The sequence below is a fragment of the Elaeis guineensis genome, chromosome 10, assembly GCF_000442705.2.
Source record: "Elaeis guineensis isolate ETL-2024a chromosome 10, EG11, whole genome shotgun sequence".
NCBI classification, from domain to species: Eukaryota; Viridiplantae; Streptophyta; class Magnoliopsida; order Arecales; family Arecaceae; genus Elaeis; species Elaeis guineensis.
Genome location: NC_026002.2, coordinates 5,790,652 through 5,927,702, shown reverse-complemented (window position 1 = coordinate 5,927,702; position 137,051 = coordinate 5,790,652). Strand labels below are relative to the sequence as shown.

Here is a 137,051-nt window from a genome sequence, read left to right as displayed (position 1 = left end):
TTAGGCCAAGCACCATAAAGTTTGACCATTAATTGCATTCTAGAATCCTAGCATGACTCTTAATCTCTAGTTGGTCAATTGGATTCTTAGATCGAATCAACTGAGATATCAAGCTCCGTGAGGGTGGCGGAACTCAAAATATTTATTTTTAAAATAATCATGGCAAAAATTTGATGAAATTATAACTTTAGTTAATAGGCTTTGATAGGGATTTTTGAAATTAACTGGATCTATCGATTGTTCTACATTGTAAGTAAATAATGATTTACTTTTTTTTAAATTTATCAATAAATTGTAAATATTTTATATCATGATTTATGAAATTGATACATTATATTTTTAATTACTCAATATATTTTTTTTCTAGAACATTAAATGATTCATGATCAAATATAATGAATTTGATATAGATTATGTCTGACTGATTTTGATATCGCATGATTTTATAAGTTATTCAATTTTGGAACATGAAATATGCCTTTAAGAAGAGTATTTTGGTTTGTTATGGATTTTGACTTACAACCAGACTATATTTCGATATCTTGCTAGTGAGGCATTAAATCTTGGTACTTTAATATCCTGTAAATAAGGCATTATATGCTAATATTTTGATATCTTGTCAGTGGAGAGTTATATATATGCTGGTACTTTAATATCTTATCAGTAAGGTTGGTCACTATATGATCGTCAAACATCCCAATATTTTAGTGATGAAATTAGTTCATCATCAAATTCAACATTCTATGACAAAATATGAGTCACCACAAAATTACAATGATAGTAAATGACAAATTATTTTCATCACCAAATCTAAGCTATTACATCATGTATACTTTGCAGGAGACCCGGTATTGATGGTTTACCTTTTATTGATAAATTTGTTTTATTTTTTGTGATGAATAATATTGTCACAAAAATATAACCTCTTTAGTGACAGGTTTGTTTATATCACTAGAGATTAATCTATGGTGATGAAAAATATATTATATTATGATGAAATTTTCTATTTATTATGATGGAAACTATTGTTACTAAATATTTTACTATTTGGTGATAAATATATGTTCATCAAAATTAATATATATTTATTGATGACATATTTCTATCGTAATTATATACCTTTATAAATACACTTTTCCCGATGAATGTTGGGATGATTTTTTTTCCACCAAAAGTTTTTATGATAAAATTGATGTTTTTGGTCAAGAATATTGTTGTTAATTGTAGTGGAGTAGCCTACCATCCAATTATTGAGCTATTAACATATGAAATATAAGTTAATGTTTCTATATGTCAAGACATATACATCTAGAAAAATTCAAAGCCTTAAAAACAACTCCTTGTTCTTATTCAAGATTCTATGTCTTTAACAAGTACATCTTAAATAAGGGTGTAAATGCGTATTATCGAGCAAATTCAAGTCTCCTCAAGGTCTACTTGATAACTAATGGGTCTAGATGAAGCATGTTATGATTGACTGAGGGAAGTTAGAACTCACCTATTAACATTCAAGCTAGCTCAAGTTCAATTCAGTTGGGCTTGAAGGTGGTTGCAAGAGAGGGAATGGTACCAGTAGGCAAGGGACTAATTGATGAAGGTAAGATGGTTGGCAATATCAGTTGGGAGAAAAATGACAAATGAGCCGTTAACTGAGATGGATCGATGATCATGAAATAAATTGATGATATGAGGTTGAAAAATAGAAGACATGAAGCTAGAGAAGCTAGCAATGGCACTAATTTTTCTAATTTAGGATTATCTTTAGATGATGGTAAGGGAAAGAATAGGAGCTAAATAGGAAGAGACAGAGGAAGAGGATAAGAGTGGGACTAATCCTTGTCAGGGCAAAAGAAGTTATGGCTAGTTGTTGTACTACTTGTATTTAAAGGAGTCTATAAGTTATATTTTATCTATTATATTTGTATATAAACAATAATATATACTTTCTATTCTATCAAAAATTATAGCTTAAAAAATATATTGTATTTAACTAAATGCTAAACGTATTGTTGATATTTATATTATTTACGTTCACGTAGGTACTTTCACATTTACATTATACATTAGTATCAAGTTTATTTGAGATGAACATGAGTGTGTTAGGGCATAGCTGATGTTTGACTCATTCACATTTTAAGATTGAAAGTTAGCTCAAGCTTTGTTCATTTGCTATTTGAGGTAAGCTCATAACAAGCTAGACTCTGAGGCAAGCATGAGCAAATCATGGATGGCTTGTTTATTTGATGGCCCTAATTTAGATAGAAGCCAAGTCCACACGCTGTCTTATCAGACTAGCTATCAAAATTTCTTACCTCTTAAATGCTTAGCATCTTCAGCATATCCTAGATGATAAAATAGAGGTAATGTGAGCCAAAGCCTATCGACACATTGCACCTGATATGGTATTCATTTGGCAACTTGATCTTGATGATTGACCGAAGAGATGACTTTAGTATTAACCAGGCCACCAGTCTTGGTAGCAAATTGAGCCACTAGCTTTGGAGATCGTTTGAGCTGTCGATCTCGATATAAACCGAAGTGCCAATCAAAACTGATGAGCCAGCCAGAGCGAGCCAGTCAACTAGTAGCAATAAGCTATGTGTCTCTAATTCAAGTGTATTCAAGGTAATTAATTGTCATTAAAGGCACAGGCATGATCTTGCTAATTGAGGGGTGGTTACGACTCATTTCAAATGGATCTGTCATTACTACATGATATTAGTTAAGATTCCCCATACGTATAATGTGGGGATCATTATCGAGCAGTTTAGGCCTACTTCCAATATGGGGCCATAAGGAGATTTCTATGTAGGCATTCTTAAGCTTTCACACTCTTCCATACGTTGCAAAACTCTCAATTATCCTCTGTTCCACCAATGTTAGGCTGACTTTAACATCAAAGGATCCCGTACTAGATAAATTTGGCAAGTGGACTTTCTTTTTTGATTTCAGGTTGGACCAACAATGCGAGGAGAGCTTCTCCCCAAACTCTCTAGCTCGTAACTGACCTCACTACATCACCTCGGGCTTCATTCGAACTCTGCAGTTCAGCTCGGATTTTGGCGGCAACGTCCAAGCTCATTGGTTGCTACTAAATGTGCTCGGATTTTGGCGACAACGTGCCGGCTCATTGGTTGCTACTAAATGTACTATTTATCATAATAGCAAGCATGTTCAATGAACAGCCTTGGCTGTCCAACAAATTAAATAAAACCACCAAATGAAGATTTCTTGTATTTTTAAAAATTTCAAAGGTGGAGGTTTCATGTCGTTTATCTATAAATGGGGAACTGTTGCTTCTTTCAAACAATTCTCATTTTGTTCATTTGCCAGCACGCTTCAAGTCACAGGGGGAAAGGTAAGCCATTCAATCTCCTTCTTTGATATGTTTTTAAGTCATCTTAGGGTGGTGATTAGAAGCTAGCAATCAATTACGGTATGAACGAGCATTATCTAATTCCTTTCCCTTTATCCTCCCTCTGGAGTTTACCCTCGATCTGTTATGGTATCTCCGCACTGATGATCACACTAAAACACTGATATGTTATCGTATCTCCGCACCGATCATACTAAAACATGCTTGCAAGGGACTCTAAAATTGCTCATTAATGGTTGCAAGTAGTCGATGCTTGGCTTGGGCCTGAGTTTGGGTGTGCCATGCTGTCGCAGACGCCATCACACTTTGGTCCCCAAAAAACTAATTCTTTCGCATTCTTAACCAATTGTCTGCTTGTTTGGGTCATCGCATCGCATCGCATCGCTCTCTTACTCCCTCTAAGGTTTGACCAATTATCATTTATGAATAAATTAATAAGATAAATTGAGATGGTAGAGCGGAGTGGAAGGGCAGATTCCGGGGACACTGTTTGGGTGGTGGTGGAAGGGAGGACTTTTGCTGCTTGCCTTCCTCCCGGGTGCGGAAAATTTACTCCCAATTTTGGAATATTATTATTATTATTATTATTATTATTATTTTTCTCGGCATAAAATAAAATAAAGATTTAGGGCAATTGAAGTTGGTGGTTAAATGGAATGGCCGTCCAGCTGTAAATTTTAGTTCGGAAAGCGCAAGTAGGAGAGGGAGAGGGAGAGGGAGAGAGAGAGAGAGGGGTGATGCGTCTGCTCTCTGGTATTGAACGCAGTGGAGGAGGAGGTCGGTTTCTGGTTGCAGTTTTGGGAAGAAGCAGTGCCGTCTGTCCAACATTTCTGCCCTTGGATTTTTCGGTCTCTTTTTCGGCCCCTCTTTCCTGATCCACTCGCTTAGTGGGCTTTGCGGGAGGATGGAGGCCGCCGCCGCCGCCGCCGAAGCTTCACCGAGCGCTCACAGAAGCGTCCGCCTGCAGGCCCCGCTGGTAAGTCGAGTCTCCGATCGATTAATTGCTTGCAGTTTGTTGGTATTTTTGGCGTAGCTCGGAATCTGGATCCTGTTCTTTTTGCTTCGATTTTCTTTTTCTCGGGGTTGTCTCTGGAAACACGGTTGCAATTTGTGAACGAGGTCTCGGAAAATCTTGCATTGTTACAAGGCATATTAGGGCTGTCAAAAGGATCGATCTTTGGGGGATGATTCTTGCTATACTTGTTTTCCCACTATTTTGCTCCCTGTCTTATTGAACGTATGTTGGTATTCCACATGGTTATTAATGCTGTTACGAGCTACTAAATTTGCCGGAGCATCAAGCGAGAATCGAACAGGAAATATCCGTGCTTCATAAAACTCCAAAGTGAAATCTGAAACTTAATTTGAGCCACCAGTTTCGTCCGTGGTGTCTGGATGGATCGGGTCGGTGTAGATTTCTGCCGGAATGCAGACATCTACCTTTGTTTTCCGAGCTCCTGAAGGTGCTCCATTTTATGTCTTTGATTGTAGATGCTAGCTATCCCTCTTGTTCTTTCTGTGAACACAAGATTTCAGTCCCCGTTATTTTCTTGAATTAGTTTACCTAATTTGCTTCAATTTGAGGAGTATTTGTTGTGAAGCATAACTTGATGTCACCTCTGTTCTTCCTGAGACTTTCAGTTTTGCTCATCCGAAGGAGAGTGTGTGTAATCCTACTTAATGAGCTCCAAAGAAGCTTCTTCTCCGAATTATCATAGTAGTTTGCAAAGCACCTGCAACAGTGGAAGCCATACTAAACTATTATGTATAAATGATCATGAGTGGATAGGGTAGCTATGCCTGTATGGCTTTTGTTCTGGACTAGTATCTATTCCTAAAAGTGTCTTGTGAAATTTTTTTACATCTTTTCCAAAGAGAGAGAGAGAGAGAGAGCATAATATATATTGTATGTACTAATGCAGTGCTTGTAATTCTCTTAATGCCCTGCTGTTACAGTTTCTAGGGCATATTTTGACAATAAACTAAATCATATAATTGAATATCCAGTCTACTAAACCATATCTACATTTTGCCGATGCATTGTCGATAGACATCATAGCATATATGTAGATCGTGTTATTTACTCCCGAATTGAGAGTGATAGTTGACTTATTAGGAAGGCATGATGCCGATATCCTTGTTCTTGCTGCATTTCATGTTCTCTGCAACTAGCTTATCATCTTAAAAGTCTTATTTGAGTATTCTAGGCTCATCAAGTTCATTCTCACCATGGTATATTTTCACTTTTTTCTATTCTTTTCTTTGGTAATGGGAAAGGTAGAATCGGCTTCAACTTTTTTGCTTAATACCGTGTACTCAACATAAAAGAAACCCATCAGCCAAGGTGGAGTTTCCCATACAGTCTTAACAAAATGGGTTCTGCCAGTCCCATATTCTATGATTTAGCCAGATAAACAGTAACATGCAAAATTCCTCAAGAATTAGAATTACTGGAATACCAGTTGGAACATTGCTTGCTTTCTGAGTTTTGGATTTTTGTCCAGAAAGACAGCCCCTGTACCTCTTCTTCTGTACTACACTTTTTTTTGGGATTTTCTATAAAAGCTGTAGTCTGATCCTGTTATATGTTCTTATCCACATTACATTATGAAAATCATGTGTTAAGGTCTAGCTTGTGGGATAATCTCATATAGATAGTTTAGGCAATGTCATAGATTACTTCGAGGAAAATCAAGAAATAAACTATCTCACAAACTTGCCAAGGTCTTCTGTGCTAAGAGATTATTTGTTCTCGGAACAAATTAAATTTCTTTAAACTGTCTGTTCCTCATAAGAATAGAATGTAGAATCTTAAAGTAATGTTTAAATACTACTAGCACTTTATCTGGGTCAACAAGTTCATGTTAGGTCATGAGTATTTTGTAGAGTTACCAACTTTCTGTGAAAATATTTGCCTGCTACTCTTTATAAGATGTTGGTCTCAGCCATTTGATGGACCATTTACTAGTGGCTGATAATAGAAAAGTAGATATTCCCTGGTTATTGAGACAGGAGTTTTTTGGTATCATGACCAGAGGGGTATGAAGAAGAACATTTTATAAAGTATCATCGGTTGAATAGCATGACTTTGCTCTGCTAGATCAAAGAATATATATTGCATAGTTTGTTCCATTAAGTAATATGCATGATTTTGGATCCATAGTCCATTCTTTTTTTTTTTTTTTCAATTTGCATGAATGAAGTTGTAAGACTCCGACCATAGCATGTTTCAGTGAGTCAGGCTATGTTAGATCAGTAGAATGTGATTGAAGGATGCATACAAATAATATTCTATAATGATAACATGAAACATATTCTGTTGTGAGCACAAATTTAGGTATAGAGTAAAAGAGAAAACTTGATTATTTTTCAGTTTGTGAGAATTTTTCTTTGTTTTTGAATGCTCTGTAGATTCATTTGCATTGCTAACAATTCTACCCTATGGATTTTTAAGCTGATTAGACATCAATTTGCTGCAACTCTTGGATTCAAGTCACCTAGTCTTTCCTGATGTCCTTTTCTACTCAAATATCCATTTTAACTACTTCCAACCAAGTTTTTTTAGATCTTCTCTTCTTCGGTGGGTGCTTGGTCCAGCTGAACTCCTTCCTGTCAAGGCAGCTACATCCAATTACCTCAATTGTTTCTGAGTCTGTTCAAAGGGCTTCCTCAAGTTACTTTCTAAATCTTAGTTTTGCCACACATCCATCTTTGCCTGCTACATTCGTCTGTGCTCATAATGATCCTTTATATTGCTTGACATTTTAATCTATAGCGTAAATACTATTGTTAATGACATGATTCACACAGTGCTATAAAGCTGATGCAAAATTGAAACCATGAATGCTTCATGGCATACTTAACGAATAAGAAGGTTATTCTCTTATGCCTTTGATGAAGCCACAGATGTTTCAATCATGGCTTCTAACTGCTAGTCTTTCTAGGTATCATGTAGGATTATTTTCCTCTAGATCTTTTTGATTTAGTGATGTTTCATGTCTTTCCAATTGTGATATGTGACAAAGGTAAGCTTTTGTTGTTCTTTCACTTAGTATCATTTTTAACTGATCCATGTAACTATCAAGTGAAGCTCACAAAGCTGCTTGTTATATCTGGAAAGGCGCCCTGTTGAGAACCAAATAGGTATCTATGGGACTTCTAATAAATCATCGGAGGAAAAAGGACTCTATTTGGGTTATTCAAAAGGACTTCGACCGCATGTTCTGGCCAAATTTGATGAAATCATGTAAACATCAAAAGAAAGCATTTCTCTTATACATTTGCAGTGTGACATCAGATCATTAGAAAAGGACAAGTTCTTTTCTCGTACATGAGGGATGTTCCAATATAGTTCTTGCTGTTTCAACTACGTTTCTATTTTAGCTGCACATACTAGGTTTTCATCGATATCAATTGTAAATATGTCACCTTGCTGCATTTAAGAAGTCAAATACTAAACGCTTTTTTTCGAACAATGCATAAATTTTCCTAAATCGATCCCTCATCCCAAAAGGCTTACTATGTCATATTTTTTTTTCCTTGTTCAGATCCATACATCTGTTATTGGTTGCACTGTGTGCTGTCTTATGATGTCATCATGCCTCCATCTAAGAACTCGAACCTTCTCTGGGAATTTCTCATTCTGTACCTTTACCTGATTAAGACAGAAGTTTGTTCCTTCTTCAGAATTGATATTAGACATTTTTTATGGTTTGTTCTTTCTCCCTGATTGTCCCTTCCCTGACGTTCCTCACCATTTCAGCTGTCATATAAACAGGCTTTATCTTTAGCCTCTGCCAATTTTTTTTTAGCAAATAAATGATTATAAAAAAATCTGATAAAATTTCTGAAAACCTCATGAATTGTGAAAATTAGAAAAGCATTGCCTGTAAAGACCATAGATGAATTTATAATATATCAAGTGAAAAATTTGAGGAAAATGAAAGAACTTATTGTATGAACAAACATAACATAAGCATATTTCCTTGATTCCTTTTACTGTATGGATTTTCTTTTGACTGGTAGTCCTACCAAGTTGGGTATTGCTGAACAGAATTTGAAGTCGCAATCCAGATTTTACACATTCTGAAATTAGATTCAGTTGTCATTATAAGAGAAATTGTAGAATAAATCTTGTAATTCTAATACTTCAGAATTTGATGTCGCAATGCAGATTTTACAAATTCTGAAATTAGATTCAGTCATCATTATAAGAGAAATTGTAGAATAAATCTTGTAATTCTAATCCTTGATGTGTGTTACAGCATGAAAGACAATAAAGTCCTAAATTTCAAAGGGTATATTTTGGTTATGTTCATGCTTGCTTTATTCTTATTTGATGATCTGTAAAGTTTCAATTTTCTTCTGTCATAGCCATCCCATCATCTCATTAATATAAAGCAAATTACTATTCAACATTACAAAAACTCATGTAGAGACATTGTAAAAGTATAATGAGATTGGGATTTCTTTTACCCTTCATTGCATGAAGTTGAACCTCCTGATAATGGTGATTGCTGGATCAACCATGCAATCCCTTTGGCATCAATGATAAGCCCGAGCCATCCCTTTGGCATTTAAGAATAAAAAGTATAAATGAATCAACCATGCAAAGCAGTCTAATATCTCTTCTGACTTTAATAGCAAAATCCTCACCTGTTCTTATCTGAGCTTTCAGGTAACACTGCTGATGCCGGAGAGCACCTGGCAAAATCAAAATGAGTTATGTGTTTCATAGCATAGTTCAATGAGTTTTTCTATCAAGACTATGTTTTTTCTTTAAAAATAGGTAAAACTGCACAGACTAAAATACAAGCAAGTCTAAGAGATTGCTGATAAAATTACTTGCCATGAAGTTTTTGTCTTGAAATATTGGGATTCTGCACTGATTGCCACCTTAAAGGATAAATATTTTGTTATGTTTTTGTTTACCAGCTCTTATTTACAATTGTGTTAAAATTTCGTGGCATTTCACTGCATAATCTGTTGTCATAGCAAAGAAGTGCTTGGAAACCCTCTTAATATTCATCCACTTTTCTTCCATTAATTATGCACTGATGCCATTCATATTGCAGGTTGATTCTGTGTCATGTTATTGTCGAGTAGATGCAGGCTTGAAAACTGTTGTAGGAGCTAGAAAATTTGTTCCTGGAGCGAAGCTATGTCTCCAACCTGATATCAAACCTAATGGGCCCAGGATGAGGAATTCACGCAGGGAACGTTGCAGAAACCAGGCACCACTCTTGCCTGGCCTTCCTGATGATCTTGCCATTGCTTGTCTGATCCGTGTTCCTCGAGCTGAGCACCCAAACCTTCGATTAGTTTGTAAAAGATGGAACCGCCTTTTGTCTGGAAACTACTTTTATTCCCTCAGGAAGAAGCTTGGGATGGTGGAGGAATGGGTTTATGTCATTAAGAGAGACCGTGATGGGAAAATATCTTGGCACGCTTTTGATCCCATCTATCAGCTATGGAAACCACTTCCACCTGTTCCTGCAGAGTATTCTGAAGCACTTGGCTTTGGTTGTGCTGTTCTTAGCGGCTGCTACCTTTACTTATTTGGAGGTAAGGATCCATTAAGGGGCTCTATGAGGCGTGTTGTCTTCTATAATGCCCGAACAAACAAATGGAATCGAGCTCCAGATATGCTACGAAAACGCCATTTTTTTGGTTCCTGTGTCATAAATAATTGCCTCTATGTTGCTGGTGGAGAATGTGAGGGGATCCACAGAAACTTGCGTTCAGCTGAGGTATACGATCCTAACAGGAACAGATGGACCTTTATTGGTGAAATGAACACTGGAATGGTACCACTTATTGGGGTGGTTTTTGATGGAAAGTGGTTCCTGAAAGGGCTTGATTCTCACCGTCAGGTTGTGAGTGAAGTATATGTACCCACAACAAATGCGTGGTCCCCAGTTAATGATGGAATGGTTACAGGATGGCGAAACCCAAGCATTTCATTCAATGGGAGGCTTTATGCCTCGGATTGTAGGGATGGATGCAAGCTTAGAGTCTATGATAGAGCTACAGATTCATGGAACAAGTTCATGGATAGCAAAAATCATCTAGGCAACTCTCGTGCCTTTGAGGCTGCGGCTTTTGTATCTCTCAATGGTAAGCTCTGCATCATCCACAACAACATGAGCATCACTGTCTTTGATGTATCAAATCCAGGAAAGAACATAGAGACTATCAGTGCTCATTTGTGGGAGACTGTTGCTGGGAAAGGCCATTTAAAGACTTTTGTGGCAAATTTATGGTCAAGCATTGCAGGTCGTAGTGGGTTGAAGAGTCACATTGTTCACTGTCAAGTGCTTCAACTCTGAGGCTTGAAGCATTCTGATAATGGAAGATAGACTGACAGATGATGGATGGTTCCTTGATGAAGCACTATAGTATTATCTACTGCTTATACCATCTTCATGTTTGAGTAGTCAAATTTCAATCCAAGGAACTATTTATTTGCTGACCAATATATGTCGATTCCTACATGTTAGGTTGTTTTTCTTTTAGGGACTGTTTGGATAATCCAGCATGATTGGACTGAATTTCTTGCTGGATTCATGGATTGGGCAGCTCATTTGGGCATGACATGTATCAACCCAAACACATCCGTACCTCGAATCTTGTGGGAGGAAAGAAAAGATCTTTGTAGGTCCTTTTTTTCTCTCTGCAGTGATGGGCTGGGGAGATCCGGTTGTGTGGCTTGGGCTGGGTCTGCTATCCTCTAATAGTAGAAATCCTGTTTATGATCTCGTGGATCCAGCGGGATTATCCAAACAGATCCAAACAGATCTTAGGGTGTTTAAAGATAACAACCCTTTCTGGTGGGTATATGTATGAAGCTTCCAGAGAAAAAGGAACCTTTCTGCTCGGGCTCTTCTAGCAGTTTGCTCCGAACAGGGTTATGAAGCAGAGAGGTGAAATGGTCTGGAAACATTCATCTTGTTCTTGTGGCAGCTTGCAGGCTTGATTGTTTACCAGGGATGCAAAATCATTACAATTTTGAAGGGCAGCTGTTTGAAATCAAACCCTCACCACAACACTCCCAACCCAAGAAAAGGAAAACTGGAGTAATTTGCATGCAACTGTAAGCTGTAACAATTACTTCTGAATGTGATTCTCCTCTGCTGCTTGTCATTCATGTTAAGATGTTACACAATATGGAAAGAGAGCAAAGTGCCATTAAAAATCATATGCTCTTCTTTAATGTCATTGTTACCAGATCCTGAACTGTACATGAAAAATCATATGCTGTTTGTGGATGATTGGTTTTTGCAGGCTTATTATCCTCAAGACCTCAACCATTGTCCTTGATGTAGGACAGCCTGGGAGATGGAGAATAGGAAGCTTTGATACCAAACAAATGTAGGATAGAAAAAGGAGGGGAGAGGAGAAAAGCAAGCAGAGGGAAGAGAAGAAGATAGAGAAGATGAAAGCAGAGGGAGAGGGCAATTCAGTATTCTCATATTATAATGATGCAAACTTGTATTTTCAATTATATTGCAATGAGTTTATATAGGTTCAAATTTTCAATAAGAGTCCGTACAGAAATAAAATATTATAGTCTTTACAAAATTTAGTCTGAGAGTCCATACAAAATAATTCTTTAATTTCTAAATGAAATAAAATTTTCTAATTTATATATTTACATCTAATAGAAGTGTATCTTGATCTCTAATAGGCAGTGCTCTATCATGCCCTCCAGTTGGAAAGAATCTTTCTTTGTAATGTTTGATCGCAAGTGCCACTCAAGAAGCTCCGGATCTAGGTTGCGAAACTTGTCCTCTATAATCCAAAAAATATCAAATAAAGGGCAGCCTTTTTATTGGATGAGCTAATGGAGAAGCTATCGCTTATCCAAAATCATTTCCATATCATCTCTCTACTAAGAAAAATGCTTATCCAAAATCATTTCCATATCATCTCTCTACTAAGAAAAATATAACTTAGGATCACTAGATGATAAAGTAGGAGGTTCAAAGGTGCCTTTCTAAAGTAATAAATTCTCCACATTGGAAAGACCGAGTAAAACAAGTGGATATATATTAGATCCAAGTTTTCTAACAATGGAGAATGGGCCAATGACTTAGGTAGGCAATGTCTTGAAAAAACTTTTAAACAAATATTTTGGACAAATGCAAACCATGATATTATATTCTACATTAAACTTTTTGGCCTTATAATATATATTAGCAATAAGTTTATAATATGTATTACTCATTAACATTTGTACCTAAAATTATGGTTCAGGATATAGGTACTGTTGGGGTCAAGGGGTCTTATGAGTCAGATGATTGGATTGACTCCACGTCTGCATACGTGAGATATTGTTCACTTTGTCTCTATTTTTGACTATTGAGCTGCAAGGTTTTGCCCTTTAAAAGATGTCTCATATGGAAGAGAAGGTTCCAATTCATATAAGCCATACTTCCTCTTGACTCATAATCGATGTAGAACTAAAGATGTCCATCCCACCCACAACATAGCCTCCTCAGTCAAGGGGGAGTATGTGCATATGGGTATGAGGCTTTTCCCATAGATGGCGCCAATATTGCCGTCAAGGATCAAGGAGTCGAATGGCTCGAATGATTGGGTTGACTCCATGCCCGTATATGTGACGTATTGTCCGCTTTGGCCCCACTTTTGACTGTCGAGCCATATGATTTTGTTCTTTAAAAGATGCCTCACATAAGAAAAAATGTTTCAATCAATATAAGCCATACACCCTCTTGACTCATAACCAATGAGGGACTAAAGGTATCCATCCCATTTACAACATAGCCGCCAGTCAAGGGGGAGTATGTGCATATGGGCATGAGGTTTTTTCCACAGACGGCACCAATATTACGGTCAAGGGTCAAGGGATCGAATGGCTCGGATAGTTAGGTTGATTTTGCACCAGCATACGTGAGGTATTGTCTGTTTTGACCTTGCTTTTGATTATCGAGCTGCACGATTTTGCCCTTTAAGAGATGTCTCATGTGGGAGAGAATATTTCAATCCATATAAGCCATACTTTCTCTTGACTCATAATTGATGTGGGACTAAAGATGCCCATTTCATCTACAATAGGTACTGTTTCTAATAGAAATCTGAGGGGATGCTTTTTTTTTTCTTACATTTAAATCTGGACTCCTTATGCGATGGTTTGTCAAGGATCAAAATGATATTTTTGCCCTTATTGTTATCAACAGTAGTGGGCAAAACATACCTCACTATATTATAATGATAATTATTGCGACCAATCCCCCCGTCGCCCGATCGTCGATGTCGCACACCTGCAAGAAAAGTCCTCACAGACTGAAAATGCCTCCGATGGAGACTCTCCGACGGTCAAGTCAGAGAGGAGACTAGACAGCAGTGGAAAACCAGGGGCTCAATGGGAGAGAGAGAAAGACGCTTCAGAGAGCTTGTTCCAAATTTAGGACTTAGAGCCTACCAATGCTGTTGCTTTATCCCGTTTTATAGTAGAATGCGGTATGGTCCCATCATTAATGGTGCAGACAACTGAGGAGTTGTCAAATCGTCGGAGACTGTCAAATCGCCGTGGGCTGTCAAGTCGCTAGGACTAATACATGTCCTTAGCAGGACAGTACCCCAGGGCGGCCATACTGCATGTCCTTGACAGGACAACTGTCCATAGCGGTCGTACGACGTTTGGATGGGCCGGCCGACTGTACGTCGGTATTCGGCTGCCGGGGCGTTGGGTGGCGACCCGGAGACACCGTCGGCTAATCTGGTGTCTTGCGGAAGTCGGACGTCGGCTGTCACCTCCGACAGTGAGTCGGTGATTCGAGCCCGGCCGTTGGCCGGTCAAGAACAGTATGGGTCTGTTCGGCCGACATACCTTCGGTCGGATACTGTCGGAAGCCATTATCGGCAGTCGTTGTCGGAGTCGACCGTCAGGGTCGTCCGTCAGAGTCGTCCGTCGGGATCGTCCGTCGGAGTCGTCCGTCGGTCTGGTCGGTAGAGTCGGTAGAGTCGGGCATCGATCGGACCTGTCTGAAGATAAGTCGGCGTAGAAGGATCAATCGGTATATCCCAACAATAATCATCTATCTCTAATTCACACTCTCAACTCTACCTCATCCTTAGAATATTATACTGGCCCTACTGCCTAGTCATCAACCTCTCGTGGATCATCAAACTCTTTCTTTAAACCTAAAAGAGGGCTTGAGCTATCTACTGACTCAATTACTTAGATTGTTGACTCATTTGCTCAAATTTCTAATCTATTAAGTTCATAAAGGTTTGAGGGCCAAATTGCCGTATAGAAGTGAAGGGAATGGCATCAGTGGATGGGTGGTCACTATGTTTATTCCTTGTCATACAGTGATGCATTTAAGTATAGGGTAATGATAGTATACATTTGAAAATTATAATAAGTAATTAAGAATCTTAAACTACTATGATGCACACATGTAAAACTGATGAGCTTAATGCAAATGATATGCTAAAGTTTAAAAGCTAGGATGGATATAATAAGAAGAAGGCTAGATACAAATAAGGGTTAGATGCAATGAACAAAAGTTTAGAATTTTTTTTTTTTTTTGAAAGAAAGGGACAAGATTAAGCTTGAAACTAAGAAATTTACTAATCATCTAATTAAATAAATATCAATCAAGGTTTCAAATAGAAAGGGATTACCTCATAGATATACTTGGAGCCACTACTTACCGTCTGGTGAAGACAACTTACTATAGAGTAGAATTAGTAGAAATGGATGCAAAAAATGGAATCTACACATCGAAATTAGCTAGGGATAGGCTTTTGAAAAATTCAAGTGGTGCTGATGTGGCATAGTCTGTTGACGCATCATTGATTGGACAATGACATGGCACCATTGACTTGTTGCCGAACTAGATTGGTCTGGCTTAGATTTAGATCCAGATCCATGGGTCGGATTAAGCCGATGGGATGTTGGATCTGAATCCGTAGTGCCTTCCTTCCTCACAAGGCTTCCATCTAAAGCCCCAGCGAGCGCACAAGCGATGATAGATCGATTAGGTTCGAATTGTGAGGATAGCATGATGTGGAAAGGCGGTTGAATGCCGATGGTGCTTGGTGATGGAGAGGGGGCAAAGGCCTTTGGACTGGGCGAGTACGTGGTGGTGGCCCCAAGGTTGGGGTCGAGGTCAGCTGGTTGTAGAGGAGAGGAGCTACGATACTGGTAATGATTGGGCACCAGCCACGAGTTCGGGTGACTGTTGATCAAATTGATGATCGTCGTCGGAGGTTGTGGATATATATATATATATATATATACATATACATATATACTGGTTGGAGGTTGTGGAGTGTAATTAAGCTCTCCGACAAAGGGTTGGGCAGACTGCTAGTGGCCAAGATGGCGAAGGGAGGGGAACGATTGCTTTATAAGAGAAAAATATGGGATCATTTTCCTTTTTCTTTCCACGTTGTTGGGGTGAGGCATCGACCGCGGTGGCGGACGACAATGGACCTGAAGGGCGGTGTATTGAGTTGTTAAAACTACAGTACTGAAAGATGATTCAGTCGTGGTGGTGGATTTAGGCTGGCTCTGATATCAAACTAATACAAGACAACTCCGGAGGCAAGGGGGCTCGAATACCAAATTGATGCAGGACAAAAGGAGGAGAGAGAAGAAAGTGGAAATAGAGGAAGAGGGAAGAGAAGATAGAGAGAGAGGGGAACTCAATTTTCTCAGAACTCAATTTTGGAAATTTCTGTTCTCAATTTCATAGCTATTAGTTTATATAGACCCCAAATCTTAATAAGAATCTGCATAGAAATAAAATACTAGTTTTTTAGAAAATTCTAGTTGGAGAGTCCATATAAAAATAAAATTCTCTAATTTTAAAATAAAAAATTTCTAACATAAGTGCGTCTAGGTCTCTTACAGGACGGTTCCCTGTCGATCCTGCTTTGAACCATCATAATGCATCATCAGAACTCTTGTTTCTTCTCATGCTCTTACACTTTCTTTGCTTTTCCATGTAGGTTGGATTGTGTGGAGAGCATGTTGGATATTAAATTTGATTTTATCTTTTAATCTCATGTGGGTTAGGCTTTGCATTTGATGCTTGTTCCTTTCTTTTGGGATCTTGACAAGTCCATTAGATCTTAATCAATCTTAAACTAAATGTGAGTAATTGCGGGATGGATGTAGGGACTCTCCCTGTAATGAAAATCTATTAAATGGACTATAGATTTTGGCAAATACACAAAGAACCAAACAACATCTCATCCTTGTAATATGAGAATGGAAGTTCTCTCATGCACTTCCATCATTTTCAATGCATTATTTTGCTGAGTTCTTTCCCTATTTTTGCTTGAGAACTTGAAAGTGGGGTTGGATTTTCATCTACCTTTACTTTGTCTAACCTTGTCCATGTGATACTTACAGTCTCTAGTTAAGTTGTTGAGATGGGATGTAAATAGATTCAAATAAAAAAAAATTAACAAAAAAAAAAAAGAAAAAGAAAAAATGCACAAAGATAAAACTAAGAATTAAGAAAAATAGATGGTAATGAATTCATTGCATTGAAACAGCATGGATTACAAATCTATAAGTGGGTACTTGATTTCATATGAAATTAAGCAAAAACCAAAAAGACAGAGAGAAGGAAAAAGAAACTGAGATGGTAGGAATTGAAGAACTCAAGATATCACCCATCTTTTTGATGGCTTGTTGGTAGATAGGATTCTTTCCATCATGATTCCTATTTTTCGGAGTCATGACTTGAGGGTGTGGGGCCGATCTTACTTCTCTAAGATTTCTACCAGGGACCTCGCTGATGAGTAAGCCAGTACCTGAGAGGAAGATTGAGGTTGCTTGAATCTGGCGTATAAGTGTCCACCCTAAGATTAGACTCTTTCACTGGAAGGTGGCCTAAGACTGACTACTGACTCGAATACTTCTTAAAAATAGAGGCATGGAGCTTCCGATTGTCAGTCCAATTAGTGGGCTGAAGGATGAGTTGACGGAGCATGTCCTGCTATGTTGCCTGAAAGCATGCTCGATTTGGGGCATGGTTGGTGGCCGCCTAAAGGGATTGATTGTGGCCCTTGGCTTTCATCCTTTCTAGATGTGGTCCACCAGAGTATGATCGAGGGCTAGACCTATGGCACTAGATGGGCATACATCGCTTATCAGATTTGATTATCCAGGAAAAACCTAGTTTTTGAAGCCGAGGTCATTCCTATGCAGCGGGTGTTGGAGAGAGCTTGCTGCTTAGCTGAGGAGTTCTATCGCTTTGACACTACTGCTACGTCCCTTGTTGCCCCGAGTTCTTGCGGCTCTCTTGCTGTGTCTGTAGCGACTTGGAGGGTTCTTTTGATTTCTTGAGAGCCCCCACCTTCGAGGTTTGTCAAGGTTAATTTTGATGGTAGTGTTAATTAAGGATGGTAAGAATGCGGGCTATATATGTCATCCAAGATCCAGACGTCAGGCTTTTGGCTGCTGGGGGCTCTCATCTTTTTGAATCATCTGTTTCAGAAACAGAGCTCCATGTCGCTTGGGTAGGCATCATCTGCGTGAAGAATGAGCTCCGAACGGAGAGGATATTCATTGAGGACAACTTTGCCACCATCATCGGATGGATCCAGGATGAGATGAAGTATTTAGAGGTTCATCTACTGCTCCACAATATCTGGAGATCTCTTCATCATTCCACTATGACGTCTATATGGCACATATTCTGAGAGGCAAATAGTTCTGCAGATTGGGTTACATCTTTTATTTTAGAGTACATCGGAGATTGAATTTGGTGTTAAGATGATGATTTTCTGAATTGTACTCATACTAAAACAGTATGATGGCCCACTTATATCAAGAAAAAAATATAGAGGTTTTGAGTCCCGTCAGAAAAAAATGTTGAACAATCGTTCATCAGCACCAAAGATACAACCAAGAAGAGTGGTATAATCAATTATTTTTTTTAACATTACTGGCTTATAGTGCACAACCAATGCAACACGAGGGTTCAGCATAAAGCTGATCGATTTGCACTGTGAATAAAGTATGTAATATTTTTGGTGAGAATAAAGTACGTAATATTGATGGCTACATATATACCTTGGATTGGGTGGAGCACCGTTATGATGCTTGTTTTCGAGAAGAAAAATTTTTTGTGCACCGCAAGCAGTGTAGAAAATCCGACGTGAAGCACATCATTTTATATGATTGGTTTACATAGACATTACTTTCCAATACACATTTAATATCTACAATTCTATTTTTGCATTTAAAAATTTTATATGATAAAAATATCTTTACTCTTTAGAAAAAATTAGAACATCGTATAGTATATTATGACTTCTTACACGTAGGATGTCATAATATGATCCAAAAAATTATGATATCTTGTGTCATATTATGACATCCTACATCAAATAATGATTTTTTGCATCCAGAATGTCATAATATGGCCTAAGATATCATAATATGAATTAGAATGTCATAATATAAAAGAGGCATTTTTGTCCAACCACTTTTCATTGCACATTTAATGCCTGCAGTTTCATTTTTCCGTTTGAAATTTTTTAATAACGAAAATACTTTTTCTCTTTAAAAAAAATTATGACATTCTGTAGCATATTATGATATCTTACGTCAAAATTATGATTTTATGCACATAGCATGTCATAATATAGAAATAAGATGTCATAATTTTTTTCAAAAAATAAAAATATTTTCATCATTTAAAATTTTTAAATAAAAAAAATAAAATTATAAATATTAAATATAAATTAAAGAATGATATCTATGCCAGCCGATTACATAAAGCAGCGTGCTTTTTCTTCACCGCACGCGATGCACAAAGGACTCACCTTTCGAGAGACTGGTCCAGTGCGCTTAAGGAGACGAAGCGCTCCCTCATCTTCTTTAAAACCCGGCAGCGCTCCTTGTTCCACTAATCTACCACGCCAACACCAAGGTGGCCTCTGATGGAGATCAGAAGCATCCCCTGGAGGAGAAGGAAGGATTATCCTTAATTTCCAAAGGACGACGACATATATTGTCGATGCATGACGGCAAGAAGAAGAAGAAGCAGCAGCTGCGGCAGCCAGCATTCCGGAGGTTAATGGTTTCCCGAAGATGAGATCACCGTCCTCCGAGCTCTCCTCGACAACCGCTCCAACAAAGATGGTCTTCTCCCGTCTCCCTGCCAACTGCACCCGGTACGTACGACGTCCGCAGTTCCCTCCGGCTCCAGGCCTCCCAAGGCCAGCTAATTGCCTCCAGAGTTCAACGCCTTCGCAACAAATTCATGCAAAACGTCAACCACAGCAGCAGGTCCCCCACGAACAGCACATCTGTCACGCCCCCGATCCAAGATTTGTGAATTGAGGGTCGCGACAACCGCCGCATACTCATGAAGAACTCTCTCCATAAGCATGCAAGGCATCTCATCACGATATCAATGCATCACAGCAGAATAAATTCAAGTAATTATTATTTAACTGTAATTCAAGTAATTAAATCAAATGTCTTACATCCAATAAAATTTTTTCATAAAAAATAAATCTAAGTTCAATTGAAGTTGACAACGTTAAATCTCGCCTCTAAAGCTCTGTCCCAATATTTCTTCCCACACTCGAAATTAATTATCTGAATCTGAAAAATAGAAGGAAAGGTAATGAGCTAGACAGCCCAGTAAGTAACAAATATCTCAACCAGATATTTCAGATATTATATAATTTTCAAGAATAATGTTGCAAATAAACATAAAAATATATTTCATGTTGATTTAATACAAATCCAATAATTTCAAATATTCACATATAATATAATCATAAATCCGATTCGATTTCAAAACACTCGTAACTCAACAGCCTCGACTATGACCAACGTTTAACCCCCATTGACGGGGTCCACAGAATACCAGCGCACAACCCCCACTGGCAGGGTCCAAAATACCAGCGCACAATCCCCACTGGTAGGGTCCACAAATACCAGCGCACAACCCCCATTGGCAGGATCCACAAAGTACCAACGTATAATCCCCATTGGCGGGGCCCACTGAAACATAGTTAGGCTGAGAGCATAAATCCGATCTATATCAAAACACTTAGTACCACAATATATATCATAATCTTTTACTAAACATGTGCATAAATCGATATACCATAACATTTCAAAAGCACTTTTCTTTCAAAACATAATTCCATAAATCATGCATAATTTCAGAGAATAATTATTTATTTTCAGAATAAATATGGAATATCTCGAGAAGATGATTCATTACTTACCTTTCACGGAGCACTGAACGAATGGATCGACTAACTTCTAGTAGATTCTTCCGCACCTATTATCCAAAATTATATTTTTACATTAATTTAATTCAAAATTAAATCTAACAAATTCCAAAATTAAAATCTCGCTTAAAATCAGACTCGTCTCTAAACTCGATCAGAATCATCAGATGAAGCCTTCCCCTACGCTAATCTTAGAAGGGTAACTTTAGAGAGAGAGGAATCCATCAAGAGAGAGAAACAAGCTAGAGAGAGAAAATTTTAGAGAGAGAAAGTAGAGAGAGAAAGTCCAAATCCAGAAAGAGAAAATCAGAGTTCAGACTGAGAGAAGAGAGAGAAGAGAGAGAAACTCTCTCTCTCATCAATTTCAATTTATTTATTTATTTATTTATTTGTTCATACATATATATATATATATAAATATATATATATATTTATTATTATTATTATTATTATTATTTTCTTTTCTTTTCTTTTCTTTTCTTTTTCTTCTTTTTTTCTTCTTTTTTTTCTTTCCTTTTCTTTTTTTTTCTCTTTTTCCTTCTTTCTCTTTTCTTTTTCTTCTTTTTCTTCTTTTTTCTTCTTTTCTTCTTTTTCTTAGTTCTTCCCGTGCCGGAACAGAGGACCGACGTCCTCCGGCCTTGACCGGCTGTTCGGGCCACGGCAGAGGCCGACGGCCGACGGGGGCCACTCCCCCGGTCACGGAGGAGACATGGCCGGCGATCACTTCCGATCGCCGGTGCCGGAAAATCCAAGAAAAAAGGCCCAAAAACAGGGCGTCTTTCCCGACCGAAAGATCGGCGACACTCATCGCCGGCAGCCGCGCACAGAAGCATGGGAGGAAGGAGAAGAAGGAGGGAAAGAAGAGGAAAACTTACCTCATCCTCCGGAGACCTCGTCGGCGGCAATCACGGCGAGAAATCAAAGGGTGTCCGCGGCCTTTGATCGAGAAAAACGGAGAGAAAGAGAGAGGGAAAAGAGTCGATGGATCGATTCTAAAGAGAGGGGGTCTTCTTATAGGAAATCCTAGGACTCCTAGGGGTCTTAGGAGTCCGATTTTGCCTGGGTTTCGTCGGAGAAGAAGACTCCTATCGGGAGTCTTCTTCCCGGTTTTGCATCCCCTATTTTTTTTTTATTTTGGGCTTTGATCTGCTGGCTGGGCTGGGCTTGGTTGGGCTATCACATTCTTCACCCCTAAAAAGAAATTTCGTCCTCGAAATTTTTCATACCTGTCACCATTATATTGGAAGCCTGTGGATTCTGTTGAGTAAGCGCATAAACTCTTCCCTGGGTTTTAGAAATCTGTCCACCACCCTTATGTTGTCCTTCATGAATTCTTTTGCCAGCTTGATTTTCAATATTTAGCGGGCAGCTAGCAATTTTATGATCCATCTGACCACATTTGAAACAAGCACCGGTATTCCAATAGCAATCCTTGTCTGCATGATTTTTGCCACAACTGGAGTACGGCTCACCATCAATCTGTTGAGTCTTATTGTCTACTGTTCCCTTGGCTGATCTTTTGATGTTTTTATTATTATGATGCTCATACTTTAACGTCCCAATATTCCTAATGTTTACCCACCTACACTCATACTATGTCAAATTCTATGTGTCATAATTTATCCACTTATTCTCTGATACCATATTAATTGTCACGCCCCCGACCCAAGATTTGTGAATCGAAGGTCGCGGCAACCGCCGCATACTCATGAAGAACTCTCTCCATAAGCATGCAAGGCATCTCATCACGATATCAATGCATCACAGCGGAATAAATTCAAGTAATTATTATTCAACTGTAATTCAAGTAATTAAATCAAATGTCTTACATCCAATAAAATTTTTTCATAAAAAATAAATCTAAGTTCAATTGAAGTTGACAACGTTAAATCTCGCTTCTAAAGCTCTGTCCCAATATTTCTTCCCACGCTCGAAATTAATTATCTGAATCTGAAAAATAGAAGGAAAGGTAATGAGCTAGACAGCCCAATAAGTAACAAATATCTCAACCAGATATTTCAGATATTATATAATTTTCAAGAATAATGTTGCAAATAAACATAAAAATATATTTCATGCTGATTTAATGCAAATCCAATAATTTCAAATATTCACATAAAATATAATCATAAATCCGATTCGATTTCAAAACACTCGTAACTCAACAGCCTCGACTATGACCAACGTTTAACCCCCATTGGCGGGGTCTACAGAATACCAGCGCACAACCCCCACTGGCAGGGTCCAGAAATACCAGCGCACAACCCCCACTGGCAGGGTCCACAAATACCAGCGCACAACTCCCACTGGCAGGGTTCACAAAGTACCAACGTATAATCCCCATTGGCGGGGCCTACTGAAACATAGTTAGGCTGAGAGCATAAATCCGATCTATATCAAAATACTTAGTACCACAATATATATCATAATCTTTCACTAAACATGTGCATAAATCGATATACCATAACATTTCAAAAGCACTTTTCTTTCAAAACATAATTCCATAAATCATGCATAATTTCAGAGAATAATTATTTATTTTCAAAATAAATTGAAATATCTCGAGAAGATGATTCATTACTTACCTTTCACGGAGCACTGAATGAATGGATCGACTAACTTCTAGTAGATTCTTCCGCGTCTATTATCCAAAATTATATTTTTACATTAATTTAATTCAAAATTAAATCTAACAAATCCCAAAATTAAAATCTCGCTTAAAATCAGACTCGTCTCTAAACTCGATCAGAATCATCAGATGAAGCCTTCCCCTACGCTAATCTTAGAAGGATAACTTTAGAGAGAGAGGAATCCATCAAGAGAGAGAAACAAACTAGAGAGAGAAAATTTTAGAGAGAGAAAGTAGAGAGAGAAAGTTCAAATCCAGAAAGAGAAAATCAGAGTTCAGACTGAGAGAAGAGAGAGAAGAGAGAGAAACTCTCTCTCTCATCAATTTTAATTTATTTATTTATTTATTTATTTATTTTTCATACATATATATATATATATTATTTATTATTATTATTATTATTTTTTTCTTTTCTTTTCTTTTCTTTTTTTTCTTTTTTTTTCTTTTTTTTTCTTTCCTTTTCTTTTTTTTTTCTCTTTTTCCTTCTTTCTCTTTTCTTTTTCTTCTTTTTCTTTTTCTTCTTTTTTCTTCTTTTCTTCTTTTTCTTAGTTCTTCCCGTGCCGGAACAGAGGACCGGCGTCCTCCGGCCTTGACCGGCCGTTCAGGCCACGGCCGCCGCGGCGGAGGCCGGCGGCCGACGGGGGCCACTCCCCCGGTCACGGAGGAGACATGGCCGGCGATCACTTCCGATCGCCGGTGCCGGAAAATCCAAGGAAAAAGGCCCAAAAACAGGACGTCTTTTCCGACCGAAAGATCGGAGACACTCGTCGCCGGCAGCCGCGCACAGGAGCATGGGAGGAAGGAGAAGAAGGAGGGGAAGAAGAGGGAAACTTACCTCATCCTCCGGAGACCTCGTCGGCGGCAATCACGGCGAGAAATCAAAGGGTGTCCGCGGCTTTGATCGAGAAAAATGGAGAGAAAGAGAGAGGGAAAAGAGTCGATGGATCGATTCTAAAGAGAGGGGGTCTTCTTATAGGAAATCCTAGGACTCCTAGGGGTCTTAGGAGTCCGATTTTGCCTGGGTTTTGTCGGAGAAGAAGACTCCTATCGGGAGTCTTCTTCCCGATTTTGCATCCCCTGTTTTTTTTTTTTTTTTTTTTTTTGGGGTTTTGATCTGCTGGCTGGGCTGGGCTTGGTTGGGCTATCACAACATCTAATTCCATCTCTCGAGCAAGCTGTGAAGTAGTGCTGCCGTTGACAAGAAGAAGAAGAAGAAGAAGAAGAAGAAGAAGAGTAATATGCCGGAGATGGTGTTCAGAAACAGGCAAGTTCGACCGCTCTAAACAATGGAAATTAATCAACACTTCTTGCTTAATTTTCGACTTCTTTAGCTTGTTATATATATGGAGGTGATGCCAGCTAGGATTGTTGGTATGACGACTGACATGAGAGTCAGAAGATCTCAGATGGAAGTTTATACGAACTATTAGAAATCAGTACTAAGATATATTACCAAAGGAACTACCTACCTGCTTTAGCTAGGCAAAGTTCAATTCAAAGTGGCTAGTTATACGAATATTTGAAAACTTACACATTAATATCTCTATTTTAGCTACCATTGGTTAACGGAATTGATTCAAATTTCATTAGCTTGCAATTTATAACAGAGAATGAAATGGTTTCACATAACAAAAAAACCTACCGGCCACATCTATCGTCGACAGATATTGTCGCATGAGCTGTACTCAGGTATCCTACGGATGATAAGCTATCTGAATAGCTCATGAGACTACAACAAACCAATAAACTCTCCAGCAGCCTCATGATATGAAGAAAACTATGGTGAAGAGCTAATTAACCGGAGCTCAGATTTATGTTGAGACACATGAGAACAAGATTGGCAGCCTATGGATGAAACCTCGGCGAAGATTATGGCATATTCCAACATTTTATAAGCATTTTGTTATTCCACGTACGTAATAATAGGTAGAAATCCTAAAATAGCGTTAATTTTGCTGGGTCTTATTGCAGCTCCAACTGAAACAATGTACAAAAGACCGCCCTAAGAGTTCAGGGAGAGGCATATTTGCCAAAATGATCTATTTACTCGAGTCATGGGAAAAGAGAGACATGCACATGCTGATACTTTTAGTCCTGGACCCTCTCCTAGGTATTTTTTCGGCAAAACATGTAACCAATGTCACTGCCAAAGAAGAGCCTTAGAGATTGCAAAAAAAATGGAGGAGAGCCAACACCAGAGGACGGCATTGAAATCTGCATTAAGAATGAAAGTAGAAGCTTCAGAGAGAAGGGGCCATGAGGAGCAAATGCTTGACCAAAGTGGACGGGTTGAAGCATTGGGTACCCACCAGGTAACCATTTCTGAATTTTTTCTTTTCTATACTAAGTTCACAACGTCTTTATTCTAGGATCACAATATCGCAAGCCCCCTTTTGATATTTCTTTTTTACAGATAGCGCCCATGATAATTCTGATCCTGAGAAAGAAGCATGCTCTCATCATCCAGCAACATGCCTCTAGCTAATCAGGTGACCACACCATATCAGCTCTCCAAAAAAAAAAAAAATTGCTTGTAGGTATTCAAGCAAATAAGAGCTAGCATGTCTTGAGTTTGAAAACAGTTTTGTTATCAATCTGACAGTGAAACGTGAAACCTTTACTTGAGTGAAATGGCTTAGCTATTCTTGATTTTGCTCAGAGATGTTAGATTATTTGACATATCAAATTTCCACTGGAACCTTGAATTTGTTATACCATTCATCGTCATTCAACATCACATCACATGTTTGTCCATCCATCAACCCAAAATACCTATGGGTAGTATTTCTATACTTTTATCTGTTCTAATTTGAATGTAGCGCCACTGAAACTCTGATTACTCGTAATCTGAATGTACTATGAAACTTTGGTCACTTGTAATCTGATTACTTATACCTGAAATTTGTGCCACTGGAACTTTAATTACTTGAAATCCACATGTCCCAGTCATTTGTATACTAAACTAGCAACGATCCTATGCCGTCATCCTTTTATTTTGAACTTGGTAGATTCTGTCATGACATGTTTACTTGCAGTTTTGGGTGTCACTCATGCTTTTAGGTATGTTCTCATTTTGAGGGCGTCCTCGAGTAGTTCATAAGTTGTTCTTTTTCCTTTTTTTTTTCTCCGCAGAACAATGGTCAGTCCATATTGAAAAAAATAAATATTAAATATATTTGAAGAAATTGAAAGATCATTTTGTAAACTTAATTGAAGTGGCAAAAATCAAGAGTCACATGGAAAATCCAAGAGTCACATGGAAGTCTAAATAATAAATTTATTAGGGGAGTCAAAAGGTCATTTCTTATACCTATAAATAGGTGATTGTTGTAGAATGTATGGAGTGGTGAAGTGGTATCAAAAAATAGAAAAAGAAAAGAGAGAGTTTGTGAGAAAAAGTTGTACTGCTCCATTGTTTTATATAGTTTCTCATACTATTGTTGTATGTTCCACCACCATTACATATTCTATTAAAGTGGTATCAGAGCTCGGAGGTTGGAAATATGTCCAACAGCATGCAATTCTCCATTCCACGACTCACCACCACCAATTATGAGAATTGGAGCATCCAGATGAAAACATTGCTAGGCTCCCAAGATATTTGGGAGGTTGTTGAAAAGGGATATGAAGAACCCCAAAATAACGGCGCACAAATGGCGGCACAAAGAACGGCGCTTGTCGATCAAAGAAAAAAGGACAAGAAGGCCCTTTATTTCATCTATCAAGGACTAGATGAAGCCGGATTCGAGAAGATTGCTTGTGCCACCAACTCGAAGCAAGCTTGGGAGATCCTCGAGAATACTCATAAGGGTGTTGAGAAAGTGAAGAAGGTGCGCCTCCAATTGTTGAGAGGCGAGTTCGAGACTTTGAAGATGAAGGAAGGAGAATCCATCTCGGATTACTTCACAAAAGTTCTTTCTAATGTAAACCAAATGAAAAGAAATGGTGAGAATGTAGAGGACAAGTGTGTGGTGGAGAAGATCCTAAGATCCTTGGATCAGAAGTTTGACTATATTGTGGCTGTAATTGAAGAGTCCAAAGATATGGACACTATGACAGTTGATGAACTCATGGGTTCTCTATAAGTCCATGAGCAGAGGATCTTGATGAGGAAAAAAAAAACCCTTGGAGCAAGCCTTGAAGTGCAAGCTCACCATCAATGAGAAGAAGGACGGCCCAACTAGCGAAAGCAGTCAAATAAATTATGGTCATAGTTATACCCATGGATACGGTCATGGATGAGGCCGTGGATGAGGCCGAGGTTCCTTTGGACATGGCAAAGGAAGAGGAGGCACAGGAGTCTTACCTAATGAAGAAAGCACACAAGGTCCTTCTGGCGGAAGAAGGCAACGAGGTTTCTCAAGAGGAGGATGAAGGTATGACAAAAGTAAAATTAAATGTTATACTTGTGGTAAATATGGTCATTACTCCTCAGAATGTTACCATAATGAGAATAACCAAGTGCATGAGAAGGTCAACTATGCAAAGGAGGAAGGAGAAGATGGTATCTTGCTACTAGCAGAGAAGGGAGAAGAAGCTTCCAATGAAAATATTTGATACTTGGATACCGGCGCAAACAATCATATATGTGGGTACAAACACATGTTCAAAGAGTTAGATGAGATAGTGGAAGGCAATGTTTCTTTCGGTGATACCTCAAAAGTTCAAGTGAAGGGGATAGGTAAAATCCTAATTCAACTCAAGGATGGTTCTCAATAATTCATTTCTAATGTTTACTATGTGCCTAATATGAAAACAAATATCTTAAGTCTTGATCAATTATTAGAAAAAGAATTTGATGTTGTTATGGAAGGTAGATATCTTTACTTAAGAAAACATGATCAGCTGATTGCAAAAGTACCTATGACCAAGAACCAAATGTTTATATTGAACATCAAGTATGTTGTGACAAAGTGCTTGAGTGCATGCATGAAGGATGACACATGGCTATGGCACTTGAGGTTCGGGCATGTGAATTTTGGTTCCTTGAAACTCTTATCTTCGAAGGCGATGGTGAAGGGATTACCTCTATTGAGGAAACCCCTGAAGGAATATGTGAAGGATGTATTATTGGAAAATACTCAAGAGCTAGCTTCCCAAACGAGTCATTTCATCAAGCCCGAAGGCCTTTGCAACTCATCCATACGGATATTTGTGGTCCCATCACATCGGTCTCATTTGGAGGTCGTCATTATTTTCTAACATTTATTGATGATTTTAGCAGAAAAACTTGGGTGTACCTCTTGAAGGAGAAACGTGAGGCCCTAGAGACATTCAAAAGGTTCAAAGCTCTTGTAGAGAACCAAACTGGGTGCAAAATCAAAGCTTTGAAATCAGATCGAGGAGGAGAGTTCACCTCGAAGGTATTTGAGGAGTTTTGCAAATCTCAAGGTATTTGGAGGACTTTGACTGCACCATACTCACCCCAGCAGAACGGCATAGCAAAAAGGAAGAATCGGACCATTCTTGACATGGTGAGAAGTATGCTGAAGACGAAAGAAATGCCAAAGAGTTTTGGGCAGAAGCTATGAACTGTGCGATGTACATTCTCAACCGCTGCCCAACAAAGAATCTTGAAGGAAGGACCCCTCAAAAAGCATGGAATGGATATAGGCCAGATGTATCTCATCTGAGAGTGTTTGGTTGCATTGCCTATGCACACATCCCAGATCAAAGAAGAAGCAAGCTTGATGACAAGAGTTATCCTTGCATCTTTATAGGATATGATCATAGATCCAAAGCATCCAAACTTTATGATCCAAAGGCGAAGAAGATCCTCATAAGCCGTGATGTGAAGTTCAATGAAGAAGGAATCTAGAATTGGAGCACCAACATGATAGAGGTGCAAGAAGAAGAAGAATAAGTGAAGGCTCAAGTTGAAGATCCCACACCACCTTCATCACCTAGCACGAGATCTCCATCTTCAAATGAAGAATTTAGAAAGACAAGAAGCATTCAAGATCTCTATGAGGTGACGAGTTTCTTTAATCTCATTTGTTTATATGGTAATGAGGATGTAATCTCTTTTGAAGAAGTAGTGAAGAATAAAAACTGGAGGATGGCCATGAACGAAGAGATGAAGGCAATCCAAAAGAATAACACATCGAAGCTTATTACTCTTCCAAAAGGTCATGAACCCATCGGAGTGAAATGGGTATATAAGGTAAAGAAGAATATAGAAGGAAAGGTGGAGAAATATAAGGCTCGATTAGTAGCTAAAGGCTACAAGCAGCAAGTCGGAATTGACTACGAGGAGGTATTTGCTCCCGTAGCACGCATGGAGATAATTCGCCTAGTGATTTCTTTGGCTGCACAGAATAATTGGAACATCTATCAGTTAGATGTGAAGTTGGCATTTCTAAAATGACTTTCTAGAAGAAGAAGTATATGTTGAACAATCCAAAGAGTATGTGAAGAAGCGACATGAAGAGAAGGTTTTAAAGCTAAGGAAGGCACTTTATGGTTTAAAACAAACTCCAAGAGCATGGAACTCAAGAATTGATGGCTACTTCAAAGCAAATGGCTTCAACCAATATCCCTATGAGTATGCTGTGTATGTAAAGTAGAAAAATTCTAACATTCTACTTGTGTGTTTGTATGTGGATGATTTTATTTTTATAGGTAATAATCCACAAATGTTTGAGGAGTTCAAGCATGCCATGATGAAGGAGTTTGAGATGACAGGCATGGGGTTAATGATATATTTTCTGGGTTTGGAGGTCAAACAATATCAAAAAAGAATTTTCTTATCCCAAAAAGGTTATGCCAAAAAAATCTTGAAGAAATTCAAGATGAAAAATTGTAACCCTATAAGCACCCCCGTTGATTGTGAAGCAAAACTGTCAAAAGAAGATGAAGGAGAGATTGTGGACCCTACTCTCTATAGAAGCTTGGTAGGATGTCTGAGGTACATGACATGTATTAGGTAGAATATTCTATATGCAGTCGGCCTAGTCAGCAAATTCATGGAGGAGCCCAAATTAATGCACTGGAAGGCAGCGAAGAGAATTCTTCATTACATCCAAGGTACTATTACTGATGGACTATTTTATTCTCATCATAGTAATTTGAAACTTGTCGGCTATTCGGATAGTGATTGGGCTGGAGACATGGATGATCGGAAAAAGTACTTCCGAATTTGTATTTTCTATGAAAGATGCAGCTTTTTCATGAATGTCAAAGAAGCAACCTATTGTTACTCTTTCTACATGTGAAGCCGAATATATTGCTGCATCCGCATGTGTATCACATGCTATATGCCTAAGAAGCTTGCTGAAGGAAGTTCATTTTGAGCAAAAGGAACCTACCAAGATAAGCATTGATAGCAAGTCAGCTATTGCACTAGGAAAGAACCCGGTGTATCATCAAAGAAGCAAGCATATTGATGTGCGTTTTCTTTCAATCCGAGAACATGTGAAGAACAAAGAAGTAGAGCTACTGTATGTGAAGACACAAGATCAAGTTGCCAACATATTCACTAAACCATTAGGAGCAGAGCTCTTCACCAAGTTTAAAAGTTCTCTTGGCATGATGAAGAAAGAACAATTAAGCATAAGAGAGGGTGTTGGAAAAAGCAAATATTAAATGTATTTGAAGAAATCGAAAGGTCATTTTGTAAACTTAATTGAAGTGGCAAAAATCAAGAGTCACATGAAAAATCCAAGAGTCACATGGAAAGTCTAAATGATAAATTTATTAGGGGAGTCAAAAGGTCATTTCTTATACCTATAAATAGGTGGTTGTTGTAGAATGTATGGAGTGGTGAAGTGGTATCAAAGATTAGAAAAAAAAAGAGAGAGTTTGTGAGAAAAAGTTGTACTGCGCCATTGTTTTATATAGTTTCTCATATTATTGTTGTATGTTCCATCATCATTACATATTCTATCAATCCATGTACCTCAAGTATCATTGACATCTGAAATAGATTGAAGGCCCAAAAGCCGAAGTAGAGGATGGGGAAAAGCAGAGCCTAGACCGAAATAAACAACTCTCAGAATTTAGCTTTCATTGGACAAAACCTAAAACTGTTCAAAGGGATCTCTTCCAAAAGACATAGATTGAAGTTCAAACCAAATAACGATAAGCAAAAATGAAAAATATCAGCCCCTAGCCAGCATTAGATAGTTCATTCCTGAATGGAGACAGCATCCATTCCCTGAAGCAACAGAATCCTGAATCTGATCAGGCCTATTTGCAGAATTCTTTTTTGCAATCCCATCTTTTCACGTGTACCAGAACCCTTCTTTTTCTCCCTTCAGTCCACAAAGAGTACGTTGAACTTGGCAACCCTTAAATGTTGAACTTCAAAAAGAACTCAAACTGAATGAAAAAAACTCAGTGTTTATGATGTGGAAACCATAACCTGAAGATTCATGTTATTTGGTTCTCATTTCAGCGACATATAGGTAATTGGTATTACATTTAAATCCAAATCTTTGTTCTTTTCTACTGTACGGATCTTTTTCTCATGGCAAGCTTTCACCGCTTCTTAGTCCTTAGTTCTCATACCATCAATGCACTAATATTTTATTATTTTGGATTTCACATTTCTGATTTAAAAGAGTACTGATACTATCTGTGAATTTGTGGGGATGCCCATACAAAAAGAGAAAAGGACAGTTCAATGAGCAGAAGAAATACAACTCCTTTGGTAGAAATCTTGTTGTTGTGCTCTTGAAATTATGGGTTTTTCTTGTGTATATATATATATATACATACATACATATACCTATACATACATGCATACACATACCCACACACACACACACATATCTATAGATATATGTATGTATGTATGTATGTATATATGTGTGTGTCTGTCCCTTGCAAATATAGCTTATTGCTATTTACTCTCTGAAAATACTATTTGCATGTATAACCCTCACTTCATCTTGTTTTTGCATGAATGCTCCTCCTATTAGATTTTTGGATAAAACTGTTAAAAGTAACCATTTTGAGTTTCGTTTGACACTAATTAACGCTTTTGTGTTAATAACCATTAACATATACATTCCTTTTGTGTTGAAAAGGGCTATGTTTTTATATAATTTGTTCCAATGCAAAAGGGTAATAAAATCATCAACATTTTAAACAATAACTTATTCACACTGTTGGTCAATAATCTAGTTGAAGGTGTATCTGTGCACAAACAGGATGATTTGATGGTATATATGCAGAAAAAGACTTGAATTATATCTTGCATCTTCCTTCCATATCAATACATAAATTTAAAGGCAAGATTTCAGTTTTAGGCTGGTTGCAAGATATATTTGCTATGTCCTAGGGGAACAGCTCCCCAGTAGCAGAAGGGCATACTTTTAAGTAAGAATCCAAATACAGATGCCAGGGGCGTGTATTCGAGGAAAAGAATTTTGGGAAGTATTAGCCCATGGTTCCAATGGTGTATAATGAGCCATTGGTAGGAGAATATAAGAGCTACAAAACTGCTGGGGGTGCAGTAGGTACAAGAATGGCATTGCCTTCAATTAACATACTTAACATTTCAACATTTTGAATGCAATTAATGAAAGCTTACATTACATCAATATATAACTGCAGCCTGACTTATAAATTTCTGTCTTTTATTTTACAGGTCATACCTAAATGAAGAAGGAAGATTATATAGTGGGATGATGCTGATGAGGATTTCATGTTCTTCAGTTCCTGTTTATATTTTTCTTTTTCTGTTGAGACAGTTCTGGACATGTTGAAAAATTTTGTGGGAAGATGATTGAAAGTACAATCTTGACTCTGTTTTGGTTTGATATCATGAATTCCACCTAGATATCATGTTTTGAGAATATATATATATATATATATATATATATATATATTCTTTTAACCAATTTGATGTGGCATGGTTTGAATATTTTTGCGGGTGGGTATAATGATTTGATACGGCATGGCCTTAATATTTGTTGATAATGATGAAAGAATTCTTCTATATCTGATATCTGATAGTATTACACGTCATTATTGCATAAATAACTTCAAATTCTCTTGGCTTATGATTTTAATTAAATTTTGAATCTTAATATTTATCAAAACAGTCATTAGCAGTGGATGTAAGTTCACAAAATGGGAGACCATATGTTTTTTTTTCCACTAAATATGACACTCCAGAGTGATAGCAAGATGGAAGTTTGGTTAGATATAAATAAAGGTGCATGCCTGATTAAACTTCTGATTCATGATGAATAATATCTGGAGAGCTATGCAGGTGAACTTGCACTGTTCTGCGGGAAAGATCGGTTGGAAAAACTAAGATACAGTATGACGCACCTTGCAGTAAGAGGCTACATGAATCTATCATTTCCTTGGCAAAATACTGTTCATTAATGAAGTAGGGGCACTTTAGCATGAAAGAGGGGGAAACATTTAACCAAACACCAAGAAATTGATGCCCAGAGAAGGGGAAATTATTGCCTGGACCACGCCCTGGTAGACCACCCAAATCCCGCGGTGGATAACACGCCACATTAACCCTTCTATTTCACGAATCCCCGATTGTGCGTTGTCCGCCATGCACATGCTCCAAGATTTGCGCTGGTCTACCTAGGTGTGGTCCAGGCAATAATTTCTACTATAATATAAATAAGCTGCTCATCACTTTTTACTTCCTTTTTGCTCTAATTTATGTGATGTATGCAATTTTGCCGAGCTAGATTATTGGTCAATGTAGTACGCAATCATCCCCGATGATTTGGTCGGCCGTTCTGGGCGCCATGATGTGAGCTCGTGATCGAGGAGTTGTTGGGGCCTTGGCCCCCATTTTTGGTTTTACTTAAATGTCGCTGGGAGATCATCAAGGCCTTGACCCCCACTTTCGGGTTTGCTCAGTCCAGGTGGCGACTCGAGCTTTTAGAGAAGCATCATACCCGAAGGCTTGAGCTCCGAGCTATCAAGATCCGAGAGTTGCATTGTTGTCTGCGAGGTCAAGGAGCCCAACATGCCGAGTTTATCTAGATTTCAGCAAGATTTAGCTCGTTGAGACCTCTTGGTCAGCAAACTTTGTTTGCTCAACCGCCATACCAGTCGGTGTTTCTACACCCTAAAAGCGTCAACTAGCTCACCAGGCCTTTAGCTTGGGTGCTGGTAGAACGAACGTTAGTGTCTCAATCTAAGCCATCCCAACGTAGATAGGTTGGTTAGCTTGCCGAGTCTTCGGCTTGGAGGCCGGTAAAATGGAGGTGCTGCCTCCATCGAAGCTTCCCAAAGAACTTCCTACCTACATAAGTTTGCAGGTTGGGGCTGTTGGATGGCTCATTCGATAGAATAGGTGTTGCCCTTGCAGATTCTCCCTAAAGAACTTGTAGGCTTGCACGTCAGGGCCATTGAATGGTTCATCGAACGACAAGAGGTATTACCTCTGCAAAAACTCCCAAAGTAACTTCCTAACCACGTAGACTTGCAAATCAAAGCCATCGGATGTCCCGTCTAATGAGCGGAGGTGTCGTCCCTATGGAAGCTCCCCAAAGAGCTTCCATGTAGGTGAAGCTCTTTTTCTTTTGCTGAATAAGCCTATACATCGTGTCCACACTTAACCTATGAATGATCATATCAGAGCTTATCCCCAACATGTCGAAGGCTGACCAGACAAAGACATCGGTATTAGCTTGGAGGAAGTCCACAAGCCAAGCTTTGGCCACTTCATCGAGGTGGGCCCCGATCGCACCATCTTACTTGGATCCGCTTCTTCAAGAGGGACTAAAAGAAGTTCCTTGGCCAGTTCTCCCCGTTTCTATTTCTCTCAAGTGTCAAGGGTGTTAATGGGAAGTGTCTCCATGGGCTTTTTCCTGTGGAGTGTGGCCGCATAGCGGTGTCACCTTAGATCTCTCCTACACTTCCAGTTAGAAACCTCATCACTAGGTAGGTGGAAATGACAGTGCACAGGATGTTTAGCCAGGGTACTCCCAAAACAGTAGCCGAGGGAACTTTGATGACCAGAAAGTCCAGCATCACAGCCATTTGCTTCAATGCTTGTCCCATGGTGACTAGGAAAATCATGCCTTCCATAGGATCTAGATCTCCCAAGAACCCGATCAGAGGAGAGTTGATCCTCCTCAGTCACTCAATAGGTAAGTTCATTTTATGGAAAGCCGCATGAAACGACACAACCATTGAGCTTCCACCACCCACTAAAATTCATTTTACATGGAAGTTAGTGGTGGTCAAGGAAACTACAACGGCACCATCGTGAGGAATTTGCAAGACTTCGAGAATGAGATGACGTCGTCCATTCTCCGCCTCTTTGGAGTTAGGCTTATCTAAATTGCCCGAGCATTGGTTATTCATATAGCTGAGAAATGAGTTGCTCCAAATCAATATTGCCCCATTCTCATGGATCATCAAAATACACACTGACGTACTTGATAAATATCATAAACATATCCATAGAAGCATCAATTTATAGATTAATTTACCTTTATTCTTTAGAAATTGATGCTCCTTTTTATCTTTTGCAGAAGAAGCATATCATACTGGTTGCACGGCCCAAAGCCAAAACAAAGAAGTCCAAAAGCCCAAGTACAAAAGCCCAAAACAAGCCGCGGTCAACACGCGGCTCACAGAAGGAAAAAAAAAATCGAACCAGTCCACAGCGGCTCACTGAACAATGCACGGTCTACTGTGCGGTGCATGGACCAATGAGTGCCAGGCTCACGTGCAGTGCATGGGAATAGTGGAATTTGGTGTTTGTCGCGGTGCATGGGCGAGTTGGTAGGCGCGGTCGCAAGCGGGTGCGCAGATGCGGGCGGTCACGCGAGGCAAGCGTGTGGGTTTGAACGCGGGTTTTGGCATGGTTCTTGCATGGGTGCGGTCACAGGCACGCACGTAGATGAGCGTGCATTCAGGCGGACACAAGCGAGTCCATTCACACGAGCATGCGGCTGTACGTGGGACGTGAGTGGTTTAGAAATGGATGCGGCCTAAGACACGTGGCTAGGGTTTCGGATGCAGTTTGGAGCTCTATTTAAAGGAAGCCGTGGGCAACAAGAGGAGAGGCAGTAGGCAGCCACAGAAGCTATTTTATTTATTTTTTAATTTTATTTTAGATTTGAGAGATAGGGAGAGTGGAGAAGGAGAAGAATGCTTCAGAAAGAGAGGTGCTGTGATAGAGTTCTAAATTTTTCAGAAGATACATCCAATCCGAGCCATGCTTGGCCAAAGTGCAATCTGTAAGAGAGTACAGATGTCTTTACATAATTTTAAGTATTTATTTTTTATTCTCTGTAATTACTAAAATGCTTTTAAGTTCTATTCAATTTCTTTTATGCTTGATTCCTGAATAAATTACCTATAGGTGGGATGGATTATGATCTTGACAGAATATGGTCAATGCTTAGCAAAGGTAACCTACTCTAGGATTTCATATTTACATAACCTATTAAGACCTATGCAACTTTATCGTTAGATAGCTTGTAAGATGGGCCATGATCTTGATAGGATATGGTTCGTACTCGACAAGATAGCCTATACTAAGGATTTATTTGTAAGACTCCTAATCGATTATGAATTTTAATTGCTTAGATAAGAGCAAATACCAAAATTTATGTCTATAATCATCTAAAAATCTGAAGACATCATTTTCATTATATATTTCTCTCAATTTTACCTATGACTTAAGTTAATTAGTTTTAATTAAAATACTATCAACTTTTAAGAATCTAAATTTTCTCTTTTACTTAGTTAATTGTATCTCAACCCTCTGATCCCTATGGATACACTCTGATTCACTCTAACTACATAATAGTAAATTATGTTTATTTTTGATCGCCTACGAAGCGTTTAATTTTGGCACCGTTGCCAGAGATCATTGGCATGGTTGTGTTGACAAAGCATAAGAGAAAATAATAATAATAATAATATTTTAGTGCTTATTTCTACCTTATATTGCTGTATTGCTTTCTTGCTAGATTATTTTATTTGCATAGTTAAATAGTTATCTTATTTTGCATAAGTAATTTACGCTTTATATTCCTAGAATTTTTTACTTTTTATAGCTTAGAATAATTTACTGCTTTATATTATTAATGATTTCCTACTTTTCAAGTAGATTAGATTCTTTGTCTTTTATATAGATTACGTAATTATCTTTTATTCTTAATTTTATGTACTATTTTTAAAAAAATAAATAAATAAATTTATAAAAAAAATATATACCTCATAATACTTTACTAATATAGCATAATCAAAAATAAAAAATATATAATAACATTTTTGGACATCTAGTTTGTCTGCATTGCATCTTTACATAATTGATTTATGGGCACTTAACCTAATTAAACAAGATAAGGTGAAGATTTGATTATCTTTCGTTAGCCCAAAAATCACCATCCTTCATATTGCATTGACCTAAATCTTCATTTAAAATTAATTAGATGTTGACCCCTAAAAATTTTCAAGCTCACTAAGATAAGAAATCCTAAGAGTTGGATTAGATTAGGCAGTTAACTAATGTTTAGGAAAGTGATTTAAGGACGATCTCGAAAAAAGATGGTTCTCTAATTAACGAACATTGGAAAGTATAGAAAATCTTTCATCGATCTTACACTTATCTGGCTAGTTGATTGGCTGATCTCTAACTTGGAGTGCTCGAATGCGACCTTCGCACAGTTAGAAGCTGTCTAGCTTTACTTAGCATATATTCTGTGTACAACTTGTTTGCGACTAACACTAACAATAAAATAATATATTCTTCAAACTCATCTTTTAAATTTAGAATCCTCTAAACTCTTATCTTTAGAATTCTCTCTCTTCATCCCTCTTCTCATTCTTCCAAAAAATAATAATAATTAGAAGAGGATTGTTCTGATCTAAACCCCTGATTGCATATCAGAACAATTGGAATAATCCGATAAATTAGATTCATGCTGGAAATATGAATCTCTACAGTAGAGTGGGTGAGCTATTCCATAAATTAGATCACCTACTAGCTATCGAATATCCTCCCTCTCCATCTTTTCTTTCTGTGCAATAAGTTTGTGCAATATGTTTAAGCCCCACTCACTTTGTAAGTGAATGCCCAGCCCACATCAATTTTCTGAGTTTATATATGAGCAAGTTCATTAAGATCAAATCCAAATGACCTACAGACTAGAAAATAACCCATACTTTAATGCTTATAATTTAGACTGAGGAGCTTAACCAAATTTTTCATGAAAAACATAACCAATAGTTACCCCAATAACATAAGGACCTACATTCATGGATGCATCTTATTGCGATATGTCCTACCCACAATATCAACTTTCTCTAACTAACTATAACCCAACTCTTGAAGATAGATTTCAGCAATTATTAGATAGGCTAGAACTTAGCCATCAGATCCTTTGCTTCGAACTAGAACCCAAATCAAGTAGCTAGCGATCACATTTAATAGGGAGGAGGAAAAATAGTTGCTTAGTCAACTCGAGAGTGATCCTGAGGAACAATACATGGCTAGAAGTTTTAATATCCCTATAATTTTTTTTGAACAATCAATTATGACTCTCGAAAATAAAATGATCATAGAACAACCCTACACAACCAAAAAGATCAACACAGATAATTCGACTAAGGTATAAACATATAGAAAAGAATCAGAATAGTGAGACGAACCAATTCCATCATCACCCTACTTACCTATGGTCCCATTCCCAAGTGCCTTAGAATCATCTATTCTTTTTAATAAGAAGGAAGGACAAATTGATGAAATGATAGAATTAATTGAGACTTTTCAAGGAGCACAAATGAATAACCCAATAAAGAAAGCTACACCCATAATTCTCCCTCAGGATTCGTTAGATCCCTATCTAACTTATTTTGGGATAGACGATTTTGATGTAGACAGGTATATTATAGAAATAAATGATCTAGTAGATACGTCCTATCCCAAAATCATCCCACTTTAGATCAAAAAATATGAGCCATCATCTAACTTCCTAATAGCTCCGTTATCAGAATCATCAACTGCTCTAGAACAGAAGCCACTTCCTAACGTACCTACTGACATTCTACCAGTGATCCCTAACCAGGAAGTCCAACTTGTAAATATTCTAAAAGCACATAAAGAAACAATCGGATAGGATATTGCTGATATGAGGGATAATGATTTTAAGATTTTTATGATTGATTTCTCCATATTCAGTACTATTTTCGAGGACCGCCTCTAAAATCTATCTGCACCACTAAAAAGATGTATAGAGATAGATTTAATGTTAATTTAAAAAATATCAGATTTTAGATCAGAAAGAGATTATGCCGAAATATATCATATCCGAGACAGGGATTGGGATAGATCAGACTATAGTTAACGTAATTTTTAAACCACCACCCTCGATCTCAATCCAGCAAATACCATCCCTTCTTGACTTTAATATCTCTAGATTCTGGTGCAACATGCTTGCCAAATATACTCTTTTGGTTCGGACTAATTATCGTAAAGTATTCCATGGATGTTTTATTGCCATGATAACAAGACCTCTTGATTGGTCCATCTTTTTAAAATCCTAAGGGACATACCCAAGTTGATTATAGGTGAGACTCCCTCATAACATCCGACTGAAGACGTTAAACTTAGCACTTATGGGGAGGCAACCCAATTTTTTTATTTTTTTTTCTTTAGGTTTTATGGAAAAAGTGAAGCGAGGAAATTCAGTGCAGGGGTAAAATGATAATTTTAAAATTTTTCAAAATTATTATTTTACAGTAAAAATTATTAATTAATCTAATTAATTAATAAAAATTTATCCTACACTAGGATCTAAATATGATATATAGCATACATGCATTTAAATTTAAAATTCAAATTTGAACAGTAAACACTTTACTGTAATGTGTTAGAACACAATACCTTTATGCGGATAGTAGATCCCGTAATCTGATCACCGTCGGGAGAGTCTGATCATCGCGATGCAGCCACACAGTATGTCTGACCTCTATAGATCTGATCGACTCCTCATGAGTGCTAGCTCGTTGTAGAGTCCTTTCGATGGCCGATGCTGATCGAACTCCTTCGATCGATGTCTGTCGATTCTTTGGATGCTCTAATCATTAGCAGACGTGCTTGAGAGGATGTTGAAGATCTTTCTGAAATTTGGTGGGCTCACGACACTCGTAGCTCACCTTCTTACTTCCCGAACTCCAGGCTAAAACGCTGAAGAACTCACTGAAACTCTGCGCATACTTTTTCTTTTTTTCCTTTCTTTTTCTCTCGGAAGGATATAGACCTTCACCTGGCACACAAGGATTCCTCACGCCCAGATTTTCTCTCCAAAATTTTTCTTTCACACGCTCCACTCTTCTCCTCCTTTTAAAATAATGTCAAACGTCTTATCCACGTGAGAGGATAAAGATGAGTAATTGCACATTTGAATTCAAATCAAATTTTGAATTCAAATGGAAATCAATTTAGTCCTATCCACTAAGGGTGTGAGAAGAGGAGGGCGTGGCTTAATTTGTGTGTGAGTGATTTCATAAGAAATATTTTCTCGTGTAATAAATGGGGTGTTAAAAGAGGATAAGGTCAAGGCGCTAAGATTGGTTGCTCTACTTTGTTTTGAATTTGAATGGCCAACCAATCATTCTTATCCACTCATTTGGCGCATTAAAGTAGAGCGTGAGGAGGGCTTTGAGTGAGAAAAAATTCATGAGAACTTCTTCTCGTGAATTCAAATGGGCACAGTGGAAGTGAGGTGGCGCAGGGAGAATGGGTCAAGGTGGTTTCATTATTTAAACCAACCTAATTGAACCAAATAAGTTAGGCCCAATTAGACTAATTTAAACCCAACTAAATTAGGCTTAATTAGGCTCAATAAAATCTTAATCAAATCAGAAATTGATTAAGCCCAACCCTGATCAAATCAGGGACCAAACCATCTCGACGATTAGGTCAACTCTTAACCTAATCGGGTCAAACCCAACTGAATCCAATTCAATTGGACTTGATCCAAAAATAATTACTCAATCAAATTGAGTTAATTAGCAATCAAATCATTAATTAAATCTCTCATAAATGTTGAGTCCAAATCCGATGGGTAATCGGGCATCAAAATTCATCGATATGTAACCCTGATCGAAGAGTCCCAAACCAGTGAGACTCTTGACCCCGGTATTCAAAATGTGTGGGACTCGTGATCAGAGAATCCTGATTCTCGATCACAGGGTCCCAAACACATAGGACTCATAGTCCACGAGCATTATGGCTCTTCATCAGCCATCAGATCAGATAGGAACCTCTAATGTGTGTGATCCCGAGGTTCGAACCTAAGCCGTAGCACAGGAATCAATTCCTGTACTAATCGAAGTAACCATCTAGCAATGGTACCCGATGATCGATAGGTCGAATGGTCGCAATCGCAACACTCAGAACCTACATGAATATGGTTACTGTATAATTCATCCATTTGACCTCTGTGTTTAGAATGACTCAGGGTTAAACTGTCAACCCTGATTAGATCATCTGAATCGTGCTCAACTCAAACAGTCCTGTGACTCCTCACAAGGACTACCCTGGTCAAGATTTTGCTAAATTGAAACACGACTGTACACAGCTCCTAAACTGGAGTGGTTAATCCCATCTTGACACACGCACCGACAAGTCAAGTACTTGACTACATCCAGTAGCCTTCTGTCACTGAATTAGAAATTCAGGTAGTCCAGTGCCTAAGTGCAGTGAGTTGCTTGCAAGTCACCGTGGCGTCTCAGGTCGGAGGGATATTTATACCCATATTCCATCGGAGTAAATCTTGACAGCAGAAATAGTCCGGAGTCGATCACGTTCAGTGCAGATGTACCCTTACATCTCATCTGTATGCCATACCAGTGTCTCCACACTCATTGGTTAAGAGGACAACCAACCTATATGGCACACAACGACCTATGCTTGATAAACGTTGTCGTCCTTGGTAACAACGTATCATTTGATCGTGAACAGATTTAAGGACTAAATGACAAATCCTCTTTTGTCGAGTCTAATAGTCCTGAGGACTTCACCACAACATAGGAGTTCATTAGAAGATCAAATATTTTTGATGAAAAATATCAAAATAATTTTTATTAATTCATAATTCATGTATATATATAAAAATGAGTACAACCGTCAACAGACTGACGATTGGCTTTGGGACACTATTCCCAACAAACTTTCACTTGGCCTAAAGCCAATCGGTGCAGTATCTAATACCCATCTTCGACTTGTAGTCATCGTACTCCTTCATCACAATGGCTTTAGTGAATGGGTCGGTCAGGTTCTCCTTTCCGTCGATCTTTGAAGGTCGACATCACCTCGATCCATAATTTTCTGGATGAGATGATAGCGGTGCAGAATATGCTTCATCCGCTGGTGTGCCTTGGGTTCCTTCGCCTGAGCAATGGCTCCAGAGCTGTCAAAGTATAGCAAAACTGGACCAACAAGGGAGGGTGCTACTTCTAGCTCGATGATGAATTTTCTCAGCCACACCGCTTCTTTGGCAGCATCTGATGTAGCGACATACTCCGCCTCGCAAACTGAATCAGCCACTGTGTGTTGCTTGAAACTCTTCCACCAGATAGCCCCACCATTAAGATAAAAATAAATTCGACACACTTTTGCTGTCATCGTGATCAGACTAAAACTAGAGTTTGTAAACCCTATAAGTCTCAAGTCTGATTCACCATAAACAAGCACTAGTCCTTAGTATTTCTTAAATACTTCAGGATGGTTTTAACAACCTTCCAGTGATTCTCTCCTGGATCAGATTGGTATCTACTCACTACCCCTAGTGAGTATGCCACATCTGATCGTGTACATGTCATGGCGTACATGATAGATCCCACTACGAAGCATATGGAATCCTACCCATACGCTCTCTCTCTTGAGGTGTTGTCGGACAATCCCTCTTCGAGAGAGAAATTCCATGGCCTATCGATAGATAGCCTTTCTTGAAATTCTTCATGCTGAACCTCTTCAGCATAGTATCTATGTACGTAGACTGGAATAAACCAAGCAACCTTTTAGATCTATCCCTATAGATCCTTATCCCTAGGATTAGGAAGCTTCTCCCAAATCCTTCATGGAGAACTGTGACGACAGCCAAATCTTTATTCTCTGTAATGCAGGGACATCATTTCCGATTAAGAGAATATCATCACATACAATACAAAAAATACCACTATTGGACCATTAGCCCACTTATAAATGCAGGGCTCTTCTCCATTCTTAACGAAGCCATACATCTTGATCGTCCTATCAAAATGTATGTTCCAACTCCGGGATGCCTGCTTAAGTCCATAAATAGATCTCTGTAGTCTGCACACCTTAGACTCATCAGTGGATGTGAATCCTTCAGGTTGTATCATATACACCTCTTCATCCAGCTCTCCATTTAGGAAAGCTGTCTTTACATCCATCTGCCAGATTTCATAGTCCAGATGGACAGCTATCGCAAGCATAATCCAAATGGATTTGAGCATTGCCACAGGAGAAAACGTCTCGTCATAGTCTATACCATAACGTTGACGATATCCCTTGGCAACCAGACGGGCTTTATAGGTTTCCATCTTTCCGTCTGCGCCCCTCTTCCTCTTGAAGACCCACTTACACCCTATGGGTTTTACTCCTTCGGGTGGGTCAACCAATGTCCACACATCGTTGACCTTCATAGACTCCATTTCGAATTTCATGGCCTCTAGCCATTTCTCAGAGTCGTATCTCTGCATTGCATCCATGTAGGTGATCAGATCCTCATCATTTTCATCAAGTTTGATAGGATCGTCGTCTCGGACCAAGAAACATAGTATCTGTCCGGTTGACGTGGTACTCTATCAGATCGCCTTATGAGTGCTTGAACAATGGGCTCTGGATCTGATCTAATCAAATTCGATTCAGGTTCAGCAACTTGTGTTGTTTTTTCATCTGTCGAACTTTGTTAAGTTCGACCTTAGAGGCAACAGTCCCTTCACCAAGGAACTCTTTTTTCAAAAAGATTGCCTTAAGGCTGACAAACACCTTTTGCTCATCAGTCAGGTAGAATAATATCCTTTGATTTCTTTTGGGTATCCTATAAAATTATACTTGTCAGACCTAGGTCCTAGCTTGTCCGTAATTAAACGTTTAACATAAGCCGAACACCTCCAAACCCTAAGGTGCGAGAGTACTGGCTTACGTTCTATCCATATCTCATATGGCTTTTGGTTACAGACTTACTCGAAACTCTATTTAGAAGGTAACAAGCCGATTCGAGGCATATCCCCGAGGGAGATCGGCAGACCAGCAAACCCCATCATGGATCGAACCATGTCCAACAAGGTCCGATTCCTCCTTTCAGATACACATTATGCTGTGGTGTTCCAGGAGGAGTCCATTGAGAGAGAATCTCATTCTCCTCAAGATATGTCAGAAACTCATTGGAAAGGTATTCACCTCCTCGATCAGATCGAAGAGTTTTAATACACTTTCCAGTTTTTTTTCTACCTCATTTTGGAATAGTTTGAACATTTCAAACGACTCTGACTTATGCTTCATTAAATAGACATACTCATACCTCGATAAGTCGTCTGTGAAGGTTATGAAGTAGAAATATCCACCACTTGCACTTGAGCTCATGGGTCCACATACATCAAAATGTACCAGACCCAAGATTCACTGGCTCGCTCACCTTTTTCAGTAAAAGATGACTTGATCATTTTACCAAGAAGACAGGACTCACAAGTTGGAAGTGATTCACAATCACCTACTTCAAGAATTCCTTCTTGAGCCAACATGTTTATCCTGTTCTTATTGATATGACCTAGCCTACAGTACCAAAGGTAGACTTCTGACATATTATCTATTCTAGAGCGTTTACCGGAGGTTTGAACCACATTAACAGGTTGTGATAGAAAGTAAATTTCATTATTAAGTTGTCCAACAAACATTGTAACACCATTCAAAATGATATTGCAAACGTTTTCTTTTATTAAAAATTGATAACCGTACATGGCCAAAAGGCCTACAAAAATAATATTTAATAAAAAGCTTGGACAATAGTGACATTCACTCAGAATTACATTTCGAGAATTGATTACAAGGTTCATGATTTCTAATGCTAGAACTGAAACTTTGCTTCCATCTCCAACGTTCAGGAACCTCTCGCCTTCATCAAATCTTTTACTGACCTGCAGACCCTGCATCGAATTGCAAATATGATAAGGGCTTCCGGTATCCAATACCCAGGCAGTAGTATCACAAATAGAAAAGTTGCAAGGTGTTATCATATAAGTACCTTGCTTCTTTTTTGACCTATTCGGGTCCAGTGAGGCAATGTATAGAGGACAGTTCCTCTTCCAGTGCCCTTACTTCTTGCAAAAGAAGCACTCCGCCTGGCTCTGGTCGGGCTTGCGCTTCTTGGTCTGACCCTGTGCAGACGTCCCAACATGCAGCTGCACCTTCTTATTCTTCTTCTTCTTGTTCTTCTTCCCTTTCTTAAAGGATCGACGACCAGAAGAAGACCCTCCCACAATATTCACCGACTCCTTATGGAGCTAGTGGTCCTTCTCAAAGTTCTGCAGCAACCCCAACAAGCCGTGGTAGTTCACTGCAGGCTTTGTCATTCGAAAATGAGTAAGGAAGGGAAGGAAGGACTTGGGCAAATAATTAAGGATCGCATCCTTACTGAGCTACTCGTGCAGGGGAAAACTCAGTTTACTTAGGTGCTCAATCATTTCGATCATGTACAGTACATGATCAGTGACTGAGGCTCCATCCCTCATCCGAGCATTGAAAATGGCACAACTAGTTTTGTGCCTTTCAACGTCGTCAGGCGTGCCAAAAGAGTCTTTCAACATTTGAAGCATCTTCTGTGGCTGGACATTCTCGAACCTGCGGCTGAACTCATCATTCATTGTCGCCAGTATTATGCACCGGACGGTGGTGCGGTCGTTGAGCCACTTCTGGTAAGTGTCTCGGATCGTCCCTCTAGCGTTCAGGGCTGGCTCCTCAGGTGTCGGATCCATTACTACATAAAGGATCTGCTCATGCTCAAGGATGATTTTTAATTTTCGATACCAGCTATCGAAATTAGGTCCCATGAGCTTGTCATTATCTAATAATGACCGGAGCGACAGGGTAGTGGCCATAGCTGCATAAAGAAAAACCAGACCTATATTAGTACATAAATTATTAATACTAAAGACTTGAACTTTAGTCTAAAGTTTCTCCCGATATTTTTACGAATTGGTAGCCTCAACCTCCAATTCGAGAAATTACTTTAATTTCTTAGTGGGTACTAGAATCCACACAGACTACACACGAGCCCAACTTTGGTTGGTCAACCTATGTGCGTCTATGGGTAGGTTCATAACCAGTTGTTTCTCTAAACAACTTCTAGTAATTAATTTTGCCCCAGAATCTAATCAGTAGGCTTTGGCCTCCACTGAAAAAATCTGGTTAGGTCCAACCATTAACATGATTTGATTTGGTGAATCGGATCAATAAATGATCAAGCCCGATTTTGATCGGTCAACCTAACCACCATCAGAAAGACTCAAACCAAATTATCATATTATGAATGATAATTTCATTAGTCAATAAGCACCAGGTCTTTGGGCCTCCAATGATTATTAAACTAATAGACTCATTATCACTCACTTAACGGGAGGCTATGATTTAGTTATCAATATAACTTAATCATTTTTAGGACCTAATAATTTTTGAAGATTTTATTAAAGAATAGATGAGAAGATAAATTACCAGCCAATTTCAATCCTCCCACTGACTTCACAAAGTCAGATTAAAAATGGATTTAATTAAGCCAGCATTAAGAGCACCTAAATCAGTCAAACTGATTTGCTTAATGACATGGGTGAGCCCTAATCACTAAGTGATCTAATCAAAACCTAATTCACCAGGTTGGCCAGGTAAGTGAGATCAGTGGTGGAGATATGTCATTAACTCGTCAGAGATCGAATCATTGCGAGTAGCTCCCGCTTAAAAACCACTGGTCAAATTGCCAAACTTACCTTAGACACCAACCGGTTCATTAGTTTTAATTTGATCAACTTAGTAAATTGGGTTCCACCGCGTAGCCATGAATTAAGTCCATCTTGGTCTAGTTAAAAACATGGACCCATTCAACTACAACTATTGGAGTTGAGTCTAGAATATCCTTGACCTAATCGAATTCAATTTTTGATTAGATTTGACCAATTACTCTAATTTAGTCCATTTCTTTAAGCTAACCTTAGGTTTAACCCAATTATGGACCTAATCCATCTAACCCAATGACCCACAAGTTTATGCAATTGTCTTAGGTCTTAATTCATAATTCTAGACCTACTAGACAACATTTAATTCTTTTAATTAAGTATTTGGACTGATGAGTCAGGGTTTGGCATTTCGAAAATAATTTTCAAATTTGAAAGGTTTTATTTTCTGTTCACCAAATATGTTGACTCATTTCATAAATAGTAATCCTATTGCTAATTACATAACAGAAAATAACTCAATCAAAATAAATCATAAATATTCTTTCGTTACTTCATCTGCATGGGATATAATCGCATCGGCACCCCTACCACCATAGGAGATCCCATCGAATGGAAGAGAGGGCCTTTAAACCCTACTTATCTCCTATGACCGGACGGCCATGGCAACCAACCCAATTCGATTACTTGCTACTTGAATCAAGTATATCTAAATATATCAATTTCAAAATTTAAATTTTAAATTTCAAATTTTAAATTTTGAATTTTGAATTTAAATTTTAAATTTTAAATTTCAAATTTTGAATTTCAAATTTTTGAATTTTGAATTTCGAACAACTTTCAAAATTTAAATTTTAAATTTTTAATTTTAAATTTTAAATTTTAAATTTAAACTTTTAGATTACAACTTAATCTACGCATGTAAATATATATATCATATCTTAGAACCTTGCTCTGATACCATTTGAAGTGAGAAAATTCAGTGCAGGGGTAAAATGATAATTTTAAAATTTTTTCAAAATCACTATTTTACAGTAAAAATTATTAATTAATCTAATTAATTAATAAAAATTTATTCTATACTAGGATCTAAATATGATATATAGCACGCATTCATTTAAATTTGAAATTCGAATTTAAACAGTAAACACTTTACTGTAATATGTTCAGAACACAATACCTTTGTGCGGGTAGTAGATCACCGCAATCTGATCACCGTCGGAGAGTCTGATCATCGTGATGTAGCCACACAGCATGTCTGCCTCTGCGGATCATCTACACGAAGCTCCCGATCTGATCGACTCCTCACGAGTGCTAGCTCGTTGTAGAGTCCTTTCGACGGCTGATGTTGATCAACTCCTTCGATCGATGTTGCTGATTCTTTAGATGCTCCAGATCGTCAGCAGACGTGCTTGAGAGGATGTTGAAGATCTTTCTAAAATTTGATGGGCTCACGACACTCGTAGCTCACCTTCTCACTTTCGAACTCCAGACTGAAACCCTGAAGAACTCACTGAAACCCTGCGCACACTTTTTCTTTCTTTTCTTTCTTTTTCTCTCGAAAGGATATAACCTTCACCTGGCACACAAGGATTCCTCACGCCCAGATTTTTCTCCAAAATTTTTCTTTACATGCCCACTCTTCTCCTCCTTTTAAAACAATGTCAAACGTCTTATCCACGTGAAAGGATAAGATGAGTAATTGCACATTTGAATTCAAATCAAATTTTGAATTCAAATGGAAATCAATTTATTCCTATCCACTAAGAGCGTGAGAAGAGGAGGGCATGGCTTAATTTGTGCGTGAGTGATTTCATGAGAAGCATTTTCTCGTGTAATAAATGGGGCATTAAAAGAGATAAGGTCAAGGCGCTAAGATTGGTTGCTCATTTAAATTCAAACTTTATTTTGAATTTGAATGGCCAACCAATCATTCTTATCCACTCATTTGGCGTATTAAAGTAGGGCGTGAGGAGGACTTTGCATGAGAAAAAATTCATGAGAACTTCCTTCTCGTGAATTCAAATGGGCGCAGTGGAAGTGAGGTGGCGCAGGGAGAATGGGTCAAGGTGGTTTCATTATTTAAACCAACCTAATTGAACCAAATAAGTAAGACGCAATTAGACTAATTTAAATCCAACTAAATTAGGCTTAATTAAGCTTAATAAAATCCTAATCAAATCAGGGACCAAACCATCTCGACGATTAGGTCAACTCTTAACCTAATCGGGTCAAACCCAACTGAATCCAATTTAATTGGACTTGATCCAAAAATAATTACTCAATCAAATTGAGTTAATTAATGATCAAATCATTAATTAAATCTCTCATAAATATTGAGTCCAAATTCGATAGGTAATCGGGCATCAGAATTCATCGATATGTAACCCTGATCGAAGAGTTCCAAACCAGTGAGACTCTTGACCTCAGTATCCAAAATGTGTGGGACTCATGATCAGAGAACCTGATTCTCGATCATAGAGTCCCAAACATGTAGGACTCATAGTCCACGAGCATTAGAACTCTTCATCAGCCATCAGATCAGATAGGAACCTCTAATGTGTGTGACCCCGCAGGTTCGAACCTAAGCCGGTAGCACAGGAACTAATTCCTGTACTAATCGAAGTGACCATCTAGCAATGGTACCCGACGATCGGATAGGTCGAATGGTCGTAATTGCAACACTCAGAACTTACGTGAATATGGTTACTGTATAATTCATCCTTTTGACCTTTGTGTTTAGGATGACTCAGGGTTAAACTGTCAACCCTGATTAGATCATCCAAATCGTGCTCAACTTAAATAGTCCTGTGACTCCTCACAAGGACTACCCTGGCCAATATTTTGCTAAATTGAAACACGACTGTATACAGCTCCTAAACTGGAGTGGTCAATCCCATCTTGACACACGCACAGACAAGTCAAGTACTTGACTACACCCAGCAGCCTTCCGTCACTGAATTAGAAATTCAGGTAGTCCAGTGCCTAAGTGCAATGAGTTGCTTGCAAGTCACCGTGGCGGTCTTAGGTCGAAGGGACATTTATACCCATATTCCATCGGAGCAAATCTTGACAGCAGAAATAGCTCCAGAGTCGGTCACGTTCAGTGCAGATGTACCCTTACATCTCACCTGTATGCCATACCAGTATTCCACACTCATTGGTTAAGAGGACAACCAACCTATATGACACACAACGACCTATGCTTGATAAACGTTGTCATCCTTGGTAACAACGTATCATTTAGTCACGAACAGATTTAAGGACTAAATGATAAATCCTCCTTTGTCGAGTCTAAATAGTCCTAAGGACTTCACCACAACATAGGAGTTCATTAGAAGATGAAATATTTTGTGATAAAAAATATCAAAATAAATTTTATTAATTCATAATTCATGTACATATACAAAAATGAGCACAACCGTCAACAGGCTGACGATTGGCTTGGGATACTATTTCCAACACAAAACTACTCCACTAGAAGATTCGAAATGATATTTTCAATCCACTTTCACCCTGGATCACTTTCAACTTCAGAGCAGATATAGTCAGGTAACATCTCTCCTTATCTTATTTATATATCTTTATTTTATTTTTTCTTACTCCATTGAGGACAATAAAAATTAAGTTAGGAGGTGGGGATAAATAAATTAATTAAATCCTCGAATATGATAATAATTAGTCTTATGTATCTGATTTTGTCTCGATTTGAAGCTAATCAGGCATTTTAATTAATGATTGATTAACGATATAGACAATTTTTGAAATATTGAGGACTCAATTATTAAGGAGACCTAATAAATTGTTAAATCGAGAACAAACCAATTTCTAAGTGCTCCTGGCCACTCCTACCAAGAAGAAGCTACTTCTTATGGACAAGTGTGATATGTGCAAGAGTTTTCTTTTTCTTTATTCAAAAAAAAAAGAAGAGTTAGACAGGTTTTTAATATTGTTCCATCGAGTAACTGGACATCTTCGTCTAAGTAAGCATTGAGTCTCGTATCAAAAAATAAAAATATAAAAAATTCTGTCATACAGTCAGTCCTAATCCGTAGCCTGTTTAACTCAAGTCAATAAGTCCGAAGGATGTTCTACACCTAATACTTTGAAGCTAACTGGTTAGAGAGCCATTGGCCCAAAGATCATTACAAGGGTTAGACAGAAAGCTTAAGAGATTAAAATATTGCACTGGTTATATATAAAAAATAAAATAATAATAATAATAATAATAATAATAAATAAATGAAGGTACGATCCATCTTAGAGTTAGATGATCTAAAGGGGAGAGTCGGTCAAGAAAAAGCTTTAGAACTTTATGTTCTCTACTTAACCACCACATGAGACGGAATTAATATTCCAATGATATATTTCGTTAATTCTCTGACTGAATATCAATTGGCCTTAGAACTGTCTGGTATAACTTACATATCTAGACGAGTCAGTACATATGTCTCATTTTTTTCTTTACTCGAAGACAAGCAAAGTTTAAATTGGGAGGTTGATAAATACTATAAACATATCAATAAAAGCATCAATTTGTAGATTAATTTATTTTTATTTTTAAAAAATTAATGCTTTTTTTTTATCTTTGGCAGAAGAAAGCAAATCATACTAGCCACAGAGGTTACATGGCCCAAAGCCAAATAAAGAAGCCCAAAAGCCCAAGTACAAAAGCCCAAAACAAGCTGTGGTCCACACGCAATCTTGTTCTTAAGCTGTAGGCCATCCTCGATGTCGTACCTATAGTCTCGATGGAACTTGCAAATTTATTTATATCTTTCCAAACTATTGGCTTCATCTTCCGAGGCCATTTCACATAGCCTTAGTTTTGTATCTCTATCATGTATCTCTATCTCCGAGGTAGGCTCCTTGGTCAGCAGGAACTCTCCACATTCCTCTTGGGCCTTTTGTCAAGCTCTTCTTACTTCTCCCAAGCCCACCTATTTTTTTTCTTCTTATTGGGCCTATCCCGGCTGAGCCTTGACAAGCCGCCATAGCCTCCTCTACATTGACATACTTGTTGGCTCGGGCAAGAAGCTTAGCATAATCCCTTGGAAAACTTTTCTCTAAGAAAAAGAGGTATTGAGACTACTTCAACTCACTTCTTATGGCGGACATTGTGATCGAGTGGTTCAAGAGTATATATATTAAAGTAGCTAATGTAGTCTTGAGGGACTCGTTCTCTTACTGCTTGATGGCGAACATGCTCTTTGATCCTCTTTTCTACTTTCCGCTACTCATAAAGTGAGCTACCAACATCTAGCCAAACTACTCAAAAGAGTAAATAGAATTCATCTAGATCCCAATGAACCATAAACGATGAGCTGCCAACATCTAGCCAAACTACTCAAAAGAGTGAATAGAATTCATCTAGATCCCAATGAACCATAAACAAGCCACTCTCCGAAGAGTGGCTGGGAAAGCCTTCATGGCACTAAGTCAATGGCCCCTTGGAGCATCATGAGAGCTTTAAAGCTCTTTAAGTGATCCAAAGGGTCAGAAGTCCCATCATACATCATGAGTTTTAGCATTTTGAATCGAGGGAGTGGCTCTTCCATCATTCTCATCAAGAATGGGGGCTCAATGATGAAATCATTGTCATTCCAAAGCTCAGCATGGTGGTGCCTCAAAGCTTCAAGGCGGTGGTCAATCTTCTCTATCTTGTGATCGAGGTTGGCCTCCCTCCTGGAGACTCTCTAATTGGTAGGGGGAGAAATAGCATGGCATCGATCTCTCTCGAGATTGTGAGCTCGGTTACTGACACCTCCTATCTCATCCTAAGCTCATGGATGAGAGTGGTGGCTATGTAGTGTCCATCCTAAGGCAGGAGCGATCGTTCTGCTAAGCCCGCCCCATGCTTCAAGGAGGGGAATGATGGCTTGGCTACATCGAGACTATGATCACTCAACTCGCAAGTCTGGTCCTGGTTGTTGGTGGCTGTTTGTTGCAGTTTTGGAAGGCTATGGTCAGTGCCTAAATATGTTGCATGAATAGTTGAAACTACTCAACAATCAACTACTGGTGCTACCTATGTCTCTAGAAAAGGTGGAGCCCTTCAATGGCTTGCAAAGAACTATTGGTGCTACCTACTGAGAAGTTGAGGGTGCTACTTGCATTCTTCACAACTTATGGTTGCAAATCATATGCCGATTGGTGGAACCTCCAATAATGGGATCAGGATCTTTCCTCTAGTGCCAACCTATTACGGTGGAAAATTGATCCGATCATGCTATGAAGTTGACTGGACTTTGTGAGTGCTTGGATGGTCAGCCATTTAGATCATGAAGATCAACCAATGATCACGGCCCGTGTTTAGGGTGATGGTTCGATGGCTGCTGCACTCGGACGATGATGGCTTCCATGGCAATCACTCCAAAGGTGATGGTGAATAGTGGAGATCTTGTTCGGATCTTCGCTCTGATACTGGATCTAACCTGAAATAGAAAAGACAAATCCTGCTGCTGAAGAATATCCGACAAAGGCCCTTTAATGCCTAAGTCAGACAAACTCTCAAGTCGCATTTAGTGATCCAAATAAAATTACAAGATAATCTTAGATCACTAGTGATCCTTATCCCGAGGTAATTTAATCCCCGATGATCTAAGATACCGCATTTGGTATGCTATATTCTAATGATTAAAAGTTCTTAAACATCCATGAGTAATTTATTTGATATTTCATGGGAATCCAAAATCACTAACTATATAATACCAAACTATCCCTGATATATTCCATAGACATATATTTATTAATCACATAAAATATATTATAATAAAATATTAATATATTTATCAACATATTAATTATTAATATTTTCATAAAAATATAATATTAGTTTTATAAATTATTAACCCTACAAAGATATATTAATTTTTATTATACAATTAATATTTTTATTTATACTTATAATATATTATTTTTAATACCATTATTTATTTTGATTAGAAAAATAAAGCAAATAGAAGTCATATATTAAATAATTTCATAATATAAATATAAAGTATGATAATATATTTCTACTATAATATAAATAATCATTGAATGATAATATGATAATAATATCAGTAATAATAGATTATAATATAATACATATCATAAATATAATATATAATATTAATATATTAACAATATATTGATATACTAATTTTTCACTTGACCAAGGGTATTTTTGTCGTCAAATTTTTGCCCAATATCACTACCTTAGAATGATCTTGATTCCTAATTTTAAAGATAGATATTCCATCCCCAGGTTAGATAGTGATTTGAGTGGAGATAACTTAAGATTCCCATCATCTAAAATCACCATGGTATAAAGGATCTCATCACCTCCACTTAAATCATCCTTGATCATAAGATGATCACCCTACACCAGCCGTCCCCTAATTGTTTACATAGATGAAAGTTGGCACCTAATGCCGAGGAAATCTAGTGCATGCATCAATCATTTTGGGTAATCAATCATGCATCCTGAATATCATGCACAAGCATTTTGCTCATGCATCTTGCTCGTTCATCATATGACCATGGAAATCATTCTCGGTCATGCCCAAGCTACCGCCAGTTGCAAGGAAAGTTTGAAATTTAGACTCTCCATGCACCTTTGAGGTTGGCCACATGATGGACTTTGATTAATTGGTTAGAGACTTCACAGCAAGCTTCCATTGGTCAATCTACCACATCAGCTGTGGTCGGTTATGAGACGCATCATTAACCAATCAACAAGACCCTTTAGCGCTAAAAGCAATAAAATTAGGATCCTAATATAAGATGCAGAAAAGAGAGAGTAACTAACCAGCCAACAAGACCCTTTAGCTCTGAAAATAATAAAATTAGGATCCTAATACAAGATGCAGAAAAGAGAGAGTACATCCAGAAGGAGAAAAAAAACTGTTTTTCAGGTATTGCATTGCTGGATACTTTGACATCAAATTACCCATTAATTTCGCAGCAACTGATGGACATGACAGCAGCAATGTTGGTCCCTTGACCACATCAAGCACGAACAACTTATCACACCATGACAGAGAGGAGGCCCATGCAACATGCAAGTGAGCAATCAAGCCTGTCTTGTAAGAATCATTGCGGTTCATGAAATACCAACTAATAATAGTCAGTCAACCCGAGGCTCCAGTTTGCCGCCTTAATCTGGTTTACTTCTATGCGCTCAGTCTGATTGTATCAAATGCAACCTCGTGCACAAAGTTTTGATTTTTTTTTTTTTCTTCTTTTCCTTGCTGTGTTTTAGAAAATCCAAATACAATATGTGCTCCTGATATTTGAAATCACTGGCTTGTATTATACAATGCTATTGTATGAGAATTTTTACAGACCTTTATCAGCAAATGGTGGATGCAGGTTCACCAACTTTACCATTAGGCGGCCAGCACTTGCATGTCAAGGGCAAGAATATAGAGTACACATACTCGGTCAGGGTTACAGTCCAACCACAAAAAGAATTCGGCATTACAATGAACTGCAAGTTCCAATTTGCATGCCAGTCGAGTTTGAAATAGCTGGTACCCTGACTGAGATTAGATAATGCAAGGTTGCAGCCATGTACTATGCCTTGAAGTGAGTGAGATCAGAAGTGAGTGAGATCAGCTCAGTTGGGAATCAAAGAGCACATTTTGTATTCCTCAGCTCTCCTTGCCTGGAAACCTAAAAAATTTCACAACATGGACGGTGAACAAAATGCTACTGAATAACGAGAGACCTGCAGAAACATATCAACAGCACTATACTGTCAAATTAAAATGTTTAAACTGATTGCAGTAAAATTAGTATTTGCTTTCATCAGCTTTATTTCAATGCTTCACTTCTCCTCTCTGATCTCTGTATTGGATCTTTCCCTAAATTAGCCTTGTTCATTAAAAAGGTCATTCTCATATGGATATGAGAACAACATTTCAAATGACATGGTGCATATGATGTGCTTTCAATAATATGGTGCATATGATGGTGCAACATCAAGTCTTAGGAGTGCAATACAGTATCCAGTTCAGATGTAAGAGAATTCTTGTGTCTACATGTAGCTGCATATGGATAAGCCCGGGTTCAAATGATGCTACGAAACATAGGTAACTATGAGGCGGATGTGGTTAGCAGTGACCAAGTATTTTTGCCCATGCTCAAAATTGGTACAATTGTGCCACAAGCCCCCATCGAATATTCCATATGCAAGCAAAAGACATTTTGGAATCTCTTGACAATGCAAGAGCGCATAGAATCTCTAGACCTTCAAATAAGTGACCCACAGGACCAGTGAGCTACCCCATCAATCAACTCTTGAAGGCGATCAAACATACTTGATTATACAAGAATTTACTCGCACGTTTCCATGAGTCGCCCCCATAATACATGAGTCAGCCCCATAAGTCTTAGAATAAAACAGAGTGCAGTAAAAAACAGACATTTCTCAAGTCGACCTAAGCAGCACAACAGACCCCTGCCGATCATGAGTCGACCCTAGAATTAGCCGAGTCAACCCCAGAATGATCTCAGGCGAAAGACAAACCCAGTGAAAAATAACCATTTTTCAAATCGACCTAAGCAGTAGAAGAGTCAACCTGAGCGTTCCACAAGTCAACCCCTGAAGATCACAAGTCAACCCCTTTGCATCTGACATTTCAAACGGCTAGTTTTTTTACAAGGCCAAAATAGAAATTTAGTTCTCCAACAGCTATTTTTATCCCTCCAACGGCTAGAATTTTCCAACCACTTCTGGAGGTATAAATGCCTTCAATATAAATTGGAGAAGAAAAAGGAAAGGAAATATTAAGGACTATTAAATAATATTCAGGAGAGAACTCTAAGCATACATCCACATAGTTTTGAGAGCAATCAATTGAGTATTAAAATGAGGCAACCAAGCATTAAAGAAAAGCTTCCTTAGCTTCCAACTCATGCTTCAACAACTTTTAATTTTGCACATTAAGGTGCTTGGTAATTTATTGTCTTATTGATTGTATTTCTCTATTTTTGAGTGTAACAAGTTTGGAGAGGCTTGAAACTTGAGGGAAGGTTTATCTACACCTTTAAAGTCCTGTTTGAATGATTGGGCTCAAAATGCTATGGGATTCGTGGGTGCTAAAGATCTTTCTTTCTTCCTATGGGATTTGAACCAGCCCACTCACGAGATAGCCTTGAGAATTTGTGAATATAGACTTAACCCAGCTTATAATCTATTGCTTTTGGTGGTTGTACTGGTCTAACCCATGAATCCAAATGATTTTGGATCCAATCATCCAAATAAACCCTAATTGGATTGTAAAGTGTAATCAAGCTTAGGAAAGGCTGTGATTGGGTTGATTTTCAGATAAAATCAACTGGACTTGACTATGAGCCTAGGGAAATAGCGGTGAAAGTAGTATGGATATTATCCATCCGGATCTATTTTCGTATCCAAATTAATCCGGATATGGATAGAAACTTAAGGATCCGACTAATATCCATATCCATCAAAGAAAAATGGATATGGATATGGATAGACAACTATCCGATCTGTATCCGAATATCCAAATCTACAATAATCCTATATAATTTTATATAGCACTTATTAATTTTTAAGAAAAATATATAACCATATAAACATGTTATTAACTTGATTTATCATCTATTTAGTAATATCTTTGATTTTATAGTCATAAAGATTAATTATCTAAATTATATTCGTAATTACATCCATACGTCTAGTATCTAAATTGTATCTATATCCATTTCAAACAAGTATGGATATAAATTTTTGCATTCGAATAATATCCACATCCGTATTTGTATTCTCAAACAAAACAAATATGGGAACGGATATGCTGGTATCCGATCCGTATCTGATCCAATTTCAGTCCTAATGGGAAACCAATCGAACAATAATCTTGAAAGAGATTATAGTAATCTTAAGGAACAAACATAGATGCTGAGTTTGGCATTGCACCACTATAAAACTTAGTGCTGCTGTGCTTTTAATCTTCTCATTTGTTGCATTTATTCTTATAAGTCTATATCTACACATGCTTATCCTAGTTCATTTGACTAACATTTTAAAAGTAGCTTTCTTTTGTTGTAAATAATTGTAAAAACTTTTCAAACCCAATTCATCTCTCTTGAGTTACATCACTGGATAATAAGTGGTATCAGAGCTTAGTACTCTAGCCATTTTTGACCTAACCGTCGAGTCAAAGATCGATGACAACCCAAATTGGATCCTCTCGTTGAGGGACAATCTGCTAACCGACCTTGACCTTTCAATAGCACAAACTACATTTATTGAAAAGCACATATAAGGATTTTCATTCAAGCACTTGATTATGACATTTGGGGTGTCATGATCAACAGATCTCATACACCAATAAAGATGATTAATGGTGTGCCCTCTTCTAAGTTGAAGAGTGAACGAGATGAGTATAACCAAAAATAGCTCAACTCAATACTAAAGCCATGAATATTTTATACTATTTAGATACAAATAAATTCAATAGAATTTTCACTTATATTTCTACTAAAAAATTTGTAATAGATTAGAAATTACTCATTAAGGAATAAATCAAGTTTAAAAAGCTAAAATAAACATGCTTCTACATAAATATGAACTCTTTAACATGGAACTAATAAATATATAACTAAAAAGTTCACTAGATAAACTAATATTATAAATGCTCGAAGTATATTTGAAAATCAAATGCTAACAATGATCTTGTAAGAAAGGTTCTCAGATCATCACCAAGAACATGAGAGGCAAAGGTCATAATGATTCAAAAAGCTAAGGACCTCAACAAACTTCTCTTGGAGGAGCTATTGGGATCACTAATGACTCACGAGCTAACAATAAAGCAAAATAATGATGAGTCAAGGGAAACAATAGCTCTCAAATCAATGGCCACCAATGATGATGGAAGTGAAGAGTTCGAGGAAGATGACGATGATGAAGAGTTGGCCATGATTACAAGGAAATTTAAAAGTTTATGAAAAGAAGCAAGGGTTGAAGAAGAGGCCTATGACTAAGGGAAAAATAAGCAAGGAGCAATTGGTATGCTACAAATGTAAGCTAGACATTTTAAAGCCGACTACCTACTTTTCAAGAAACCTCTCAAGAAGATCAAAAAGAAGATGATAGCAACTTTGAGCGACGTATCAAGTTCAGATGGTAAACTCAACAAGTAATGAACCTGTGTAGGATGAATTTTATGATCTTTTAGATCAGTTAAAGTAGCTAGATCAGAAAAATAAACTTAAAAAGATCAATCTAAGCTTAGTTAAATAAAAAAGATTTTCTTAAAGAAAAGAAGTAATTAACTAACGAATATATGCACTTTAAAAAAGAAATAAATAGGCTGAAATCTATTGTTGATAAATTTATCTTAATTTCAAGAAAACTTCAAATGATTTTGGATGGCTATAGAGCGATGTATAACAAAGCAAGCCTTAGTTATAACCCATTAAAAAGGCAAATATTTATAAAAAACACCTTTGTTAAAGCCTCTAATGATAGATTACCAAAATAACATATTTTAGTAATGGTAAAGTAGGTCATAAATAATATGTTTGTGATTTTAAAAGAATTGGCAATAGTTTAGTGAGAAAAATATGAGTTCCAAAAGAAACCACAACCATTAACCTAAAAGGATCCAAGAAAGCTTGGGTACCTAAATGAAAAATATAATTTTTGTATTATAAGTGTATCTTGTAGCCAGTAGAATAAAATGGACATCATATCTGGATACTCAAGATACATGGACAATGGATCACAATTCATCATCCTCGGGGTTAAGGATGGAGGGGTGGTCACCTTCAGCAACAATAGTAAAAGGAAGATCATCGGTATTGATAGTATTAAAATCACCCCTACCCTTACAGAGAATATATTACTTATAGATGGATTAAACAAAAAAACTTAGCATTAGTCAACTATGTGATAAAAGTTTTAAAATTATTTTTGAAGCACCTATATGCATTATCTCTAATCCCAATGATGATAGTATAAAATGTTCATTAGACATAGACAAGGCAATATTTATATTTTTTATCTAAATGATTTTTCCATACAAAATGTGCAATGCCTAGTTGTAATGAATGCCAAAATCAATAAGACGAATTAGTTGTTGCATCATAAGTTAGCGCATGCTAGTATGAATTTGATTTCAAAACTTGTTATAAAAAATCTAGTTGTTGGTTTGCCTAAACTAAATTTTGAAAAAGATAAAAATATATGACGCATGCCAACTAGGAAAGCATACTAGATTTTTTTTTTTAAATCAAAGAATGCAATTTCAATTTCTAAACCATCAGAATTATTGCATATGGATTTATTTATATCAACTAAGACCACAAGCATAGCAGGTAAATGTTTTGGTTTTGTGATTATTGATAATTATTTTTGTTTTACTTGGATTTTATTTTTAGCTTATAAGAATGAGCTTTTATTGCATTTTCAAAGCTTTAGTAAAAAGTTCTAAATGAAAAGGGTTTATTGATCTTACTATTTGAAGTGACCATGAAACTGAATTTAAAAATCATAATTTTGAGAAATTTTGCAATGAAAATGAAACTAAACATAGCTTTTGTGCACATGGGATATTTTAACAAAATGGAATTGTAAAAAAAAAAAGATTTATAAAAGAAATGACCAGTACCTTATGTGTTAAAACAATCTTTCAAAATATTTTTGGGCAGAGACAATTAACACAATATGTTACATTTAAGACCATACTTGGACAAGACCCATTTTAGAGAAAACTCTATATGAACTTTGGCAAGAAAACCTAACATTCAATATATTCATGTTTTTGCTTGTTGTTTTGTACTAAACAATGTAAAGGATAGACTGAAAACTTGATACAAAATTAAATGAAGCCATCTTTTTTGACCACTCTTCTACTAGTAAATCTTATAGAATTTTTCATCAAGAACACTAGTAGTAGAGTCCATTCATATTGTATCTAATGAAACTAATGATCATCATGAGGTAAAGACTAAGTCCTCACTTAGTAATGTTTGTAATTATTTAGCTTTTATCTCACAAAAAGAACCCAAAAATATAGATGAAGCAGAAAAGATCATAATTGGATTAAAACAATGCAAAGAGAACTTAATCAATTTGAAAAAAAAATGAAGTATAAAACCTAGTACGTAGACCCAAAGACCAACCTGTAATTAGAACTAAATAAGTATTTAAAAAAAATGTTAGATGAAAATAATAATATAATAAGAAACAAAGCCAGATTAGTTGTATAAGGTTATAATCATCATTCTTCGAATCGTCCTGAACCGGATGGCTTTGATCATGCCGAATCAGACCAGCGGGATATCGGTCCAGTTCTGGCATACAAAACGACACAGGAGCCATCTTGGAGGGAGAAGAAAGAGAGGAAGAGGGAGAAGGGGGAGAAGGGAAGGGAGAGGAAGAGAGGACCTTCGATGGCCGTCAGAGGCCATCCAAACTCTTGCCGAGCTTAATAAGGGTGGAGGGAAGAAGAGAGAGGAAGATGCTTATCAAATCATCGGAGGCCTTCGGATGGATGGCAACACCACCGCGACCTCTCCGATGGCTAGGGAGCCAACACCAAGGGACAGGAAGACGAACGGGCGGCCGAGGCAAGAGGGCCTCTGCCCTTCAATTCAAAAGGCCACTGTTTCGCTTTTTTTTCCTTCTATTGGGTGAAGTCTGCAATACAGTTGCCAACTTCACCGAAACAGGGGTTGTCGACTTTAACCAAAATTATAAAAATAAAATCAAATATGGTGAAGTCGGCAACTGCATTGCTGACTTCGCCTGAAAAAAGAAAAAAAAATGCAAAATAGGGGGTGAACCCTTATTTCAAACTGGAGGGCAGAGACCCTCTAACCTCGATCGTCCGCCCGTTCGCCCATCCCTCGATGTTGGCTCCCCGACTATTGGAGAGGTCGCGGCGGCGGCAGCATCCATCCGAAGGTCTCCGAGGGCAGTAAGCATCTCCCCCTCTCCTTTCCTCCCTCCATCCTTATCGAGCTCAGCAAAAGGTTGGATAGCCATCGAAGACCCTTTCTTCCTCTCCCTCTCCTCTCCCCTCTCTCTTCCTCTCTTTCTTCTGCCTCTCCCCTTCTCTGCCCTATCAGTTTGGCCCGACACGGACTGCTGTGGATCCATACCGAATCATACTGTCAGCCGACCAGTACAAGATCCAATTCTGGTTCAACTGTCCTTGATTATAATCAAGAATAAAGTATTGATTTTGATAGAACTTTTCCACCCACAGCTAGATTAAAAGCCATCAGACCTCTGCTTTTGCATATTTTATGAACTTCAAACTTTCTCAAATTGATGTAAAAAAATGCTTTTCTAAATGGTTACATTTTTTGACTAAAATCTAAAGTGTTACATTGTTGGAAAAGTTCATATAGGACAACCTCATGGTTTTGAAAATTATGAGTTTTCAAATCATATTTTTAAATTAAACAAAGCTTTACATGGTTTAAAACAAGCACCCTACACATGGTTTGAAAGTTTAAGCAATTTTTTACTAAAAAATAATAAGAAAAAATAATAGATACTACTCCTTTTTATAAAAAATAATAATGATCTTTTAATTGTGTAAATATATATAGACAATATCATTTGTGGCACTACTAATGAGGCTTTATGTCAAGACTTTATCAAGTTTGTGCCAGGAAAGAAAGAGCACAATGGAGGAACTTGCATTTTTTCTCGAACTCCAAATTAAACAAATGAAAGTGATCTTTATCAACCAAAGAGTACTGATAGAAATCTTGAAGAAGTTTGGGATGAAGAACGCCAAACTAATTAGCACCCTGATGAGTCCTTGCAAGCTAGATCACGATAAGCATGGTAAAAGTATAGATTCAAAGCTTTATAAAGGCATTATAGGTTCACTACTTTATCTCACTACTAGTAGACCATATATCATATTTATTTTTTGTATGTATGCAAGATTTCAAGCCAATCTTAAAGATTCACACTTAATTGCATTTAAGAGAATCTTAAAATATCTAATTGGAACTCAAACTATTGGATTATGGTACTCTAAGCAATCCTCAATAGACTTAATAGGATATTTAGATGTAGACTATGCAAGATATAAATTGGATACAAAAAGTACCAGTGAAACATGCTCATTTTTAGGTGTTAACTTAATTTTAAGTTTTAGTACAAAATAAAATTTACTAGATACTTATATTGCAACCAAAAGTTGTGCTCAAATCCTATGGATTAAACAACAACTTGAGGACTATAACATACAATGAAATAAAATACCAATAAGATGTAACAATACAAGCACAACTGACTTGACCAAAAATTATTTTCAACATTCAAGAAGCACATCGATATAAGACATCATTTTATGAAAGATCACTTACAAAACAACAATGTAATGCTTGATTTTATTAGCATAGATAGGCAATTAGCTGATACTTTCACCAAACCCCTTTGTGACAGATCTAGTATGATTATGGGAGAATTAGGACTGTAATTATTTTGCTAGAACAAGAATCCTATGAACCCTTACAATTCCTTGATCCACTTTCCATTGACTTGATTTGATACCCTTTAGGATTGACCTTGATTCAACTTTTTTTCAATTGACTTGAATTTCCTCCTGCTCTTGAGCTCAACTCCCAATTTGAGTCAATCTTCAATTATAGCGAGTCAACCCCTTGAATTAAGGGGAAGCTTTGAGTCGACCACTAAGTGCAAAGAAGTCTACTCGAGCTAAGTCGAGTTGAGTCAACTCATCCTCATCATGGGTCGATCCTACTCAAAAGCCAACTCGTGAAACAAGTACGAGTCGATCAATGTCGGGAGATGGTTTTATACCCAAGTCATCCTGATCTCACCCTATTATAACTCCCTATTCGATCCAAAACTCCCTCCAAACTCCTCACTCAAAAACCCCCCTCTCCAGTCCCTTCCCCTTCAAATTCCTCGAATTGGTCTCCAATGGCACCTAGAAAGCAGCTCACCCAAAGATTGAAATGGACAAACACCCTAGAGAGGATGGAATGATGCATGAGCAATGTCCGACCCTCAACCTCCAAAGCACGAAGAGGCGACCCCAGCGCCTCCACAATCAACTCCAACCAAGGTTTGTCTTTCCTCTTGGATTGTCCCCACCGTCCAGAATGTTGATTTTGAGCTTTTAGAATGAAAGGATTCACCATTTGAAGAAAGTTGAAAAAGCTTGGGTGTGGGTTTGTTTGTTCCTTACATGTTCCTACCTTGTCCAACTTAGAGCATTCTACAAGAGTATAAAGTTTGGGGTAGGAACCTTAGAGATGGTGGTGAAAGAAGCCCGTATCGATTTGAACGTCGAGCTCAAGTAGACTCTTGTAGATGTTGATCGAGGGCACCTCCATGGATTGTTTGGATGAGGATCGACCTCCAATGGATTTTGGGTTGAGAGGATGTCAGCAAGTTAGAGGAGACAAGCACCAACTAGCTGCCGGCTGAGATGAGACAACTTCACCACATGATTAGTTGGATTCCCGAAGACAAGATTTGATTGTATTTAAGAGGGAGCATCCCTTAAACATTCCAGTGCTCATGTTCTGGCAGATGCACGAGGCAGCAATGAAGTTGAAGGTCTCTGTTGCTACCAAAAACCGACCTGGCTAGGACCATCAAGAGGGTGCTATTGGGTCCATGGTTGTGGACAATAATTTGCCTTGGAGTCACGGATCTGCATACAAAACAAATAAAAAACAACTCATCAGATTGGCTCCGACCGAGCCCTCCGATGCCTTTCTTTCCCATAACGACTAAGAACTAGCAAATCAAAAATTTCACTTTGGCTCACAAACCAGGAGATTAAGCCCTTGTCCTCATGGTAGGCAAATGACCTTTCCCTTGTAATCGTTGGGAGATTGCCAAGCCTGTGAAACAAAGGCCTAGACAAATGAACCCGAATTATGCTGAGCTTGTATGTAAAAAGGGAAAAGGAGATTCAATGAATGCGATGCCTCCTCATAACTCCTCTACTGCTTCACTACCAAAGGAAAGGCAAAAGATAGTTGATTGATTGAAGAGGCAGAAAAAGAATGCTTATTTCCCCGCTAACCATGAGTGAACAGTCGACTCAACAAAAGCAATTTTTCGTTGGTCCCATGAAACCATTAACCATGCTATAGATCGGACTTTGGAAGAATAGTAATAAAGAGAATATAATAGAGAATTATAGTGTAAAATATTATCCAATTCTGGTCGGCTCACTTTGGCCTTCTCCGATTGGCTTTAAGATCAATCTTTAAGAGCTTTGCCTTTGACAGCTCGGCTTATTGGAGCTCAGCCTTCTCGGCTTTCCAATAAGTTTGGCCTTCTTGACTTTCTGATAAGCTCAACCTTCTAAGGTATGCTTTCTGATGGACTCAACCTTCTCAATATTTTGAGGTCAGCTTTCTAATGAGCTTAGTCTTTTGAGATCTGCTTGCTGATGGGCTCGACCTTTTTGGTCGACTTTCTGATGAGCTCGACCTTCTGAGATTGATTTTCTGATAGACTCAGCCTTTTGAAGTCGATATTCTGATGGGCTCGGCCTTCTTGACCTTCTGAGGAAGGCTTTCTAATGAGCTCGACCTTCTCGACCTTTTAAGATTGATTTTTTGATGGACTCGACCTTCTCAGATCGATTTTCTGTTGAACTTGGCCTTCTCAGCCTTCTGAGATCGATTTTCTGATGAGCTCGGCCTTTTGAGGTCGATTTTCTGAAGAGCTCGGCCTTCTCGACCTTCTGATGAGCTATGAACTTGCAAGAAGGAAAAAAAAAGTATGATGGATGAGGGCTTATGAGCCTCTCATCATGAGAGCTTTGAGTTGTGGGAATCTCTCCCTCTCAGAGATTATCCATTTTTGGATCCCTTGGCCCTGTTTATATAAGTGTGGAGCAAGAATCCATTGTAATTGAAGGTAGAAACCAAAGGATGAGACATAACTCCCTCATTATGATCCATGATCCATCACTCCTTTATTTCGATTGAAATCTACAATAATCATCCTTCTATTTCTGAATTCTTCTTAATTGCAAAGTTGTAACTATCCAAAATTCAAATATTTATATAATTACTAGCCATGTGTCAATTAATGATAGGGAGGCTGATTTATATGCCATATCATATGCCTCCCACTTTCGAGTCCGAGCCATTTTCTTTGGCTCAGGCGAAGTAGTTGGATTGCAATTGATTCTGTTCATGATTAAAAACTTGTGCTATTAGGAATAATTTTGATGGTACTCGTACCTTATTTCTTTTGCTATGATTGTATTTGAGGTCGACTCGGAGTTTTGCGCTTCAATTATCAGTCAAATAGTCCATATTTGATCTTCTACTAGAGTGATCACATATTCCCATCTAGGCACAACTTTTCACAAAGTCTTCTCATCAACCTCGAGGGTCAGTATTTTCGAAATCTAAGTCGAAGTTGAGGTGCCTCTAGCCAATCATTCTCATTGGTTCAGAGCTTCCAACTTGGATCAAGGTGTTTGCTTATAGTCAGTTGGCTAGAGCCAGAGCCGAAGCTTGTACCTTTCATTAGGTTGGTTCTCATTCGACATAATCAAATAATCCAAAGCCGGAGCTTATACCCTTCATTAGGTCGGTGCTCCGCCGATCAAGTCGAATCATTCCGAGCCGAAGCTTGTACCTTTCATTAGATCGATGCTCAGCCAACCGAGTGAATCATCCAAAACCATAACTCATACCTTTTATTAGGTCGGTGCTCAACCGACCAAGTCGAATCATCTAGAATCGGAGCTCGTATTTTTCGTGAGATCGGTTCTCATCCAACCTAGTTGAATCATCTCGAGCCGAAGTTCGTACTTATCATTAGGTCGGTTCACATCTGATCAAGTCAAATAGCGATTCATAAAGGTCTTTCTCGATTGGCCGATATCAGCTTCAATTGCGTTGCTCCGAGGTCGCTGCAACTCGATGTGGTTCGAGGTGGATCTTTTATTGTTTTTCATTGAATGTCAATCCCATGATAGAAAGACACAAGGAAAGCATGTGGAAAGCTGGAGGGCCGAAGGTTCAGCCCCCTACATGGCCCGCCAATCTCTTTCTGCCAAAATCTGGCCAGACCAAGACCATCAAGAGGGTGCTATTGGATCCGCGATTGTGGAAAATGATTTATCTTGGAGTCGCAGATCTGCACACATCATGAATAAAAAAATAACTCACTTGATTGGCTCTAATCGAGCCCTTCGATGCTTAAATCAGATCAGACTTTAAAAGAACAGTAATAAAGAGAATATAATAGAGAATTATAGTGTAAAATGTTAACCTGCTCTAGTCGGCTCATTTTGACCTTCTCAGATTGGCCTTAAGATCAATTTTTATGAGCTTTGCCTTTGGAAGCTTGGCTTATCGAAGCTTAACCTTCTCGGTTTTTTGATGAGCTTTACCTTGGTGGATCTTTTATTGTTTTTCATTGAATGTCAATCTCATGATAGAAAGACACAAGGAAAGTATGTGGAAAGCTGGAGGGCCGAAGGTTCAGCCCCCTACATGGCCCGCCAATCTCTTTCTGCCAAATCTGGCCAGACCAAGACCATCAAGAGGGTGCTATTGGATCCGCGATTGTGGAAAATGATTTATCTTGGAGTCGCAGATCTGCACACATCATGAATAAAAAAATAACTCACTTGATTGGCTCTAATCGAGCCCTTCGATGCTTAAATCAGATCGGACTTTAAAAGAACAGTAATAAAGAGAATATAATAGAGAATTATAGTGTAAAATGTTAACCTGCTCTAGTCGGCTCATTTTGACCTTCTCAGATTGGCCTTAAGATCAATTTTTATGAGCTTTACCTTTGGAAGCTTGGCTTATCGAAGCTTAACCTTCTCGGTTTTTTGATGAGCTTTACCTTCTTGATTTTTTGATGATCTCGGCCTTCTAAGGTCTGCTTTTTGATGGACTCGACCTTCTCGATCTTTTAAGATCAGCTTTCTAATGAACTCAATCTTCTCTTTCTAAGGTTGGTTTTCTGATGAGCTCACCTTCTCGACCTTTTCAGGTCAGCTTTCTGATGAGCTTAGCCTTCTGAGGTCAATTTTCTAATAGACTCGGCCTTCTCGATCTTCTCAGATCGACCTTCTGATAAGCTGGGCCTTCTCTATCTTCTCGACTTTCTGAGGTCGATTTTCTACTTTCTAAGATCGATTTTTTGATACGCTCAGCCTTTTCAAGTCGGCTTTCTGATGAGCTCAACCTTCTCGACCTCAAGTCGGCTTTCTGATGGACTCGATCTTCTCAACCTTCGGAAATCAATTTTCTAAAGGACCCAGCCTTTTCCGCCTTGTGAGATTGTCGACTTTCTCAATCTTCTGAGGTCGATTTTTTGATGAGCACGGCCTTCTCGATCTTCTAGGCCTTCTAATGAGCTATGAACCTAGATGAAAGAAAGAAAAGAGTATGATGGATGAGGCTTATGAGCTTCTCACCATAAGAACTTTGAGTTATGGGAGTCTCTCCTACTCGAAGCCTATCCCTTTTTGGGTCCCTTGGCCCTGTTTATATAGATGTGGAGCAAGAATCTATTATACTTCGAGGTGGAAACCAAGGGATGAGAAATAACTCCCTTATTACGAGCCATCATTTCTTTCCTTATTTGGATTTAAATCTGCCATAATCATTCTTCCATTCTGGATTTCTTCTAATTGCAAAGTTGTAACTACTTGAAATTCAAATCTTTATAGAATTGCTGGCCACGTGTCAATCAATGATGTCCCGAGGCTGATTTATATGCCATATCAATTTCCCCATATCAATTTCATTACCCTACAACATGATCCTTACCTTAATGCTCGAGAAGCATGGTGTTGACTTAGCGGGGGAGACTTCTCAAGCACTTATGCACACCGATACCTACATTGATGGTTCACTACATCTTATGGGGTACAACATTGATAGTGATTTGGTGGAGAGGTGAAGGTGGGTGCGACGAACCTAGAAATGGTGAGTAAGCACAGCGAAAGACCGAACACAACGAGCTAGCAATCCATACTAATTAGGGTACCGAGCTACCTACCCCCACTAATCAGAGACTCGAGCCTCATATATCTTTGTTGATTTAGATGGTTACAAAGGTGAAGTGAGACATTTCTAACATCAAATATCTGATGACGAGTCAGCTTCGAAGGACTGGAGAGATTGAGGAATACGAGGACTCTATAAAGCTCTACGCATAATGACATCAAAACCTTTACTACTAAGCCATAGAAGATGGGAGCCTAAGTTTAGAAGAGCCTTCGAGAGATTCAAAACAAATTGAGGAGATTGCCCGAGTCTCTCACTATAGTAGCCTCCATCTTTGTGGATATGATTGGCAAAATTTGTTCAGAAGCTGGAGACCACTCGATATTCTTATCAACCATCTGCTAATCCTGAACCTCCGAACCCTCTAGTTTAGCCCCTAGAGCTAGGCGCTCTACCATCCATAGCCCTAAGCATAACTCATCATCCCTTAGATAGTCATATTCTGCTTTTGTAGTATCTAGTTACCTTATCCTAGATACCTTAGATGTTTGTTTTCGTTGTCCACTTCACTTATGATGCACTTATCTATGTCATTTAAGTTGTGTTTTGGATGCTTACTATGATGCTTCACTTTTGTAAATGTAACTTACTATGATATTAATGAAGTCGTTCACTTTCATTATGTTGCTATGTTATTAATTCAATGTATGGTTCTTTCTGATAATGATAAAAAAAAGGGAGAAAAGAAATAGAAATAAAAAATTGAATATCAAATAAAAGACAATGGAGGAAATAAACATGAAGATGGATTTCAAAAAAAAAAAAGGATATCAAAGCAATAAATCATTAAAAATAAACTAGACTTTGAACATTGTGCTACATTTATGTTTTATTGTCTGCTCTGACACTTTGTTTTCATTGAATGCATTGGTTGTATCATGGTCAAGCACACACTATTATTCTTGGTACTTAAAAGTTTTATCATCATCAAAGAGGAGGAAGATTGTTGACTCAAAGGTTTGATTTTGATGAGTATAAAATATTTCAATACAAGCCTACTAATCGTGTGCTTTTGAGTACTTAAGGATATGTTCAAGAAGTAAAAACAATCCCTCAATAATTTGATTAGTTAGAGAAGCAATTAATTCAAGGCGCTCGAGTTGGAGAGGACTTTAAAAGTTTTATTGAAGTTCTGAAGTAAAGGAGTTGACCACAAAACAGGTGAAACAGATCCTTAAATGACCACAGGCATAGGTAGAAAGCCAAGATTTTGAAGGATTTTAGGAGTCGACCCCAGCACCACTTGAGTTGATCCTGGCATGTTGGAGAAAACTGGCATATTTCTACGAGTCAACCTTAGAATAGACTCAGAGTGAAATGGAATGCAGTAAAAAACAATTATTTTTTGAGTCAACCTGAGCAGCACAAGAGACGACCCCATCAATCATAAGTTGACTCCAGGATCAGCTGTGTCGACCCCAAAATGGTCTTAGGCAAAAAACAGAACATAGTGAAAAATAACTATTTCTCAAGTCGACTCGAGCATTCCACAAGTTGACCCCTAACGATCACGAGTCGATCCCTTTGCATCTAACAGCTCAAATAGCTAGTTTTTCTGCAAGACTAGAATGAAAATTTATTCCAACAACTATTTTCACCCCTCCAATGGCTAGAAACGGCTTTCCAACCACTTCTGAAGGTATAAAAGCTTTCAACACAAATTGGGAAGAAAAAAAAGAATACCGAGTGCTATTAAGCAATATTCAAAAGGGAACTCCAAGCACACATCTATATATTCTTGAGAGCAATCGATTGAGCATTCAAGTGAGGCAACTAAGCATTAAAGAAGAGCTTCCTCGGCTTCCTACTCGTGCTTCAATGGCTTGTAATTTTGCTCATTAAGAAGCTTTGTAATTTATTATCTTATTGATTGTATTTCTCTATTTTTTGAGTGTAACAAATTTCAAGAGGCTTGAAACTTGGAGGAAAGATTTAGCCAAACTTTTAACTAGATTGTAAAGTGTAATCAGGCCCAGGGAAGGTTGTGATTGAGTTGGTTTTGGTTGATTTCAAAAGAAAATCAATTAGTTTTAATTGTAAGCGCAACAAAAACAATTGAACTACAATCTTGAAATAGATTGTACTGAAATTTTCAAGAATAGTGTTTTAAAAAGTAGATGTAGATGCTGAGTTTGGGACCGAACCAATATAAAACTTGATGTTTGCTATGTTTGTGATCTTTCATTTGTTGCATTCATTCTTTTAGGGTGCGTTTGGTTAGACATTGAAAAAGTACTTTTTTTGCTTTTTGATTTTTAAAAAGCAAAAATCAAAAAGCAATGTTTGGTAACACCATGAAAAGCAAAAGCAAAAAGCAAAATAATCAAAATAATTGCTTTATATGCAAAGCAAAAAATTTTTGCTTTCCAAAACTTGCTTTTTTGCTTTTTTTGCTTCCGCACGTCTAAAACGCCAAACCAAAAAGTAAAAAGCCCGAATCCTTCTCCCTCGTTGAACTCTTCACCTCCCCACCCTCTTCTTCCTCCCTTTCTGAACCCTTCTCCTTCGTCGAGCTCATCACCTGCCATCCCCAAATCTTACTTTTTGCTTTATAGCAACGTAGTTACCAAACATACTTTTTACTTTTTTGCTTTTACTCAATAGCAAAAATCAAAAAAAATAAAAATACTTTTTAAAAATCAAAAATCAAAAAGTGTAACCAAACGCACCCTTAAGTTATTGCTGCACATGCTTATCTTTATTCACTTCACTAATACTTTAAAAGTTGCTTTTTCTAGTGCACATAATCATAAAGATTTTCGGAATCCAATTCATCCCCTCTTAGGTTGCATCGCTGGGCAACAAACTTTGCTGACCAACGCTCTAGAGTGATAACTAGAGATACAAAGCATCTCCAACAAACTATAATGTGGATAGATTGAACAAGTATAGACTAAGAGTGCTTTGAGATCTGTGCAAGCAGATGAATGATGTACTTTGAGATTGTGGTGGGTGATCCTTAACTATGGGTCATATACTAAGAGTTCCTTGATATCTGTGCTAGGACTTCACCTCACAAACAACTAATACAAAAGGTATTTGGTCATAACGAAAATATAAGTTTAGGGGTCTCTATAATTTTCCCTTAAACTTAAGCTGCTCACAAGTCAGATTAGCAAGCATAAATGAAAGTCTGCAAGTATACCATAGCACCAACTTACCTGTACCCTAGTTTTACAAGGGATGTGGGTGTTGCTTCTTGATTACAGATAGATCCAGCTCTATTCTTTATTACCCTGGCCCTGAGTTTGATTTCTGTGGATATAAAGGGCCTTGTGCCGCTTGCTGCTGTAGCTGCTGCTGAGGCTGAGGCTGCCACTGTCCTCTACTATTTCCATGCATTGACACACTTCCTGGGAACCGTCTCTGCACTAATCCTTGGCTGGAAGAGGATATCAGGGTTTCAGTTCCCACTAAATTTTCCTGTGAAGGACTAGCCAAATGTGCTGTTGGAGCTGGTGAGCTCACATCTGGTTTCCAGTGTTCTGGAGATGAAACCACAGGAGCAGTAGTGCCTGAATCTGTACAATAGAAGATATAGTCAGGACCATCTAATTAACATGGACCGAACAGTTGACTGTGTTGCACCATCAGAGTTCATCTGGTGGTTTTGCTGAAGCACCATTATTTGAATGTTTTGTTGGGATGGATACATATGCTGCTGCTGTTGCTGATTAGGTGGAGGTGCCGAAGAAGGAATAGGGGGTTGTGAGGAAGCTACATTGTGTGACTAGGAGAAGCTTGGACTGATCATTGGTTACAAGAATCAGAATGAGAAGGCATTGGTATCATCTGCTTTGATGATTGAGGCTGCTCACTAGAATACATCTTTTGTTGGTTTCCTGTCTGGGGCAAAATTGAACTCAAACCCAAGCTACCAGAAAAGCAGCTTGAGCACTGTTGCATCAAATGTTTCTCAGAAGCTTGGTCTTTGGAAGCAGTTGAAAAGCCACCGATTTGAGGAGCATCACCTGGTAATTTCTGGTGCATCAGCATGCTTCCTCTGCCTAAACCCTTCATAAGCTTAGCTTGCTGTTGTGACTGTTGCCTTTGTTGCTGCTGTTGCTTTGGCTGTTGTTCGACCTGTTCCCTCTGTCTTTGCTTGATCTGATTTGGCATTCCACAGCCAGACTGCAGATGTCGCGCCTTGTGAAGGACTTACACTCATAGGAGCTGACAACTGTGTCTGCTGTTGGATCTGCGAACTATTTTGAATAGGCGATATGGCATTGGATCCAGAAAAGGGGTGCCGTGTCATCATCTGCTGTTGGAGTTGCCTTTCTTTAGCAAAGCGATAAGCATAGGCCTGCTGCTGAGAGCTTGACTGGCTTGTTCCTTGAATATGTGGGTGCCGAGAATTTCCAAGTATGGGTGCCTGCTGTGGTATCTGATGAGACTGCTGGTGTTGTGGAATTGGAAATGTCTGAATGGGTGGAGTGGCTGTTGTGCTAGAAAATGAGGCACTCATGCCATTGAAAGGAGCGACAGCCTGACCATTCCCTTGTGAAACTTGCAGCTGGAGTTCTTGGATCATCATGTGCCGATGATCATCTGTATTCTGAGCAGGCTACAAGACAACAAAAAACAACAAAAATTGGGTCTATCATTCAGGGTACTGATCATTACATACACCAAAAGTATTGGCCTCAAGTATTCAGTCTGCCTTAGATATTTATTTTCCACAAGCTTAGCATTATGTGTAGATGTCATGTGCACATTGGCTCAATTCTTCAAAAAGCTAATGTTCAGCAACACATTTTTAAGTTTCAAACCATTTTCTTATTTATCTGTCGTGAGTTTCAGAAATTAGCTTAATTTTATGAGCAATATTTGATAACTTTAGGATTGTTTCAGGTTGCTTTCAGTTAAGAAGGCCAAGGGTCAACTTGTTTATATTAAAAAAGCTTAATGTCCCTACTTTCTAGATGTGATCAACAGTTCAAAAACTTGATGTTAATCCACTTATTCCAGCATATGAAGAAGCCAGGATAAGCTTGTGAAATAATTAAGTCCTCTATGACATTCAAAATGAATCATATGTTATTTCTTAATGGACTTAAAAATATCTCTTCCTAATTCGATGTTAAACACCCATAACATTCTTTCTTCTCTTTTCTCTTTCACCACTAAGTTTTCTCCTTGAGTTTTCAAAACTGCATCCATGTTTCGTGAACTGCTAATAATGGTTTCAACTTTCAAGTGTCCTGAAGAAAGAGGGTAATTTGAATGTCTCATGTGGCTTCAAGGAATTCATGTTCTTTCTTTGCCACACTTGGGAATGCATCAGATATTAGTCTCAACTCAATAAATCTTCAGCCCCAGTGATTCTATTGCAAGTAACTTAGAGAATAATGTGAAATCATTTAAGAAATCCTGGTGACATCACTTATTTTTGCAAACCAAGAAAATGCCAGTGCAATAAACTCAGAAATCAAAGAGGCAGTCGAAAGGAACTGTGAGGAAAACTGCTATGGCAGATCATAACAACCAAAACTTTTGCAAGAGGCATGCGGTCCAACAATAGACTCTGCCCATATATACCCTTTGGTGCAAAGTATTTACTGCTTAAAACAGTCTTTGTCCCTCCTTTATTTCCTTGCTACTCTTGTTCATTTCATTTCTCTCTTTGAAAGAAAGGGTGCAGTATCACCAAGAATTTCTAAAAAAAACATGTTATATATAATGTAAACAACTGAATATTAAATTATTTAACATTTAAACGAGACCAAAGTCTGTGCAGAACAAATTAGCACTCTAGTTGTTCCTCATTAATTGTATTTGTTCATGTTAATGCAATACAATAGTTGCATTACTCTGAAAGAAAAAAGTAAATTGATACCCATGTAACTAGCAATGCCGAAACAATAGATAGACCAAGCAATCATCACAAAATGAGAGATTAATAGCTCACTTGAAGCATCTGCAAAGCATCGCGTCGCCTCAAGTTTCCCGAGCCAGAAACAACACCGGAATGGACATTGACAGGGTTCTGCATTCCATGCCCACTGCTTGACAGTATATTTCCAGTCGAAACCATGTTTAACATACCTAGTGGACCCATTCCCTGGAAACCCGGCCTTGGCATGTGCATGCCTCGGTTCATCCCACATATCATCCCCATGCTATTCCCACAAGATAACATGCGGACACTGCGATCAACTCCTAAAGCCCTGGGTGCAGACATAGCGGATTGCTGAAGATTTCTACCAGAAAGCATTTGGCTATACTGCTGCATTCTTTGATCATCAACAGGTAAAGAAGTTGGTCTTGGCACACCATGTCTCTGAGCATCCCTAGGAGAACAATTTTACCAACTAGTAAGCACCCTAAAAGAAAAACATTCTAGAACAACAATAAGTTGGACTGAGAAGTGGGAAAACAGTTGATCATCTAATTAAATATACCTCTTACTGGCATTTAATGGAGCAGATGGTGACACTAAGCTGCCGCCTAAGACCATACGAGGAGATCCTTGTAATAGGGTGTTCACATTTGCGGTAGGAATAGGAGTGATAGAACCCTGATGACTTGGGATTGCTAAACCACTTGTATGAGATCCCTGACATCCAAGGGAAAGAACATCTGGGCCTGAAGAGATTGCTTCACAAAGATCAAGCGGCCTGTTGACATATAACCAAAAAAGGTTATAAAGAAAAGACTACTTTCAAAAGAATGGGAAGATGTAAGTCTGGCACTAGGACAAAAGAAAAAAAGAGTGAAAACAAAAGGCTTGGCATTAAAACTGTAGATTGACATGCATCAAGAAGAATAAAAATGTTACTACATCTTACATTAAGATGCTTCCAGTCAAGTTGTTTGGGCATACTTGAGAAAGAGCAACCATATGAGAACTATGTGCTGGAGTGATTTGTTTTGGCTCCCGATTGTCATTCTTCTCAAAACACCAGATCATAATCAGTAGTGAGAATGACAGAACATATTAGCAAAGCATAAGGATGCGCAACACAGAATGAAGGAAAGAAACACTAAGCTACATGCACTGCATAATTCTACGAGCATGCATCATGCGTAGGCTACAAATTGTGATGGTTAAGATATGTGCTTCCCAGAATAATTCATGGTAGATTTTCACATTCAAGTATGGTGAGAGATATAACTTAAGGTAATCAACCATATTTTGTAGGTATTGCAACATAATTTCATCTTTGGAAAACAAATTGCTATCCCTTCTCCCCTCTTTTGTTTGCAGTGAAGGGAGTCTGAAAGCCAAAACTGCAACCTGCTTTTGAAGATAATATAGGATAAAGCTATTACTTAGGTATGAATGAAAGTCAATTCTCAGCTTCTGCCAGGGTACTACCCAAAGATATCATGCCAACAGAAAAGTCTTTTTACAGTCAAACAGGAAACAGACCTGATTCCTGCAGGAATGCAGTTGCTGTCCAAGCAAAATAATTTTTTCAAAATGTGCCTTTAGAGTATCCTCTTCCAGTGGTCCTTGAAGATGTTGAAACAACTGTCTGGCACTGCCCTGATGTGGAAAGTAAAATAAAGATATTGGAAGATGAGTTCACACACCATTTAACCTAGTGGAATGGTCATGCTTCTGATGACCAATAGATTGTATGATTGTTTTAACACAAGGAAATCACAAGGCTTGCCTTTGGAATGCCAGGCAGAGTGATGGATAAGGTTGAGATGAGCCTGAATCTTCTGCACTATCAGCCCCATCGCCAGCAGTTTTGTCCATTAGAATTTTGTGGCGTTCCTTGCATTCTTTAGGCTTCCTGTAGATACACTGCAAGTGAAGAACAACATAAATACCCTGAATCCTTGGAACAAAGGGGGCAAGAACTTGATTTTCCAAAAACAGCAATTAAATTAGTGGTACAAGAAACCAATATGGAAGACCTGACATTATGACATATGAAAAATATTCATAGAGATAGCACAAATATGTTAAATGGGCATTATATAGCAGCCAGCATCAAAAACTGCTATGAGTTCAAATAAGGAAGAAAAGATGCAAAAGTATGGGTCTGTGCAGGGAGAAAAAGGGGGAGCAGGACACGTTGCACATCAGAAACTAATAAAATTTCTAACAATGCAGTTTTTAATAATGAAAAGCATATAAAAAGATTTGTTGAAACAAATTCTAAGTTCATAGATCTTGTAATAACTGAAAGCCTCTATTCAGATCTTCTCCCTGCCATCATCACAATCAAAGTATTTCAAAACTTTCAAGCTACAAGCATCAAGATAAATCTCTCTACCTTCAACCCAACTATATACTGCAATCTCATATGTTTCTAAAACAAAGGTGGGGGGCAGAACTCTGTGCATGCATGTGTGAGTGAATGAGTGAGTGTGTGTGTGTGTGTGTGTGTGTGTGAGGAGAGAGAGAGAGAGAGAGAGAGAGAGAGAGAGAGATGCAAGAAGGTGATGGTGGTGGAGCTTGGTTCAATCAAGCACTATTGGAACTCCTTTTTTTCTTTAACTTTTTTGTTTTGGACCTCAGAAAATGTTTAAGGGAAGCAAAATTGATGGTTGTCATATTTGAAATTTCTTAGAAAAACTGCAGGAATGGGATAAGAATAGGAAGAGTCCATGTTATTTAAAATTAAGATCACAGATTTATGGTTTGAAGAATGGCAATGGGATAAGAGGATAAATGATCACACAGAAGAGGCATGGATGTGGCAGGGTTAGGATCAGAATGAAGAGTCCCTTATCAAAATAAAGATCTACAGCCATGATTGGGCTTCATAACAATGGGACTTATCCAGTGGTTCCCAAACTCTATGAGTTGGAGACTTGGGTGAGCAAGCACAAGTGCATTGGGGCGCAAAGAGATCCCATGTGCATGGTAAATATATCGGCACTTAGTTCCTCCATTTGTGAACCTTTATCCTTCTTTGTGTGTTGGGGTTTGGGGGATGGCTCTACCTGGAACCCCCTTGTCCATCCTGTGCCTATGTCAGGTTAAAATAAGCCCAAAACCAATATATCAATGGTAAACATATAGTTGTAGAGAAGTCACATTCCAGGGTCCTTAATCATGAAGAATCCTAAAGCAAGTAAAAAAAACCAAGTACTTAATGCAGATGATGACTGGTGTTGATATGGGGAGCTGACAATATGATTTATGAATTCACCTTGAACTGGAGGGTGCTGTTGATTGCATCACTTACTAGCTCCCAGTTTGGACCCATATCATGAACAAGGACAACAAGTGCCTGATATGAAATATTATCACACTTATATATGAAAAAATGTTTCATGTGACAGACAATTCAAATGACAGAACATTTTGAAAAGGAAGAGCAACCTGGTCCTCAAAGTTTGACCATGAACTTCCAAATCCTGACTGCCCGGCAACCACCTGCAGCAAGAGAGAACATTTTGAGAAAACAATAGGCTACAAATATATTTAATTTACATGTAGCACATGCAATTGATCTTGTATCTTGTTTGAATGATGACAATCTGAAGTCATTCATTTTTATTTTCTCTGCCTGGAATTAAATATATGCCAGTCAAAGATTTGCCGTTGCAGTTAAACAAACAAGATTACAGATACAGATAATAAAATTTAATTTACAATTCTGCAAAAGAATAAATAGGATAGGTAGAATCACAAGTAAATCTCATAGAAGAGCCTTAGACTTTCAAAGCACAGTATGCTCCAATAAACTGCACCACTACCTATCACTTCATCTCTGCTTCAGACATAAGGAAATGGATACAACTTTAAAATCAAAAAAACAAAATGAATAAACATTAAAAGTGTGAAACAAAATCAAGTTAACATGTCTCCAGGTTGTGAATGAGAGAAGCAACAACTCTATAAAGAAGTCTATTTTGGAAATCAAAATGCAATCAGTAATTTCAATACTTTGAACCACGGGAAAATCAGCAGCCTTGTAAAAGACATAGCTAAAGAACAAGGCAATTCGAACAAATTAACAATCATCTGCAATAGAATAAAGATTATCCGCAAAACAAAAAACTAATAATCTAAGTTTTCTATCAGTTATGAGTGACTAAATATTATAGAGGCACAACTCATCCAACAACATAATAGCTTGCATCAGATGGACAAATCAACATAAGCCAAATAGCACACCTTTAATTTTTTACTTTTGCTTCCCCGATCCCTGTTGGCAATCGTGTTACTTAGTTTATTTGGATTGGACATATTACTCATCTGGGAAGCAACCGGAGAAGGCATTGAACCAAGGACTGGGGTAAGTGCTTCTGGGGAAGTCTCTGGCAGTTGCTTCAAAAGCTTAGGCTTCTTAGCAGCATGTTGCCCATAAATTACTGCAATCCATGTATTAGGAGAATCAATTTACTAATGAGAGCAATTGAAGCAGAACAATTAATTGCTGATATAAATCATAAAATTACAAAAAACCTAAACGAAAACTACCAGCATTCCAATTTGACTCAAACTGCTGATTCTCCAATCTTTTTTTCAAATGATCCTTCTGCAATCCAAAAGCAAAACATTGTTTAATTCATGGATATAGGAAAGAAATCATGGTATTCAAGCACCGAGTTGACAAAGAGATTGGCATGGTGACAGGACAATCTACAGGCCTTTTCCTCTGCATATAATATTTGTTCAATTATTGCTATGAAAACATGAAATGGATAATAGACAAGAGAAAACAAATCACAAGACAAGAACCAAAATCTTAGCAAGACATGAAGCACCCACATCAGCTGTAAAGCAAATATTAAGAGATGGTATATGCGCAAGAAAAAGGACTCCAATAAAAAACTTGCTCACAGAGGAGTTGCAAGATCCTGCAGGAGAGGAAAATACCCGAGTGTTTAAGCTTTGCTTGTAGAAGAATAAGTACAAGATCAAGGCAAGTGGTTGGTAGATTAATAAAGTCTCTGAACATAGTCACGTGAACATGATATGCTAGAGACATAAGAAGAACACATAATTGCACCAACTAAAGCAATTACCATGATTAGAAGTTGAAATCTACAAAGGTCTTCATGAGTAACTGACGAATAACAACTTCAAATAAACTAGCTAAAAGAGACAAAAGCTTCTGTTAACATCCATTACATGCCTTTAGACTTAACTAATTCATGCTCTTCTAATTTACTGGGCCGGCAAGGTATTGATTACTATTCATACTACCCAAATGAAAATAAATGCATTGATGGAAATACTAAATCAAACATATGCTACAAGTGTCTCCAATAATGTTTTCTAAAACCTTACCAGACTCACAATTGACACCCACTACCTCTTGGACAACTATACTTATCTAAATTATTGGCAGAATATGTTGCTTTTCATATAAGAAGTTTTAGCATGTTTGCTCCTTTTCCTTGTGTGTAACAGGAAAGATAAAATGCATAACATGATCCTCATTGATTTTTATTGTAGAATGAACAATGAAAAGTACTGCATAAAACTCAGCTTCATACATCACAAGCAAGGCAATTTATAATATAGAAAGTAGAAACAATGTCCGTTCACTCAGGATATACCTTCATGAAGATGCTGAGAAGCCCATAGAAATCTTATATTTCTAAAATGTAAAAGGCACTTTTATAGAATTCTATACGTGAGTCCTTAAAACAATATAAAAGGCACTTTTGAAGAATTCTAGTGTATCAAAAACAAGTTCATCAAGCACTTTCAAAATCGTCAGCTTCTGCCAAAGAGATATCAATTACATTTTCCATCCAATCAGGAAAGCTCAGAAGGAGACATTATGCAATCCACCAATAGTACTAAGCATCATAATGATAGAATAAGACCACCAAAAACATGTCAAACTATATATACATCTATATTCTTCATGGATGTAAGCAAGGAATTCTATACCAGCCGAACCGGCCGGTACATCCCGTACTGTACCGGGCCGGCATGGTTCGGCCGGCGAAACTTGTATACCGGAGGAGGGAGAGGGAAAGAAAGGGAAAGTGAGAAAGAGAGAGAGAGAGAGAGAGGAGGAGAGGAAGAGAAAGCCCTGGCCGCTGGAGGCCGGCGGTGACCAGCTGTGGCCACCGGAGAGCTTCCGCGGCCCGGTTATCGCCTAATAGGGCTTTTACAAGAGCGAGAAAGAGAGAGAGAGCTCAGAAGGAGAGAGCGACGTACCGGAGGAGCGCAGCTGACGGAGGGACCGTCGGTGTTTGCTGGGTAGTCGCCGTAGCCATCGGACGGAGGAAACCAGGCGGATGGAGTCGCGACTGCGGAACAGGGGCGACAATCCCTGTTCATCATCTTTTTTGAAAACAAAGATAAATGGTGAAGCCGACTAACCGATTGCCGACTTCAAGTATTTTGGGCTTTTTTAAAAAAATAGCCATGAAACAGGCTCCTATTTCACGCCTGCAGCACCACATGCGCGGAATGTACCATCCGGCGGCCACAGCGACCAATCGAAGGTTGTCCGACGGTGTCTCCAACGAGTTTCCCTCCCTCCTTTTCTTTCTTCCCCCTCTCTCTCTATTTCTCTCTCTTTCTCTCTTTTTCTTCTCTCGGTTCGTTTCTTTTGCCTTCATCGGTTCGTGCTGGTTCATACGGTACGGGGCCGTACCGTACCGTGCCCGTCGGTTGGCTGGAACAGCCACCGGTACTGGCACAACAAACCTTGGATGTAAGTCAAAAGCATCTCAAGGTTTATGGTCAATCAACAGATGTACAAAGACCTCAATGCTAGATGCTAACCAGGCTAGCGACTGAAAAGCACGTTAGCATGGCAATTATCATGTTACTCTTTTTTAGAGTTTTACAGGGAGATAACTTCAGGAGTTTCGACCTGCATTTAGAGGTGGAAACAAGCTGAACACGAGCCAAGCCAGCCCTAGCCCTAGCTCAGCTCATTTCTTAACCGAGCGAGCAGAATTCAAGCCAAAGTTTGAGCTGAACTCAAACTTGCTCATGAACAACTTGCTCGTCATTCTTACCTGCATTGGATAATCTGTACCATGTATCAATTGCTTGTTGACTGCTATTTCTTTCTTTTCCCTCATTATGATGAGGCAAGTGCATTTTCAAGGAGGATGGTGCCAATAGGAAGATAATTAGTAAAAAACTTGGAAGCAGACAGAGCATAGACACTGACCTTGCTTACTTGTTTGTGAAGTACAAATTACTATACTGTACACCAGCGTGTGATATGGTTCCAGTTCACCAAAAAAAGATGAGTGAATTATGCACTGATACAAGTCCCCTTAAAAATCGAGAGAGGAGAGAGAGAGAGAGAGAGAGAGAGAGAGAGAGATGGGGCATCATCCTTAGATTTATTCCCCGCTACAGATAAATTGAAGTTATAATTCTCATTCTCATAGCACTCCGGAATATATCCCTTAATGTTTAAACTCCAATATTTTAGCTTATGTATAAATTAATATGCTAAAACTATTACAGTTTTTAAGTCTACAAAATTTTTAAAATTAAATCAAATCATGAAAACATTATCTGACTGCACATTTATTGAACATGATTCAGTCAAAGATTTTCTAGTTTTATTTTTGCTAACGGGTCCAAAGTTTTGAAGCTAGTTAAAACGGACTAACTGACAAATCAAAGAGCATATATGGTGCAGAATAGAAGCAAAATTTCACCTGTTCATGTTGAACCATAGAATCAACTTGCAGCCTCTCATATAAGGAACCCTGCAATATTTTAGAACTTAGCTAATCTAGAAAGTAGACAAGAGAGTCCTTTAGGGGTGAAAAACCTTACCTTCCCTGAAACAATTAAAAAACTAGAGTCTGTCAAATTCAGTGAGCTCTTGTAACCTAGATGCTTAGGCTTCTTCTTCTTTTTAGATTTTGCTGATATTTCACAACCATCATACAGTAACTGCCTATCAAAGTCCACTGAACATTCAATTTCCATGCTTTTCCTGGGCAGGGATCCACCACGCAATGAACTATGGTCATCCTGGAAAGAATTTGCGTCTCCACTTGAAACATCTGTTTTACTAGTTACTTGTAAGCTCCCAGTACCTCCAGCAGTAAAAGGACTCGCAACCCGTAGCCGAGCAGCCGTGCGTACACGCTTCGTTGGAATTGAACCAACATGAAGGGTACTTGATGGTCTTTTTCCAATTGAAAAAGGTTGATTTCCTGACTTGCTTTCCATGCAAGGCTCAAAAGACAAGTCAGTAACAACTTCATAAGGTCTAAGAGTACATGAATTCTGTTGCATGTTTTTTCTCTTTTTCTGAGCAAATTTTGATGACAACCCGCCTTCAAATGCTCCAGACAAATAATATCTGCCTGTGTCACCTTCATCCTCTTCATATGCATTCTCATGGGATCCATCTATATCCAGTTATATTTGTGTTAGCAGATTGGTGCATTCAAACAAAAGAGAATTAATGATTAACAGTATAGATCTAATACCTGCCACGGAATCACACATGGATGCCTCACAATCCTCTTGATGGATGATGCTACCCATTTTCTGGAAGCAGCAAAAATAAATAAACATCTGGTGTCGAAAACAAATAACTGGTAACCCTAAAATTTAAGAATTTGCTAGTGATATTGCTGGAAAAAAACAATGCAAAAGACCATACTAAGAAATCACAACATGATATATCTCATTTTGAAATATCTGGCATCAATAAAGTATGATTGTCTTTACAAAATGTAGTCAACAAATGGAAGATACTAGATTTTTATCCCACATTTAATAATTAGCAAAATATTCCTTCTAGGTTGCATGATAAACACTGATTAGAAGTTAAAAGCCCAAAACAAAGACTATAAGGTAGTAATATATATCAAAAAGTACCATCATCATGCAGTAAGGTAAAGTCTCAGTGCCAAGGTTTGCTATACGAGTTAGTATCGGTACACACCGTACCCATAACCATACCATACCTGTTTACCCCGATACTAAACCGGTATATGATATGGAGGGCATACCAACACTCAGTACACCGAATCAGCTCCCATACCAAGCGTACCACCACTATAATAGGATGGTACCGGTATGAGGTCCAATACTGAGATAGCAAACCTCGCTTAAGGCTTATAAAGGTGATTAGCATTCATGAATCCAACATTAAAAAGTCATCATTTGGTTTAAATGTCTAAGCTGACACAACCCAACTTTTTGATGAGTTGAAAAAGTGGGTACAATGACATAGTAGTTTATAACCATTTTATTGGCCTCTAGAAGCCATATGAAGCAAGGATCATACAATTTTCAGAGAGAGAAATTTTTTGACTGCATAGTCACTTAGAAATGTTGAATTTTTTCAAATGCTTGTGAATTTTAATCAACCAAATGATTCTTTGAACTGTTCCAAATTTATTAACTTAATCATAAATTGTTCTTTAGTTTCCAAATATTATGATTTTTTGCAACTTATTGATTAATTATAATTAGTGAAGTCATCTTCATTTGTTCCTGCTGGTGGCTGCATTTTAGCTATTCTTGCTTGAATGGATGCACACATATACACATTTATATATGTATAATATATACATCCATATCTACAAATTATATATTTAATCAAATGCAAGGTATGAATGTGAGAGAGATAGAGAGGGCTATAGCGGGTGGGCTAAGACATGGATTCTGATGTAGAGATCTCCCATTTTGAGAATCAGAGTACCATGTTTTCAGAATTTTTGCTTTTCTTATAATTTAGAACTGCCTCTTCTCTCTGCTATCGCCTTAGTTGCATAGATAAGAAGTATATACTCACACAATTTTGTTTTCTAAATCTTTTTGCCACTTTCTAAATTTTTAAAATTATTGGCAAATTTTATTCTTTTATTTTGCATGTTAAGATGTTCTCCCTACCAACAAATGCACCCAAAAAGAAAAGAAAAGAAACCTCTTTTTACCTTATAATGCACCCACTGAGACTCAACAGATTCTCTGTATGCTTGCATTGCACTGGGAGGTACTGTATAGAAGAGACTCTCCTGAAGAAGAAAGGTAATCAGCCGTTGACATCACAAGTAGGAAACAACATTTAAGCCAATGTGTGCTGAAGCAAGAAAAAACATAGAACAATTTGTCTTGCTGTTCTGACTCAAATGTAACAGGAATACCATGCATATGCAGGCATACTGCAAAGCAACATACTTTCCAACAGTAAAACATGACCAATAGATTGACTTTATTAGATATATGAGAAAAGGGTCTAGTCCATACTTCAGAATGTTGATCTTCCCAGGACATTTCTAAAATGCCAGTATCATGCAGCCTATCAGGAGTAGCTGGTGCTTCAGCCAAGACAGGATATCTTGATGTGCTACTAATATACTTCAAAAACCTAACTGCATAATCCTTAACAGCAGGCTGAATAACATGCCCAGACTTTTCTGCTTCAATATATGTGCTACCCTACAAGAACCCATATGTCAGTCATTTAAATATTGCTTAAATATATAATCATTACAAAAAGCAGCATATACAAAAGCAATCATTATATTAAAGAACAAGCAAATATGAACTTAAATGTAAACTTACATTGAAACTTGATATGTGTAAATACTAAATGCACTGCATGAAAGTAAACGTGCCTAAATATCTTAAGAAGGGAAATCCTATCCTACAACTCAAAAGTTTAGGCCACAAAGACTTACATGCAAACTGTATACTGAAACAATACCATGCACAGCAAAATCCCTTACCAATAACAGACTCCAAATAGCAAGTTATGCAGTCAAGAAATAATACAAACACAATTTAGGAGATACTGTTGCAGCTGCTGCTACTTTCATTGGCTAGGTAGGACGTGATAGTGCCACAAAATTTGCATTATGCCTCGAGTAAATTGTTGTTTAACATACAACCTTGGTTGTATCTCTTGTCCATCATTATTTATTGCAGTCATCTGCATTTTTATTTTCACCAAAATTAGTCTATTGTTGTTTTGCAGCTTTTTAAATCATTATCTTTTTATGCTTCTTTCATTAATCCAATTCAGCATTGAATCTTGTTACTTCCTGATGGATCAGTGCTACATATTCTGCAAACATGTATCATGGTACGTTTTCTTGAATGTTAGAAATAAATCAGTATAGAAAGATATGGGCTTAGTGCGGATTTGTAGAGCAAACCACCAGGACTGAAAATTTGCTCATACCACACCTACTCCTAACATTTGCCACGACTTTAGCAACATATGCCCTTAGCAATTCCAATGTACCAATCATGGATGCCTTTCCTTCTTAAGGCCCATCAAACTACAGTTTTTGGTACTTTATCATTAGCATTACCACATAGATGAACTTTTTGCCTTTTCTCTACATATTCCTTTCAATTGCCCAAATAAGAAGATAGCCTCCATGGTAAACCTCTGGCATAAAACTAATATAATAATACACCAAGATTTCAAAAGATAAAGATCAAGAAGGCTACATGGTCATAGTCATGATATCACAAATAATAAATATTACATACTTTAGCTGCGCATCCATGAAAACACGTGATACTTTTAGGTCTAGTTTATAAATGAAGATTTGATAAATGGATATTGCGGGATATTTCTTTTCTTGATGGTATACTAAGAAAAATATAAGTGCATCTACTCAAAGAATTCCAGGAATCAGAGTATATTTATCAAATGCCAAGTGGCAACATCACTCAGTATCGATACAAACAAACAACTGTGACATAACACATGTCGCATTGTACTAGTAACGAATAGCTTGTGATTAAGAAACAATTAATATTGGAATTGAAAAGCAACAATAAATAATATAATATATGGTACATCATCAGTTAAGTGAGATGAGGTTAACCTTAGAGACCATAAATCGATCTACCGGGAAATGTTGGAACGTGAGTGCAAATCTAGCAGTAGGTTATTATAGTGAATTGCTACCCAAGATAATATGTTTCGGCTGGTAACTTACCCTCATGAAGAGTTATGATGGATCAATATAAATGATAATAATTTTTCTAATACTTAATGGCAGTAACCATATCGGTGTTCTTAATTCAATAGAATAATGAACATCCAGCAGGATAAGGCTTTCCTTCATGTTTCAGAAATTATTTGGTTACACATAGACCTCTAAATACACTTAAACATGTAATTTTATGTTGGCCATAGCACAAGTTTATCATTAAGAAAATTTCCCAATCAAGCATTCTCCCAACAGATCCCACACTGCCCTCCTCGCTGGATTTAGCTAATGCTCAAACTAAAATACAACATCCCCTCTTGAGATTTGGAGGCTGACAAATCTAACTTATTAAAGTTCTGAATGTTAACCAAAAGGATGACAATTACACTCAGCAAGATCCATATCATCAAGAAACCATTATACTGAAGCAGCATTGCTGGATCCATTTGCTAGAGAACTAGATATTCAAGCAGAACATCACAATGCAGAAACCGAGGGTTCATGACAGTCGTATAGCAGTATGGTCCCAGCAAAAGCATCAAAATTGAAGCAGAGAATCGAATACATAGTTACCAATATTCTTAATCTTCTGCTTGGAAAATTTTAGTGAAGTATTCTGAGCCAAACAAGAATTTATTCTCTCATATACTTGGCACCCAATCAAACTTAAAATGAAACTAGGAATTAGTTGGATAACATCAAGACAATTAGTAATAGAGAACCCTAAATGAACAAGAAACAATCTCCAGCCATTCATTCACCAGTTCTGTTTAACTTTCGAACATATGTATATGCATGATGATTTAAATCGGTGCTCTGAAAATACTTGATATTTGGCTGACAAAGTGACATGAAAAAGTGCAATACGGAATGTTTTAAAATTTACCACTAGAACTCATAAATTTAAAAAATAACAGCAAAAATATCACCCACCAAGGCATATGGGTCAAAGTAGCATGATTTATAGAGGACTGAACAGAAACAGGTAAAAGTTTAGCTATTCATATAAGAATATCACCACAACATTCTATTATTCTATGCATGATATCAGTACCATATTAGTAGAATTTAGAGAATAAAGAAAGCCAAATATCCCTAAGCCTTTAAAAGAAATAGAACATGTCATAGACTTGCTCAGACCAACTTCTAAAAGAAGTTGGTAGCCCCGATGAAAGTGCTATAACAATGACACATTCACATCTGATTATACAAACTAAGCATCATATCCACCAGAATAACTTAATGAAGTGATGACAAATACAAGCCATCAATTGGACACATCTTTGTCTGATATTACTGTGAGAGGCCACATTTTATAACTGAAATGACCAAGGTAATCAAATTGTTCGATAATAAATTTTACAACCTGATGTTTTTCAGCTTCAGCCCCATCAAACTTCCATGATCCAGGCATTTCTGAACTGCACTCTTCATCTATGCCATCGGGTGTCTTGCCACTAGAATGCAAAATCTCAGCCGAATGCCAAAAATGCATGATAGCCTTTGCCAGAGTTCTAGCCACATTTTTCTGCTCTCGCCACATGTTTACCTGTTCAAACTTTGCTCGACCACCAGAAGCAATGCAATGGCATACTTGGGCTGCAGCAGTAGTCTTCCACAAGCACTCCTATTTACATATAATGAATGCAATTATAGTAAACTAATAAGGGTAGACAACATCAGTAAAAGTGAGAACATATTTTCCTTTGAAATAAGTGAGAAAGAAGATAGGATAACTAAAATCAAAATTGATGTGTTTAAAAAGCAACATGTGATTCAAATATTGCAGATGTCCATTTACACAGAGGATGCATCAAAAGTCTATTCAAGAAAAAAAGAAGCACCTGCATGAAATCATTTGCCATCCATGCCATCTCCTCGAGGACAAAATCCCAATGACATTTCGGTCGCTTTTCTGAAGAAATGTTGCATGCAGACAACTCACCAGCCTTTTTAAGGTTTGTCTGATAAGCGAAATTGTTAAGATCTTACCTTTGAAAAGGTGGTCCCGGTTCTGAGCAAATAAGAAAAATTCATAAAACCATCCAAACTGACCTCTATTACACGAGCCTCGTTCAGAACAGCATCTTCATGTGCCTTCTCCGCCAACTTCAAGTGATTTGCTGCACAGTTCTGAACCTCAGAGATATAAGTGGAATTCCTCTTCTCATGGGTAGTGATCGCAGGTTCACAAGTTGAGGAAACATCCAGCTCCCTATCTGGTACATCACCATTTAGCATCATAGATTGGACATTGTTAAAGGGCCTCGCTTCACTCTTTGTGTCAGTTCTTCCATCACAAACTTCCACCTCATCTTTAATCTGAATAACTGAGTTGCCAAGGGTTGGGGGAACAGATATGGATGCATCATTACCACTAATAGGCACATCAACAGCTATCAACTGATTGCTCTCCTTTAAATCCTTGTTGTGTGCCCTAGAAGAGATCTCTTCAAACACTGAATGGCCTTTGGAGTCTCCATGTAAACTGCCATCCATCTTTCCCAGCTTCAAATTGTGGTCACCATCTGCATGTCTAACACTTGTACTAATCATTTTGACATGAGAGTGATCTGTTTTTATGTCATTCATACGTAAGGCTTCAGAAACAGAGTCAGCAACACAAGTTTTTGTATTTGGATCATGATCATGCAATTCAGTCACATTTTTATCTGGAGTACCAAAGCCATTCACCTTTTCAGAACTACTGGTATCTTTAGTAACCTCAGTGCGCTCATGGGGAGTGGGAAGAAAACCAACAGAAACAGCTTCGTCTTTTGTGATGATATTGGATGAATGAGATGTGGTACCATTAGTAACTCTGTCAGCAATTACATGAGAATGCTGATTATTATAGTCACTATCCAGCAAGTTTTCAGAATATTTGACTTCCGGTGCTCCTTGTGGCACTCCATCTTTTGTCATATCAGTGCACATGCAATGAGTTTGCACTGCATCCATCTCCATATATACATGATCATCCGAATCAAAATTCTTTGATACAACATTGCCATTGGAGCTTGCCAGTTTTGAGTTGGAAATGGAAGAAATAGCATGGCCTTCCACCGGTGCTTCCTGCATCGAACCCCTTGCATCCCTAGGACCAGGTCGGGTAGAAGGTATAACAGGAGATCTATTAGCATGATGCGGAATGAGATCAGTTGAGCCTACATCGCCACCATCATGATTTGTTCTGGATCTTTTCCGTCGGGCATATGCTTGACTTTTAACCCCCAGCTGAAAAATAACAGAGTCCTCTGATTTTTTTGCATTATGAGAACCATCAATATGGGAAGATTGCTCCAATGGAGCTATGTCACCATTTTTACCACTATGGTTAAACCTTCTTTCTCCAACAAGATTACTGTTTTCTCCATCTAGATGCAAAAGACTGTCAGCAATGTCAGGTTCACGACTCAAAGAACCTCCAGGTCTGTCATTGCTTTCAACAGAATCTCCACGGGGCGAGGCAGCTAATGCAAAGCTACCTCTTGCTTCACTGCAGTGCAAGGCCGGAGAAAAAGAGCGCCAGCAGAAAAGCCATATCAACAATTGCAGAGGTAAGGAAGCAAAACTGGTTACATACATTCGTCTCATGATAAAGTTAAAAAAAGTTGGAATGTAAACCTGATCACATATTGCTCGGCCGGTTGATCTATGAGGGAAGTAGACTGCACGCTAATTGACACTGCATGACCAAACTTAAAATCCAGAGGATTTCCTCCCTGCAAGCATTACAGTAAATCATCATATAAATACATAAGAAGAAATCAATCATAGACCAGAAAGCAAACAGAATAACCATGGGGAACCTTTTCAAGAAATTCTAATTCCCTTCTCCGTTCTTCACGTACATCATATTCCTGCCTGCAATTCAAACATTGAGAAATTTAACCGTTTGCATCAGAGAATTGCAGCAGATAGAATTGCTCTCCACATACCGCAGTTCTGCCTGTGCCTTCTCCATCGCTGCACAACGGGGTGAAGTTTTGGTGTCTCCACCAACGCCGCAATCGACAACGCCTCCCATGGAATCAATAGTTGCATTAACTAACGGTAAAAAAATAGAAAGCTGACAGCTACGCCCGTGCATCCATGGGCTTCCTACTTTTTCAACATGCAGACAGAGCAAATACCTGTCACGTGAATTCAGGGGTTGTCAGAAAATTCCAAATAAAAGACCGAGCAGGAGGAAGGGAGATAACAATTGTGAGAGCAGCAAAGCCAGCACCAGCGTTGCTGACTGCAGAAGAGTGCAAAGTGCCCGAGAAGGCTTGGGAACTTGAACAAAATTCCAAGCGTTGCTGGTCTCGGGTAACAAGACCCCCCTCGGGCATTCTTTCAGGGGCTGAAGAAGAGGCTGGGTTTCCACATCTAGGGTTAGGGTTGGGTTTGGGCTTGAAGGAGACGTGGGTTAAGGCCAAGGCTTGAAGGAGAGATGGGAGATGATATCCATCGCACCTAATTTTCAATAGCGTTCGTTATGCTCAAGGAATGAAGAGGATAGGCGAAGTGCAAGGAAGGTCAGCGAGATGTTAGAGAGAGAAAGGGGTGGCAAAAAAGGGAAAAAAAAAAAAGAAAGAAAGAAAGAAAAAGGAAAAAAAAAAAAGGAAAGGAAAGAAAAGAAAAGGAATTGACATGAGATGCTCACTTGGCAGACGTAGGTACGGAAATCCAAGCCCCTGATTGAGAGCGGAGCAGCTCCTGGATGAGACAAGACCACCGACGGGGAGAAGGCGGTCGGCCACGGACCGTTCGGCCGCATCGGAGGAGGGGAGGAGACCGACGGGAAGGTTGGGGTGGAGTCGGGCGATGCAGGTCGAGAGCGCGTCGATGCAGGCCTGACCCAAGTTACCTGAGCTAGGTTCTTCCTATGGGCCAGATCGAGGAGAAATGGCTCAGGCAGTTTCACTTCAGATGGGCTCCCGCTCGATGTACTTGCGCAAAACAAAACAACCCGAAAATTTTTCCTGGCCGAAGAGGTGGTGGGGTTGTGGTGCTTGGGTGTGTGCACGGGTCAGATTGGATAGGTTTGGAACTAAAAATGAAATCGAATCGATTTAAATCAGTTTCTTAAAATTCAAATCTAAATTCAAACCAAACCAATTGATAGTCTATTTTATGTATTTAAAAAATATAAAAATATTTTAAAAATTAAATTTATATACATAGATACATATGTTAGATCGGATTGTATTAGATTGGGTCGTTTGAATATATATTTATATATATATACATGATCGAGGAGTTGGGGCGAGTAGAATCAATTTGAATTGATTTTTTCAAAACTCAAATTGAAAAATTGATCCAAACTTTTTCGACTTAAGATTTTCTCAAACTAAAATCAAACCAAATTTTAAAGAAACCGATATAAAGCGAACCAAAGAAACTGGTTCGGATTGGATTTGCACTTTGGCCAATTTTTTGCACACCCTTAATGGTGCTAGCCCTCCCAAGGGTAAAGATTATTGTCGCCAAAATCGGATCTAATAGAGAAAAAAAATCTGATGGTCGATGATAGGTCTGTTCAAAGAGGAAGTCCAATCTATGAGCAAAGGGAAGATCAGAAGTTTCTAAAGCTAATTTGACTGAGGGTCTTTCAAAGCTTTGTCAAAACATGAGAATAGAAGAAAGAAGATTTAAAGAGCAGAATGATGGTACGAGTTGATTGATAAACTATGCATTAGGTGCATACCTATGTCCTTTGATCCTATTTATATAAAGGTGAGCATGTAGATCCATTGCTATTGAACTTCAAGATCAAGGAAGAAGCTAATCCATCTGATCACAAGATGATTTGATCTCATTCTAACCCATCTAAGACTGATCGTCTGGTTTAATTAAGAAGCTTTTGGACATGGACTTTAAATATCTAGTATGAAGCTTTCAAATGGCGTACTATGGCATTTTGTTTCGCAATGTGACATGATGGATCCACATGATCGTCTAGATGTTGGCATGATGCATGTCAGCTTATTAGGTCAGAAAGTCAATCAAGCATGCAAATCTGAGCCGTTAAGGGTCATATATAAGGAAGGTAGACCCTAAAGCCTTCAGCTCATTTGGAATGTCTTGGAATTCTACTCAGGTCGCTCTCTAGCTCGGTCTTTCCATGGTCCTTCTCAACTTAATCTCTTTGTGGTCCTTCTCAGTTTGGTTTCTCTTCTTCAGCCTTTAGGTTGATAGATGCTCTTCTCCCTTAAATTTTTCATTCTTCTTAGGTCATAGTAGCCATGTATGGTGGCTTGTCAATGAGCCAATCATCCAGCCCAACTCTAAGTTAAGTTCTCAAGACGCATCCTCTTCTAGCTTGGAGGTGGCCCCATCAATCACCCCTTCTAGTCCCGATGCTAAGGGGGGAGCATCTTAGACCAAGCAAACTTAGACCAAATTAAGAGATCTTTTTTCATTCCTCGTAGGTTTTCTTTAGGGCTGCCTAGGTTTGATGAAAGGGCTTCTAATTGCTTTCTAGCTTTGCTCTGGACAAATTGAAGCAGCATTGAGACTTTCTCTTCATTTGTTTGTAGGTCAATTTTTAGATCAGTATTATTTGGTGCTTGCCTAACTAGTCTCCAATATCTAGAGGATCGTAGTTGGATCTTTGTCCTTTTCTACTCTACATGGTGTTGCGTCCATTGTTGAGCTCTTCAGAGCTCTATGTATTTTGAAAGAGCACCCCTCCAAGCATGGTTGGTGGTATTTCTTAGCTTGGAAGGGTTGCCAACTGATCAAGGGTGGTCCCACTTCGGTCCACGACTAGAAGGGCTGCTATTTTTTCATGCTATCCAAGCAGACTTACAACTTCAACATGATTTGGAGGTCACCTAAGTTGGCTTTGAATTAAGCCCTCGGTCTATCCGAAGAAGAACAAAAGAACTAAGATGTTCAGTGCCAAGTTGAGGTTCCCCAAGTGTGGGAGCTTTTGATGGAGCAAATACTAGTGAACACCAATCTAAACCCAACCAAGCTAAGGATAATTAAGGACCTATTTTCTTCTTCTTTTATATGAGCTATAGTCAATATGAGTTGTCTACCTTGCTTTTTCTTTATGCAGATATGGGCTTAAATCAGGCAACACTCAAAAAAATTACTAAGCGTAAGATAGCCGACAAAAGTCATTGGGGAGCTCCTCCATTGAGAGAGAGCCCACCCTGCTCCAACCTCTTAGGAGGTCTAGGGTGAAGTTGAAGCCCCTTGAGCTAAGCCACAGCCTAAGGTAGAAATACTTCCACCTCCTGCTCTCTAGCTTGTTGCAACCAAGGCCAAGCTGTATGAGCATGGTTAGTCGATGAAGGTCACGGATAATAGGTTGGTCGATCTTTGAATTGCTTGAGAGTTGGTTCACATGATCTTCCTCCCCAAGGATAGGGTTAGTTGTCAAATTGCATGGCTAGAACCCTCTTTTGCATCATGTTTAGGATAGTCGTCCAGGTATGCTTTCAAGCTATACCCTTTTGATTTTTTAAAAACTTGATTCTGTTGCTAACTTTATCTTCATTTGTAGAATGTTGATATAATGGCCTTTGAGCATGAAAACTATGAAGTGATTCGTCACTAAGCTATGAAGCTCAAGTCAGCATTGCACAAGTCGAGGCATGAGGCTAATAAAAAAGTGACCAAGTTGAAAGCCAAGCTGAAGGCCGCGGAAGGCAAGTTGGAGGCTGCAAAAGGTTAGACGGAGGTGGTTGAGCTCCTAGCTACTGAAGATGAGGAGCTGCAGGCTGCCAAGATCAAGGAGAAGGCCTTCTAATCTATGAAATTAAGACTACAAGACCTTAATGGACTATGAGGTGAAACTCACCGACAACCTCGTTTGTACAGGGATTCAATGAGTGCAAAGACCAAGTGGCGAAGTTCTTCCTTAAGGCCAATCATGGCAGGCTAAACCTCTCCATAGAAAGCAACGAAGGTAATACCGAGAAGCAGGAGGTTGGTATCGAGTAGCAAGGGGATGGCATCGAGGAGCAAGAGCAAGAAGTAGACATCAACGAGCTCCCACTTCTAGGCCAAGTCGGGGAGTAAGCCTTGGGCCTGTTGTAATTTTTTTTTTCTTTTGCTTAACCTTCTTAATCTTGGTGTAGGTCTTTTTCTTGCATAGATTTACTCAATCATATTGAAAAGGATAGAAAAAAGCTGAAACTTATAGTTGATAAATTTACTTTAAGTTCTGAAAAATTACAAATAATTTTATAAAATCAACAGACCATTTATAATAGCTAGTTTAGGGTATAATTTATTAAGAAGTAAAAATTTTTGAAAAATATGTTTACAAAATCTATTTCTGAAAACTTTTCAATAACATACTTTCAATGGAACAAAGTGGGCCATAAAGTTTTTGAATGTGATAGCAAAAAAATTGATCATATTATAGTTAAAAAAATATGGATTTCAAAAGGAACCATGATTATTAACCTCAAAGGATCCAAAAAAGCTTGGATATCAAAATTAAAAAAATAATATTTTTTTTGTAGATATGCCTAGCATCCCCATGTATCAAAAGAAGATCATATTTGGATAGCAGATGCTCATGGCACATGATAGGGTATGAATCCAATTCATAACCCTAGAAGAATTCTTGTGGTATGAAAATTCATATTATTCTTGATGAATCTAACAATCTTCTATCAAGGAAGATAGATCTGCTTGATGATGCATGTTTCATGAAGGAGATAGAGAACATTAAGAGCAATCCAATAGCAAATTTCAAGATACAAATGTTCTATCAAAGAAATGAAGGTATGATCATTGTCATCCCAAGATAACTATAGGTGATCTCTCTCAAGGAGTTAGAACTAGAGCATCTCTTAGAAAAGCATGTAATCATTGAGTAAGAAACATTTGTGTACAAATCTTGTGAATTAAACAGTAACCAAAGTTTATGACATTAAAAATTATAAATTTTCATAAGATGTGATAACATAAGTATCATTAATCTCACTAAAAATCTCATTTAACATTCAAAAACTAAGTACATTGAGATGAGATATCTTTTCATAAGAAATCATGTGCAAACAATGATATTATGCTTGATTTTGTACCTATTGAAAACAATTAACTGATATTTTTACTAAATTCCTTGGTGATGATATATTTAGTTTGATTGGAAGTTAATTAGAGCTTTATGATCTTTTTAGATGAGTACTTCTGTGATATCCAGCCATCAAAGCAACCACATAGATCTTAAAGTAAAAAAGAGAGACAAGACTCTCAATTGGAGTCTTCTTCCCTCGATTGACTCTCGATTAGAGTCAGAAACCATCAGGAGGAGTTAAACTCCTCCCCTCTAGCTCTATTTAAAAGAAAGATGGTTTTTCTCTTTTTTTTTTTATGAAAAATTGAGGCCTAGATTGGAGGTTCACCAGAGTTTTTCCCCTCTTCTTCTTTTGAAAAGCAACTCACTGTGCCTATCAGATTTTGGCCCAAACACCATCAGAAAAAGAGGTAAGATCCTCTAATCTTCAAGATAATTTGCTTTGCCATCTTTCTTAGCCTTTAAAATCTTGATTTCGACTAGCGAATCACTAGATTTTATCAAAAAGGAGGCTTGGATTGAGTTTTCGTATTTTTACTTTGATTTTTCGCCCGTATATCTTGATTTTTTGATGGTAGTCATCATCGCCGACCATCGATATCTATGGTCCCCCACCTATGCCACCATTGCCCTGGCCACTCCCAACCCTAGCCATGCTGGCCATGGCCTCTAATCCAGGGAACGAATGGGGCCCACAAGGTCCCTTATTCCGTTAGAAAGAAAAGAGGAAGAAGAAAGAAAGCAAAGAAAAAAAAAAAGAAGAAAGAGAAAGAGTTTCTCTCTCTTCCCTCTCTCTTTCTCTTCTTAGAATTATTTCTCTCTCCACTTTCTCTCTAATTTCTCTTAAGAAAAATCTCACTTTCTCTTTCTAAAAGTTTTTAGATTTTATCTATCTTCTAGGATTTTTTAGATCTTAGAAAGATCCTCTAATAACTTTGATAGATCCTGGTGCAAGAATCTTGATCGTTGACTATTAGACAGTTTGTTAGTCCTCCTTGATTGGATCAAGTATCATGAGATCTCATCATTGATTACATCCTAGCATGACCCTTGATTTATAGTTGATCAATTTAATATCCTAGATCAAATTGATTGGATGTCAGATGCTACCATATAGCCAGTCCTGTGATGATTTATGATTTTTATTTTGAAAATAATTATGATTAAAGTTTGATAAAAGTATGATTTGGATATTAGGTTTTGAAAGAAAAATTTTTGAAATTATATAGATTTGTTAGAATACATATGAGATAAGTAATAATTTATCTTTTCTAGATCTTTCATTTATACAATATTATTTGAGTATTTAACAAATTGTTAATGAATTTATATATGGTTTATGAATCTTACAAAAATTATATTTTGAATGAAAATTGATATAGAATTTTGAAGTAATATTTTCTTGTACTATTACCATAAGTGTTTATCGATTTGAAATTCTATATATATTTTGATTTGATTATAAAATATATATTATCTTATATTTTTTTTTGATATGAATTAGATTTAGACTCTCAGTCTGACTGCATTCTAAATCCTTCTAATTGGGAGTTTATGCATTGACATTCTAAGTTCATGATTCTATTTCTGATCCTACCATAGGGTATAAGTATAGTATTCTAGTATGGCCACAGGATATAAGTATGATATTCTATCTCGATCACAAGGTATAAATATAGTATTCTATCCTACTACAGGATATAAGTGTAGTACTCCGGTTCAACCATAGTATATAAATATGATATTCTGGTTCGGTCACACGGTATAAGTGTGGTCATAGTTAAAGGCTGATAAGTTGAGTGAAATATATTTTGAATTAGATATTTGAATATGAATTATTTTTGAAATCAGATATAATATTATGTATATGAATATTTGAAAGGTACTGACATTATTGAATTCATATTTTAAAATAAATTTGATTATATTTGTATAATGATTAATGATAAATTATATTTTAATATTTATAATCTATATTATCATATGAATTATCTTATCAAGATATTCATTGCTTATTGAATTATCTAATTCATTACTTTATATTTTACTATTTCATAGACTCAGAGGACTAGTTTGACTTGGAGTTTCGATATAAAAGAGTGAATTAAAAGTAAAATTTGATATCTTTATTTAGATTAAAAATTATTGATGTTGATTGATGCGTAGTCGTTGATAGCACCAAAAATAACTCTACTCACTACGTAGGTAGGATGAGTCGAGATCGTATCTTCAGGGACCTTGGGCTAAGTTGAGATTGCAAAATAAAAGAAAGAAGTGTTGTTTTGATTTAAAAAATAAATTATCTTAAAATTGATATAATTAAAAAATAAAGAGCTCGGGAGTTTTGAATTAATTTTGTACTAGTAGAGTTGTATCTCTTTTTTTTAATTAAATAGATGCGATTAATCTTAGAAAAAATATCTATCTTTTCTCGACACATTCCGTACCCGTAGATACGGTATGTCTCTGAAAAGTACTAGGTAAACAACTCTTCTTTCCTCAGCATGTCCCGTACCGTACCCGTAGATCACGGTGCGTCTCCGGAAAGTAAAAGTTGTTCCTAATATTAATCTAACAGGAAAGCATAAATAAAAGCATATGAAAGAGAGCAAATAAAGAACTCATGATGATTTAAATAAAAAGCATAATCTTTATTGCATATAAAGAAATACAAGAAAGTTTAGAACAATAAATCAACTCTATGTCATTACAAAATTTCTTCTCCACTTCCGAGACTGCTAGCCTAGCTGCTCATGGAGTAGTCCCTTTCTCTTCCTCTATGCAAGTTCTAGAAGAATTTCTGGGCTCCCCCTCCAATGGGAGTGCAAAAGCTTTTTTATAGGTATTAGGAGGGAGGAGTTTTACATGATTTTCTGATGTGGGACTAAAGAAAATACTAAGAACTAAAAGATGAATGGATGAGATAGAAAGATCACAAGCAGATAAAAAAAATATAAATTCTTCTTCTTAAAGTATTTCCAAGTATTAAATTTTTTTCTTTAATTTTAAGATCCCTCTGTTCACCATTGTGTCCGCCTTGCCAAACTCCCAACGAACCCGCGCGCTCGCCTTGCCGCGCCCGATGCCGCGCCCGCGCGTCCGCCAGCGCACTCATTCCACGCGCCCGCCAGCGCGCTCATTCCACGCGCCCGCTTCTGCTGCCGCGCCCTTTTTGATTGAAAAATTACAAAAAGAAACTTTTGTTTCTTTAAAACGACATCTATATCCTTTCTGAGTTCCTTGCATAGTATCTTCATTTTCTAGAATACCGTATGCATCCTTCTCTTATTTACGTTTTGTTTTAAGTCCAATTTTTTTTAAACTTGAGTCTTTTTGATCTACGAATCGAACTCTTTGTATCGGCGATCACCTTTCCTGTAAAACATAAAAAGAAGCATCAAATTTTTAATAAATAAAATAAATTAAATATAATTTTCTGCTTTAAATAACTTAAATTAAGTGTTTATCATTGATAACTATAAAATATTATTTTATTAGATATTTGATTTAGTTGAACATTGATTATTTGAATTTTGTTTCACTATTATTTTATCATGATATCTTGCATACTTATGGAGAGAGTTCTCTATGAATATGCGACAGTTGCAAAAGTGAAAGAAGAAAACTTGCATAGAGATTTACAATTCAAGCTTTGATGAAGGGGGCTCACCTATTGAATGGTGCCCCCTCTTAACAAGGCTCTCATTGATGATGAGATGAATGAGATCAGGTTGGAGTTTCACTATTCCTTTTTGGCACCTTTTAAAGTTTTACAGGAATGCCTTGGTGATCTCTCACTGGTGGCCCAAAAAGGACTTGTACTCTACTACTTGGAGAATCCTCTTCTCAGCTTCGACAACTCACCATCTGGTTGCTTGCGGTTTCTTCTAAATCTTGGAGGCTTAGAGCTTAGCCGCTTCAATCTCTCCTCCAGTGGCCCTTAGCTTGGCCTCCACTTTAGCCACCTTTCGACTAATATCAAAATCCATAGGAGCTATCTTGGCCACTAACCTGCTCCTGAGGAATCCTGATTCAAACTCAACCTAAGCCATCTTCTCCATGGCCCTTCTTAAAGCCAGCTAGAGAACCTCAATGTGATCCATGAGGGCAGTATTTTGCAAAGAAGAAAGAGAAGATTAGAAAATAGATCGACCGTTAGAAAAGAAAAAGAGGAAAAATCATAAAACCACCACACAAAGATGATCCAAGATGATTCAACAAGCTAGCTTTGTAGGAATTTCTTAAAATAATAGAAAGGATGCTCAAAACTCCTCTGGAGGTGGCAAACTTGTAGAGGTCCTCCCCCTCCTTTTACAGGGTTTGGGATGCTTGGATTGATTCATACGATTGGACCATCAAGCATATGTTGCATCCCCCTTGTTCTTGACAATCAACATTGCCTTGGGAGATAAGACATTAGGACTTGACCTTTGTGGGACCACCACCCATGAATTAGTACCCTACTTGAAATGGGTGGAGTTTGATGGAAATGGCTACTTTCTTCATCCGAATCAAGAAAGATACTTTGGACTCAAAAGTGGAGGGGCTAGTGTTGTAGCAATAAGTAGCCGAAGTGACGTGGCGCAATCAGATTCATCTAACTCATAACCCATGTGACAACCTAGTTGTATTTAAAAATTTCCCATAATAATTTGAAAGCTAGGACGAGCCGATCGAAAGCAGCCAACCTCCAGAGCCGAAGTCTCTCAACTTGGCTCAGCGATCTCGGCAACCAATCCAGACCAAGCAGAGCCTTTTCCACAGCAAAAATAACTAGGTCTTTCCATCCCAAATGTGCATGTGGCTCCAATAATTCCATCACATGCTAGGTGGTTACATCATATCCCCCAGTTGTTGAACCATGTTAGTAATTTTTTATGATACGATCTCAAGTTTGTTGGATTACGATCTTAGAAGTTTTAGGATCTTATGTATAAATAAATCCTGAGGCCTTTCACAAAAGATAACGTAAAAGACTCTAACGAAATGAGACTCTCTTTCTGTGTTTTTTCCTCCTCCTTTATTTTCCACCAAAAAATCCTCTTTAACCAATCTAGTAAACTCTTTGATTCTTATCTATTGCCTTGCAGGTCCAAGGAGGCGGTCCCCAACAGCAATAGACTGAAAAAAGGACTAAAGTTTAATGGAGTTTTCGGAGGTCAATGTCTAGATAAACACTCCTGGCAAGCACTAATGGATAAATTCATTCTATGGAATGGCATGACGTTAAGCAACTCGGTGTTTGACTGGAAATTTTCCTGTTTCTTGCATCTCTATTAACAATCGAACACTTGTCAGCATGCATATACTTTCAAACCTGATCTTGATCCAACCTAGGAATTTTATAAGTAATTACCTGCTATGGCACATGAGAGAGCGTTGACATGGTGCAATTCTTAAGCTGTGCCTCTAGATCGGTCATATATCCTCGTGCATGCAGTGTATACATACATCTGAATGGAAGATAGGGAGTTTTGCGATGGGATGGGCGGATTAAATGTGATGGAGTAGGTGAAAAATGAGACAATGCATCCACAACTACTAGAGAGGGTTGACAGCGAGAAAAATGGATGACAGCTACATGCTGAAAGAGTGCGAGCCTGCAGCACCTTGACCTGCAAAAACTTCCACAACTCCCTCAAAGCGTTATATATTTTTTTAAATCCTGGCCATGTTACCGTTGACATTCCTAGCTAGACCCAAAAACTCTCCTCCTCCGAGAGAAAACAAGATCATGCAAGGGGGCGCGCGATGCCCCCTTTCTCCTTTCACCACCAGACCCAATGAGCAGCGGCGGCGACTCCAGCCTGGCGCCGCCCAGTGGGTTTCTTAGCTCGGAGCAGATCAGCGGGTTAGGCTACGGCCTCAGCATCACGGTCGGCATCCTCCTCCTCATCACCACCATCACCCTCATGTCCTACTTCTGCAGCCGGGTCAACACCTCTCCCACCCAGCCCTCACGGCCCCATGGATCTGCGGCCGCTGATGGGGGCCCCGACGTGGAGGCTGGCCTCGACGAGGCCATCCTGAGGAGCTACCCCACGGTGCTCTACTCGGAGGCCAAGCTCCGAGAGAAGGGCACCACAACCATCACCACCGCATCATGCTGCTCCATTTGCCTGGCGGACTACAAGGACACGGACGTGCTGCGGCTGCTGCCGGACTGTGGCCACCTCTTCCACCTCCAGTGCGTCGACCTGTGGCTGCGGTCCCGGCCCACGTGCCCCGTCTGCCGCTCCTCACCGCTGCCCAGCCCCCTCCCCTCCCCTCTTGCCGAGGTCATCCCGCTAGCAATCCAGTCCTGAATTACCATATATACATTTTCTCCGGTTTCTCTCTTCCTTTAGGGGACAAAAAAGAAAAAAAAAATCGTCCTATTTCATTCTTTCTCGTTAATTTGTCTGTGAAGAATATATAGTTTCTAAAGATCTTATTTCATTCTTTCTCGTTAATTTGTCTGTGAAGAATATATAGTTTCTAAAGATCCCATCGTGTCTTCATTTAGATTGATAGGTCACCTAGGATTCATTCATGTAATTCAAACACGTGCAGTTTATGTGGTAACCAAGCTTTTCTTTTTTATTTTTTCTTGAGGTAATTAAATGTATTGACAAAGTTCAGCAAAACACTGGATTATGAGTGAGGTTGCATTCCCGTTGCTTCTAGCAGGTGGCATACAATTCTTTTCGGAGACTGACGTTCAGGGCATCTCCAGGCCTTAAAAGAGCTAATTAAATCATGAGAATTACAGCCCAGCCTTCATATTTGCTTCTAAGTTCTAACTGGCATATGACAGTCCATGTGGGTCAATCAGATTGAAATTTTTCTTTTTCCGAAGAAAAGCTTAGGTCAAAGACCAATCCCCTTCACTCGGTGAACGAAAGAAGATTAAGACTGTGAATACGTACGTAAGAGCAGGGAAATTCAGATTGATATAAACCTACTCCAACTCTAAGCTCACGGATTCTTTTTCGAACATTGATTGATGATATTTTGTTCAGATATACTTCTAAATACCTATGAACATTGATTGATGATATTTTGCAGTCACACTGGTGGTACGCAGGCTAAGAACTCGCTATCCTCTAGCGACATGAACCATGTCCCTCAAATGTAAAATTCTTTATTTAGCGATTTTGAAAAATCAACAGGAGTGTTGCGCCTTGCGCTTGCTTTAATTTGAGAGTCGTGATATCTTCCACCTTCTGTCCAACATAGCTAGGGCACTCCGACTTCGGTGATACAGCACGCCCGTTGATGTCTAAAGCCGGTTTTCTTCTCCGACAACCCGATTCTCTTAACCATGGCAGTCGCGGCGAATGATGGTATTGCTTCACGTGCTTCCGGAGGGGTTGATTAGCTGTCATCGAGAGTTGTGGTCCAAGGACAGAGGCGATCGGTATACGGCAAACTAAGTAAAATCTTTGCCACCCCCAATTTGAGATTGCGACCTAGGGTCATGTCATGGTAACTATATGCCACGTATAGAGAACTCTTCCGGTAAATATGTAAAATATTTTTTTACTGTATCATAAAATAATAACAAAATAAATAATTAATAAATTAATATTTAAATTAATTTAATTTAAATAATTAAATCAAATATTTTACAAAAAAATATTTCATAGTTTTGCATCCACTTCAATAAGTTCTAATCCGAATAAAGATGTTAAATTCTACTTCTAATTCGTTCTTTCATAACGAATCTCTGTGTCCAATTCAAAATATTCGTCATCACTAAATAAGATCGATACGAATTTAATTTTTTCAAATATATATATTTTTATTTATAAATTAATTTCTTTGAAACATCCCGCTCACCTCGTTAACTATGAATTATGACCATATTTATACCTTATGGCTAGATCAGAATAAACTCAGACTAGTCAAAACGTCAATGTATAACTCCATTGGCAAGATATTGACATGCCAACATATAACTTCACTGGTAGGATGTCGATATACCACGCATAACCCCTATTGATAGGATATTGATGTACTAGTACACAACCCCTATTAGTAGGGTATCGATGTATCAGCATACAATTTCCACTGATATGGTATCGATCTGCCAACATATAATCTCTATTGATAGAATATCGATACATAGTTAGGCCGCAAGTTAAAATCCATCTCAAATCAAATATCGAAATCAATTTCATATTTCAAACAAACAATACATAAAACTATTCAAAATCGAAATCAATTGATCACAACTCTATAACAAAATCAATACATTTGATAATACATCAAACAATATTCTATAATGAAATAAATTTAACAAATAAATATCATACTTTATATTTACAAATCATAAACAATATGACTTAAAGTTCAATAATATAAATGCTATATAATTTATCGATAAATCTGAAAAAAAAGTGCATTACTTACCTTGCAAGCGGAATCAATCAATAAGTTAAATTAATTTTAAGAATCTTTCTCAGAATATGTTACTATTATATTGAAAGTCTGCGCATCTTATTCCATAAGAGCAAAGACCCTTCCTTAGATCCAAGGTTTCAGACTTCCATCCTTGTTCAACTATCAGGTTAGGCCGAATCTTTGTTTTTTGTAGGCAATTAGCTATTTTATGATCTTTTTAACTATAATCAAAGTATGCACTAATATCCAACAATAATCACTTACTACATAATTTACACTATATCAAGAACAATTGATGTTATCAATCGATTCAGAATTATTACTCACTGATCTCTTATTCAAACCCCTAGTATGTTTACTATTCAACCTTTAAGATTCGTTCAATCTATTTCTTTTCTTTTGATTTCTTTCCCTTTCTGTACATTCTTCATCAAATTTTCTTTCAATTATCAATACTTTATTCACCATATATGTATAAGTAGTTAGTTCATATGGCATCACTTACTTTTAATTTCTATCTCCAGTCCTATCTCAAATTTATATACTCGATTATGCTAATCCTCGATCAACCTTGGAATAAACTTAACAAGCCCCATAAAATTAGCTTTATATTCCATAACTATCATATTTCCTTATTTCAGATAAATAAACTCCTACTCTTTCTGAATCTTTACACTCCGAAAAAAATACTAATCATAAAATGCCTTTAAAATCTCTCTTAGGTGATTTATTTTTCATCATCTTTATATTTATATTCTAGTCTCTGCTACTAATTGAATGCTTCATCTTATAAATATATGATGCATACAAGATCTTTTCATCGTCACGGTATCTCTTAATAGTAAATATTTTGTCCATCTCTATAAGCCAATTCCTAGCTTCTGATGGTTCTCCCCTTGAAAGTCGATGGAGATAACTTCTTAAATTCTCTAATATTACTTCGTTGCTCTGTTGCTCTTCACATCTTTATGGTGGTGGTATTTATTATTGTGCCTACCATTGTTGTAGTAACTATTGCTATAAATACTATTGCAATTGCATCAACCTACTAAAGTCTGCATTATCTAAGCCATGCTTGGTTCTTATTCCTCCATCTAGATATTTCTAGTAGGATAAATGACTCCTTTCTACTGAGGGATGCCATCAATTTGCAAAAGAGTACTGCCATCTTGTTGATTTGACATCTCTCTGGCAGCACTTGAGCACCCATTTTTATATGATGTGGAGCTATCTCAATCTTGCACAAACAACGAACTTTTCAATTTTTTTTTTTCAAAACCTAATATCCAAAATCATACTTTGATCAAACTTTAATCATTATTATTTTAAAAATAAAAATATTAAATTTTAATATCTTTATAGGGCTGGCTATACGATGGTGCCCGATATGCCAATTAGTTCGATATAGGACATCCAATTGATCAACTACAAATCAAGAATCATGCTAGGATGTAATCGATGGTGAAATCTCATGATGCTCAGCTTGATCAAGATGGAGATTGGCAGACTGTCAATAGTCAACAGTTAAGATCCTTTCAGCAAGGTCTATTAAAGTAATTAAAAGTTCTTTCTAAGATCCAAAAAATTCTAGAAGAGAAACACAATCTAGAAAAAGTAATTTTAAGAGAGAGAAACTTGTAAAGAGAGAATGTTGAATTTTTTTAGAGGAAAAAGTAGAGAGAGAAACTAGAGAAAAAATAGATATAGAAAATAGGAGAATAGAGAGGAGAGAGAAGAGGAAGAACTAGAAGAGAGAAACTCTCTCTCTTTTTTTTCTTTTCTTTTCTTTTTCTTTTTCTTTCTCTCTCTTTCTCTTTTCCTTTTTTTTTCCTCTTCTTTCTTCTCATTTTCTAAGCAAAACAAGTGACCTTCGGGTCATCCCTTTCTCTCAAAACAAAGGAAAGCCCTAGCCGATGGTGGTTAGGGTTATGGTGATGCCATAAAAATAAAAAAAAAATCCATAAAAAATAGGAAAACTAATTGAGCCCCTTTTGACAAAATCTGGCAGTTCGCTAGCTGGAATCAAGGCTATGGTGGGTTAGTAGAATGGCAAATCAATTGAACTCGAAGATTAGAGGATCCTACCTCTTTTCTAGTAGTGCTCTAGCCATGATTTTTTATGGAAACTTCGACAAAAACTCGACAATTTCTCTTCCATTTTGGCTTTGATCTTCACTGGAAAAGATGGGAAGACTTCTTTCCTTTAAATAGAGCTAGGAGAAGGGATTTGACTTCCTCCCAACATCAATCTTTGACTTCGATCAAGAGTCCAATCTTATTTCATTTTTTTCTTTTTCCCAACACTTTAAAATTGGTGCAGTCAATTTGGGCTAGGTTGATAGATTGGAGTATCACATTTTTTCTCCTAAAAAGAAATTTCATCCTCAAATTTTTTTTATTAAAGTCTTCAAAAATTTAAGGTTATTTCCTCAAATCATAATCATCCTTTAATTTCACAATCGAGTCTTTCATCAAAATATTTTTTAAATTAAAATATTATTAGGATCGGTTTAAAAATAATTCAAACTACTACGCTTCTGCTGTGCATCTTTAATTCAATTTCATCAACATATTGGTGTCAAATATAGGTTTTTAAATTTCATCACAATCAACATAAGTTATCATTAATGTCTCTATTGCCTACCCATTTATACTCATCATATATCTGATTTTATATCATATTTCATCTACTTATGATACCATACTAATTGTCGTGCCCTCAATCCAAGATCATGAGTTAGAGGTAGTGGCAACCACTACATACTCATGGAGAATTTTTTCCACAAGCATACAAGGCATCTCTTTATAATATCATAAAGAATAGTAGAAGAAATAATCAATAAATTAATATTCAAATTGAATTTAAATAATTAAATCAAATATCTTACAAAAAATATTCCATAATTTTGCATTAACTTCAATAAATTCTAATCTAAAATAAAGCTATCAAATTAGGCTTCTAATTCATTTTCTCATAATGAATCTCTAAATCAATCTAGTACTTTGAATATGTAAAAAAAAGAGTAAAATATAAAATGATGAGCTAGATAATTCAGTAAATAATAAATATTTTAGCTAGACAAATTTAGTAATAATAGTATACTGAAAATTTATAGGCTACATCAATCCAAAATCTAATTCAAAATATACAGTACCATCAAAATAAGATCCATATGAATTTAGTCTTTTAAAAATTTTTTTTGTTTATAAATTAATTTTTTTCAAAATATTTGATTTACCTCGACATTCATGAATTATGATCATACTTATATCCTATAGTTAGGCCAGAATGAGCTTTGAATAATTAAAGTACCAACATATAACACCTCACTAGCGAGATATCGATATGCTAATATTTAATCTCCACTAGTAGAGTATCAATATACTAATGCATAATTTTCACTAACAAGATGTTGATATACCAGCATACAATCCTACTAGCAGGATAACCATGTATCAATGCATAATCCCTATCCACAGGATAATGATATATCGATGCACAAGCTCCATTAGTAGAATATCGATATGCCAACATATAACTTCCACTGATAGGATTCCTTTGCATAGTCAAACCGCGAGTCAAAATCTATCCTGAATCAATCTTTTTTTGATAAAATCAGTTTCATAGTTTAGTTGAATAATACACAAAACCATCTGGAATAAAATTCAACCGATCATAACTCTATAACAAATCAATATATTCGATAATGTATCAAACAATATTCTATAATGAAATAAATTTAACAAATAAATATCATACTTCATTTAACAAATAAATATCATACTTCATATTCATAAATTACAAACAATATAAGTTAAAATTCATTGATATAAATGCTATATAATTCACAGATAAATCTAGAAAAAGAGTTACATTACTTACCTTTTAAGCAGAATCAATCAACAGGTTGAATTAATTTTGAGAATTTTTCTCGGAGTTTGTCACCATTGCATCGAAAATTTGTGCATCTTGTTGCAAAGAGCGTAGACCTTTTCTTGAGTTCGAGGTTTTAGACTTCCATTCATATTTTGTTCAGCTATCAGAATAGTTTGATTCTTCATTCTTTATGGGCAACTAGCTATTTTTATGATCTTTCTGACCACAACCAAAGCATGGTATCAATATTCCAATGACAATCACTTACTACATGATTTCCATGGCATCAAAAGCAATGGACGTTATCAATCAATCTAGAGTTAGCACTCACTGACCCCTTATTTGAACCCTTATTATGTTTATTATTCTATCATTGCGATTCGTTCTACATATATATTTTTTTAATTTTTTTTTTTTATATATTTTTTATTATTTTTTTAATTATTAATATTTTATTATCATATTTACATAAATAATTAATTTATATGATATTATTTATTTTTTAATTTCTGTTTTCAGCCCATATCAAATTTATGCATTTAATTATGTTTGGGATCGGTAAAAAAAATTCGTTCCGTCGACTTATATTCAATCCATTATAAATAAATTTAAATTTAAATTAAATAAATTTAAATTATAAATAAATTGATCTATTTAATTTATTTATTAGATGAATCGGATTTGAATTTTAACCTATTGATCTGTTTAATATGGATTGAATCGGTATTAAATGAATCGAATTTGAATTCTGATCTATTGAATCGGGTCGATCGGATATAAAATCTATTTATATCGGTTTAAATTTAAATAGCGTTTGTACGTTATATAGCCTAGGTTTAGTTTAGGAGGATCGGTCCCATCCGCCTCCGCCTCGTGCAGAGAGTAGCCGCTGGCCTCAGGCCTCGTGCAGAGCCAGACTCCAGAGGCTTCCATTCATTGTTAGGGTAATTTTACCACCATTATAATAGCTCTTTTCCTCCCCATTATCTCCCGCCGACTTCACTCGACCGAGAGGGCGCCAACGTGGGGAAGAAGAGCGAGAAGGAGGAGAACTCCCGGCCGACGGACCCTGAAACGGAGGAGAAGAAGAGGTTAAGATACCTCGCGTTCTCGAAGAAGCTCCTCCGCCACGCTCCCTTAAAGCCCTCCTCTCCTCTGGAGCCCTCCAAGTCCGTCCTTAAGCTCCAGGGCCGCGACGTGGTTAAGTGGGGCCAGCGGAAGAGCCGCTACCTCTTCTCCGGCGGCCGCGTCGGCGAGCTCGGCGAGCTCGGTACCAAGAACCCCATCCTCTACGTCGAGTTCCCCCAGGTCAGTCGATCGGTGTAATTTCTCCTCTATCCTGTTCTCGATTCTTAGGGTTTGTTTGAAGTTCTAAATTCCTCATTTTTCTTGGAGCTGGGTGAGTTTTTAGGGTCGGATGAAGTTGTTCGGCACGCATGTGTACGCCAAGAACAAGTATTTGACTCTCCAGCTCACGAAATCGTCCAAGGGTGTGGTCTGCGAGGACACATTCGACAGTTTGGATAGTGTCTGATGTAATTCCTTTTCCTTTTCTTGGGTTTTCTTCTTTTTCCTTACTTGAAAAAAGATGTATGTATTTTATTGTTGGAGCATTGTAGACGGAAAGTAAATGCAGAATTTAAGTCGGTAGTTGATTATAAATAGAAGAAGAACGAAATAATATAGTAGAATGACCAGTTAACTCAAGAAGAGTATTTTTAGGTTCACCTTATGAAACTAGATCTAACAGCAGCCTTTAAAATTTGTTCAAACAATTTAGAGACAAATCTGGTGACATTTTGATCTTTTTTCTGAGACTAACAGGTTAGGTTCAATAGTATTGGGCTAGGAGGCCCAACATTCTTAGATAAACAGGCAAAACAGGTCGGGTTGGGCTGGATAAATAGGTTAAATGGGTCGGGTCAAATAACCATAGATAACCTGTTTATAAATAGGACAGATTTGGGTTTTAAAATCAGATTTGTTTAATAAATAAATCAGGTTTAGATTTGCACTTTTCTGACTCGATCCACATCTGATCTGATCCTTCTGTGATCCGATTCGATTGCCATCCTTAATTATGCTTATCCTCAACCAACCTGGGAACAAACTAAGTAAGCTTCATAAATTGAGCTTCATATTATATAATTGTCATGTTTCTTTATTTAAATAAATAAATTTCTGCTCTTCTAGTTTTATATTTTGAAGAATGTACTAATTATAAAAATCTTTCGAAATCACTCCTAGGTGAGTTGATCTTTATTTTATTCATATTTTTGTTCTAGTCACTGCCATCAATTGAATGTTCATCTTATGGTATGTATGATGCATACAAGATCTTTTCACCATCACAACACTTTAAAAGTGAATACTTTCTCTATCTCCATAAGTTAATTTTTAGTTTTCAATTATTTTGTCGTCTCTTTGAAAGTCGTTGGAGATTGAAGGTTAAGGATTGTACTCCAGGTCGATCAAATTTGACACAATAGAATTTTATTTTATTTTTTTTACGATCCGGCATCAGAAACATAGATAAAAAAGATAGATAATTAGTCAATATTCAGCATGTATTAAAATAATTGAAACAATATCTATCACCTTGTGTGCGAAGACGATCTCCATGGTTCGATGATCATAGTATGGTTGAGGCTCATTGTTGAGTTGTATACGTGTTCGGTCTTTACGGATATTCATTCGGATCTTTATTTAGGATGCTTTTTCCAGATCTGATCCACCTATTATAAGGTGGATCAGGGGCACTCTTGATCAGCGATGATCTGATCTCTGTGGTGGCTGTCGGATTAACTTTTGATGTAGTCTTTTTCCTTCCTTCAGTGGGACAATGCATGAACTCCTTCAAGCAAACGAGAAATCAGCCCAACATTTTTGGGTGCGAGGTATTGAGGGAGCCTACTCTAGATGCGACGAGATGGAAGAGAGGAGGAGGTGGTTTTAGGGTCTAAAAAATAATAATATCGAGCCCTTTACAGAGGGGTTCTTATAAACCCTTAAATCTTAATCCATGGAACGGCTCCCGTTTGAATTTTCAATTCAAATGGTGCCGTCCTAATCCATAAGGGCGTTGGCCCTTAAAGTTCTCCATGCAGAAAAGGTGGGGTGGAAACCCTCTTTTCATTACTCCGATGATTTTCTTCGTACAACATTTTGCACAAGAGAAAACAGATAGGGGTTAGGAGTTATTCGATTGAATTTGGATAGGATCTCATCTTAACTGTTGGGTATAAAATACCTTTCAGTCGAAGTTCGTGACGGGAGTGACCTTTTGGGGATCCAACTGACTTTCGATCTCCGGCAACGTCTCCTCAAACCTCCCAGGTGGTCGAGCCTCCACCACACTCTCAAGTTTTGCCGGCAGGCAGGACCCGCCAGTGTCGATCGGATTCTTCGCGACGTCCGGACTCCTACGGGAGTCGGACCTCACCTCCGACTCCAATTGTAGGCAGGCTTCGTCCGGACTTCTACGGGAGTCGGACCTCACCTCTGACTTCAATTGCAGGCAGACTTCGTCCGGACTCCTACGGGAGTCGGACCTCGCCCACGGCTTCACCTGCAGTCCTCGTCCGGACTCCTACAGAAGTCGGACTTCGCCCACGACTCTAGCTGCAGGTAAACTTCGTCCGGACTCCTACGGGAGTCGGACTTCGCATCTGATCTCAATCATCGGCAGACTTCGTCCGGACTCCTACGGGAGTCGGACCTCGCTCACGGCTTCACCAGCAGATTTCGTCTGGACTCCTACGGGAGTCGGACTTTGCCCACGACTCCAGCTGCAGGTAAACTTCGTTCGGACTCCTACGGGAGCCGGACTTTGCATCTGACCTTAATTGTAGGTGCAGACTTCGTCCGGACTCCTACGGGAGCCGGACCTCGCCCACGGCTTCACCTGCAGACCTCGTCCGGACTCCTACGGGAGCCGGATTCCGCCCCCGACCCCAGCTGCAGGTAAACTTCGTCCGGACTCCTACGGGAGTCGGACTTGCATCTAATCTTAATTGCAGGTAGACTTCGTCCGGACTCCTACGGGAGCCGGACCTCGCCCACGGCTTCACCTGCAGACCTCGTCGGACTCCTACGGAAGCCGGACTCCGCCTCGACTCTAGCTGCAGGTAAACTTCGTCCGGACTCCTACGGGAGCTGGACTTCGCATCTGACCTTAATTGCAGGTAGACTTCGTCGGGACTCCTACGGGAGTCGGACCTCATCCACGGCTTCACCTGCAGACCTCGTTCGGACTCCTACGAGAGTCGGACCTCACCCCCGACTCCAATTGCAGGCAGGCTTCGTCCGAACTCCTACGAGAGTCGGACCTCACCTCCGACTCCAATTGCAGGCAGACTTCATTCGGACTCCTATGGGAGCCAGACCTCGCCCACGGCTTCACCAGCAGACTTCGTCCGGACTCCTACGGGAGTCGGACTTCGCCCACGACTCCAGCTGCAGGTAAACTTTGTCCGGACTTCTACGGGAGTCGGACTTCGCATCTGACCTTAATTGCAGGTAGATTTCGTCCGGACTTCTACGGGAGCCGGATCTCGCCCACGGCTTCACCTGCTGATCTCGTCCGGACTCCTACGGGGTCGGACTCCGCCCCCGACTCTAATTGCAGGCAGGCTTCGTCCGGACTCCTACGGGAGTCGGACCTCACTCCCGACTCCAATTGCAGGCAGACTTCGTTCGGACTCCTACGGGAGTCGGACCTCGCCCACGGCTTCACCAGCAGACTTCGTTCGGACTCCTACGGGAGCCGGACTTCGCCACGACTCCAGCTGCAGGTAAACTTCGTCCGGACTCCTACGGGAGTCGGACTTCGCATCTGACCTTAATTGTAGGTAGATTTCGTCCGGACTCCTACGGGAGTCGGACCTCGCCCACGGCTTCACCTGCAGATCTCGTCCGGACTCCTACGGGGGTCGGACTTCGCCCCTGACTCCAATTGCAGGCAGACTTCGTCCGGATTCCTACGGGAGCCGGACCTCACCCCCGACTCCAATTGCAGGCAGACTTCGTCCGGACTCCTACGGGAGTCGGACCTTGCCCACGGCTTCACCAGCAGACTTCGTCCGGACTCCTACGGGAGCAGATTTCGCCCACGACTCCAGCTGCAGGTAAACTTCGTCCGGACTCCTACGGGAGTCGGACTTCGCATCTGACCTTAATTGCAGGTAGACTTCGTCCGGACTCCTACGGGAGCCGAACCTCGCCCACGGCTTCACCAGCAGACTTCGTCCGGACTCCTACGGGAGCCGGACTTTGCATCTGACTTTAATTGCAGGTGGACTTCGTTCGGACTCCTACGAAATCGGACCTCACACCTGACTTTAATTGCAGGTGGATTTCGTCCGGACTCCTACGGAAGCCGGATCTCGCACCTGACTTTAATTGCAGGTAGATTTCGCCCAGACTCCTACGGAAGCCAGACCTCGTCTCCAACTTCGGCTACGGGAAGACTCCGCCGGAATCCTACGGGAGCGGACTTCATCCTTGACCTCGACTGATGGTAAAACTTCATCCGACTCCTACAGGAGCCGGGCTCCACCCTCTACTTCGCTTACAGGTGAACTTCGTCCGGACTCCTACGGGGGTCGGACTTCGCCCCTGACTTTAATTGCAGGTAGACTTCGCCCAGATCCCTGCGGGAGCCAGACCTCGTCTCCGACTTCGGCTACGGGAAGACCCACCCGTATCCTACGGGAGCCGGACTTCACCCCCGACTTTGACTGAAGGGAGATTCCATCCGAACTTCTGCGAGAGCCGTACTTCTAGCTCCTCTCAAACGGGTGGCTAGCCACCTCTCTCCGCCATACACCCTAGCCAAACTCCGACCGATAGGCTCCATCACTCCCTGGCAGACCGCAATAACGGCTACGGCGCTGCTCCACTTCCTGCGACGGATTCCACGCGCTCCATCACTCCCTGGCAGATCGCAGTAACGGCCACGGCGTTGCTCCACTTCTGCGATGGATTCCACGCGGCTCCATCACTCCCTGCAGACCGCAGTAACGGCCACGGCACTGTCCACTTCCTGCGACGGATTCCATGCGGCTCATCAGTCCCTGGCAGACCACAATGATGGCCACGATCCTGCTCCACTTCCTACGATGGATACGTGCGATTCTTCCATTCTCTGGCAAGTCGCGACAACGGACGCCGCTCCGCCCCTCGTGGCAGACTCCACGTGGCACGTCCCGGTGATAGCCACGGGTCCACTCCACTACTCTTCGCAACAAACTCTTCCTGACTCTGGGCGGCCCACTGCCAGACGGTTACGGACATCGCTATCAGTTTGTTACCCCCTCCGCCTATAAAAGGGGTCCTCAGATACGTTATTCTCTAAGCTCTATTTTTCTATCTCAAAACTCTGCTAAAATTCTGTTCGAGCACTCCATTCTTGTTGAGGCAGAGAACTGACTTGAGCATCGGAGGGTCTTGTCGGAGCAACCCCACCTCCGGTTTAGACTTTTTTGCAGGTTCCGGCGGCGACCGCGATTTCCTCGACTCCAGTTTCTTCGACGCAAGCGGATTTTTGCACCAACACTAACCATTTGTTTTGAGTTTGAACCTTTCAAATTAAATGGATAACTTCCTAGCAACTTAATTTAAATTTGAACACTTCATATTTAAATTTAAATAGAATTTTTTATCCTCGTTCCTTATCCACTAGGGTGTGCCTCCATTTGACATTCAAATGGAATGTGCATCCCTTTATTCTCTCGAGAGGAATCATCGATAAACAAGTGGGGCGCCAACACTTGGCACTCTTCCTCCATATCCTTTCTTTAGGACAATAATAACAACCCATTCAAAATTGAATGGATAACATCCATGTCCAAGCAACTTTCCAATTGGATTAGGCTTAACCCTATCTTATAGGAAATCCAATCGAGAGAAATCTAGGTCAAATTATGTACTAGCATGAATATCTTAAACTCAATTGGACTAATTGAGTATAATTGAACAATCCTAGATTAAAATTTTTTGTTGCGTGACTTCATAGGTCTAATTCTATATAATAATGGGACATGTGATTTCTATCGTTAACATCATCGAAATTTTTTTCGATGGATTAGAATTTTTTTTAATTCAATCAATTAGAATTATCGATCATCGAAATAATTCTAATCGGTCTCACAATCTATTATTGATACTTAGCCGTATGTAGTGGCAATCCATCAGAACTGATTAAGAATCTCTAAGTGTAGTTACCGCGTGATTCGATTCTTCTATCGTGAGTCCCGACAGAATCGAGGTTAAAGTAAATTCATCAAATCTAATATCTATCATATGATAAAATCATTTAATTCGAGTCTGATATGAAATCTAATAGAAATATCTTTCTATCTTTCACATTGCCATGGTCATGGGTTTATGTATTCAATCTCATGATTTACATAGGATTACTATTCAATCGAGATCGATAGATCTCATCTTAGTGTGAAGTCGATAGATCCATCTTTGTGCAATCTAATTTTTACAATGAACATCCTACAGCCAACGTATATCTCAAGGTTCCATATGATTAGGAGATCGAGTTATGGTGTAGTCAAACTACAGAATCCTCAAAGTGAACTGTAAATGCATCTCAGGTCAAAGAACTAGACACACAACCGCAGCTATGAATAAGTCACTGATAAGAAGGTAGAAATCCTTGTGACTATTCGTAATTGGTCACGCTTAATATTTTTATTCTTAACAAACATTTGTACTTTCGTTCTGATATCTCCAAGACTCATCTATCCGAAGAAAGTGATCATACATCAATCTTTCGGATCAATCATCATCTCTGTAATGATTCTATGATCAGAAGTTATTTATGAGTTAATTAAGATTAGCACGTATTTCAAATTTTTAACTCTTAAGAATATGTGTTATCTTATCCATTAATCCAGTAAACGATCCAATGAACATTCACGGATACTTTAAACACAATGTAAATGAAAATAATCTAATTTTTATTAATATTCAAAGTCAAATTTATCTTATACATTAAAATGCGTCTTGGCGCTCTTCTCGCATGCCATGTGGCATGCCCATCGGTGCGTCCAGTAGGTAGCCCACGTGGTGATCTCCCTGGGTGTTTTTTTTTTTGTTTGGCGCACTTCCCGAGCCCTCTTGAAACTTTTGGATGCTTTCCTCCCCATCTTGCAACTTCCCTCCCCACCGACCTCTATGCCGCCTCGATGTCCTCTCTGCTCTCCCCGTCATCATCTCCAGTCGGTCTCTGCCGTCATCTTTCCCTCCGATCTCCCTCAGGTGCGTACCTTCCTTCATCTGTTTTTCTTTTTTTTTTCTTTCTTGCTTTCCTCTCCATTTTGCGCTCTCCTCCCCATCGACCTCCATGCCCCCTCGATGTCCTCTCTGCTCTTCTTGCTGCCATCTTCGATCACCCCATCGATCTTCAGGCTGCCGCTCCCCGCCCCTGCTTCCAAATTTTTCGTCGGTGCTTTCTTTCTCTAGATCTTCATTTTTTTTTTTTTTGCTTCGAACTCTTCAGAGATTTTTTTTTTCCTCGAAAATCTGTGGAAAGGACAGCAGTTGAGGGAGATCGGGGTTTCTTAGGTTCAAATTAGGGGGTTTTTTCTTTCGATCCTCAAGTCACCTGAAGGAGATTGGAGGGGGTGGGGGAGGTGCTCGGGGCCGGAGAGGGGAGGCATAGGAGGTGCCCTCACAAGATCCCTTCGTAACAGGGGGAGTGGAGGAGGGGCTATGGCTTCGCTTCCCCCAAAAGCTCTCATCTTTTCACTTCTTGATGGCTCCACAGCTCTTAACTTTCTCTGCGTCGATCCTTCTCGCATCCCTTTTAATCTCGGTACTTGCTCTATGCTTTTTTTTCTAGAATATTTTTTTTTTTTTTTGATTTTTTGAGTTATCTTAATCATACAAGAAAGATTTTGTTGTAAGAAGGTTTGGAGGTGGGAAGGGGAGAAGATGGAGGAGATGAACTGTTTCCAGCGATTCTGAGGGACGAGGCAGTGTCTAGAATTAATCAGCTAGGCAAGGTTCGGAAAACCATTACGTTTTCTGTTAGATTTTTCAATTTTTTTTAAATATATGTAAGATGGGGATATAGATTTCAATCAGTTCTTGAATCCAATGATGTGAAATTTTATTGTAGATTTTTTATTTTTCGCTATTTTTTTTTGTAAGAATCTTAGTATTGCTTGATGGTGGTTTAAATATGAACAAGAGAACATGGATGAAGATTCACATTATTATAAAAAAATTAAAAAAAGAGAGAACATGGATAAAGATGCTTCTTAGAAATTTTGGTTTTTGGTAGAATAATATGGTGGCTACCTTGAATCTTGAAGAAGGGTTATGCATTAATTTTGATATAAATTAATTTTATATAGCTTCAAAAACTTCAAATTTTAACATGCTTCTTTAGCATTATGGAGGTTAATATTTTTTTTTTTTTGTTTCTTTTGATATGGAACCCTCCGATTTCTTCCAAGTCCTCTGCTTGCCCACAAATCTCTGAAAAAGAGAATGAAATGGAAAGAAAAAGAAGTGAAAAAAAAAATCAGTCTATAAAGGAAAAGGTCTTACCTTCCAATATTTTCCGTTTTTATTATGTTTTTGTGGATTTTTCTCATGTTTCCCTCCAGAGGGAGGGGGTTTGGCGGTCTTGTGGAGTCGGGTGCGATGTAGACGACAAGTGCGGCGTGGACGGCGGAGGGGTGAGGCCACAACGGGGGTGCCACGAGTAGGGTCACACACGGTGGACTCCTTTTCCTTCTCCATTCTTGCTTCTTTTTGTTTATTTATTTACATTTTTTAGGGGATTTTGCTGCGCCTTCTCCGTTCTCTATCTTCTCTTTATTTACTTATTTTCTCGGTTCTTTGTATGTCACTGCTGTCTTTGGGTTTTGGCATGCGGCATGGAAGTGAGGGAAAGCCATTGGAAGAGCATGGTTTTTACTTCCTTCATCCTCCTATCATCATCTTCTTTCGGTGGCAATAAGAGGCAATATGGCTTTTTTACTCGATCAAATTAGAAAAGAGTGATGCTGGGATTATAAGCATTTTCTGAGATTATTTTCTGATTCACTTGCTGACAAATGGATGTCTGTCTTGCATGCATCAATGTAAATCTATAACAATTTTGCGAATCAATTTATCACAGAGCAATCAAAAAGATGAATGGTTTCTGTTCCCAGCATTTTTATGTTGTCTCCTAAGAATAGTAAAATAATATATTGTATTTCGTTACCTGGCTATGATTTTTGCTTCAATTTGATTTTAGATGTCCATGCACTTGGGGAAGGGGGAAAAGGGAAAGAAAGAAAAAAAAATATTTGGGGAGGGGAGAAAATTATCGTATCATTTTTTTTATATTGATTATTATTATAATTATTTTTTATATTTTATAGATGTATTTATTTTGTTATTTATTTCATATTGTTGGTATTTAATTATAAATTTTTTGGTAAGCAAGATTTAAGATCTAATAAAAATAATATTAGTATTAATTTTTTTTTGAAATTTTTTTGTTTTCATTGACATGATGGATGGTCGTTAAATTCTAGCAGTAATCTTTATCCAAATTCATAGATACTGGAAGGCTGTTGCATTGCAGTAGCAATCGTGCTTCGAAATTTTTTTATGGGACGGTAAGGCTATTGCATCGCGTCAGCAACTATGTTTGGATCTTCTGACCGATCTTTTTTTCAAATGATGTTATAAAACAAAGAGCAGAAGGCTGTTTTTACTAAAACAACAATCTTCTTATGTAGTTTATGAGAAAATGAATTAGGTTTTTCATATGATACTAAAAATTATATGATACTGATAGGAAAAAAAAATTATCCAATCCTGCTTGGGTTACAAACTCTCTAGTTCAAAGCAAGATATGGTTAGTGATATTATTTCTTACGGATTATTTTTTTTAATTATTATTTTTTTTATCGTTTCATCAGTTTGTTCGAGAAGAAACTTAGAGAATTGAGTAACGTAAGGTGAGTTGCATGTCTTTTTTTTTTATTTGTTTGATCATTCACTATGCTTTTATTCCTTCATTAGCTTAATGCCGATGATGTTGATGTATATTTTTGAGTAGATATCTTTGAGAAGATATTCATTATATTTTGCTCTATATTAGTTTATTGATGGAAAAAAATATAAGATTTTTAATTTTTATTTTATTAAAATTTATTATATTATATTATTTATTATTGGAGTGAGTTAATTGAGTGATTTTTTTTCATCTTTCTATGCGATTTTGTTGATATGATTATATTTGCTCATATCACTTTAATTATGGAATATTTGATCATTTAGATGGTTTTTTTTTATTATATTTAGCTTTTTAAATCAATTTAAATGAATTTTGAGGTCAAGATAAAAATATTGTTCTTAAGAGACATGATGTGTACGATGTTAGGTAGGTTTAAGAAAAAAATATATCAAATTTTGAAATTTTTGGTGAGATATTTTTGGCGATTTTAGCTTCATAGTGCTAACTATGATGTCCATCCTATAAATATTTTAATATATATTTAAAATTTATTTTTAATTAGTTTAAATTTTTTTTCTAAATATTTGATTTTTTTAATTATAATTGTATAAATAGATATTGTTAAAATTTTGTCGACAAAGAAATTTGAAAAAAATTATTCTGAAATTGAGATTGCTTAAATCAATATATGAATTTGAGGTTCAATACAGCATAATGAAATTATTGACTGCATTCAGTAAAATTGTGAATCTCATTATCATATTTTTATTGTAAATTTTTTATTATATTTCAAAAATATGTTATTATTTTTATAATTTTTGGTTTGTAGGAAAAATAATTTTTAAATTTATGTGGAAAAAGATTTTACCTTTTAATTTTTCATATTTTTTTATTTTTATTATTTTTCATATGTTTTTTTTTCCTTTCAATCAGGTGAGAGGCTTGGAGCAGCAAAATAGGAAGATTAGATCCATCTTAATCAAGTGGGAGGTTTGGAGCGATCAAGGTAACTTTCTCCTTTTTAATAAAATTTATTAAAATATATTATTTTTTATAAATTATTTTTTTATTGTCATTTGAGAGTTTAAAAAAATTATTATTATCTCGATGTTAATTAAAATTAGAATTTTAAAATCAAAAAGTTTTAGATAGATATGATACTTAGTGTCTTGTCATGATGTATATAGCTATTTGTTGTGCATCGAATACTTGTTTATTTCTAGAGAATAAAAATAAGATCAAGATAAATTATTAAAAATAAATTATATATTTCAAAAAATATTATTTATTATTATTATTATTATATTTCATTATTTTTTATCATCATTTAAGTAAAAGCTTCTACATAGCGTGATTATTTGCTAGTTATAAATTATGTCCGAAAAGTATTTTACAAGTGTGGCCAATCTGGTTCTATGACATACATCCAACAAACTTTCACTTGATTTAAAATCAATTGGCTATAAATTTGAGTTCTATCTTTTTTAGGTGGGCTTTAGTTTTTTGCTGATTTAATTGCTTCATCAGTGGGTCAATCATGTTGTTCGCAATGTCGACTCTTTTCACTTCGACGTATTTTTTTTCGAGATAATTACGGATGAAGTGGAACTGTCGCTTGATGTGTTTGAATTTCTGATGAGACATCAGCTCCTTAGCAAGGGCTATGCCATTGTTGTTGTTCCATAGAGAGGGACGGCATCTGATGGCATCATTTCAAGTTCTGCAACAAACTTCTTGAACCAGAATGTCTCCTTCGCATCTTTTGACACGGCGATGTCTTCTCCTTCCATGGTGGAGTTTGTAATCACAGTCTGCTTGAAATTCTTTCAGCTAACAGCACTACCATTGCACAAAAAATATTTTCTTATGTCGATTTTTGATCATCAGTATTAGATATAAAGTTTGAATCTGTATACCCCTGCACTTTGAGTTCTCCATTTTTAAAGATCAGAAACATATCCTTAGTCCTTCTCAAGTACTTAAGGATATATTTTATAGGAGTCCAGTGCTCTTATCTGGATTCGATTGATATCTGCTTGTGACACTCACAGTATGAGCGATATCAGGTCGTGTATAAAGCATGGCGTACATGAGGCTTCCTATAGTTGAAACATAAGGGATCTTGCCCATGTATTCAATCTCTTCTGGTGTGTTGGAGCATATCTTTTTGGAGAGATTAATGCCATATTTGAAGGGTACAAGATCTCTCTTGGAGTTTTTCATACTGAATTTTTTCAGCACTTCTTCAATATACATCTTCTGTGACAATTCTAGCATCCTCCTAGATCTATCACTATAGATCTTGATCCCCAAAATGAAGGATGTCTTTTCTAGATCTTTCATAAAAACTTCTTTAGACAATCAAACTTTGATCGAGGTCAACATGAAAATATCATTTTCAATCAGGAGGATGTTGTCCACGTACAATATGAGGAAAGTAACAGCACTCCCACTGACCTTTTTTAAGACATGGCTCCTCGTTCTTGATGAAATCAAATGATTTGATTACATCATCGAACCGAGCATTCCAACTTCGAGATGTTTGCTTTAGTCCATAAATGGATCTTTGCAGTTTGCAAATCTTGTGATCACCATCACTGGAAGAGAAATCAAGCGGCTATTCCATATAGATACTTTCTAAAGATATCCATTCAAAAAAGTTATTTTCACATCCATTTGTCATATTTCATAATCGAAATATACTGCAACGGCAAACATTGCGGATGGACTTAAGTATGGCTACGGGTGCAAAGGTTTTCTGATAGTCAACGTCTTCACACTGACTATACCCTTTCATCACGAGTCTAACCTTAAAGGTCTCTATCTTTCCATCTGCACTATCTTTCTCTTCAGGATTCATTTACATCTAATAGGTACAATATTTTTAGGTGGATCTATCGAGGTCCAGACATGGTTTGAGTATATTGAGTCAATTTCTGACTTCATTGTTTTTAACCATTTTTCAAAGTCGATATCTGATATAGCCTCGTTGTAGGTTTTGGGGTGATGTTCATGTACTCCATTTTTTGTAAGGAATATTTTTTCTATATCTTCTTAAATGATACCTAAGTATCTTTCAGGATGAAAAATCTTACTAGACTTACGAGGTGGAAAGAAAGTGTGTGGATCAGCTCAGGCTGAATAGGTTCCTTAGGTTCTAAGGCTTGTTGCTCTTCAGAGATTTTTTCTTCGAGCCTAATCTGTCTTCTCATGCTTTTATCTTGAATAAATTGTTTTTAAAAAAAGACTGCATGTCGACTCAATCACATTGTGGTCTTTCGAAAGATAAAAATAATATCTCAATGATTTTTTGGAATATCCAATAAAATGAGCTCTAAGCGATTTGATTTCTAACTTGTCCGTCTGTTGTCGTTTGACATGGACTGGACAATCCCAAATCTTGAGATGACTTGGACTCGAATTTTTATCATGTCATATCTTATATGGTGTGGTAGGAATGATTTTAGATAGAACCCTATTTAGTGTATATATGACAGTCAAAATATAATATCTTCAAAGAAAATTAGGAAGGTCAGTGAAACTCATCATGGAATGGATCATTTCTAATAAAGTCTGATTTCTCCATTTTGAAACTCTGTTGAGTTGAGGCATTCCAAGTGGAGTCCACTATGAGAGAATTTCATGTTCCTTGAGATAATCCAGAAACTTATCACTAAGATATTCATCTTCTTGATCTGATCGAAAAGTCTTAAGAGATTTTTTGATTTATTTTTTTACTTCATGTCTGAATTCTTTAAATTTTTTAAAGATCTCAGACTTGTGACGGATAAGGTACACATCCATATCGTGAAAAATCATCGATAAAGATAATGAAGAGATAAAATCTCCCCTGATCGGCACATCGAATGGGCTGCAAACATCAAAATGCACCAGAGCAAATTATTCTGTTGTCCTTTTTCTATGTCCCACAAAATGTAGTTTGGTCATTTTGCCTTGATGGTATGCTTCACAGATCGGATATGATTCAGAAGTCAACAGACTCAACAATCCGATTTTTTCAATCTGTCAATCTATCTTCTGCAATGTGACCTAGCCTAAGGTGCCACAAGTATTTTTTATTCACATTATCTCTAGAACATTTGGAACCTATAGCATTCACATTTTGTTCGATATAATGAACAGAAACATCAACATGTAACTGAAAAAGATCATTGATAAGAAAATCATTTTCAACTTTATCATTTTTTAAATAAATAGTACAATATCTTTAAAGAAATCAATTACAGTCTTTCTGCATTAAACAAGATATAGAAATAAGATATTTGCTTACAAAGTAAGTTTCTCAAAATCAAAATATTTCTCAATGGTAATCGCAGAGGATAGGTTTCCATGACCATAGCAGTAATTTTTGCTCTATTCTCGATATGTAGGATCATTTCTCCATCCCTCAGCCTCCTGCTATCATCAAGATCCTGCAAAGAAGTACACAAATGAGCACTAGATCTAGAGTCAAGCATCCAATGAATGTAGAAGAAACTGTCAGATTTGTTTCTATGACGAGCATAGCTCCAGAAGGTCCACCCTCCTTCCTCAATGTTGCTAGGTAAACAGGGCAGTTTTGCTTCCAATGGCCATCTTTGGCACAGTGGAAACATTTTTCCTTGTCGACGGCCTTCTTCTTTGGAGCTGCCTTCTTTTCCTTTTTCTTGCTCTTTACTTTTTATTTCTTCACAGTCTTTTTCTTCTTTTCAATAGACTTTCTTTTGGAAGAAGTCTGCTCCATGGAAAGTATAGAGTCCCTTGAACTCTTCAAGATTTTCTCTGTTGTAACCAGCATGTTGACCAATTCGTATATGATATACTGGATCTTATTCATATGAAAGTTTACAATAAACTGTCCATATGAATCAGTCAAGAACTGTTGAATGAGATCAACCTGCAAGTCCTTATTCATGGACAACTCGAGCTTCTCAAGCTCCTCGAGGTCTTTGATCATTATCAAACAATGATCATTGATCGACTGCCCATCACGCATCTTCATTTTGAAGAGTCGCTTGGATATTTCATAGCAAGCTATGCGGTTCTGTTCACCGTACTACTTTTACAGGTGAGTTAACATTTGCCTGATAGTCCTTATATCCTCATGTTGGCATTGTAATTCATTAGATATTGATGCCAATACATAGCACCTAACCTTATTGTTATCGTCCAACCACTTTTCATGAGATATTTTTTGATCAGCGATTGGATGGGCTGGGAGAGAGGGAAGGTCTTGGTCAAGGATATAGGCCAATTTTTCGAAACTCAAAACGATTTTCAAGTTTCGGAGTCAATTCTTAAAATTCGGTCTGGTCAACCTATTGGTTTCTAGGATATGGGCTAGGAAATTAGAAGCAGATATTATTTCTGCAGAGTGTCAAAGTTTCTAGTTAGATTTTATAATTGACTTAATCAATTTATTTTAGGGATTTCATTTTTAAAATAAATTAGGGCTTCTACTATTTTTTCGATTCTCCACTCCCTTGGAAGAGAAGTGAAGATCTCTACGATTAAGAGTCTTTAGTGGGTGTTGCAGTCTCACTGATTGACTCACCACCTCACTAATAGTTATTGATGTTGGGTCAATTGATAAGTGGACAACTCTTATCCAGTGTTTCTCCAAACAAGTTGCAGCTAACTTCGGTCTCTAATCCATGAGCTTTATCGTGTCCGGAATGTTGGCCCACTCCTTAGTTAAGTCAGACCCACTGTTTGTGCAAAGTGGATCCGTTATTGAGACTCTCACCATATCCGAAATATTGAGTCCAATCCCATCTCCAATCCTAAGCATCTCATGCCTAATAATCATTGTTGCATTTTTTCGATACAATTGAACTACTATATCGAACTGAGAATAATCAACTCCGAAAAGGGTCCGCACAACTACAACGGTGGAAGATCGTTAGACTTAATATTTTTTTAGAGAGATATGATTCAGGTCTCATCCTTAATTAGTTATAACGGCTACGACTAACCTAGTGGCATGGGCTAGCTCAAGTGCAACAAGTCAACCTAATACAAAAACTAATCTTCCAAAATGGCCAGGTAAGTTAAGATCTGTGGGGGTCCTCTCATTGCTTTTCTTAGACACCAACGAATTGATCAGGTCAGACAACGGAATCAATTAAAAAATCATCATCTATATACCTTAGATACCAAATTGGTTGATTAGAATCGATCAGGTCAAGCTATTGATCCGAACTCGATCCACTAAGTCAAATTATGTCTTAAATTGATCGACAACATATGGCTGTTAATCGATCAACAATTACAACTATTAGATTGGTCTAAAGAACTCTTGATTCAAATCTAATCAACTCTTGAGTCGGTTTGATCAACCGCTCTCACTTGACCTAATTGAGCTACCCACACCCTTGACCCATGATTTATGAAATTGTATCATATTTGAATTCTTAATTAGATCTTTTAATTTTATCTTTAATTCTTAATTAAGTTCATGGATCTAATTCAGATGATAAAACAATTTTGAATACAAAATAATTAAGTGTTGTATCTCATACAAACATTTGAAAATTTTCTGCTCACCCTTGAGTCGGCTCGCCCTGGATTCGAGTTGACTCGTCACAGTGAGTTGGCTCAGATCAGAGATCGAGCCAGCTCCCTATGATGAATAAAAACCCTGTTCCTAGCCTGCACAACTTGAGTCGGTAACTTGAGCTGGCTCGACAGGATCTCGAGTCGACCCCAATGGAAAAGGAGTGGACTTGCGAGGACCGAGTCGACTCGAACAAGAACCGAGTCGACTCCTGTAGGCCAGACAGAAATTCTTTCTGATGTTTGATGTTTTTAGATCATGCATGCATTACAAAAATAGTTTTAATTTAGATTTGAAAACCTTTTTCATATCTAAACAACTATTCATGCATCACGATCAATCAAACCTAGGGTTTTGAATCTAGGGTTTAGTAGAAAATTAAGTTCTTTCTTTTTGCTTTTCTTCCTCATGGGATGTAACCACATGACATCCCTACATGCCACAGAACCCTTTTGAATGGGCAAGAAAGGGATTTAATCCCTGCTTTCTCTTATGGCCGGATAGATTTGGTGATAAACCCAATTGAAGTACTTGACTATTTGAAAATTAACTAGAGCTAATCTACTATCGCATATGTAAAATCTAGTTTTATATATATCACATATATAAGAAATACATTAGATCTCGCTAGCACATACTAAAAAATAAATCTAAACTACTTTAGATCTACTGACTACATTAGATCTCATTTGATCAGATTTAATTTTGATATATTTTTCAAATCTCAATTTGGCTCTGATACCAGTTGAAGGTTGAGGATCGCACTCCGAATCAATCAAACTCGGCACAGTGAAATTTTAATTTTATTTTTTTACGACCCTGTGCCTGAAACATAGAGTAAAAAGGCGGATTATTAGTCAATATTCAGCATATATTAAAATAATTGGAACAATACTCATCATTTGTGTGCAAAGACGATCTCCGCAGTCGGATGATCGTAGTATGGTTGAAGTCCGTCGTTGAACCACACACGTATCCGATCTCAATTGGTATCCACTCGGACCTTTATCTAGGATGCTTTCTCCAGATCTGATCCGCCTACTCCAAGGTGGATCAGGGGCTCCTAATCAATGACGATCTGATCTCCAAGGTGGCTATCGGATCACCTTTTGATGTAGCCTTTCTCATTTTTTTGGTGGGACAATGCATGAACTCCAAGCGAACAAGGAATCAGCCCTACACCTTTAGGCATGAGGTATGGAGGGAGCCTACTCTAGACGTGAGGATATGGAAGAGAGGTGGAGAACTAGCAGGGTTTCAGGGTCTAAAAAATAATAATACCGAACCCTTTATAAGGGGGGGTTTTTATAAACCCTTAAACCCTAATCCATGGAATGGCTCCCATTTGAATTCTCAATTAAAATGGTGCCATCCTAACCACCTAATCCATAAGGGCATCGGCCCTTAAAGTTCTCCACGTAGAAAAGGAGGGGCGGAAACCCTCTCTTCATTTCTTCAGTGATTTTCTTCGTACAACATTTTGCACGAGAGAAAATAGATAGGGGTTGGGAGTTATTCGATTGAATTTGGATAGGGTCTCATCCTAACCATTTGTTTTGAATTTGAACCTTGCAAATTCAAAATTAGCTTTAAATGGATAACTCCGTAACAACTTAATTTAAATTTGAACACTTCAAACTTAAATTTAAATGGAACAACCTCTTATCCTCATCCTTTATCTACCAAGGCATGCCCCCATTTCACATTCAAATGGGGCGTGCACCCCTTTATTCTCTTGAAAGAAATCATTGATAACAAAGTGAGGCACCAACACTTGGCGCCCCCCCCTCCATATCCTTTCTTTAGGACAAAAATAACAATCCATTCAAAATTGAATGGGTAACATCCATGTCCAAGCAACTTTTATGTCGAGAAACCCCCTTTTGAATTTGAATCAAATTCAAATTCAATTGCAGGACCAATTATTGGTGTCAAATTAAGAGCCCAATTAGATTAGACTTAACCTTATCTTATAAGAAAATCTAATTAAGAGAAATCTGGGTCAAATCATGTGCTAGCATGAATATCTTAGATCCAATTGGACCAATTAAGTCCAATTAAATAATCCTGGATCAAAATTTTTTGTTGTGTGACTCCATATGTTCAATTCTGTATGGTAATGGGATACGTTGTGATCTCTATCATTAACATCATCGAAATTCTTTTCGATGGATCGGAATGCTTTTTAATTCAGCTAATTAAAAGTATCGATCATCAAAATAATTTTAATTGATCTCATAATCCATCAGTGATATCTGGCAGTATGTAGTGACAATCCATCAGAGCTGAATAAGAATCTCTAGGTGCAGCTATCGTGTGATTCGTAATTGGTTAAAAAACTAGACATACAACTACAGCTATGAGCAAGTCACTGACGAGAAGATAGAAATCTTTCTTTGTGACTGTTCGTGATTGATCATGCTCAGTATTCTTGTTCTTAATAAGTACTTGTACTTTCGCTCCAGTATCTTCACACCATAGATTTAAGATTCATTCTTGTACTTTCGCTCAGTACCCTTTTTATATTCTACAATATTACTTCATTTGCTCCTATTGCTCTCCACATTCTAGTGGTGGTGTTTTTTGTTTACCTGCCATTATTATAGCAACTACGATTGCAACTATTGTTATGATTGCATTAGGCCAAATAAAGTCTGTATTATCTAAGCCATGCTTGATTCTTGTTGCTCTATCTTGATAATCCTAGCAAAATCAATGACTCTTTCTTGTTGAGGGATGCCAACCTGCTAAAGAGTAATGCCATTCTATTGGTTTAATGTCTCTCTACTAGTACCCGAGCATCCTTTTTTATCCAACATGGAGCCATCTCAATCTTACATAAATTACGAACTTTCAATTTTTTTTTTTCAAAATCTAATATTCAAAATTATTTTTTTATCAAAATTTAATCACGATTATTTTAAAAATAAAAATCTTAAATTTCAAAATCTTTATAGGGTTAGCCATATGGTAGTGCCCAACATTCCAGTCAATTCGATCTAGAAAATCCAATTGATCAACTATAAATCAACGATCACATTAGGATGCTCAGATGCAATTGATGGTGATGTCTCGGATGCTCGGCTCCATTAAGATGGGGGTTTATAGGCTATTCGATAGTCAACAATCAAGTCCCTTCATTAGAGTCTATCAAGGTTACTAAAAAGCCTTTTTAAGATCCAGAAAATCTAAAAAAGAGATACCATCTAGGAAGAGCCATTTTTAGAAGAAAAATTTGTAGAGAGAGAATATAAAATTTTTAGAGGGAGAAATTTTCTCTCTTTTTTGTTTGTTTTTCTTTTTTTTCTTTCTCTCTCTTTTTTCTTCTTTTTGTTTCTTTTCTTCCTTCTTATTTCCTAGGCAAAATAGGAGACTTCAAGTCACCCCTCCCTCTCGAACAAAGGCCAAGCTGGCAATGGCATTGGCCAGCGATGACTGGGGTAATGATGTCGCCACCAAGCATTCCACAACCGACGGTCAGCGATGCTGGAAAAATGGAAGAAAACCCATGGAAAATAGGGAAACCATTTAAGGCCCCCCCTCCCCTCGACAAAAGCTAGCAGTTCGTCAGTCGGAATCAATGCTACGGTTGGTTAGGAAGATGGCAAACCAATTAAACTCAAAGATTGGAGGATCCTACCTCTTTTCTGGAGGTGCTCCGGCCATAATTTCCAATGGAAGCCTCGATAAAGACTCGATGATTTCTCTTTTGTTTGGGTTTTGATCTTCAGTGGAAAGGATGGGAGGACTTCTTCGCTTTAAATAGAGCTGAGAGGAAGGACTTGACTTCCTCTCATGTCTATCTTTGACTCCGATCGAGAGTCCAATGAAAAAGAAGACTCTCATTGAGAGTGTTCTTACGATTTTTTTTTCATAGATTTAAATTATGTGCGATCAATTTAGGCTGGGTTGATCGGTGGGGTATCACAATTTCAGAGGAAGAAATTGAAGTGCTTCAAAAATGCTTGACTGACATTCTGGTTTTTTTGGAAGAAGAGATGGAGGCTTGGAGTAGATGGGAAATAAAGTCTTCTATAATTGCTAAGAGCCTAGGGGGAAGACTTCCATTGAAGCCATTGCCAAGACTTTTAAAGGCCAATGCAAATCACTGATGAAGTGGAGCCTTATACCATGGATGAAGAGCACTATGTATTCCAATTTCGAATTGAGGAAACAAGGGATAGAGTTCTTTGGATGGTGTCTACTCACCATTAAGCCATGGGTTCTGTTGGGGTAGGTCCTTGTCGCTTAATCGACCTCATCCAATCGATCTCAATCGGAGGCCTATCTTGGTAAAAGCTGACTTCATCAAAAGATCATGATTTTCAGGAAGTCGGTCTCATTAGGAGGTCGACCTTGTCTGAAAACTGAGGTCGGTAAAAATACGGCCTCGCCATCATCTGGGCATGGTGATATTGTTCGAGTTGAAGACTACATCGACCAACGACTAGCCTGTTTCTTTAGTGGCTTTGGCGAGAAACCGATGTACTTGCCTATCACGACAGTCTTGATCTGAAGATTGGGTCCCTCAGCTGCATACGGGTTTGATATTTCTGGTCGGTCATATATCAATCTGACTTTCCAACCTTACTCGACGAGCTCGGGATTGCTGGCATGCGGGGTATTCACCTCGGGCTGCTTCCAATCTCTTTCATCCTATCCTGGTTGGTGGTCGATTTGAACATCGATATCGGTCAAACAGCTGGTGGTCAAGTGAGGCTGCCATGCAGTCACATTGAGTCACATTAAGTCATATCATCCTGAGGTCATATCCTAAGCGCTCTGCTCTGCACTGTGATCGGACATTACAAAATCATTAATTATGTCATGTGCTCACGATAAGACCTCCGACGCATCAGATAAAGGGCATGCCCGCTGATGAGGTCATTTAAAGATGCCCCTACGGCTTCGTATGTCAGGATGTTATCAGAATATATTTCCATCCTTTCATCCGTATCTTGCTCTCTCTATAAATAAAGGTAAGAGAAGATCTTTAGGAGGTACGCACACTTGAATTCTCAGAGCCTGAGACTCCGTCTCACTCGCTTCACCTCTTGAGTTAAAAATTGACTTGAGTGTCAGAGTGTCTTCGTCAGAGCCATCTCTGATGCAGGTTTTCTTGCAGGTCTCTCTGTTGCCATCAGATCCCATTGGTCGACTTTTTCATCTGGTTGAGTTGATCCTGCTCCTGTTCAGCGCATCGTGAGCCTGCGCTCTCATTCTCGACTCTCTCGATTGTGCCTTCTCTCCGACGAGCAGTCCTCTATTAGTTTCCTGCCATTCGACACTCAGGTGCGACGATCCGACTATCTCGCCTGAGATGAGCTGCAACAGCTTGGCACGCCAGGTGGGGGAGAAATTTTCTTTCAGGAGCTATAATGGCCAAGATGAGAGCACAAAATGCTTCTCTTAGTCTCGCTCGGTGCTCATTGCGGTGTGATGCACTTTTGGCGACCTTCGGAGAGTCGAGTGCCTCACGATTGGAGGAAATAGCAGACCAGCAACAGCTTGCTGTCTTGATACAGCAAGGTAGAGCATTGACAGAGGTTGTCCACAGTCTCCAGCAGACTGCGGAGTAGCAGCAACAGCAGCAATGGCGGACAGAGGATTCGGTGCCGTGGGATGCACCCTCCAGGCAGAGTCCCTGGCCCCATTCTCTATCCTGCCACTCGTCTTGATGCCCTCATCCGACAGTTTCTCAACCTGTTCGACGGTCGCCATAACCTGACTCGATGCACTTTGCATGCCACTTCTAGTGATCGTCTATCTCTTTTCTCTTGACGAGCTTCTCACAAGGGGAAGAGACCGCGATCTCCATTTAGATCTTTCGGAGAAGGTTCTACCTCCAGATATTCCAAGTGCCCGATGAATCTCAGTGACAGTTGGATGAATACGATCTCAAGCTGAAGGAGTTTGATCGTCGCTTGAATCGGCTCCAAGCAAATAATCGAGATCCCATCGATGAGCTCGACGTCAGCTCTCGTCCGCCTTTCTGATGAATTCTCGACAAATGATTTTAGGTCAGTTCAAGATGCCATAGGTATAACCGTATGTCGGCACCACTGATCGTTGACCACCTCAAGAGTTACAAAGCTCTTATGCTTCTTTAGGGGGCACCTGATGTCCTCCTCTGCATCGCCTTTTCGATCACCCTCAGGAAGATCGTCCGAACGTAGTACTCCGAACTTCAATCGAAAAGTATCCATTTGTTCGATCAGTTCGGACAGCTCTTTTTGGCGCACTTTGATAGCAATTGTAAGGCATCATGGACATCTGACAGTCTTTTCTCTATTAGACAGCAAGGCGGAGAGTCTACGAGACTTTGTGGTGCGCTTCAACGCTGTGACCCTAGAGGTTTGGGACCTCGATGAGTCGATGGCCATTGCGGCCATAAAGCAGGAACTATGCAGGTCTAAGTTTACCTACTCCCTGGACAAGATGCTTCTTCGGACGTTTATCGAACTCCTTGAACGTGCGTAGAAGTACCTCCAAGCTCAGGAGGGCGAGGATCGATGTCGATCCGAGGACAGGATTCGAAGAAGAAGATCAAGAAGGAACCTCTAAGGGACCCAGTCGAGCCCGCACTGAGAGGGAGGCTACACCTTTCTGGCCAAGCTCAAGGCCAAAGAACTGTGGCCCTAGGTATGATTCTTATATCCCTTTGGCAACTCGTGAATAGATTCTCATGGAGATAGAGGGGGAGGAGTACCTTCGACGACCCCAGTCGATGAAGACAAGGACAGTGTTCGTAATAGAGGCATTACTGTCGGTTCCATTGAGAGGTGCATTGAGCTGAGGAATGAGATAGAGGACCTGTTACGGTGGGGATATCTCGGAAAGTACATGCGGGACAGGCCTACACAGCTATCGGGTGACTCTCAGCCTCAGCTGCACCTCGACAAGAAAGTTCACACTCAACCTATGGCAGGCGTAATCAACGTTATCTCGATGGGTTCAAGACCATTAGGAGTCGATGACTCAGAAAGCTCCTTTAAACGTTAACGATTAAACAACGCCATCCTCTTCTCTAAGGAAGATCTGCAAGGAGTCCCAACTTCTCATAATGATGCTGTTGTTATATTAATGACAATAGCTAATTATGATGTACAATGATGTCTTATTGATAATGGAAGCTCAGGCAACGTAATTTTCTATGATTATTTTTTTCGAATGTGACTTTCTATTGATCGACTTAAGCCAGTGAACGCTCCTTTGATCGGGTTCAATGACGACTCGATCAAGGTTGAAAGGGAGATAAAACTTTCTATTACCGTAGGATGACCATCTCGGCAATCGATCGTGCAACTCATTTTCTTGTAGTCCGAGTTTCTTCCGCCTTCAATGTTATCCTGGGGCGACTTAGGTTGAATGCGCTCTAAGCAATCGTCTCAACGTATCACTTGCTTTTGCGCTTCTTGATGAGAAAAGGAATCAATAAAATGAAGGGAGATCAGTAGCTGGTCCGATAATGTTACTTAACTATAGTCAAAGGAAAGAAGACGATTGAAGCTCTTCTCATCAATGATGAAAGGAAGTAAAGGAGAACTGTAGAGCGACTCACCTCGGTGCCCCCTCAACGAGGATTCGATTAGAACTGTTGAAGTCAGAACTTTCTTAAGCGATGAACTGAAGGAGCTGATCAACTTTCTAAGAAAGAATGCAGATGTCTTCGTCTGGTCTGCCTCAGACATGTGGGCATCCCACCTGATGTGATTGTCCACCAACTAAATATCGACACTAAGCACAAGTCAGTGAGATAAAAGAAAAATTTTGTGATGGGCCATCAATGAGGAGGTCGACAGATTGCTAGTAGTCGACTTCATCCATGAGGTGGCCTATCTAGATGGGCTCGCGAATGTTGTGATGGTCAAGAAAGCTAATGGCAAGTGATGGATATGTATCGACTACACCGATCTGAATAAGGCTTGTCGAAGGATAGCTTTCCACTGCCCCTGATTGATCAACTGATCGACGTCATGTCGGGCCATCAGCTGCTCAGCTTCATGGACGTCTTCTCCGACTACAATCAGATCCGGATGCACCAGAGAACGAGGAGAAGAAGGCATTCGTTGCCAACAAAGGTTTGTACTGCTATAAAGTCATATCTTTTGGTCTCAAAAATATCAGGGCTACATATCAGAGATTGATTAACAAAGTCTTCAAAAATTAGATCGATCGCAACATGCAGGTCTACGTCGATGACATGCTCGTGAAGAGCAAGAAAGTTGCTCTCTATATTGATAATTTGGCAAAAGCTTTCGATGCCCTGAGGAGATATTGGATGAAATTGAATCCGACTAAGTACGCTTTCGACATTACGTCGGAAAATTTTTTTGATTTCATGGTGACGAAGCGAGGCATCAAGGCCAACTCTGAGAAGATCAAGATGATTCTCAACATGAAGCTTCCGACTTCTCGATGGGATATTCAAAAGCTGACGGGATGCGTTGCATCTCTAAGCCGGTTCATCTCCAAGTCTGCAGAGCGGTGCCTCCTTTTCTTCAAAATCTTTAGGCAAATGAAATTCATTTGGATGGAAGAATGTTAGAAGGCTTTCGACGATCTGAAATGGTATTCAAGTTCTCCTTCACTTCTGACAAAGCCAAATACCGACGATGAATTACTCATGTATTTGGGTGTGACTCTGAAGCCATTAGCTCGGTACTTGTCCGAGAAGAAAATAAGATGCAGAAATTGATCTACTACATAAGTCAGGTTCTATGCGGTGGAAGTTAAATATTCTTAGATCGAAAAGGTGGTCTTCGTGATCATCACGATGACTCAGCAATTGCGACCTTATTTTCAGGCCCACTCAGTGAAGATCCTGACCGACCTTCTCCTGAGGATTGCTTCAACGATCAGACACTTCAGAGAGGATGGCTAAATGGGCGGTCGAACTCAGTAAGTTCGATCTCTCTTATGTTCTGTGATCCTCGATGAAGGTTCAGATACTCATCGATTTTGGTGTTGAATGCACTCTAACCGACGACAGCTAAGTCGAGGACTACTCTCGAGGAGAAATTTCAGAGTTTGCATGGATTTTACATATAGATGGAGCTTCAAACGCCCAAGGCTGTGGCGTGGGTCTCATTTTGATCAATATTGATGGGGTGGTGACTGAGTATGCTCTTCGGTTTGGCTTCAAAGCTTTTAACAATCAAGCTGAATACGAAGCTCTGATAGTCGGATTAAAGATCATCAAATATCTCGCTGTTAAATGCCTAAGGGTGTTCATCGACTCGCAGCTGATCACCAGATAATCTTGAGGAGAATATGGGGTCGAGATCCAATTCTCTCCAGGTATCTATAGAAACTCATATCTCTGTAAACTCATATCTCTCTATCTCGACTTGCCACATCTGGCTGCGGTGAGTTGGAGAGGATCTTTATCGAACATCTTGAAAATCCAAGTATCGACTCCAAGGAGGAAGTTCACCACATTCAAGTCGGTCATGAACCGAACTGGATCGATCCATTCATCGAGTTTCTGATCAACGAAATCTTATCAGCTGATCCTACCAAGGCACGTCGAATGAGGAGACTGAATGTCCGGTACGTGATCATCGACGACTAACTCTATCGAAGATCAGCATCTTTGCCCCTACTCAAGTATCTCCGGCCCACCGAAGCTGACTACCCTCTTCGGGAGGTGCACGAGAGTAGTTGCGGCAACGACTTGGGGGGCTTGTCGTTGTCCTACAAGATACTACGACGAAGATATTATTAGCCAACCATGTAGAAGGTTGCTGCCGATCTGATGCAGAAGTGCGAGCAATGTCAGAGGTTTACCAATATCTAAAGACTTCTGTCAAATCAACTCACAACTATTTCAGCACTATGGCCATTTGATCAGTGAGGAGTCGATATATTCGATCCTTTTTCGCCTGCTAGTGGACAAAAAAGGTTCATTATCGTGGCCATTGACTACACCAAGTGGGTAGAGGCCAAACCGCTGGCGTAGATGATGGAGAGGAAGACTACTAACTTTCTGTGGAAATCTATCATTTGCCGCTTTGGTCTGCTTCGAGTAATCATCATCGACAATGGCTGACAATTCGACAACATCAGGTTTGATGAATTTTGTGCAAAGTATCACATCATCCACAGATTCACCTCGATCGTGCACCCTCAATCGAACGGAGGAGTCGAAGTAACAATAGGATTATTCTACAAGGTCTGAAGACAAAAATCGACCAAGCTAAAGGATGTTGGGTTGATGAACTCTTCAGCGTCCTATGGTCTTACCGAACAACTCAGATTCTGATCGGATAAGCCTCCATCAAACTGGCATTTGGGACGGAAGCTGTGATCTCGGTTGAAATCGGTCTACTTTCGACTCGGGTGGAGTACTACGACGATGAGACCAATTCAGACATGCGACTAGTTGGTCTGAACTTGCTCGACGAGATTCGAAGATAAGTCCAACTGATGATGGCTTCCTATCAGCAAAGGATAGCTTGGTACTACAACTTTCAAGTTAAGCTCAAGATCTTCCAAGCTGGTGACCTAGTCCTCAGGAGAGTCAAAGTCTCCAAACCAATCGAGCAAGGAAAGCTGTCCTCGAATTGGAAAGGTCCCTACAAGATTTTCACAGTTCTACGACCTAAAGCATACAAGATCGAGAGCCTGGATGGCACAGAGATTCTTCGGATTTGGAATGTCGAAAATCTACAGATATATTATCAATAGGAACATCTTGTAAATAAAAATTTTTCTTTCCTACAATTCTATGTTAAACAACTCAACTCTCGGAGGCTTAACCCTCGGCCAAATTAGAGGTCACCTCGATCAGATCCGAGGTGCGACGATGGAAAACCTTGGTCAAGGATCAAGGCTGCCTCGATGAGATTCGAGGCACAGCAAACGATGACGCTTCTCTACGATGGAATAGCCTACAACAAAAATCCTTGTCAGGGCTCCAAGTCACCTCGATGGGACACGAGGTCACTTCGACAAAATTTGAGGTGCAACAGTAGTACTGATGAGACACAAGGTCACCTCGGCAATATCCGAAGAACTCAGAAATCAAGAAGCCCCTCCAAAGCAAGTTGACCATGACCTTGGCGACATCGACACTGGGAGGCAGACGACTCGAGATGTTCTTCCAACTTGAAAAACTCCTTCAGACGTCAGTGACTTGGTATCCGATAAGACGTTATTCGGCTAATGCCTGTTTAACGGAGTCATGGTGTCTGGCAACTGTTAGTGTGCCAACGTTG

General features: G+C 38.3%; 4 protein-coding genes and 1 long non-coding RNA gene across 6 annotated transcripts; 4 read left to right on the top strand and 1 right to left on the bottom strand.

Annotated features, from left to right (window-relative positions):
* Positions 1-3,843: 3,843 nt before the first annotated feature.
* Positions 3,844-12,031, top strand: LOC105053475 (F-box/kelch-repeat protein At1g55270). 2 transcript variants are annotated; one of them, XR_833463.4, is made up of 3 exons: positions 3,844-4,352; positions 9,451-11,468; positions 11,660-12,031. XR_833463.4 is itself a non-coding variant. In XM_010934657.4 (2 exons), exons 1-2 carry the CDS (start codon positions 4,281-4,283, stop codon positions 10,702-10,704), a joined length of 1,326 nt encoding a protein of 441 aa, XP_010932959.1. In that variant the 5' UTR covers positions 3,844-4,280; the 3' UTR covers positions 10,705-11,664. The 2 variants fall into 2 exon arrangements, 1 of the variants encoding a protein (XP_010932959.1); XM_010934657.4 differs by having other exon boundaries at positions 9,451-11,664.
* A 13,395-nt stretch (positions 12,032-25,426) lies between these two features.
* On the top strand, positions 25,427-27,334 carry LOC114913563 (uncharacterized). The gene is made up of 2 exons (XM_073244536.1): positions 25,427-25,561; positions 26,726-27,334. Exons 1-2 carry the CDS (start codon positions 25,427-25,429, stop codon positions 27,332-27,334), a joined length of 744 nt encoding a protein of 247 aa, XP_073100637.1.
* Positions 27,335-54,956: 27,622 nt separating this feature from the next.
* On the bottom strand, positions 54,957-91,949 carry LOC105053476 (chromatin modification-related protein EAF1 B). Its single transcript, XM_010934658.4, is given in 27 exon segments — positions 54,957-55,826; positions 72,347-72,741; positions 72,743-72,905; positions 72,908-73,332; positions 73,334-73,752; positions 75,097-75,478; positions 75,590-75,805; positions 75,977-76,077; positions 76,561-76,677; positions 76,808-76,830; positions 76,833-76,944; positions 78,302-78,382; positions 78,475-78,528; positions 79,273-79,469; positions 79,579-79,636; positions 82,749-82,799; positions 82,870-83,453; positions 83,535-83,595; positions 84,993-85,073; positions 85,306-85,497; positions 88,375-88,635; positions 88,853-88,972; positions 89,064-90,507; positions 90,636-90,733; positions 90,821-90,875; positions 90,950-91,144; positions 91,660-91,949. Coding segments are annotated over 25 exon segments (5,772 nt in total). The 5' UTR covers positions 91,102-91,144; positions 91,660-91,949; the 3' UTR covers positions 54,957-55,826; positions 72,347-72,416.
* A 9,784-nt stretch (positions 91,950-101,733) lies between these two features.
* On the top strand, positions 101,734-102,622 carry LOC105053499 (RING-H2 finger protein ATL70-like). Its single transcript, XM_010934690.4, has one exon. It carries the CDS (start codon positions 101,823-101,825, stop codon positions 102,342-102,344), a length of 522 nt encoding a protein of 173 aa, XP_010932992.1. The 5' UTR covers positions 101,734-101,822; the 3' UTR covers positions 102,345-102,622.
* Positions 102,623-109,019: 6,397 nt separating this feature from the next.
* Positions 109,020-109,914, top strand: LOC105053500 (uncharacterized). The gene is made up of 2 exons (XR_002165603.3): positions 109,020-109,609; positions 109,713-109,914. It is a non-coding gene; the product is annotated as an uncharacterized lncRNA (long non-coding RNA).
* Positions 109,915-137,051: the final 27,137 nt, after the last annotated feature.

Coding starts and splice junctions, on each gene's coding strand:
- LOC105053475 (XM_010934657.4), top strand. CDS start 4,281: ATGGAGGCCGCCGCCGCCGCCGCCGAAGCTTCACCGAGCGCTCACAGA. Junction 4,353..9,450: donor TCCGCCTGCAGGCCCCGCTG/GTAAGTCGAGTC, acceptor TTCATATTGCAG/GTTGATTCTGTGTCATGTTA.
- LOC114913563 (XM_073244536.1), top strand. CDS start 25,427: ATGGAGGAGAGCCAACACCAGAGGACGGCATTGAAATCTGCATTAAGA. Junction 25,562..26,725: donor AAGCATTGGGTACCCACCAG/GTAACCATTTCT, acceptor ATTCTATTAAAG/TGGTATCAGAGCTCGGAGGT.
- LOC105053499 (XM_010934690.4), top strand. CDS start 101,823: ATGAGCAGCGGCGGCGACTCCAGCCTGGCGCCGCCCAGTGGGTTTCTT.